This window comes from Uloborus diversus, chromosome 9 (genome assembly GCF_026930045.1).
Source record: "Uloborus diversus isolate 005 chromosome 9, Udiv.v.3.1, whole genome shotgun sequence".
NCBI classification, from domain to species: domain Eukaryota; kingdom Metazoa; phylum Arthropoda; class Arachnida; order Araneae; family Uloboridae; genus Uloborus; species Uloborus diversus.
In genome coordinates this window covers 70,673,275-70,794,017 of record NC_072739.1, presented here as the reverse complement: position 1 = coordinate 70,794,017, position 120,743 = coordinate 70,673,275, and the positions used below count along the sequence as shown (strand labels likewise).

General features: G+C 34.0%; 1 protein-coding gene across 1 annotated transcript; it reads left to right on the top strand.

Moving 5' to 3' along the window:
• The first annotated feature begins 33,615 nt into the window (after positions 1-33,615).
• LOC129229284 (terminal nucleotidyltransferase 4B-like) lies at positions 33,616-96,754 on the top strand. The gene is made up of 11 exons (XM_054863558.1): positions 33,616-33,913; positions 49,522-49,645; positions 51,508-51,554; positions 51,775-51,892; positions 60,664-60,759; positions 62,573-62,713; positions 84,933-85,125; positions 85,409-85,517; positions 88,153-88,275; positions 92,213-92,266; positions 96,636-96,754. Exons 1-11 carry the CDS (start codon positions 33,747-33,749, stop codon positions 96,637-96,639), a joined length of 1,176 nt encoding a protein of 391 aa, XP_054719533.1. The 5' UTR covers positions 33,616-33,746; the 3' UTR covers positions 96,640-96,754.
• Positions 96,755-120,743: the final 23,989 nt, after the last annotated feature.

Genomic DNA, 120,743 nt, shown 5'->3' with positions numbered 1-120,743 from the left:
TTCCCCCCAAAAAAAAAAATCCACAACATTTCAAAATACATTTATAGAAATAGAAGCTGGGTTTAAAAGAAAAAGTTGGTGTTTTTCAAAAGTCACGATTTCATGTATCTATTAAACTGCACTCTTCAGAGAATTCATATTAAAAAGCTCCTTGAAACTTTAGTTACAAAAAATAATCATTTACCAAAGTGAAGACAAAAAGTTTCGTCATTAAAATCGAAAGTAATAAACGTGTATTACATGAAAAAAACATAAATAACTAGTATGTTGTGGCCATCACGAAACTTTCTTCTATATTTTTCCTTTTTCTGATCCCTCCCCATGCTTGACGAGGAAGCAATATTCCTAACAAAAACAAAATTACACATGCAAAAACTTGACGACCATCCCAATGTCTGAATTATTGCAAAAGCAAAGCAAAGAGCGAAAATTGAAAGTTATATTAAAAGCCTTGCTTGAATTAATTACAAATATTTTATTTGTTAACAAACATAAGATGGCAACAGTTAAAAATTTTAAATCATTGAGATAATATTTCCGATTATTTCCATGCAATTAAAATCACGAAAAATACGCAGACGACAATCTATTATGATTTATCTTTCTTATTGTTGCATTAATAAAACTATTTTTATTCGCAAAAAAAAATCAACACCTCTTGGAGCGATTGGAGTCAAAATTGAACCAAAGCCTGTTTATGTATGGATTCACATATATTCCAAATTTCAACCAGAACGTAGCATTACTTCTTGAGATAGGGCACTCACAATGGAAAAAAAGAACGGGCGATTGCGCTACCCCCTTTTTAGCTGTTGACACCAAAATAAAATCAGCTCTTATACCCACTAAGGGCTATTTGTCAAAAAATTTTTGTTTGATTCCGTTCTTTATTTCTTGAGATACAGCAGTCACAATTGACGACAAAAAACGTTCTATAACTCAACCCCCGTTTGAGCTATTGACACCAAAATTGAATCAGCACCTGCTCCAGTTAGGGGCAACATATGGACCAAATTTTGTTTGATTCCGCCAGTTACTTCCTGAGGAATAGCAATCACGCATAACTCGAAAAACGTCCCATTGCTCCACCCCCCTTGGAGGAATTCGCGCCAAAAACCAATGGGCACAAGTTCACATAGGGTCACATATGTGTACCAAATTTCGTTCAATTTCATGCGATAGTTTTTGCTGTAGAGCGGCCACAAAAAACTGGTCACACACAGACGTGACACACACACACACACACATACATACACACACACATACATACACACACACAGACAGACAGACATTTTCCAAAAATGGTCGAAATGGACTCAGCACACCTCAAAACGTTCGAATCCGTCAAAATTCGAAAATTTGCACGAATCCAAAACTTTCTTCTATGTATTAGATATAGAAGAAAGTAAAAATGTGTACCTTTCAATCATAGAGTATAGTACCTTACAGAAATAGAAACTGCTTTAAAAGTTAAAACAGTTGCTCTTTTTAATGAACCGCGATCTAATGTATTTATTAAACAGCACTCTTCAGCCAATTGATGTTAAAAAGTTCCTTTAAACAATAGTTACAAAAAATAATCATTACACAAATTGAGGGCAAAAAAGCTTCGTCATTAAAATCGAAAGTGATAAAAATATGTAGCATGAAAAAACATACATAAAAATTCGCCCCTTACAAGTAAAAAATCCTTAACATATTATTTTACAAGTACAGTAAAACTCCTCTAATACGGACACTATCAAGACAAAATTTTTTGAGGGGTGTCCGCATGACAGAGGTTTAATAATACCTTTTAATTTTACCTTAGAATCGAAGAATTAAATACTGTCCACATAGGAGGGGTATCCGCTAGGAGGGATTTTACTGTATTTATTTTTATTATCAATTCTGCTTAAAAATAACCATGGGTAACCACACTTACCTTCTTAACATTTTTTAATCCAACAATAGTAGCTTCAAACATATTTGGAAATGTTAAACATTTGATACGTTAAATTTTCACCACCAAAGTATCCCAACGGCTTATAATGTAAACTTGACGAAACGTAACAATTTAGCACAGTCAAATACAAAGAACAAAAAAGAAAACATCATTTCAAGTCTCCATAAAGACAGTTGATAACGTATTCACACATTTGGAATAAATATTACTTTGCTATTTGATACTAAAGTTGTGAGATGAAATACAATATTGCATCCGCAACGAGCAGCTACTTGAAGTCCACAACACTGTTTGAACTAAAGGGATTTCCCCGCTCAAAGCCTGCTTGAGGTCACGTGATACCGATTGCGCAATACAGCGCGTAGGCCTGATATATAGAAGGCTGTGGCCAGAAACTCGGGGAAGTTTCCAATCATGCCGTTGCTATGCGCGTTGCTGAGGAAGAAACAACATAGGATCTTCGTGCGAATAGTGTTAGAGCGATGTTTAATTGATGGTTTCTTGCCAATTAAATGCTTTAAATAATTTTTTTAGTGGTTTCAAGTCACATATAAGCCACCTGTAGACATCATTTAACGAGTATCGATAGTTTTTACATGTGAATCGGGTTAAATTTGGACAAAACATAGACTTATTTGGAGTACAAGTGTGTTTTCTAGAGTTATACTCTTCTTATTGTTATTTCTTTTTCTTCGGTGGGAGGAGAACAGCTCCGCCATTAGAGAGGATCTAGAAAGACATTCCCCCTTCCCCGCTTTCGGAAAATTGCTCTATTTCTATAAATTTGGGCGTATTTTTTTTTTCTTTCGATGAAATATATGCATTGACTGCATATGATTTGCAACTCCCCCCCCCCCCTCCTTTGTTGAAAAATTTGAAATGACGGGACGAGGGAGGTATAATTTTTTTAAATCTTGTTTAAAGCTTAGTAAGAATTTCAATATAATTATTTTCTTCGGGCGGGATTTTTAAAAAAAATTGTATAAGTTATTTTTTGTTTGTGAAAGGAGAATTTTTACTTTACTCGATTGTGATGCTTGTTTGCATTGAAATTATTTTTTTTTTCGGGTAGGAGGGGGATGTTAGGTTACATTTTCCTTATCCTAATGCATGTTTGATCAAGATATTTTAATTTAAAAGTTTTTCTTTAACCCACACATAATTTAAGCTAAACTCCAATTGAGCTCTATTCCGAATAGGAATAAAAACTAGCTTGAAGAAATTATTATAGTTCCCATTGAAACTAGAAAAAAACTAATATGTATATCCTCGCCCCCCAAAGAGCAATTACTTAAAATTACGAACAGCAAGAAGAAATATCCCCTCCTCCCGAAGAAAAAAAGAATTTAATTGAGCTATGCATTGCAAATAGTTGAACAAACTGAAATTTTTAATATATATTTATGTATATTGATATAAAAATATGTATAACAAGATAACAAGTAGAGTAAATTAAAAATCTTCCGCCTCGGAATACAAAAAAAAAAAAAAAAATACTCGTGACAATTCGAATTCTGACTTTCACCCAAAGAGCCCGAAGGAATGAAGTTTTATTAAAATATGCATTAATTACTGGAACAAATGGAAAAAAATCCCCCCCCCGTCTAGGTATCTGACTAGGCTGACATGGCCTCTCATCTTCTAAAGAAAAGAATGCATACAATTCAATTAAAGCTACTCCTGTTGCTCGAAAAAAAAAGAAAGAAAGAAAGAAATTTCACCTTAAACTTTAAAAGAAAAATCTCCCCCCCCCCTCCCCCCCAAAGCATGATATTTCAAATTTTCTAAAAGGGTACATGCAAAAGGCAAATAGTCAATGTATGTTGCGCCGAAAAACAGCAAAAATTACGCAAAATTTATAAAAATATAGTTATTTTCCAAAAGCATGAGAGGGGCAATGCCTCTCCTGATTCTCTCAAACGGCAGACCTGCCCCCGTCCCCCCAAAGAAAAAAAAACAATAAGAAGAGTGCATAACTCTAGAAAAAACACTTGTATTCCACATAAGTTTATGTTTCGCCGAATTTTAACCCGTTTCATATGTAAAAACTATCGATACTAGTCAAATGATGTTTATGGGTGGCTTATATGTAACTTGAAACCACGAAAAATTTATTTAAAGCATTTAATTGGCAAGAAACCATCAATTAAACATCGCTCTAACCCTATTCGTACGGAGATCCTATGTTGTTTCTTCCTTAGCAACGCGCATAGCAACGGCATGATTTGAAACTTCCCCGTGTTTCTGGCAACCCCTGACGTCACACTAAACGTGTCTATGGTAAGAAATCCGATTGACAGCTTCTTTCTACATCGGCCGCAGGACACGTTATTTTTTTTATTTGTTGTGAAGAATTGAAGTGGTTTCTGTTAAACGCTAAAAATGTTTTTTAACAAACGGATGGAACGGAAAAAAAGGAATGTGCGTGGATAGCACTTATTTATTTATTGATCTTTTTTGAGCCACTAATAAGAAGTAAAAGTAAAAAATTCTGAATTCGCCAAAAAGCGTGCTTTCCCGTGTTTTTCGGCAATAATGGTTGAGCGATGTTTTTTTTTCTGAGCAATCACGATTGCTTATTGCTTTCATTTGAGCGTCCCTGTTCTGAATTGACTCAAGGACTGAGAAATTTTCCGATTAATGGGAATATTTAAGGGGAAAATGCATGGTTTTATAAAAACATTCTCTTTCGGAAAAATTTTGTTGATGCGAGATGCAACAACTGAGAAAAAAGGACAGGGGTCTTTCGGGAAGGGGGGGGGGGTCCGGCCCCATGGACCCACCCCTTGGCTACGTTCTTGTAAAACCCCTAATAAGCAGCTGTGCTAAAATACCCATAATAGAAAATTTACACCTTTTATTCAGCATTCCACGACTTATTAAGCGCTAGTTAATTTGAAATTTAAAACTACCGAGTAATACATGTTTGGACAATTTCCTTGATACTTGACTCAAAATAGTTCTCTTTCAACTCTATGGAGAGAAAAAAATACTGTCCTTTTCAGCCTGCTGCATGAGATATGTTTTAACAGTTTCCAGGCCACGTAAAACATTTGAAAAGGTAAGTTTTTGGGAGTTTCACTATCGCTTTCAGCATCAGAATCACTATTTATTAGTTGCCCCCCCCCCCCCCCCCCCGTAAAAAATTGCCGATACCAAAAAAAAAAGTTTTTCTACTGCGGACAATATGGATGCAACATTTAGAAAACAGTCCGATTTATTATCCTCAAATTATCAAAAAAAAAATTGGGGCTGTTAAAATAATGTTATTTTGAGGTTTATTATTCAGTAAATAGGGGTTTTGCCTTCTTAGTGAATTTTTCTTTTTTCCACGACTAAATCGCAAAATTCGTTAAATAGAGGTTCATTTAATCGGGTCCGACTGTACTTAAAAAAAAAAAGTAAAGTATGAGTAGTGCGACACAAAAAAAAAAAAAACAGTAGTTTGTAGCAAACTCTGGGAATAACTTTTGCACAAAGATTTTTTTTTTTTTTAAAGAAAATAATTAAGGTTCAAACAAAACTTGAATCATAACATAACAGGCATGCAAACATAATAAATTAAAAAATTCACATTGAAGTAATATAAGCATTCATCATTTTTAACCCTCTGATGGTCCTGGGTCATGAGTAAGATGTGTGAAATTCTTCCCCATGAAAAATTTTTATTGAGGAACTTGCCATGTAAATAAAGTGTCCTACCTTCTATTTATCCCTAGCTACCGCTCTGCGTCTTTGACCATTTGACAATGAACATTTAGCATCAGATAAATAAGTGTAAAATGCTTTTGAAACATGCTTACTAAGGCGTGATAAGACGTTCGAAACAATCAATGAGTTAAGCAGCGAGTTACCACTCTTAAGACAGGACTAAGGCAGAACTGCACGCAATATACTGGCAGCTCGGTTACACCATCCAGAGAGACTGCAGTCTACAGCAATAGTACGGTCCAACTGGTCAATTGAAGGCAAAGCATACTAGCACAGACTCACACTGATTCGTGACAGTGGCATATGTTGCTGCCAAACGTCAACCCTCTATCAATTCTCCCTAAATGAACTATAGCAACATTTTGAAAATTTGTTTGATGATTTTACATTTGGAAATAAAAACTGTTTTAGACCTTTTATACTTTGTTTAATATAAACAATAGGCCAAACAAAAAGAATCAAAATTGCTTAAAATAGAAAACCTTCCTAATTGTATTGAGATACAACCATATTAACCAACAAGAAATGCTGGAAATTCTGTTACAACTAATACCAGTACAACAAAATATTCATTTCAACAAATTAAATTTCTACTATGTTTTTCGAATGCCATTAGAACAAAATTCCAGTTAGAACAAGCCTGCAGTCTCTTGAAACTTGTTGTAATAGGATTTCACTGTATACACTCAATCTGTCGCAAAGTTACTAGAGCCAAACTCGGTTTTCTTTTGAAATTGCAAAAAAAAAAAAAAAAAATCATTAAAATTTAAATCTGTTTTGATTCAAATACTTTTATTTTATAACTAGTGGTACCGCACGGCTTTGCCCGTAATAGAAAAATTAAAAGGTCTTTTGGTTCGCCTGTGTATTTACAATGTTATCAATGTGTGGTGAATTTTCACGCCAATTGGATTGTACCCATGTTATGGTTATTTCGTATCTCGCCAATTGGCTTGTGCCCATGCTACGGTTTCACATTATGAAAATTTCGTAATTTATTCGTCCATCTTGTGATAGTTGTGTTCTTAAAATTGGAATAGAAAAAGAACCACATCGAATTTACGAAAAATCGCTTTGAGGTGCACACCCCCATGCTACAACCTAACTTTGTGCCAAATTTCATGAAAATTGGCCGAACGGTTTAGGCGCTATGGGCGTCACAGAGATCCAGACCTGTCTGGATCTCTGTGTAGGATCTCTCTGTAGAGAGATTTTCAGCTTTATTATTAGTAAAGAAGACGGGCAGCGGCTCTTCCTTCCCGCCTACTTCCTCTGGATATGTCTGTTGGCATTAACTGGAACATAAAACAAGAAATATGAATACAGTCAACTCTAGACAACTTGAAGTTCAAGCAACCAGCTAAAACCTTAGAGTTATGGGAAGTTCCCATAGCCTTGTCAAGGGTTTGAGGCCTATTGTAAACTTCAAGATGAAGGAATATTAGATTTATGAGGTTTCAAGTTATCTCGAGTTAACTGTAAAATTTTCTTTTCTCTATAAAATCTTCTTTTTCCGAAAAATAAAGTTATATTGACATTTACACATTACAAACCTGCCCCCCCCCCCCCCCCCCAATTTTAGCTTCGATATTTTAATATTGTTTCTTGGCAAAAATAAAACTGGTTTTTGCCAACCATAGTTCAAACTGAAATAAAAGTTAGTGAATGTATGAGAAATACTTTAGTTGAGTTACATTTTATGTACACTTAAAAAGTGACAGCACAACATTTAAACACAAAAAAATTTGTAGCAGATATAGGAAATAGATCAACACACTATCAATGCCACTCGGTAAACTACAAAAATAGATTACTTCTATTAAGAACGGGGTTTGAAAATTTGTTAAACGGTGATTCTTCTAGAAGAAAGCTTGTTTTGACAATGATTGATTTGATTAGCCAGGATTAATTTCATTTTCAATCACTTTTTAAGTAGATTTGCCCACAGAAAAATTCCAACAATTGAGACATGGACTGTATTAAGAAATATATTTTCACAGGTTTCCAAAAATGGGATGTTTTGTTTCCAGTTTTCAGGTTCTTCCAGTCAATCAATCCTAAATCGAATTCTCTCTGAAGCAATAGCAAAGAAAATTTTCTAATTTCTACTCCAATTTTATCCATAGCACTGTGATGCCGAAATAATTGATTAGCAAGTTACCAATATGACAGATAATTTTGTTTATTAAATCTGCCAATATTGATAAACCAGCTAGTTTTGAAAGGAACAAGTGTGATACTTGAATTAAATCTTCTGCAAAAATGACAAGAACAGGGTCAACGAAATGCTTTTTGTCCACATAGTTGTGTATTTGCTTGCCAATGCACCAGGGTCCTTTAACTTGAATACAATAACTATAAACTTTCTTGTTGTTACACCACTCTCCGAGGGTCCCCTCTTTCTATCACTGAAGTGACTTCCCGATGAAGTGACCCCCCCCCCCCCCCCGGATCTTGTTACAGTGGCCGCAGCTTATATGAATCAACTTTCTTCTAAACATCTTCAATAAAGATGAATTTTGTTATTTTTGACGATTTGATTTATCAATGCAGTTTATTCAATTAACCGGTATTCACTATATTAGCCTTACTTTAGTCATCTTTTGAATCACAGATAAAAACCACAACATGAAAATTTTACTATGCATAAATATAAAGTATGTAATAATAAATATACTCTTTTGAGCTCATTTGCAACTTATAGATATCAAAAGTCTCCAACTAAGAGTACTTTAAAACCCTACAAATCTATGTACACTGAAATCTCCCTACCACAAACTTCAAGGAGCCTCACATTTTGTGCATTGCACCGGGAATTTTGTTGCAATAGAATTTAAGCAATGCATTGAAACTCAGACCAGGAACCAATTTTTTTTTTTTTTTTTTTTTTTTTTTTTTTTTTTTTTTTACGTTGAAACGAATATTTCATTGAAAGTTCGTTACAACGGGATTTCATTCACTGTATTCTTTTCAATCAAACCACGCGAGACTTTTGTAAAAAGTTTTCAATACATCACTAACTGAATACAAGGAATCAGCCAAGAAGTAGAGGACATACCCCTCCCCAAAACTCAGAAATTCCCCCCTTTTTTTTGACTAAAAGCAAACCATCTATCTTTCCGTATTTGTTTATCCAACTAAACATGCATATATGTATGGAAGTTTTTTAGAATTCAATTTTTATCTCTCAAGACCAGTGGCGGATTGGTTGAAAAAATCAGCCCTGGCATTAGGAGATGTAGCGGCCCCATAGCTCTTATAGGTATTAAATTTTACCTAACGAATGGGATATCACTTAAATATGAGAAAATTATGCTTAACAACTAAATATGTTTTATTAACAACAAAGACAACAGTTAAACAAAATTTAACAGATAGGAACACTTCTGCGCTTTAATAGTGAGCAAATTGATACAGTATTAGCTAAACCTTATTTTGGGGGGAAACTGATTGTAATTGTCAATTTAAGTATTTTTATAATGCCCGGAGCTTGATTGAATATATCCGTAATAATAACACTGCTTGGCAAGTATGTCCTTTTCTGTAGTCATAACAAGTAACTTAATTGCCCTGTTATATAAAAATGATCTAGCTCATGGGTGAAAGATTAGGGCCGTCTTTAGAACGTGATGATGGATCCCTCGACACAAACATACATTACCGGACCCAGTCATAAACATTCCCTTTTTTATACTGCCATACCCTGACGACACCCAGACTCGATGCGAGGTCAAAAACCTGGTGGGAGGGATCGGGTACGAGTTTGACAGCCCCTTATTTTTTTTTTCAAACGCATGTATCAATACAAAAGAGAGAGAGAGAGAGAGTGGACTTAGCTTTATGGCTTCTGGGAGTATTAGCAATATAAACTTAATGGAAAGATTAACATCGAGTGAAATAGGGGGGGGGGGGGCTCTCCCCGGAAATTTTTCGAAACTGTAGTCTTAAAAACTCAATTTTAGACAATATTTGGTGATGTTAGGGGAGCGCAGGTTCATTGTTTCTCCTGCTGCAATTTTTCGGAAGTGGAAATCCAAAAACAGAATTTTAAATTATCTTCGAGTATATGGTATGAAGAGCTGTTCCGGGGGCTCTCCTCTGAAATTTTAAAAAATATATTAGCTCTGAAAACGCCTCTTAAGAAGTTCTTTGGTGAGTTTAAGTCGAGATAGATTCCGAGACCATCCACCAGAAAATTTTCAAATTGAAGTCTTAAAAGCCTTTTTTTGGTAAAGATTAGGGCACCGGCAATTACTCGAAAGTTAAGTTCCAAAAACGAAATTTTTGCTGACCTTCACTGATTTTAGGAAAAAGAGTTTTCAGGAGGCTCACCCCAGAAAAGTTTCGAAATTGAAGCACTAAAAACGAGATTTAAAACGTTCTTCATTGATGATGCCGAAAGACAGAAGGGGACGGGGCACTTTCCCAGAAAATTTTTGATACTGTTAATTTAAAAACACAGTTTTAGACCATCTTTGGGAATGTTAAAAAAAAGGGAGAGGTTCGAGTACTTTCCTCCAGCAAATTTTCGAAACTGGAATTCCATGTTATGGCGGGAGTGGATTCGGCTATTCTCTTATGAAGTTATTCAAAATTGAAGCCCAAAAATTTAAAAATTACACATCTTCGATGATCTTAGGAGGGGGGAGGTTCTGGGGACAACCGGAATTCTTTCGATATTGGTTTTTATCAACTTATTTTCTTTTTAAAATGAGGGGACCGAAACCGTGAGTTTGTACAGCGTACAGAATACTTTATGTTTCGTCAAAAACTGTTTGAAACTCGCATTTCGGCGGTCTTTGGCTTTTGATTTGATAATCTTAATAATGTAGAGTTTTTCATGCTCCTCAGTGGTATTTTAAGATTGAATTTTTTTAAATAATTTTACGGGAAAAATATTTTGTCACTTTTATTCCAATTGTTATAAACAGGGTCGCCGAGAGCAAAAGCGGATCCAGGAAAAAAATGACGCAAGTCAATTTTTTTCACAGGCCCCCTTCTACACCTTTCACCATTAAAATATTTTATCCTCTGCGCGAGTTCAATTCCAAGCCAGGCCCCTATTCTCCAACAAAACTGACATGACCTCACGTGGGTCCTTGTTGTAAGTTGCATTTTATAGTAATTGTGAATTGTCGTTTATAAATAAAAGCGTCAAAGAGACCAAAAGTATTTTAACTTATTACGACCCCTAGTTTCCCTGTTTTTTTTTTTTTTTTTTTTTTTTTAAATTTATTCATTTATTTTTTATTTTACCACTAAAAATATATTGGCAGCCCCAGGGCCCGACTAACTAAAAGTGAGGCTCAAGGCCCACATTAATTTGGGGGCCCCCTGAAGACTATGCAGTGTTTGGTTTACATTTTTAAAGCACGAGTGTACTTTTGGAGGCCCCCTTTGTCTAATCACACAACTATGTATAAATCACTTATGTGCATTTATGAATCCTCTTTGGGTCCCCTCATAATCGTGACCCAATAAATTCGTTACTGGCAGCATGATTAAAAATTCCCCTTTAAAGAAGTTTTTTCCAATTAATAAGCCATTTTTTTTTTTTTTTCATTTTTAAAAAAATATATTCTAAGGACATGGGGCCTCAGGCCTAGGCAGCCTGTGTGGTAATCAGGCCCTGGGCAGCCCCATTTCAGAAATTCCCCTCCCCCTTCTTGGTGACGGCCCTGCCTCCCTCCACCCGCAAGCTTTAGCCCATGCTTAAAGAGGAGCTGAGGCTGTATTTTGCGAATTTGCGTTATTCTAAACACATGCGTGCAAAATTTACATTTTGCTGTTAGTTGACAGGCCCGAAAGAAATTGCTTTTAGTTGATCGGCCCGAAGTATGACCGGCCCACCGGGCAAATGCCCGGTTGCCCGCCGGCTGTATCCGCCACTGCTCAAGACCATTTTTAAAACATTAATATTTCTCATAAGATATTTGGACATTGGATAATTTTTAACGTTCGATATATAAGGGGAGACAAAATTTATCTATCATGTGTAGTATTTTCAAAGTTTTTGTTTTTACCTATGCATTATCAAATGCTAAAATTAGTCTGAGACTGTTAGATGTTTGCATTTTAAAAAATAAGTGAAAAAATTTTAGAAGTTTCCTGAAGATTTTGAACAAAAGAGAAAGTTTTTGCTTTTAAATAACTACAGAACATGTTTGATTGAACAAAACGAAGTTTTACATTAAAAATATCACTCATTGAGTTTAAACAAAGCCACTATCGCAATGTGTACTTCTGATAAAATTTTTAAAGAAAATGCATGAAAATGAAGAGAAATTAACTTGAAATAAGTAAAAATGAGCAGTGAACAAAAGCGTATTGCGGTATCATTTGATTTTCAAAACATTCCGCTGTAACGAATCTCTTCTGCCAGAACATGTTTAAAATAATAAAAGCACATGGTGTACAATTATCTTTTTGCAATTAAGAGATAAAAAACACTCGAAACATGCAATGCGGAGTCAAACGCTATATCAGTAACATTATACATTAACACCGATAAAGTAAACATAACAAGGAAGCTATGTTAGTATTACTCGACATTAATGACAGTTGTACAGATATTATACTACAACACTGGACGAAACTAAACATAATACCCCCCGAACACTGAAATATATAAAAATACTGCACAAATAAGAGATTATTATGTAAAAAGAAATGCGAAATAGGCTACAGCTCGCAACAAATCAAAAAATCAACAAAGCTTGCTATGTAAAATGCGATTACGGCCACGGTTAGTTACAGGTTTCTGTCATCGCGAGCTGACGTAACATTTCGGGATCCACTCCCGGATTTTCGTGCTATCCGATCCTCGTCCGTCCACTGCTTCCAAACACGCATGATTGTGCTGCTATTACGCCGCACACGAGCCCGGCTACTGCACAATAAAACAATCCAGCTTCACGAAGGTCGACGATTCTGCCCCGTTCAAACTCCGAAATTTGCTCAAATTTCGCTTTTTTTCGTCGAAGAGGCATAGTAAAGATTCAGTTAACGTTTACTCTAGCATATAAACACCGATAATCATCAAGGAGGATAGAAGAAAGGGGAGACGTCCAAAGCCGTAAACTTGCTGCGCGCACTTGAAGCCGTGGACACAGCGGATAAGGGAGAGGGGAAGGGGAAAACTCTACCCAAGAAAGCAATGGTATTCAATGTAGAGTAATAGGGAAAACGTTCAGAAAGAAATAAATGTGCGGCACTTTTGTAATTTTTATTGTCGTAGCAAAAAAAAAAAATGCTTTATTTATCACATACAACAATGAAAAAGCAATATTTCTTCAAGATTTTCTTTTTCTTATTTTTATTCATTTTTGCTGTTAGTGAATGCATTTTTGGAATGTAGAGTAGTTATTTATTTCCCCCGATTACCACACAATTTCAGAAGCTTAAACGCACTTAATTAATGAAAAAGTATGTCTAAAACTGCGCTTAGTTAGAATTAGAGTATAAACACATAAGAAATAAATTATACTAAAAAATGTAGATGCCTTCAATCTTAAATTTTGAACATTGTTTAAAAGAATTACAGAATGTACCAAGTACAGAAAATGTCTTTATTATACACAACAAATATTAACACATTGAAAGTAAAACACAAATGTATGACAAAAATTTAATTTTCTCAAAAAATACCCTTAAAATAGCCAAAAATTTAAATAATTTTTCTATTACATTTTCTTTGTCAAGAGCTCTCTTCAATAAGTTTAGTTTTAAAATAAAACTGCCTTGTAGTTCAAAATTTATGTATTGCTTAAGCCATTTGCACAAATGAGATATTTTTACGCGCAGTATTTTTGGAATATTAAACTTGTTTTTAATTGTGACAATTAAAATATGATGAATCATCATTATATATCATAATATGATGTAGCAAATTTATAGTTTTCTTGCATTAAAAAAAATATGTGCTCTATCCTCTTTTCTCTATGGTTCTAGTAGAGATATTTCGAACAAGAAATGAGTTATTCAAGTTGTGTTGTCAGGGTTGGCAAGTATTTCGCCACGGGTGGAAAAAACCACTGTTTTCCCCTTCCAGCAAAAATAGATTTTTTGCCAGTATTCAAAAGGGAACAAAAAATGGAATTTTTACAGACAACTTATGTAGTTTTTTTTTTAATTTTGCCCTCAGTAAATTAATAAAAGATATTAAACATGCTTTAATTAAATTCTAGTTTTGGTTTTCTTTGACATCTAGCTTAAAATAAATGTAATATTAAACTTGCTTAAACGAATGCTTCCAAGGATTGTTTTTTTTAAAATAAAAATTGAATTTACAATTTGTATTTGAGACAGGAAAATAAATGCAAAGGATGATTAAAAGGACTAGACATTACCATAGTTCTCAACTACTTTTCCTCGGGTATCAATTTCCCCAGTCAGGAGAAAAGAACCTATTATTTCTTTAGAGAAAAAAAGATAATTTTCTATATTATTTGACTATTTTCTGTCAAAATTAAATAGCTTGAAAATCTAATTGAAATCTGGAAAAAGAATTACAGTTTAAATTTTTGATGAGGTTGGTCGTCCTGCCAGCAAAGGGCTATTTTTTCCAGGATAGTGGCAAAAACTGGGAAAACAAGTACAACAGTTGTACAGTTTGAATGATTCAATTGAAACTTAAATCAAAGCAGACCAAGACTAGATTCTTCATTAATATAAATGTACAATTAAAACAATTTAAAGTAAACTAGGGGAAATAGATAATGATTTAAAACTTGCATATTGCGATGCAATGTTTAAAAAATATCCTGATACACCGGATCCAACTGAATTTGAATGAGTTTTGACTATTTTTAAGAGTAATTGTCAATAATAAAATTTCATTTAGTATGAATTATACATTTTTATCACATTTATATTTCACACTATATAATCATAATTGACCTATTATAATTTTTATTACTCTGTTGGCATTGCAAAATTTGCACTACTTCCCTGCTAAAATTTAATTTCTTATTTAATAGTTAGGACAGTTTAATATTTTATACCAAAGTCAGTGAGTTGATTTTTATTGTATTATTGTACTCTCCTCTTTCTTTCTGTATTCATAAAACAAAAAAGAAAAGCATTTGACTAAAACAATGGATTACTGTTCCACTGATGCAATTTAATATTTTAGGCACAAAAACATGAAAATTATTAGAATGCAGTTAAAATTACTATGATATTAAACACGTTATATCCAATCCCCATAAATGAAGCAAATCTAGTTTTGCCACTTTGGCAAATATGGGCAAAAAATAGATTTGCCAGGACACTTTTAGAATTTTTTTTTCCCACCTTTGGCAGAAATGTGCCAAACCTAATTTTTAAAAAAATTTACTTATCTGAAATTTTATGTTTAAAAGAATTAGGCTCATAGAAAAATTTTACTGCATTATATTGCAACATGCTGTGGTGGATGTTTAAAAGGATTACTTTTGTTATTAAACGAAAATTTTGCAAATTATAAATATAAGAAATAATAAAATTGATAGCTAAAAATTTCATTCCTATATCTTTTTGTTAACAGAACTCAGTTCAGCTTTCTCTAATTCTGTTTTTGCCGTTTTTTCCACTGTCCTGGCATGAGTGACTTCTTGCCTGCAAAATGTCTAACCCTTTGTGTTGTGCACTATTGCCCTTTAAAGTGCAATAATTTTGAATATAATTGTCTAAGGGAACTGCTTTTCTTTTTTCAGTATTTTTTCCCCAATACCTAAACCTTACATTTAAATATTCTTTTATAATGGCTACGTATGGAACGTATTTAAATATTCTTTTATAATGGCATGGGCGTACGCAACCCAAGCGGGCATTTTAGTTACATCAACAGAAAATATTCACTATTAAACTCAGCATTCTAAGTAAAATAGCACTGATAAAGCCCTTCAAAGCCGAATGTTTTGAGTAGACTTTTCCCCGCGTCCGTCAAAACCGGTTACGGTTTTAGCTTCAGGTTTTGTTGCGTTGAGCGTCTTCCCCTTTCTTCTATCCGCCTTGGTGCGAACTAGAGTCCCTATATGAAAACGTAGTTTTCAGAGTTGCGACAACGCGGTATCATTTTCCTATTGGTCGAAGACCGCCTGAGGCAGTGTTTCTTCTTCTCCCGTAGGATTAACATGGAGTGTATGAGAGTGCTGTGGAAAAACCCAGAATCTGGAAAATTAAAGGTGAGTCCAAGATTTTAATGCTCATATTATTGTTCTACAATGTTCAAATTATACGTGTGTAGCTTTACTTGAGCGAGTCCATTCCTATTTCTTTAACTATCGCGTAATTATATCAAGAACATGTGTTTCGGTGTGCTAAAATTCCCTTCTGACACTTTATTTGGGTCTTTTAATAGTTAGTTTTCCTGTTAAATCGATTATTCCAATCACAACGTTATTGAAAAACAACACTTTAAGACAAGGCAAAAGTTTGAATTGAGTAAATTAAATTATTTTAACGATAGATGTTGTTTATTGCACTTAACATAAGCCTTGACTAAATTTAGTTTCATTGTTTTTGTGCCACAGCGGCAACAATACTTGAATATATTGGTAGAATAGTTTATTACAAAATTATGAATGTATCTTGTAGTCTTGTCTATTAAATGTTACTTTATGTTGTTAGTCATCCTCTGTAATGCATCAAGTTTACAGGTTATGGGGGACCAGGATTAGCTTCTAATTAGTGAGTACTATAAAACTGGAAGATAGATTTTTATTTTAAGTAGTTATTTTGAGTTTAAATAGAGTTGAATATGGATAAGACAAGTGCGATAGTGCTAACAGGAAATAACTGGAACTTATGGAAGTTTCAAATGAAAATAATTTTAGAAAGTAAAGGGCTTTTTGAAGCTATTAATGGAGATTTTCCAGTTGAAGTTGACACAGAGGATGAGAATGATTATTTAGAAAAATTAGCTGAATATAGAAAGAAAGATTTGAAAGCTCAAGAAATAATTGTGAGTCGAGTAGAAGAAGGTCCGATGGCTCATATTATCACTTGCGAAAATGCAAATGCTATGTGGAATAAATTGTGTTCAGTTTATGAGCACAAGTCAGAAGTGAGCATTTATATGCTACAAAACAAGTTCTTCAATTATAGTCATGATGGAAAGGATTTGTCTTTGTACATATCTGGACTTGAAGAAATTAGGACTAAATTAAAACAATATAAGGAAAATATCTCCGATCATATGTTTATGACCAAAGTCCTTATGGGCTTGCCTCAGGAATATCAGCATTTCATCAGTGCTTGGGAGTCAGTACCAGTTGAAAACCAATCAATTAATGAACTGGTTAGTAGATTGTCGATTGAAGAAGAAAGAATGAAAAATATGTCGAGAAAAACGGAAACAGCTTTAGCAAGCAAGAAAATGAACCTGCATACAAGGAAAAATCACAAGAACAGAAATATAACTTGTACTATTTGCAAGAAAGAACATTTTGCAAACCAATGTCCCTTAAAAGAAGATCAGGGCCGATCCTAGCAGGTGTGCAGAGTGTGCACCGCACAAGGGCGGCCAAAGCAAGGGGCGGCCTCAGGCCGCATCATATAGTTCTTTTAATCAAGCAAAATGCCTCAAGAATTTCTCACAAGATAACATAGTAAGTCGAATAAATATGCTGAATTTTAAATGTTCAATTATCAAAGTAAGTGCCAATTTTCCAACAGCATAGCATATTAAGAGAAATGAAATGTTTAGAGCACATTGTGTTGCTTTATTATCTATTAATATCAACTCTTTAAACACATGATTCATTTGGTTGCAAAATTTGTGACAGAACTCGTAATCAGGCATGAATACAGGGGTGGGGCAATGACGAAAATCCCCCCCCCCGAATCATGAAAGGGTGCCTTCTAAAGGCTGCTAATGCTTCACTCAGCCTCCCAAGTTTTTATTGACCCTGAACAATGAAGACAAACTTTGTGTAAAAAAAACTATGCTGATAGGACACTCTCGCAAGTATTTCAAACAAGAAATTCTGTGTTCAGCAGTCGCAATGGAAAATTGCAACTCCATAATCAACGAACTAAAATAGAACTAAATATTTAGAGCCCCAAAATCCTTCCTTTACAAAAAAAAAGTCAAAAATTGATTTTAATTCCGAAAAATATTTCAGTTCGGAATACTTTCCCGTTTCCCCTATCGTGTCCAAATCTAGCCAAAAATGTGTTTTTGAAACAATTGCGCAGATAAATTATCGGAGGAAAGATGCCAGACCCTCTAACGTCATCAAAGACAGCCTAAATTTGAGTTTTAAACTTCAATTTCGAAAACTTTCGACAGGAGACGACCGAGTCTTCCTCCCTCCAGCAATTTCAACAAAGATAACCCGAAATAGCGTGTTTAAAACTTCTGTTTCGGGAAGAGCGCCGATCCTTCCTAAACTAAGGTCACAAAAAATAGCTGGAATTTGACATCAATTTTTAAAGAATTTCAGGAAAGACCTTCAACATTACTTTTCCCCTCAAGTCTCAAAAAATTTCCTAAAATTGCAATTTTTGACGTCAATTTTGAAAATTTCTCCATGGACCTTGAATGTTCCCGACTCTTTTGTCCTTGCAACCAAACACAACCAAAGATTAATTACAGCTTTTTTTCATACGCCAATTTCGTATATTTTTGAGGGGCGATCCCCCCCCCCCTTCCTCTGATGTCACCAAAGACAGACTATAAAATGCGTTTTTACGACTAGTAAATTTCGGAACCTATTACTTTCTCGAAAGATATAAATTGTACCTAAGGAGTTTCTAACTTTTTACATAAATTCATCCTTCTGCTTTTTTTTTTAAATTTAGAACTTGATACAGAAATTTGAAGAAAGATTTATATGGGCGTTAAGTATTAGTCAAAACATGCAAATTGCTCTTCAGGGGCGGCACATTAGGTCTTTGCACACGGGCGACCGACACCCTAGGATCGGCCCTGAAGAAGATTTTGATAAAAATTTATGCTTTGTATGTCATAAGCCAAACCATAAAGCAAAAGATTGTCATCGAAATGAAATGCATAAAGGAAAGGGAAAATACAATCGTGCTGCTTATACAACTATGGCTTTGTTCCCTGAAGAAAGACTTCAAAGCAGAGAATGGTACGCAGATTCGGGTGCTAGTGAGCATATGACTTGCAATAAAACGTGGCTCCAAAATTATACAGAATTGGCAAATGCGGTGAAAATTAAAATAGCTGATGGAAATACAATTGATGCAGCAGGTCAAGGTGACATCAAAATTAAATATTTTAATGGTAGAAAATGGGAGTATGGAGATTTGAAAAATGTGTTATATGTTCCAGATTTAAAATGCAATTTGTTTTCCATAAGCTCAGTTACTGACAAGGGATATATTTTTGAATTGGATAGAAATACGTGCAAGGTAAAGAAAGAAAATGATGTCAAGATTTTTGGAAAAAGAGAGGGAAAACTTTATAAACTAATGTTTGAAGTGGAAGAAACTGCCTTTTTGGGAACATATTGTAGAAAAATAGAAAGTTTGAAAGTTTGGCATGAAAGGATGGCGCATCAAAATATTCATCAAGTAAGAAGAATTCTAAAAGAAAATGAAATAAAATTCCTTGATGAAGAAAATTTTTTCTGCGAATCATGTATTTTTGGAAAACAATACACCTTGCTATTTACAAGAAGTAAAAACATTGGTAAAGTCCCGACTGAAGTCATCCATGCTGACGTATGCGGTCCAATGGAAGAACCATCTATTGGGGGATCTAGATATTTTTTACTACTTAAAGATGATTTTAGTCATTATAGATCAGTTTATTTTTTAAAAAATAAATCTGAAGTAAAGAATAAGATTAAAAAATTTGTACTACTTGCTGAAAATATTACAGGAAATAGAGTAAAAATTTTAAGAACAGATCAAGGGTTGGAAGCATTAAATGCAGATATAGCTTCATTTTTAGAAGAAAAAGGAATTAGACACCAGAAATCCTGTACAAACACTCCACAACAAAATGGAAAAATAGAAAGAGAGAATAGAACAGTTGTAGAATTAGCTAGAAGTTTTCTTTGTGCAAAAGATATGAAGAAAGAATTCTGGGCTGAAGCGGTAAATACTGCAACGTATGTTCTTAATCATACAGGAACAAGTACTATTAAAGGGAAAACTCCTAATGAATTATGGTTTAACAGGAAAACTGATTTGAACAAATTACAAGTGTTTGGAACAGATGTATTTGTTTTAATTCCTAAACAACGTAGAAGAAAATGGGATCCAAAAAGTAAGAAAGGAATCTTTGTTGGCTATGAAGAAAATATAAAGGGATATAGAGTTTATTTTCCAGATACTGGAAAAGTAGAAATGTCAAGAAATGTTATTTTTAAACCGAACTTTGAAACTGACAAATTTTCAATTCTTAAAGAACCAAGCTCAAATAATGCTAATATTATATCAGAAAGAGTTGATGAAATATCTGAAGACATAAATACATTTGAAGAAAGAGAAACTTCATGTATAGATGTAACAAATAAAGTTTCACATGAAGAAACAACCAATTTAAAGGAAAATGAAACAAACGACAGTAAGGAAGAAAATTTTGACACTAGAGACAATAAAGTTGTTGAACAAACTGAAGGAGGAAGATCAAAACGCGATAGAAAACTGCCTGCCTGGTTAGAAGATTATGATCTTTCTGACACTTCTTTTCTTTGCGATGAAACAATTGAGTCATCATCTTAAGATTGGAATGAATCAATTAAAAATGAAATCAAAGCTCATATTTTGAATGGAACATGGGAAATTGTTGAGAAAGAAAATGATTTCAATGTAATTGATTCAAAAATTATTTTAAAGGAAAAACTAAATCCTGACGGAACTTTAGAAAGGAAGAAAGCTCGCTTAGTGGCAAAAGGATTTGCTCAACGACCAAATGAAGATTTTTTTGCTACCTTTGCGCTTGTTTCAAAACTAAGTTCAATTAGATTTCTGTTGGGGATTGCTGCTGAAGAAAATTTAAAGCTTTCACAACTAGATGTATCAACAGCATTTTTAAATGGAAAGTTGGAAGAGAAAGTTTACATGGAGAAACCTACATGTCTTGAAAAATTTCTTCAAGAAATACTTTTGGAAGAAACTGAAAATGAGATCAGTGAACTTTTCTTAAAAACTCAAAAAATGTTAAGTGACATAAAGAAAAACTCCAAAGAAAAGGTTTGCTTATTAAAGAAGGCATTATATGGACTTAAACAAGCTGGAAGACAATGATTCAAAACAATTAATGCGAAGTTAATGGAGCTTGGATTTTCATTATCCACAGCTGATCCATGCTTATACTCAATGAAGAAAGGGAGAGATAGAATTCTTTTAGCCGTGTATGTTGATGATATAATTATTGCGACAAATAACAATGAAGCTGTAAACGATCCAAAGAAAAGTTTAATGGAAAGTTTTAGAATAAGAGATCTAGGAGACTTAAAATATTGCTTAGGAATGGAGTTTGAACAATCGCATAATAAAATTGTAGTCAAACAACGAAAATACATCAAAGAAATTCTAGAAAAATTTCATATGAGTGACTGCAAAGCGGTTTCAAATCCAATTGATCCTGGTATCAAATTAGAAAAAGCACACTCTGAAGAAAAGAATAACATTCCATACCAAAATTTGATAGGTTCACTCATGTATCTTTCTATTGCCACAAGGCCAGATATTTCTTATGCCGTAAGTTATTTAAGTCAGTTTAATACATGTTGCAACATGCAACATTGGAATGCTGCTAAAAGAGTTTTCGAAATGGGAAGATTGGGCGCCGACTATTGGGCGCCACATATTGGGCGCCGGGAACTTTGGGCGCCGAGCATTTTGGGCGCCAGGAACTTTGGGCGCCGAGCGTTTTGGGCGCCGGGAGCTTTGGGCGCCGAGCACTTTGGGCGCAGGGAACTTTGGGCGCCTAGCATTTTATGCGCCGGGAACTTTCGGCGCCGGCAAGCGAATTTTGAAACCCTCTCAATTACAGTGCATTGGCGAAATTCGGAAGCTGCCAAAATGGTTGGTGAGAATTTCGCAGTGCTGCTCTTTGCGGAGCGCAATGCTGCTTATGCTCTGCTCAAGCGCCTCTGCTTGCAACCTGTGTTTGAAAACAAAATTCATTGTAATAGTTGCGGTTGTCATAAAGATCTGTATTTTTAAAACTCTGAACGATATTCTTGATCTAATTAAACAATTATTTGAACACAATATGTATCAAGTTTTTAAATGCTGCAAGTTGTGTATGGATATTACGCTAGTTAAATTTTGTATTGAGACTTATAAATTTTGTTTACAAATGCTACTTGTGCAGTCGTGAAAGCTTGGCTTCATCTTCATACGTTATGGCTTTCATATTTTAACTCGTATTATATTTAAAATCCTTGAAACTTATGTTTTGTCACATACAATCTTATTTTGTGAAACAACCACGAATTTTGTTAGCGTTACTAAAAAGTTGTTATATTGTTGACTAATTTAATGTAAAAAATATATGAATTTTTTAGTATATATTTGACATTTCCTTTAATTCAGTATTGATTCAATGTATTTTAATTCGTATATATACTTCAGTTTGATTCTTCTGTGTGTTGAAGTTACGCATAATTCAAATTGCAGACGATATTCCTTTTATATTTTCCGAAAAATATTAAAATGCATTTTACTTATGAGTTAAAAACTAGTTGGGTTGTGGAACAGTCAAAAAATATTAAGAATTTTTCCTACTTTTCCTGCAATCCTACTGGTGATTAAAAAGTTAAAGTTGAAAATAAAGTATGATAACGGAATATCATATCAATTTATTTTAAAAACTAATAAAATCTCGGTTGTGTTTCTTTAAAAAAAAAAAACTATATTGTCTCCTCAAAGCAACAGTAAGATATCTTAGTGTTATATCTGTGATTAGGTATGTTACTGTTGTTCTGAAGCTATGATGGTATTTTGGTTTTGCATTAAAAAAATCCGAGTTTAGACCGAAATATCTAGGACAGCATCAAGACAAGTAAAAAAAAAAATTCTAAAGATGGAATGGCAGATCTACCATGTTGCAAATGTAAGGGGCTCCCAGGACCATAAGGCTATAAAGATAATTCAAAATTGCAGCCTTTTTTTAAAATTTTTTTACTTTGTTCTATGATAGACAAAGACTTAATAAACTTTTTCGAAATATCAATATTTTGAAATTTACCAAACTAAACAATGAGATGGGCTGGTCATTTCTCAAGAATGGAAAATGACAGAGCTGCGTTGACGGTCTTTAGTGCGGTCCCATTTGGACAGCGACCAATGGGTAGACCAAAAACAAGATAGGTCGACTGTGTGGACTCTGATTTTGATTTCATTAAAATCAAAAATTGGAGGTCAACGACAAAGAAGAGGACAGCCTGGCGGATCTCCTGAAATAGGCCAAGGCTCGCAATGGGCTATGCAGCCAATTATGATGATAATTACAGACAAAGAAGTCCCCAAAAATATATTTCAATGGGCCTCTTAAACCCATAAATCAGCTACTGAAAACTAATCTTCTGGTAACTCTGAAGTAATTTGAAGTGAATATTTACCAAATACTTGAACTACCTATAATCTGTGAAAAGGTAATTGTTTCTTATTCACAGTAATTATTACAATTGGCTAAAATCACATTGGTTTGCTTAAGACATGAATAAGTACAGAAATTCTTAATTTCTTAGTATTCCTGAACTGCTAATACTTCATATAAGCAGGCTTGTCATTTCGAATTTTTCCAGGGTTTGAGGGGTGGGAGAGGGTGTTTACTCAATGCAAATTTTATTGCAGGAACTACAACCCCTTATATGTAACTTTAATTTCTCAAAGCTAGGGGTGAGGCAATTGACCCTCCTAAATGACAGGCCTGCGGAAGGACTATAGAAAGTTTAAATTTCGACGGGGTCAACAAGAGGCCATGTCTGCCTGGTGTAAACCTAACCGGCAGTTCTGTAATGCTGTGATTAGGATTTGCGCAGCCTTCACAATATTCCCAAGTTAGGTTTGCCTGAGCTATATAGTGGGCCCAGCTTGGAATCCAAGTGATATATTTATGGAGGGCTGGCAAGCCCTAGCTGACAAGGGGTCTACAGTGACTCCCAACTTTTAAAGAAAATTACATTGTTGTAGAAAAACTTGTATGGAACAATTCAGCAGTTAGTTATCCAGGGCTAAGGTAGATATGCAATATACCGACAGCCTGGTTATGACATCCAGAGACCACAGTTTTGTCATTGTTATGGACTCATCAGTCTGGAACAGTCAATAACTAAGCTGGAGGCAGATGTCATCTCATTGATGCTTAGAGTGCCAACAGACTGGTAGCTAAATTAAAATTAACACACCAGCGAGAGTCCCCAGCAATGGTGCAGTTCAACTCGTCAATTGAAAGCAAAGCATGGGTATAAAGCAGTTTACCACTTTTTAGCCAGGGCAAAGGTAGAACTACAGGCAACATACGGAAATCATCTCATTCAAGCTGAATGAGTCTCGTATCTGCCTCTCAAGCTCGGTTCTTGAATATTTCAGACTGATGAGCCCATAACAAGGATGAAACTGCAGTCTCTGGATATCATGACTGGGATGTCAGTATATTGCATGTAGTTCTGCCCTAGCCCAGTCTTAAGGACGGTAACTTTCTGCTTTATACCCATGCATTGCCTTCGATTGTTTAGTTGAAGCACGCCACTGCTGTGAACCCTTGTGATTTGCTCAATTAAATTTAGTTACCGGTTTGTTGGCACTCTTAGCTTCAATGAGATGACATCTGCCTTCAGCTTGGTGATTGACCATTCCAGACTGATGAGTCCATAACAAGGATGAAATTGCAGTCTCTGGATTTCATACATGCATAATTGACAATGTGTAAAAAAATGTTTTTCTTCAAATCTTGCTCATAATCATCATTAACTTTCAAATTGGAAGCAGCAATCAAACAAAATGTTAAGTTCCTGTCTTGAATCTTGAAAGATATGCGGGCCTTTCTTGTAGTTTTCTCAATTTTTTTTTGATGCCATATCACTTTGATCTGTTTGATTCTTATTTCACTGTTAATTAGCAATTGCAAAACGTTTTTATTTCAAAGCAACTATCATTAAATGAAATACACTTACTAGCAGCAAGTTTACCAATAAGACAGGTAATTTAATTGATTTAATCTGCTATTACTAATAAGCCAGCTAGTGTCGAGAAAGCAGGTGGTAACCAAGGCTGAGGAATTGGAGGAAAAATGACCCCGACTCTTTGACTTTGAAAAGAATAAGGTTTTGCCAAAATGTCTTCTGTTGAAAGGTTCTTCATTCATAAGGGCGTAAGGATTGGTAGGGGCACCATGGGCTCTCACAACCCTTTGCACTGAATCTTATTCAGTTCCCTATTCTGCACAAAGTATGAAGTTGAGAAGACGATTGAATGTCATGGAGAAGCGTGCCATATCTTGCGCTCACTTAGGCTTCAGATCTGGCCCTTCCCCAAATTTTCCTTCCACTTCCACAGTGAAAAGAATTCAAAATTAATTATAATGCAAGAATAATTAACTGCAAGCTCCTTCTGCAAACTTATATGGATTGCTTTGAACCTAAAAAAGAAAAACATGGGTGGCTCACAAGTTGTAGGATGCTTACTTTGGCTCAAGAGCCTCCCCCCCTTTCCCCCGACTACCAATCACTTCTGAAGTGCTCCAAATTCAGAGTTAATTACAATACAATATGAATAGCAACCCCTTCTGCAAGTTTTCCGGATTGCTTCACATGCCATGAATGTAAGGGAAAAAAACGGAAACGAACAAGTTCAAAGGGTGCAAGAATGCACTAGCCAAGGGCACTCAGTTTGGCTCCCCTCCCCCCTCTAACTTAACTATCACAGGTGCTATGAATTCAAAGTCAATTATACAATATTTGCTGTAAACTCCTTTGATAGGGAGCATTTTAATATAATTAACATTTTGGTGCAATCTGCAAATTGTTATCAATTATCAGTTCATTCAGGCAAAATTAACAAGGCCAAAAAAAAAAAAAATTTTAGAGCTCTGAATATATTATTATCATTAGCATACAAACAAACTCACACCTATTAGACTATAATGATTTAGTACTGTTAAGGAGTGACACAAACTCGGAAACAATCGAAATGGAACAGCTTACAATTCCTGGGGCCAATGACTACTGATTGCGAGTAGATGGTGGTAGCCAAACATGTCATTTCAATTTTTTCTAGGAAATGAGGGGGGGAGTGTGCAAAGGCTGACACAGGTCGCTCGAATTCTCACGAGCCCCACAGAGCATAGGAGCAGTGACTCAACATCTTCCCGCCCATCCTTTCCCCTTTTTATTTTTTTTATGAAACTAAAAACTGAGACAGATGAAGGTGAAATTACAAATTAAATGAAAAGGAATATATTCTTTCCTGAGATAAAATACATTTCTTAGATCATTAAATGGTAGTATTTTTTACAGATTTTTTCACGACATTTTTATTGTTAAAAAACTTTATGAACTAACCAAAATCTTCAACATATTGTTCAGAGAAAACCAATAAATTAAAACATCAACAACATAAGAGAAGCACACTCAGATCGTATTTCAGTTACTATTCTCAAGAATATAAAAAAAAAATCAACAGTAAAAGAAACTCATTTTGAAACAGCATGTATTATCTTACCATGTTAAAATCTGTTCCGCGTCTCTTTCAATGTGAGTTTATTGCGAATGTTTACAGCAAGCAGAATTTTCCAAACATAACAACAATATAGATGTAAATTAAGATTCAGAAGAAACCCTACGAAAACGGAAATATTTCACAACACAAACTAGTATGTTGTGGCCATCACGAAACTTTCTTCTATATTTCTCTTTTTTTTCTGATCCCTCCCCCCCCCATGCCTGATGAGGAAGCAATATTCCCAACAAAAACAAAATTTCACATGAAAAAACTTGACAACCATTCCAATTCGCAACTCCAACGAACTATAGGGGGCACTGAAGTCACTGTCCCCTAATGGCGGACTTGAAAACTAAAACAAACGCACATGGTAACGAAGAAAATGCTAAAAGTGTTGTGATTTTTGTTCGTACGTATGATTTTTTCGCTTTATTCTTTATAAATTAATTTTCAAAGTCTTGTGGATATTCTGGCCCACGTAGAAAGAAATGAGAATTCAAGAAGCATTACTAAACGTCAAAGATTAATGCAAACTACGTAGTTCGTAGTTCTAAGCAGCTATTTCCACGACGTTGAATTCGATATTTATCAATTCTTGATAAAACTAAATAATAATTGTGGCCTGACAAGAATAACAATTAATGCTAGAAAATTCAATATGACATTACAAATTGTTATCGAAAGAAGATGATACTTTTTTGCCTTGCTTGGCTAGCGCTTATTGTTTTCCATTTGTAGCTGATGTATTTCTCTCGAATTCCCGAATCGGTTAATTTAAAAATTTTCTGTTTCGATTTTTCTAATTTCTGAGTTACGATTTAATTCTGTCATGTTATGCAAATCATCAACAAAATTCTCACGGATATATGGTGGTAGTTTTCTTTTCAGTTGATTGACCATTATTTCTTTTCACTTATCGAATTCTGTAATCTTACTACCATTTTATTCCACTCATGATAAAAATGAAAAATGGTTTAACTAAAAATGCGAAATCTCGCCAATGCTACTTTGCTCGCACTATACTAAAACTATAACCCTAAACAAATTTGGCGAAACCTTTCAGCTGAGAATAAAAGGAATAAAGTAAATTCTTTCTCGGTTATTCATTTTGTTCTACGATAATATATTCAAGAAAATATTTTGCATACTGTCCATTCCAACTAAATGCTGCTGTAAAATATGGTAAGTTTAATTAATTTAAGATTAAAAAAAACCCCATATTCTTACAAATTCATACAAAACAATAGAATTTTTTACCTTGTATAACGTTATCCAAGTTTGTTAATCCAGAATTTTCGCTTTCACCAATTATTAAGGAAATAATGAAAACTAACATTATTTTGAGAAGCTCGAGAATACTACTAAGGGACGAATTAATTTCTGTAGCTGAAAGCAAACTAAGACACATCGATTGCGTTAATAAATACTCAGAACAAACTGCCTGTGTTTACGTCAACAGACACACGTGGAACGCAACGTGGCAATGTTTTAGTTTCATTTGCAGTTTTGTAAATCACCGCAAGGAAGCGTATTCGAGCGCTGGAGTTCCGAATGTCTGAATTATTGCAAAAGCAAAGCAAAAAGCGAAAAATGAAAGTTATTTTAAAAGCCTTGCTTAAATTAATTACAAATATTTTATTCATTAACAAACATAAGATGGCAACAGTTAAAAATTTTAAATCATTGAGATAATATTTCCGATCATTTCCATACAATTAAAATCACGAGAAATACGCAGACGACAATCTATTACGATTTATCTTTCTTATTGTTGCATTAATAAAGCTATTTTTATTCGCAAAAAATAATAAATAAATCAACACCTCTTGGAGCGATTGGCGTCCAAATTGAACCAAAGCCTGTTTACATATGGATTCACATATATTCCAAATTTCAACCAGAACGCAGCATTACTTCGTGAGATAGGGCACTCACAATGGAAAAAAAGAACGGGTGATTGCGCTACCCCCTTTTTAGCTGTTGACACCAAAATAAAATCAGCTCTTATACTCACTAAGGGCTACTTGCCGATAAATTTTTCTTTCATTCCGTTCATTATTTCTTGAGATAGAGCAGTCACAATTGACGACAAAAAACGTTCTATAGCTCAATCCCCGTTTCAGTTATTGACACCAAAATTGAATCAGCACCTGCTCCTGTTAATGGCAACATATGGACCAAATTTTGTTTGATTCCGCCAGTTACTTCCTGAGGAATAGCAAGCACGCGTAACTCAAAAAACGTCCCATTGCTCCACCCCCCTTGGAGGGATTCGCGCCAAAAACCAATGGGCACAAGTTCACATAGCGGCACATATGTGTACCAAATTTCGTTCGATTTCATGCGGTAGTTTTTGCTGTAGAGCGGCCACAAAAAACTGGTCACACACAGAGGTGACACACACACATACACACACACATACATACACACACACATACACACACACATACACACACACATACACACACACACAGACAGACAGACATTTTCTAAAAATAGTCGAAATGGACTCAGCACACCTCAAAACGTTCGAATCCGTCAAAATTCGAAATTCTAAAATTTGCACGAATCCAATACTTTCTTCTATATATTAGATATAGAAGAAAGTAAAAAGTGTAAATCGTGAAATTAAAACGAACTAAAACTTTAAACAGCAATATTTCGCTTTGCAATTTCTACCTCACAATTTAAAGGGGCGGCTCTGTTTACATTTTACTCGGGGTTGCTTTAATGTATCCAGGCTACCATGCTGTTTAATAGAACGCGCTCGTTTTTATTTCTCATTACGCCAATGTACTGTAATTGGTTTTGTTCGGCGATCCTAACCGTTCGACCACTGAGTAACCGGTTGCTAACCGCAGCGTTCTATCATCAACCGGTTACCGTATTAATATGAAGCACGTGATCATTAGATGTCAGTGATCGATTAACCGGTAGCTACCAGTTGAGCTGGGCGAACGCAAGCATTCCTTGCGCTCGACGAACCTCACCGGTAGACTGGTTACTACCGTAACGTAAGCATTGAGAGCGTTTCCAATTTCGCCGCCGGGAACATTGGGCGCCGAGCATTTTGGACGCCGGAAACATTGGGCGCCGAGTATTTTAGGCCCCGGGAATACTGGGCACAATATGCTCGGCGCCCAAAGTTCCCGGCGCCCAAAGTGCTCGGCGCCCAAAATTCCCGGCGCCCAAAATACTCGGCGCCCAAAGATCCCGGCGCCCAATCTGCGGCGCCCAATCTTCCTAGACCGGGAATGGACAGTATGCAAAATATTTTCTTGAATTTATTATCGTAGAACAAAATGAAAAATGTTTAACCGAGAAAGAATTTACTTTATTCCTTTTACTCTCAGCTGAAAGGTTTCGCCAAATTTGTTTAGGGTTATAGTTTTAGTATTGTGCGAGCAAAGTAGCCTTGGCGAGATTTCGCGTTTTTAGTTAAACCATTTTTAATTTTTATCATGAGTGGAATAAAATGGTAGTAAGATTACAGAATTCGATAAGTAAAAGGAAAATAATGGTCAATCAACTGAAAAGAAAACTACCACCATATATCCGTAACAATTTTGTAGATGATTTGCATAACATGACATAATTAAATCGTAACTCAGAAATTAGAAACATCGAAACAGAAAAATTTTAAATTAACCGATTCGGGAATTCGAGAGAAATAACTAAGCAACAAATGCAAAAAAATAAGCACTAGCCAAGCAAAGCAAAGAAGTATCACTTTCTTTTGGTAATAATTTGTAATGTCATATTAAATTTTCTAGCATTAATTGTTATTCTTGTCAGGCCACAATTATTATTTAGCTTTATCAAGAATTGATAAATATCGAATTCAACATCGTGAAAATGGTTGCTTAGAACTATGAACTACGTAGTTTGCATTAATGTTTGACGTTTAGTAATGCTTCTTGAATTCTAATCTCTTTCTACGTGGGCCAAAATATTCTCAGGACTTAAAATATTGATTTATAAAGGATAAAACAAAAAAATCATACATACGAACAAAAATCACAACACTTTTAGCATTTTCTTCGTTACCACGTGCGTTTGTTTTAGTTTTTTCGTCCGCCATTAGACAGTGACTGCAGTGTCCCCTATAGTTCGTTGGAGTTGCGAATTTTTTACTTAAGTTTTAGTCATCACTATTTTTTTTCAAACTTGGAAAGCATTAAATCCAATTTGCAACTCCAACGAACTATAGGGGGCATTGAAGTCACTGTCTAATGGCGGACTTAAAAACTAAAACAAACGCACATGGTAACGAAGAAAATGCTAAAAGTGTTGTGATTTTTGTTCGTACGTATGATTTTTTCGCTTTATTCTTTTTAAATTAATTTTCAAAGTCTTGTGGATATTCTGGCCCACGTAGAAAGAAATGAGAATTCAAGAAGCATTACTAAACGTCAAAGATTAATGCAAACTATGTAGTTCGTAGTTCTAAGCAGCTATTTCCACGATGTTGAATTCGATATTTATCAATTCTTGATAAAACTAAATAATAATTGTGGCCTGACAAGAACAACAATTAATGCTAGAAAATTCAATATGACATTACAAATTGTTATCGAAAGAAGATGATACTTTTTTGCCTTTCTTGGCTAGCGCTTATTGTTTTCCATTTGTAGCTGAGTTATTTCTCTCGAATTGCCGAATCGGTTAATTTAAAAATTCTCTGTTTCGATTTTACTAATTTCTGAGCTACGATTTAATTGTGTCATGTTATGCAAATCATCAACAAAATTCTCACGGATATATGGTGGTAGTTTTCTTTTCAGTTGATTGACCATTATTTCTTTTCACTTATCGAATTCTGTAATCTTACTACCATTTTATTCCATTCATGATAAAAATTAAAAATGGTTTAACTAAAAACGCAAAATCTCGCCAAGGTTACTTTGCTCGCACACTACTAAAACTATAACCCTAAACAAATTTGGCAAAACCTTTCAGCTAAGAATAATAAAGTAAATTCTTTCTCGGTTATTCATTTTGTTCTACGATAATATATTCAAGAAAATATTTTGCATACTGTCCATTCCAACTAAATGCTGCTGTAAAATATGGTAAGTTTAATTAATTTAAGATTAAAAAACCCCCGATATTCTTACAAATTCACACAAAACAATAAAATTTTTTACCTTGTATAACGTTATCCAAGTTTGTTAATCCTGAATTTTCTCTTTCACCAATTATTAAGGAAATAATGAAAACTAACATTATTTTGAGAAGCTCGAGAATACTACTAAGGGACGAATTAATTTCTGTAGCTGAAAGCAAACTAAGACACATCGATTGCTTTAATAAATACTCAGAACAAACTGCCTGTGTTTACGTCAACAGACACACGTGGAACACAACGTGGCAATGTTTTAGTTTCATTTGCAGTTTTGTAAATCACCGCAAGGTAGCGTATTCGAGCGCTGGAGTTCCGAATATCAAAGAAAATAAAAAAAAATGTTTTCTAAATGAATTCGCAACTCCAACGAACTATAGGGGGCACTGCAGTCACTGTCTAATGGCGGAATTGAAAACTAAAACAAACGCATGTGGTAACGAAGAAAATGGTAAAAGTGTTGTGATTTTTGTTCGTATGTATGATTTTTCGCTTTATTCGTTTGAAAAGATTTTTCAAAGTCTTTTGGTTATTCTGACCCATATAGAAAGAGATTAGAAACCAAAAAGTATTACGAAAGTAAACAATTAATGCAGAACACACAGTAAGTTGTTCTGAAGCAGCCATTTTCACGATGTTGAATTCGGAATTCATAAATTTTTGGTTCGCTTCGAACGGCATTTTCATTTTGTACCGTTTTTTCTATACATTAGTACATATTAAGTTCAGTTTCGTGACATTTCCAGCATTTGTTGACATTTTTGTCACATAGTGCACATACGTGGCAGACTGTCAAGAGTAACGTTTAACACTAGATAATTTATTTCTATGACTATATGATTGGATATCCAAAGAAATCATGCATTTAATTCATTCGTCATGGAAATGATTTACCCGATATGCGAAATCTTGTCAAGATACATTATTCTTTCACATAATTTTAAAACCATACCCCTATAAACAGATTTTTGGCGAACTTTTATTTTTTATTGTTCAAATTCTTAACGTTCTTTCTGGATTTTTCAATCTGTTCTGCGATAAATATTTTCAAGAAAATTTATTTGCATACTGTCTATTTCAGTAGGATACTGTAATAACAAAGGTTATTTAAATCATTTATGTAGAATTAGGTTAAGTAAAAGTGTCCAGTCAATGTTAAGTTCGTTTTTTTTTCATCGAATTGAAAAACTGATATTTATTCAAATTCACTCAGAACAAAATAAATAAAATGTGTACTCACAGTTTATATATGGTGGTAGTTTTCTTTTCAGTTGATTGACCATTATTTCTTTTTACTTATCGAATTCTGTAATCTTACTATCATTTTATTCCACTCATGATAAAAATTAAAAATGGTTTAACTAAAAACGCGAAAACTCGCCAAGGCTACTTTGCTTGCACAATACTAAAACTACTATAACCCTAAACAAATTTGGCGAAACCTTTCAGCTGAGAATAAAAGGAATAAAGTAAATTCTTTCTCGGTTAAACATTTTTCATTTTGTTCTACGATAATAAATTCAAGAAAATATTTTGCATACTGTCCATTCCAACTAAATGCTGCTGTAAAATATGATTAGTTTAATTAATTTAAGATTAAAAAAAACTCATATTCTTGCAAATTCATACAAAACAATAAAAAATTTTACCTGGTATAACGTTATCCAATTTTGTTAATCCAGAGTTTTCTTGTTTATGCTTCCACCATTTAATACTTTTTTGAAAGAAATAATTAAAACTAACATTATTTTGAGAAGCTCGAGAATACTACTAAGGGACGAATTAATTTCTGTAGCTGAAAGCAAACTAAGACACATCGATTGCGTTAATAAATACTCAGAACAAACTGCCTGTGTTTACGTCAACAGACACACGTGATGCGCAACGTGGCAATGTTTTAGGTGCAGACGCAGTTTTATAAATCACCGCAAGGTAGCGTATTCGAGCGCTGGAGTTCCGAATTGAAGAACATGGGAAAATCCAACATCGGGAATTAAAACGAACAGTAGCAAGGCATACCATTTTCCCACGATCTACTGGTCGCTACCGGTTGAGCTCGTCGAACAGCAAAGGACATCTGATTTCGGTTCCAATCCCTTGCGGTGTCACCGGTGCGACCGATCCCTGTTTCCGAACATAACCTACAGCACCGGAGCCTACGAAGATGCAGCGACAACACCAACACCATAACTGCACGTTGTGAAATTTGGTTCTCGTTCTGTCGTTCTCGTCTTACTTTACTTTCGGCGCTGGTAATCTTTTATTTTCAAACACTGTTGCTACTTCGATCATTGAAATAGCTTAATAAAAAAGCTAGCATACTTACCAATTTCAATGGATAATACGCCAGGGTATTCTTCTGAATCATTTCTTCCTTTCTCTCAAAAGCTGAAAGATCAAACTCCTATCATACAGCCAGGGAAAGAAAAGCGGCGGCATGTTAATACGCCGTTTTACATTCCATGGAAAAAAAAAGATGATTACTCTTATGGAATCATTGGGTAAGTATTTCGGTTCATTAATAGTTGTTTCAATTTTTTCTTAACGTCAACATTTTTCATCTGAAGTGATTGCATTCCTTTGCTTGTTTGACGCCCTGTCATTTATTAGGAGAGTATGGTGGGGGTAATAGACCCCCTGGTTTGAAAAATCAATCTGTTTGCATAAATGTGAGCAGGATTTTGTTGTTTTTCGTCGTAAGATCATTGAGCATATACTTTTTAACCCCTCCATATGAAAATTGGAATTGATGGACCGCTTGTTTGTGCTTTCAATACTTCAATGCATTTGCAATTCTCTTATTAAACAATAACAATGTAAAACAAGACATCTTTCATTTTACCATGTGAATAGAATACTAACTGAGCTAGTGAAAAACCTTCCTGTAACTTTGGATTCTAATTTTTTCTCCCATTTCTATATCTCCCATTGCTCTGGACTTATTATATAAAACTAGACTAAATTGCAATCCCGGGTTCAACAAGCCCCCTACACCCTCTACATAGAATCCCTATATAGAGTGGCAGAAATAGGATTATTTTTAAAGTTGTGAAAAGATACTAGTTCTAGCGATCAATTCTACAAAAAAAAAAAATCTGTTGAAAGATGAAAAACAAGAGATTGAAATTTGGCCCCTGGGGAAAAGGTAAGGATGGAAAGACGACATACTCAATAACTTGACCTTTTAAAAAAATTCTCAGTTGGAAGGACAAGTATAAACAATGGGTTATGGGTAGGCCAGGGCCGTCCAAAGGGGGGGGGGGGAGGAGCAAGGCAGTCGCCCCGGGCACCACGAAATGAGGGACGCCTGGCGGTGCCCCCTCATTTTGTGTTTTCGTGATGCACAGTCATATAAACACAAAACAGAGAATCATTGCAATAATTCTGTATTTTATCCTAGTGCACAAAAATATTCCTCTCCCCCAGTCCCCAAAAACAGTCATTTCTTTGTATCATATTGAAGCAGATATAGAATCTGAGATTACAACTGTTTGGAATCTAACAAAAGTTCTTTTCTCCTTTGTCTAGTTCCCACCAAATTTCTTGGAATTCTGTCCCAGTGTGCAGTGACGTAACCAGAAAAAAGTTAGAGGTGGGGGGGGGGGGGGTCTCATTGAAAAAAAAAAGATATGATAGGAAAAGGGGGTCTAATGTGACCCCCTTCTGGTGAAACTTTAAGTTTTAAAATGCATTTTTAAACTTTCTTTGTAGTTGCTACGGGAGAAAAAATGGTATAGGGGTTTCAGCTCAAATTTCCAGAAATTGAAACCTTAAAAATGTGATTATAGGTCATGTTTTGATGTTAAGGTGAGGGATGGAGCTCTGGGACTGTCCCCGACCGATTTTTTTGAAAATAGATTGAAATCAATTTCTCCTCTCCTCTGTACGTTTTTGAAATTGAAGTTTGAAAAATGTAATTTTTGACAAACTTTGCAGATTTTATGAAAAGAAGGATCTGAAGCTCTTCCCTAGAGAATTATGGTCCAAAAAACTTCAGCAATGTTTTATATTCAGGGGCTATTCCACTTAAATTTTTAAAGTGTCATTTAAAGAACCCATTGCTTGTGATATTAAAAAAAGGCGGTATGGGTAGGCTTGCCAGATTTCTGAAATGTTCAACTTGGACACCGGAATGCCCCCCCCCTGTGTCGCTAGTATTCCTAGGGGTACATGTCCCTGGCTGATTTTTGGAGCTTTTTATTGGGCAGTTTATTCTCAATGCTATGAATAAATGGTTGCTAGTTATAACGCTAAAACAGTAATAAAAAATGACGTTAGTGTCGAGTGGTTTGAAGGTGAGGGTGTTTCCAGGGGCGCCGACTTGGAAAAATTATTGGGGGGGCCGGATGTCACCGGGGTCTAGGGAGTATGTTAAAGCACGGACCCCCCCACCCCCACCCCCCCCGAAAAAAATTCAGATTTTTGTGCCTTGAAAATGCCAACTTACATATTTTCTGGTGTGTATAATTTATACAGACAAACATATGTGACAGGGCGTTTTCAAAGCAAAACAATCTAAAAATTGGTACACAAATTTTCTGCTTCAATTAGATCATGTCACTTGCCTTAAGTGAGGGATAATTTTACAGTTCCATTTTGTGGGGAGACGTGCAGTACCATAGCTAGGCTACGGCACTATACAAGGTAGTGCACTTGAGTTGCATGGAAAGGCACTCCCAGTGGCACCGATTCAAAACAACTATTGGGGGGAGGGTACCATAACGGGGGCCTTGCCAGGGGAAATTTTCTAAATTTGAGATAAAAAATAGTGTTTTAAGCATTTTAGAGTCATATGATCAACATTAGAACCCCAAAAACTCGACTCTTGGTAAATCGACACTCTGAGAAAATCGACAAGACAACACATTTTTTGGCTTTGAAAAAAAAAGAAAAAATGGTATTTTTGTGAAAAACTAATTTAACTTACAGTAATAATTATACTTTTAGTCTATTAGCAGTGAATATATAGCTCTGAAAAGATTGAAATGATATTTAAATAAATCTAAACTATCATTAAAAGAATAAAGCATAAAAGATTGATGTCGCACTTTGATTACTAAAAGTGAAATAACTAATTTAAGCTTGCTTGGAATAAGGCCCAGAGTTCATTAAATAAAAATGTCTCAAAATTAATGCTTTAATAGAGTTTAAAAAGTTAATAAACAGATTACTTCATTAACTCTAATAATTGAAGAAAACTATCACGCCTTCCATTAAATATACAAATCAAACCCTGATATATTTTTTCCAGATCAGCAACACTTAGATGAGAGCGCCGCCAGCGAGACTTCATCCGAAGGTTTGCGCACTAGGACAAATTCTATGAGTGCTCTCATCACCGTAACACTATCCTTATTCACACCACTCGTTTTCAATTAACCTGCTTACTACAGCAATAGTTATTTGTTTTAATTCATTACTGAATGTATTTTACAATGTAACTATCTTCAAACAAGGAAAGTAAAAAATACCAACATAATTTTGTGTTTTAGAAACCATAATATGACAAATAATGTTCTTAAATTGTTGAGGGGGCTCTGCCCCCCAAAACAAACTATTGAGGGGGCTCGGGCCCCCTCAAGCCCCATGGAGTCGGCGCCACTGGGTGTTTCGTATTTCATTGAAGACTAATGATGTAGGCACATAGATATTTTATTACTGGACAGAGTTACAGCACACAAGTACACTGACGCAAGAATCACAACAACAGAATAGCCACGCACTCAGATAGCGTTAGCATACATCAGCACAGAGTGGGGCACCGCCTAGTGGCCAAAGCTCACATGACATCGCCCCATTGAAGTTCGGAAAAAGGGATTTAAAGATCGAAACGTTCTGGTGGTTTGACAACCCTACAAGAACGAGTTTGTTTATGGGTAATAGACTTTGGTGTAGAACAGTCCTGAATTGGAGGAGTCTCTGGAAACTGTATATGTTTCTAGTGTCTTGGGAACATTGATTGTTTTTTTGTTCTCTTCTGGTTCCGGCATTGGAATTAGATATTGGCGATTTCAATGAATTTTACCTCTGGGAGTCAGGACATTGTAGGACCTTGGTGTGTTTGCCGGAGAAGCAATGATTCCCGCTGTTTTGGAGTCTGGAATTCAAACTTTCTCACCTGTGCTTAGAGGACGCAATTCGTAAGCAGCATGTTTTCTATCAAAGGCCGTTTTTTCTTTTTCTTTACGAGAAATGTCTTTTTGTAAATGTTCTTTCCCGTTTGGCCATTTTAGACGTAATTGTTTAGGGAGAACTGGAAGTCAAGTTCGGAGCATTCGTCCCATACATAGTTGAGCAGGTCTACTTCCTGTTGGCCCCGATGTGTTACAATAGGTTAGTAGAGCAATGTTGAAATCTGAGGACTTTTCTAGTAATTTTTCATCGTCTGCACCATTCGCTCTGCTTCACCGTTTGCCTGCGGATAGCGGGGACTACTCGTTTCATGCTTAAAGCCGTAGTCAGCAGCAAATGATTTGAATTCAGATGATGAATACTGTGAACCCTTGTCGCTAATCACAAGGTCAGGTATGCCATGTCTGGCGAATATGAGTTTGATACTGTCTATGGTTGCTGAAGAAGTCAAGCATGGCAATTCACAAACTTCTGGATATCTTGAGTAATAGTCTGTGACTAATAGAAAGTGTTTACCTCTAACTTCAAAAAGATCTATAGATACCTCTCCCAAGGTCAAGTTGGAGGAGTAAATGGAATTAAAGGTTCTTTATTTTGAATTCTTGTTTTGACACAGATCGGATAGCAAGTTACCATTTCTTTTATTTGTTGAAAGATACCTGACCACCATACGGACTCTTTAGCACTGGATCTACATTTGTTTATGCCTAAGTGTCCGTCATGGATTGAGCGTAATATATCTTTCTGTAATTTTTTTGGAGTCGCCAGCCTAGATGTAGTAGTCCGTCAGAAAAAGTCGATTTGTCTTTACTCTTTCAGTATGGACCCGCTTCAAATTGCTTGTTGCCGTGTTCTGGCCACCCCTCTTGGCAAAATTTGATGATCAGAGATAAAGAGCTATCCTTCAGAAGTTCTTCTCTTATATCTTGTAATTTCTCAGATGAAGCAGGGATGGTTTTTACAATATAATTAACATAGGCTTGTACTTCCCTGTCCGACAGCTCATCGTGATTCATTTTATGTGTTTCTGGAGATCTTGATAATGTATCGGCAGTTGCAATTAAGTCAACTGGAGTGTACATTATATTGTAATTAAAACCCATCAATCTGATTCTGAAACGTTGAATGTGCGGTGGTAGGTAGTGTTCACTTTAGAGGAAAAAAGGGCAGGGTGCTGGTCTATGAAAGGGGCGCTGTTATCATAAAAAGGGCACTATTCAGTGTGGTGCACCCCCCCCCCCCAAACCAAGGAGCAATGACGCACCCACTCAAAAAGTACTTAGCCCCCCCCCTCCAAAAAAAAAAAGGAGAAATGATAATTTAAAACACCTTGCAAAAATTCAAACAGTGTAGTCTGCACCATGAGCCCCCCCCCCCCCCCCCCCGACTTCAGAATTAAATATAGTGATATTATCCAGTGGAAAAAGCTAAAGTTCTTAAAAGTATCTTTTAAGTCAAGGTGATAACTCAAATTTGTTCCTTCCTCATACTGAACAATGAAAGTAATATTTAAATATGGTGAAACTATCTACTGGGTAATTTTTTAAGTGAATAATCATGGGAACAGATCTGATAGTAAAACAGACCTGACACATAGGCGGATTTAGGACTGAGTTCCTGGGGGGAAGGGTTTTATTATTCTTATTATTTTTTCTTTTTGAGCAATATTGTTTGTAATCAAGGCTGGATATAGACTTAACATGGCTCTAAGCAATTCTAAGTTTTTGGGTCTTATAGTCCGGACAATTTTTCTGTCGGTGGCAAAAAAGGCCATGTTTTTAATACCATGCTTTACTTATTTTGTATCGTTTTTATTAATATGTTGACTACTGTATTCCCCTGAAATTGAACTCAAGAGGGGAAATGGTGTTCCTTTTTAGTAGGGGATAGAATGTTTCCAATTTCAAGGGGTCTGGGGGTTTCTCCCCCTGGAAGAAATTTTTCTAAAATAGATATAAAATTTTGCATTTTGAAGTGTTATAAGGGGTTAATGGAACTACAAAAATCTCGGAAAAATAGGCAAAATACTCCTTTGCAATTTACAATAACACACAGTAAAAATTGTTTTGGTACGACAAATCTATGACAGCAGTCCTCAGAAGTAGCAGAGAAGATTGTGCATTGTTATTTGCTTACATTGACTGTTGGTTCAATTTCATAAGTTCATGCCTCCAACCTATCCACAAATACAACAATGAATTAAATACAAAATGATCAATAGTAGGTAAAGAATGTTTTAAAAGAAAAAGTGTTAAATAAGTAACAGAGTAACATGCTGCCCATTTGGACGATTCATAATTCATAAGATTGATTTAAAAAAAAAATTGAAGCACACTTTGATTAGGAATTTCAAAGACTCATTTAATTCTTTCCAAGTACTCAAGAACAATTAAAATTCCTTAAGGCACTTTATTTGCCCTTTCCAGTCTCTGGAAATTAATATTAGATTGTACAGTTTTAGTTTGTTCTAATTTTGTAAGAAACAACTATTTCAAGTTCAAAAGAAAAAAAAGAAAAAAAAACTATAGATTTCTCACTACAACAACTTTTTTTTCAGTTACAAGTTTACAAGTAGTGTAGAAAACAAAAAGGAATAGAGGTAGTATTTTTTTTTTAATACTACATTCATGATTAAATAAAATGCAAGATATGAGACATGTGAGTCCCAAAAAATTATCTCAAGTAATTTGTTGCAGAAAGGTGAGAACCATGATTTTTACATTTTTGAGCTGAATTTGACAATTTCGGCTTTTCTCCCCTACTCCCTCCCATTTTTTATCGATTTAAAAATTTATGGTTTGTATCCACACTTTTCGAAATGTTCAAGGTTTTCAGCACTTGAAAATGAAATTTACTTCTCAAGTACTTTTTTTTAAAGGAACAAATCAAGAAATTTTCGGGAGTTGAGGGCCTATTACAAAGTGGGTGCCTTAAGCTATATCTTGTTTAGTGTATAGGTAAATCCGTTTCTTTCTAAATCTTTGTTTTTGCTTCTGATGTGTTGAAATAGTCGTCGATTATTTTAAGTATTGCAGCTGAATACATAGCTCGTTATTTTCACTTATATACTTGCCCTAATAGATTTCAGTTTAAAATTTTTCAACACATTTTCAGCAACCCAGTGACAGCTTGACTACTTGTAATGCGGTGTACGGTATTTCTCTCCCCCCCCCCCCCCCCCCCCCCCCCCCCCCCCACACACACACACAATCAGAAAAGGACAGTCGCTAGTCTCTTCATTTTCACTTTTGAATTATTCAAAAAAGAAAAAAAAAAAGATTTTTTCTTTTGAGATTTTGGAAGGTGTGTTGTTACTACGTATAAAGTCCTCCCAAGATTAGGGGGGCACTGACCCCCCATGCCCCCTCATAAATCTGCCCATGACCTGACATTCCTCTAGGACAACACAAAATATTTCATAATCAATCAAAAGAATTTAAAGATGTTTCTTAGATTTATTCCAAAATATATTTTGAAACATACATAGGTTATTTAATGAGACTTCATATTTTGCAAATAGATGAAATATTAAGAAGAAATTTCATTTTGTCGATTGGGACAGCCTGTTTCCTAGTGTTGCTCCCTTTAAAAAAAAAAAAAAAAAAACGTTTTTCGTAAGAGCTTAACCCGTAACCGGGGAGATGAAAAAGTAGGACGTAACACGGGATGTGAGGTCTCAGAGACCGCTCTACTTTCAATTTTTTAAAAAATCGTGTAATTAGGATACCTTCCTGTAAATTTCCTTAAATATTCTTTGCACTTTTGTTAGCACGGGGAAAAAATATTTTTGAATTGTGAACTGAAATTTACCTTTTCCGAGGAAATTTAACGAATGCCTAAGGATTTTTCGAGAGAAATCATATGCTGCAGTAAATAATTTACTTTGCGTAATAAAAATAAATCTATTAGCAATTAATGATTTTATTTTAGTTGTTTAATATATACAGGACATTTTAATACCAGAAAATTGATTATATGACATTAGGGGAAAATTTTGACAGCCCTTTAACTATTAGTATTTCACGTCGTATTTCCAGGAATAATTCAGCCTATATGGTCCTTAGAACATCGTTGCGCAACTTTTTCAAACAATTCTCAACCTCATCTAGATTATTTTGCATTTTTACCGAAACGGTTCTACCGTTATAAGGGTCATTCTCAGAAAAAGCAGGAATTTTACTGCTGATTTTTAAAAAAATAAAATTTCTCCTAATATGTTAAATACTTAAGATTTAGTTAGATCTATCCTAAAGTAATAATGCTATTATAGTGGTTCAGATCAAGCAAGCAAATATTTTAAGTTTTTTAAATTTAAAAAAAAGTTGTGTTTACGGATGTGACAACCGAGTCCACAGACGTGACACTTGCTATACAGATGTGACAATTTATTACATAGATAAGTCATAATAGACTGCAATAAAGGCATAATATAGATAATAAAAGAAATTTATATAATGAATGAAATAAATGTATTATCTTACTACTATTACACAGTTGAAAATTAAAATCAAAGTAAACAACAGTATTCACATAAAGTAAAGCAACAGACAAAAATTTCAATAGAATACAAATCGTAATGGATGATAAGTTCTTTCAGAAAAAATAGTATAAAGTTAATGCATGTTTTTAAATTTTTCCAAGTTTTCTTTAAAGATGTACTGTTTACGATTATTTATTTCCGGCTGCTTTAAAACTTTAACCACAGCATTTTTATCAACTGTTTCCACATTCGTTTTTTCTGGAAAAACAAATTTTCCAGCTCCAGTTGATTTTCGCATAAAATTTACCGTCAAGTCTTCCTCAACTCTTTCCACCATGCCAACATAATGTTCAATATGATGCTTCTCTGATGCAAATCGAACAACAATGTAGCTGTTATGTGTGATAGTCCCAAATTGTTCCATGCTGATTTCTTCATCAGAGGAATATACATCACTCACTTTTAATGGTGTCCGAATTGCAAGTGTTGGATCCTCAATCTTGATGTTTCCAATTCCATAATGATTGCAGATTTGTTCAGCTGTGCATTGTATACAGGAAAGCCGTCTTGCTTGAATAATTGCTTTGTTGTTTTTGCTCCATGTAATTTCATGTACTTTTAGAGTGCCTCGGAAAGTTTGTATGTTATTAGGGAGTTGTTTATCTAGCTCGTCTATATCTTCAGAATCAATTCTGTGAATATCTATGGTGCTGCGTCTTTCTTTCAATGCTGATATAAGAGCATCAATATTTTGAATGTCTTTTCCATGACTCACAATAGTATCAGCTAACCTTTTTATATACCCACCAATTCCATCAGGTGCCCCTTTCCCGTGGCCTTTCTCGGAATAATGCCAACGGAGGCTTTCAACTTTCAGGTCTTTTGCAATTAAATTTGCGGCCAAGTAGAACATCTTCTTATTCCTATACTGTGTACTAGGACCATCACTCAGAAAGTGCACTTTCCGTAAATTGGGAACAACTTTCTTTACTTCTTTAAAAACAGGCTTCAGGTGGGCACATATAGCAACTGGATCATGACGTTTGCTATCAGATATAGTACAGATAGACTTATGTTGAGATTCTTTGCTTTCAATTTTGTAGTATAACATGACGGTGTGCAATGTCACCTGTTTTCTGAATCCTCCGAAATGCACACTTTGAACCTCTTCGCTGTATTTACACTGGTAATTTTCGGAGAAATCCATGTGTACAAGAACTTCATCTTCAGCTAAGGATTTCTTTATTTCACTTGTCACTTGATACTGATGCTTGATATTGGCGACATGCTGCCTATACTCTGCAATTAGTATTATAAACTTTGAAACCAATTCATGCTTAGTGCAGCTGATTTCCTCTTTGCATGTATTTTGTTTCATCTTACTTCCATTTTCAGTCTCAATTATTACCCGTTTTGTTATCCATTGCTCATACTTAATTTTTTCTTCTGCAAATTCATTAACTATCTGAATTGGATCATTGTTGCTGCATTCCATACAAGTTTTCTCTAAGCATTTGAAATCAAGTTTTTTTTCACAGGTTATTCGTTGAAGTATTTCATTAGGCGATCTTTCTTCAATCATTCCTAATAACTTCATTTTTTTCACAACCAACCCAAAATTGTCACACAAATTACAATTGCATGTATTTCGCTTATGACAATTTGGTGAAACAATCCAAAATGGACGTCCTCGACAAAATTGTGGGTAGCTAAGATCTTTGTGTTCTGGAAATGTGTCGGTGAATTTTTGGTGTAAGTTCTTCAGAGAGTCAGATAATAGTCTCTTTTGTTTTTTCTGTTTCCTCTTTGTTATTGTGTCTTTTTTGCCCGGACATAGCCGGCTATTATCATCATTTTCAAGAAAACTGATAATTAAATTTTGAAGTTTTACTTTCTGATGTAATTTCCTTTTTTGTAAGCCAACTTTTGGTTTCAACAGGTTTTTAGAAGTCAAAAGAGAAATCTTTTTCATAAATCTGTACTTCTTAATGATTTTACCTGTTATCATACTTACTAAGGTTCTTTTCTTACTCAAAACCACCTCTTTCTTGAAGTTTTCATTAATTTGTTTTTTCAGCACTGCTCCAAACTCAAGGTTTTGACGAATTATCTCATTAACTTTTTTACCACTCAGCATTTTTTTTACATCTTTCTTTGGAGTATCATCTTTCTTTGATACTGCTCTGAAGTACTTTTGTTTGTACTTGTCCCTTTGTCTCTTCAACTTCATATTCTGTTCTTTAAGTTTATCTAGTTCTATTTTCATTAATTCTCTGTTTCGCTTCCTTTTTTTATAGCCACTAGCAACTCTGGAATGAGATGGGGTGTTTTCAGGCACATCGTGATGTTGAGGGCTTTGAGGAGGTGTCCTGACAATTAACAGTGCCTGTTCTATTTCTTTTATCTTTTCTCTGTGTTTTTTAGCACGCTCACGCCAGCCTTTCCGTATCTTTCTCTTCTCACGATCACTCATTTCACAATTTTTTTTTCTTGATGACTTCTTTCTTTCCTTATCTTTCCTTTTAACCTCCTCATATTTCTCAGGATCAGCTTTCAATTTCTCTCTTGCACGCCTCATACTTAGTTTTTTCACCTCTTTTCTTCTCTGTATTTCTTTCTCAGATTTAATTTTAGGTTTTTCTTTTTTTTCTTTTTTGTTTGAGCTTCCTCCATTTTGACTCTGGAAATTAAAAGAAAAAACATTTTTAAGATTTTATCCTGAAAACAGTTTGTGTTTTGATAGCCATAATGCAGAATTGAAAAAAGGCATAATTTAAATAAAGCAGTAGGGTCTACAAATAGGGTTTGCCTATATGAAGATTATGCATGAAGAGTATATGAAGGTACCGTAAAATCCCGAAAATACCCCCCCCCCTTTTCAAAACCAAATCGATAAATTTCAGGGGGGGGGGGTTATATTCGAGATTTTTCACAAAAAGATCGTTTGAGAATGTCAATAAATGAAAACATGATACGATATTCTTGTAACAATAAATTGAATGGTGGCGCCATCTGTTAGCGGAAAATCGACACATTATTTACTAAGCAAAACCTCAATTTTGATTTAAGAGGGTATTTTAGCCTAAAAATTCAAAATTGCCGCCCTGTAGACGGTTAGTAATTTTTTATTTTTATTATTTTTTAAAAATATAATCAAAGTTCAAAAAAAGGAGACAAAAAAATGAATTTTTTTTTCAAAAAGGTACCACTGCGTAAAAAAAAAAAAATTCCAATCGGCTACTTCCAGAAAATTTTACATCCTTATTTAATAAGAATTTACCTTAACTGTATGTTTCAGATCACCTGGAGGATTAAAATTACGTCAACCTGGACACACCTCTTTGTCAGCCACCACCAAATACGATTTAGAATTTTATTTTCAACTGTTACGCGCACACATTTTTATACTTTTAAAGTATCAATAAAAACTGATAAAAATGGAGAGTGAAAGTAGTTCCTGATTTTTTCCCTATTATACCCATAAAATCAAGCCTCTAGACCATTAAAACCTAAAAACTATTGTAAACAATAAAAATCTGCAATTAGTTTAAAATATCCTGATTATTGCACCTAAAATGAGAATAAGAGAACCGAAAATAACAATTATAATTAAAAGCAAAATTTTATTTTATACAAACGAGCCTGGAATATTTTAGATAAAATTTAAAAAAAAAAAGGACATATTTAATCATCGTCTGAAAATCCTTCAAAATCAGATTCCATATCATCTTCTAATAGAGCCAAATCCAAGAGTTCGGGCACAAGTTCGTCAGCCGGAGCGCGAAAAGCACGGGCGAGTTCCGAATGGAGTTCCCCATTTTCGGACCCATCCAATTTGATCGATATCCCACAACACTTGAACGATTTGACGATTAATTCCTCTGGAACAGCTTCCCACGCAATCGACACCCATTGTAGCACATCTTGTCGGGAGGGCTGTTTCAGGTTTCCTTTTTTTGTTTTCTCTTCCTTTCGGAGGTAATTCCCCCATAGTTCCTGCAATTTAGCCTTGAACGGCTTATTCCAGCAAACATCTGCTGGCTGTAATAAGCTAGTACAGCCAGCAGGTATTAGAAGAAGATTTGTGTTAACATCGGATAGCGCGGATGAGGCCTCCGATGATTTATGAATGGGTGCGCGATCCAGGATGAGCAGCCGCTTGACATCATCTTCGTCGGCTCCCCACACTTTGCGGACCCAAAGCTTCAAAGTGTCGGCATGCATCCAGCCGTTGGTAGTTGCAGTAACCCGAATATTGTCCGGAAATACCAGACTGGACCAGGCTTTGGTTGGAATTTTGCCCGAAGGCTCTTTCAGCACGCACAATGCTGGTAATTTGTGCCCAGAAGCGCGGGCGCACAACGCAACGGTGAATCCCCGCTTCTTGCACCCTGTATTCGTTATTCGGATTGTTGACTTGCCTTTCGGGTTGTTCGTCCGATTCGTCGGCATATCAAAGCGGCACATCGTTTGGTCCATATTACCAATATTAAAATCGGTGTAATCAAAAGTTATACGGGATTGTTTCACACAGTTCAAAAAACAGGAAATTTCATCCCTGAGGTCTTCTGGGGATTTTTGAGAGTCGGTCGTCCCAATTCTCATGCTAACCTTGAAACGCTTTTTAAAATTGGCTACATATTGAGCCGTTGCTTTGAAATCCTCCAGTCCGTATTTTTTACCAATTTTTCTTGCTTGCTCTGCAAGGAGTTTGTTACTCACTGCTCGTCCGGCTTCCCGCTCCTTTTCTAAAAACTCGTAGAGGTCCTCATCCATTTCATCGGATAATGGCTTTTGGCCGCTACCAATTTTCCGGATCTTTTTATTTTTTCCAAATTCGTTGGTTGACAGAACATCTTTCTTTTTGATCCTGTCCCGTAAGCATTTTCGATCAAGTTGAAACTCGCTCGCCATTTCATGGAGAGAAGACCCATGAGCTTCATGCCAACGCAGTATTTCGAGCTTTTTTTCTACTGTGAAGCTCCTCCGAGACATTGTCGAACAATAAATAGCAGCGCGAGAGAACAAGATAAACAGACGAAGAGAGAGCGACGAGATAAATGTGGGCAGGTGCAACGAATTCTAGCTGGGTTTATCACGTGACACGAACGGAATGCAGCGGCGTTGACCTTGATAATCTAGACCGGTTTGGATGAATGAAGAAACTGGGTCAGGCTTCCGGTCCTTCGCTGCTGGCACGCATGCACTGTACAGTGAGTTTCCAAAAATGAAATGTGCGGAATCAGGGGGAGGGGGGTTATGTTCGGGATTACTGAAAAATTTCCCTTTTGGCGAAAAGGGGGGGGGGGTTATATTCGATAGGGAGGTTATTTTCGGGATTTTACGGTATGAAGACAATGCCTTCAGGTATAAACCTTCAAATATATAAATAAATTCTAAAACATTTTCCAAAATGGTTTAAAAATTTTTAATTTCCTACACAACTGAAGATACTGCCTGAAAGTTTTTTTAGAAAGATAGATATAATGAAGAAATAAAATAATTTCTTAACATAAACAAGCAGCAAAATATTAAAAAAAAAAAAAAAAAAAACCCTATATGAGAAATAAATAAAACATCCATATCATTTGCTGCCAGTTTTTTTTTTCTTTCAAAGACATTATGTCTGGCATATATATTATAGCAATGCTTAAATTTCAACTAACTTTGTATTTGAATCACATCAATTGACATAGTGTCACATCCATGGACAAACTGTGTCCACAGATGTGATGTCCACGGATGTGATAAAAACAACCATTTCCCACATTTAAGAACATGTGCTTTTGACGTTTTGAATTCAAAGTTGAAAAACAAATATTTTACACTTAATACTATCAATTCATTGAATTATTGTATTATCTCGCCTGGTTATTTTAAATCTGTATGAGCCACAGATGTGATGAGCTGATCTTTACTCTCTGTAAATCAAGGACAAAAACTTTAAATAAAGTCACAGAAATCTCAAAGCAAGCTTCTGTTTCTGTTCCACTGAACAAAATGGCTTCTTGAGAGTTGATCCTTCAACCAATACAGTTTGGTACTGCCACCTGGGAGAATTTATTGGCACTTTCTTTTCTGTCCACAGATGTGACTATTTCTCTGGTTACAGGCATTAAACTTGCAATTAAATAAATATGAAAATTAAATTTTAACTTTAAATTTTTGAGAAGTGTGTACTAAATGTGTACTTGATCAAAAATATAGCTTAAGTAGCTAATTTCTTGTTTGGTGCATAAAATATAAAATAATGAAACAAAAAAAGTGAAGCGGTTACAGTCCACGGATGTGATAAATCACATTCTGTGGACTAAATTTAAACAATAAATAAAATATTTTTTTCTCATTTAGCAACTTCAATATATTCCATCAGTTGTATTAAAGTGTTTTTAGTCACTTGAATTATTTTCTAAACTTTTATTCTTTATAGTAAAAACCAGAAACACAAATTCCTGATTTTTCTGAGAATGACCCATAAGAGCCATGTCTACTACTGCCGAAAGTTGTAACACTGAAGGGGAGGAGCAGTCTCACAGACCGCTTCTAAAGAATACAATTAAATTTAAACCAGGTGCACTTGCCAAAACATCCTGATAAGCAAGGGAAGTGTCCAAGGTCACAAAACAGCAAGCTATTGGGAAAAACTATTCAATCAGACTGAAAATTAAATAGGGGTGGAGGGATGAACTTTTGAGCGGTCTGTGTGAGACCGCACCTCCCCTTTAAGGGTTATGGAATCTACATAATGTTATACATAATAGCTCTTAACAGTATGTATTCTTAGAAAACACAGACACTTAACCCTATAAGCTATTTAATTTCAAAATGAAAAATAGTCTTTTGCCGGACATCAAAAATGCCTCAAATTTGAAATTCACCCACTATGTGATTCTAACGCTTGGACATTAATTTTGCATTCATTATTTCAGCATCATGAAAGCAAGAGCACTCCCAGGGAATATTAAAGATCTATTCTGCTAAAAAAAAGAACTAGTTAGAAGTTGGTTCAGCTAACTTGGGAGAATGAAAGCAAGAATCTCTCTTCCTTGAATGCTTTGTCAAGGATCTTGTCAGAGGAAATTTGGGTTTAATTTAAAAAAAAGAGATAGACCCAGGTAAAAAATCCTGGACAGATCCCTGTGTGTCTTGTAAGGTTAAAAGATTTTTATATAAAAATTCTACCAGCATAGCAGAGTTTCAAATTATGTTCTTTGTTTTCTGTTAAATCACTACATGGGGATGTTATTCCTTCTCTCATTTCTTATGTCCTTACTGTGCTCATAACAGTTCAATTCTTCCCTTGTAGTTTTTGATTTAATTTTCTATTGTCCCAATATCAAAGCACAAAAGCTCAGTCCTGTTGCTTTCAACCCTTTCCTGCCAACAAAGTTCAAAATGTTATTGTGATATACAGCTGAGCATCACTTACTTTGTGAGTAAATGCATGAAAGTATTGATCATTAATTCAATTATGTCTCATTATGCTATTTCTTTTAGTCTTCATGAAGAAATTGAAGATTTTTATGAAGTTATGCGTCCAACTGAATTTGAAGTTGAAGTGCGATTACGAGTTATTGAACATATTTCAAGCATTGTTCATGCTCTTTGGCCTTATGCTATTGTAAGTAACATATTTTGATATCAATATTCGTATGATAAAAGTGCAGTCTGACTTCCAATTGTAAAAACTAACTTCCTTTTAAAAAAGAAAGTTATCTTTCAGTAAGAGGTCTGTTAGGAAAGTAATCAACCTTAAGTTTTCTTTGATAGTTATGGAATCAAGCGCAGATGTATGAGTTGACCTTGAACCTTTTTGGACATGAGTGATTTTCAGAGCCCCAACTTGTCCCTTTTCTTCTCTAGAATCCTTTTTTTTAATTAAAATTCCTAAAACCTTGTTTTTGCAAAATTTAATCTCTCTCTTTTTATCCCCCCCCCCTTTCAAATTTCAGATTCATTTTGAAAGTTCCTTGTAACATCTTTTCATGTATTGGTATGTTTTATTTGTAAAAAAAATAGTGTGTTGTTACCCTTATCATGAAGGTATGTAAATTTTGAATCAAATGTAGTTTCAACAGCTAGTACAATATATCATGCCCCGATATATTGCTCATTCCGATACATCGTTCTTTTCTTCTGTCTCTCAAAACGAAATATTAAAACTTAAGAAATAAACCTTGCTTTAAGCTTGAAACCATTCATGAAAACATATGGTGAGTTCCAAGTGTAACAGAGGGGACATCAGACACAGATTTTGCTTTAAAAAAATACATAAAACTTTCTAAGACAAAAAAATATAGCTAAACCTGACATTTTAAGAAAGAATGCTTGATAAATTAACCAAAAATTGAATTTTCATTCAACCCTCATAACTTAAATAAATGTGTATGTAACTGAGGGGACAGAGAAAAATCAATAAATACTATTAGAAAAATACATCAATTTATGTAAAGTACAGTAAAACTACTCTAATGCGAACACTATCGTTACAAATTATTTTGTCCACAAGAGAGGGGTGTCTACAGGACAGGGGTTTAATAATGTTATTTGCCCTGGAATCTGGGAGTTAAAAATTGTCCGCATAAGAGGGGTGTCCGTTAGGAGGGGCTTTACTATATTTGTTTTAAGTTTCCTATTATATTTCCATGTAAATAATTTAAAATAACGTTTTGTAGTTTTTTTTTCAATGAAGTTCACTTGATATGTTTTTTTTTCTTTTTTTCAATTTACTACTTCAATTTTACCAAAAACAGCATCTTTAAAAATAATATTTTAATTATAGCTTAAAATATTTTAAATACTGCAATTTAAATAAATATTCAATAGTTTTCAAGTAGAGCAAAGAGAGGAAACAAATTTTATCATTGGTAATGTAAATCAAGGAAATTTGGTGAACTTAATCGGAGAAAAGTCCTTGAAATTTTTTTTCACAGTTCATGTTGCCATCATGAGATGACTTTCGGTGACGATTTTCCAGCAATAATTTTCGTTTAATTACAGGAAAATTTTTGTTATGATCTGTCCCAATAACAAGTTTTTGCCTCTGACTGTGTTCTCAGTCTCATCACTAATTGTTCGGTCATTCCAGTGACCACACAGAGAAATCTTGTTTCTTATAATTACTGAATATGTTAAGAAAAGATTTTTTTTTCAAATTGTAGCAGTTTATTACTAATGGGAACCAAACACTTGGGTTCTGGGTTAGACTTAACCGGAACATTCACCTTGCACCCCAGATCCCCTGGTCAGGAAAACTTGAGTTTGGCACAGTAGGCCTTGGCCCTCACGGCCTGTCTTGCCACAAGGTTTGTTTGAATTATGTGTAAGTATACAGAATGGAAGGTGTTCTTTTTTCCCTTTAACTTTTGAGGTGAAAAATGAAATTTTAATTGAATCCTGACGGTTGGTTTCCATGATGACGTTTGTGGCTTCTTTTCTGGTTATGTTCACATCTGATTTTTAATTTAAATTTTTACTTTTTAGGTAGAAGTTTTTGGTAGTTTTCGAACTGGTTTATATTTGCCATCAAGGTGAGTGAATACAGAATGAGTGGAAGCTGTGGCAATGTAATTATAGTTTCTTACTTGACTGTAATATTTACTTTTTTAGCTCACATTTTGCTTTTTTTTTTATAAAGAAGTAGATTAATATATTCTGAATTTAATTAATGATAATTTATCACACTTTTTTGAAATTTTAATAGTTATATAATTTTTATATTTATTTATTTATTTATTTATTTTTATTTAGTGACATTGATATGGTAATTATCGGAGAATGGAAAGGATTACCTCTTAGTACATTAAGTGAAGAATTGACCAAAAACGGCATTCTTAGCAGTGATATTACTATTATAGCAAATGCTACTGTAAGTAGTTTTCTTCATCTATATAAATAAAACAAAGAATATATATATATATATATATATGTGTGTGTGTGTGTGTGTGTATGTTCCCTATACAAATCCACAATTTATGTTGGATCTGGACCAAATTTTGCAAAGGCACCCGAGAAGGAATGTAGGGGGTTTTTCAAACACCCAAAAAGAAACGAACCATTCAAATTTTAATTTTAGGGCCTGAAAATGGCATTAAATGGCTCTTTCTACCCGAAATAGTTACGCAATCAGTTTGATTTTAAGGCCATACGAAAGCCCGCGAAAAATACCCCTGAGATTGAACTAGTTCCTTCGAATTTCCAAAAAAAAAAAAAAAAACCCAAGGCTGTAAAACCACCGAGTAAAAATTTAAAAACATTTTTAAGCCTAAAGGAACAGCAATTTTGTACCGTAAAACTATCTTTTGTGCAATCTCATTTTAAATTTGCATTTAGAAGGTTGGGACTTTTTTTTCCTTGGCTGTGACTAAATCAAATTTTGTTTTGTTTTGAGGTAAAAATTACCCTTTTGATTATTATTTGGCAATTTATCTTTCTTTTTTTAAAGGGATTTTAGTTGTATTTATGGAGGATTGCGTTTATTGTATGCAGGAATTTTTGATTTGCCATTCTCTTTTAAAGAAAATATTTCTATTCTAAGAAAATTTGATCCTCAAAGCTCAAAGTGCTGTGGTAACCGGAACATCACAATAAAATACTATTGTAAAATCCAAAGCCACTTAACATTGGGATAATATGCCATAAATTCGAGACATCCGCAGTTGCCAAGATAACATGGTTTTTATTGTGTGTGTGTGATTCCTAAATAAAATGCCAATAAGAACAAAAACCAAACCAAAATTTAAAAAGAAAAATATGTGCACACATTTTTTTTAAATATCAATTAGAAAACTAAATTTTAGCTAGCAACCAAATTTTGAATTTGAGTAATATTAATTGCATATGTTTTAAAATGAATTAGGTATTAAAAGTAAGAAAAAAAAAATTCATGGATTTTGGATAGTTGTGATGTAGCAACTACAATAGCTAAACAATTTTTACAGACTTAACTAAATGTAATCAATATGATGTAATTATCACACCCATCACAATAAAATTGATGGAAGTAAAGATTTTATTAACAACTAGCTGCATTGCCCGGCTTTGCACGGCCTACCTCTAAAATAAAAGTTAAGTTAAGTGACGCATGTCCAACACTCAGGCTTCAATTAGAGAAAAAAACTAAAATTTCACATCAAAATAAATATCTTAAAGATAGAAACATATGAAAAAGTTTGTTGTAGAAAGTATTTTTTCTTATGATTTTAGTCTTGTCTATCAACAATTCCATTAGTTGAATCAAATTAATAATATCAAACTATTAATTATTTTACAGAATCTGTAGTATTAATATATTGTTGAATTAGGTATTTTTAAACTATTCCGGTTAAGATGTGTTATAAATTGATAAGCAATTCTAATCAAAATTATCTATTTATATTAAATCAATTTAAATAAATCAAGAAATCAATTTTTTTTTTTAGTCCAAGCTTTAGTTAGTGGGTTCAGTGGATCACCGATTATATGGTCATACAAATCTTCTTTAATAAGAATCATTTGAACTTTGTATTTCCATGTGGCATAATTGTTTTGTTTTAATTTATCAATTGTAAAGCTTTCTTTTGTGAAGAAGCCATTTTAATTATACCGTTTTTCTGACTTTTATAAGTTATGCTTGGATATTATAATAATTTCGGTTCAAATTTATTAATTAGCATTTGCTTTAAATGAGATCAGAGCAAGAGAGCTCTTCAATCTCATAATCTGTTATAAATTGATAAGCAATTCTAATCAAAATTATCCATTTATATTAAATTAATTTAAATAAATCAAGATGATATCTGATAAGCAAATAGCTTACCTTCTATTTGTTCATCTGTTGTTCACACGTTGAGGCTTCTCTCTATAATCATCTTTGTTTATTTAATTGTGTAGTGCTGTCATTGTTTCATGCTTTATGCAGTCACTGCTCAACAATAATTTAACTAATAAAGAAATTAACAACATTTATTAGCTAACGTTACATCACATATCTACACACTACGCTGGTTGGGAGAGACTGACTGTTTTACAATATGGAAGCGAACGCTGAACAAAATTGAATTAAGTTTTGGTTTGGATTTGAAAGTTCTCGTTTTAGTTTACAGTTTTGGTTTGCTTTTAGCAAGGTTCCTCTTCAGTTCACTTCAGAGATCACTGTTGGAACGATATTTCTAATACCCCTGCATGATCTCTGAAGTTATCATTTGCAGGTTGGTTCTATGTTTGGCAAAGTCAGGCTTTGGTAAAGGCTTAATTAAGATATCTGCTGTCATTTCCTTGCTTGGACAATATTCTAAGTCAATTATTTGTTTCCTCTAGATGTGTGATGTTCTGGTACTTAATATCAACATGTTTTGTTTTAGCGTGATACTTGTCACTTTGAATCATTTTTATGCAGGATTGATTGTCTTCCACCATAACTATTAGTGGTTCTTGTGGCAAATCTAAATCTTTTAAGACTAATTATCTAAATTATTTCTTGTGCTGCATTAGCTGCTGAAACATATTCTTCTTCAGTAGATGAAAGAGCTACTGAGTTTTGTTTCTCCATTGAATAGGAAAGTTACCAAGTTTAAAGAGCTTTCCTCTGGTTGGATTTTCTGTCAGATATGTCTCTAGCCCTGTCTGCATCGGCATAGTTTGTTAAGATTCTATTCATCTCTTTCTTTATAATCAACTTGTATTCTATAGTTGTTTTTAAGTACAGTAAAACCTGTAAAGTTGACCACCCTTGTAAGTTGACCACCTGTCTATGTTGACCGCTTTTGTCAGGAACGGAATTAGTCCTATCTCATATAATGCAGGAAAACCTCTGTAACTTGACCACCTCTCTATCTTGACCACCTGTCTATCTTGACCATTAATGTTAATCAAATTTGGTTTGAACTACTGTAAAAAACCCTTTGTAAGTTGACCACTTGGTTTATTTTATTTTTTTTTTACTTTCTTCAGCAAATTATTTTATTTTATTATTTATTTATTTATTTATTTATTTTTTCATAGCTTTCCAAGAATGTTTTTAATACTTTGATGACAGAACAGTATTTTACTAACTAAACAGCAGCATAAAGCTTAATGCTGCTCTTTATTCTCCAAACTTGTTTTTCATTTGTTGTTCTATTTGAGATTGCTTTTTGTACTCTGTTCAATGAAAATAGGTGTCAGTAGAAAAGTTCAGTCTTTCCTTTCAGTTGCAATATGTTGTGACAAAACAGGAATTGTGCTAAAAAGAGATCTTGTACATTTTGATTCCCCTGCAACAAAATATGTAGGGCCTCTCCCTAGTGACCAGCAGTGTCTATTAGTAAAGTAAATAAGTCTTAGTGCTAGTTTTTTTTCTATTTTTTTCTTCAATTTCTAGGGCCTATCGCACTGCGGGTACGCAGATCTGGGCTTGCTAATGACTAAAGTTACATGTTTCTGGTGCAAGGGATAAGAGACAGGATATTTTGATTTTGCCTTTATGAACTGGGAGAGTCGAGCTTGTTGCTCTCTGTGCTATAAGTTTTACATAAAAAAGCTTCAAAAAGAAAGTTAGCTGAACTTGAGATTAATAAAAAGTGTGAAATATTAAAATTAACTGAAAATGGAAAAAGCCAGAGAATATTAGCTGGCATATATGGAATTTCTAAAACTAAAGTGTCTAATATAGTTATGAACAAGGAAAAACTAACAAAATTATTTGAATAGTATTTTTAATTATTGTTTCACTTTCAATAATGTTAAACAATGAAAGTGAGTTGAACAGAAAGAGTAAGGGTGAATTCCTCAAAAAATGAATACATGGTGCAAGAAATGACCAAAAAAAAAAAAAAAAAGTAAAATAAAATAAATTATTACCGCCCTTTATAAGTTGACCACCTGTCTAAGTTGACCGCCAAAGTACTGCACCGCGAGTGGTCAACTTACACAGGTTTCACTGTATCTTATTACTCTCTTGACTGCTTCCCAATCCTTCTGTCTGGGTTTTTCATTCCTTCGACTGGGGATGTTTACAGAGGCAGGGATCTCAGGTCTAGTGACTGTTGCTATGTATAACAGTGTTCCTGCTGCTTGTCAATATTTTTTATTGTCCGGGAGTAAATTTTCACCATTTAATTTGTGGTAACCCCGGTTCCATTGGTTGATCGCAAGGTTTTGCATTTTCAAGATCAAATTTTTCTATTTCTCTTATTTTGTTTCTTTGATCTAACATCATGTTTCCCTCTTTTGTTGTTTCTATATTTATTCCTAGGTAATGATTTACGAAACCTAAGTTTTTTATTTTGAATTTTTCAATTATCATACTTATGTCTTTTTCTTCTCCTGCTATTAGTATATCATCTACATATACATTAATGTACACTGTATTATTACCTTTTGAATATTTGAAAAAACATTTATCAGTGTTACTCTGCACAAAACCTAGTTTTAGTAAGAAATCAACAATTTTCAAATTCCAAGCTTGGGCTGCTTGTCTCAAACCATAAATGGCTTTATTCAATTTATAAACTTTATTTTCTTCACCTGGTTTTATATGCCCTTCTGGCTGACACATGTAAATTTCTTCTTTCAACTGTCCAATTTTAAAGGTAGGTGACTGTGTTTATTGCTTCACCCCAAAATTTCTGAGGTAAAATGTTTGGGAACGTAACCACTGTCATTTCAGCTAAACTGCGGTTTCTTCTTTCTGCAACCCCATTTTGAGAAGAGCAATACGGTACAGTTAATTGATGCTGAATACTATTTTCTTTTAAGAAAATTTCAATCTCTTGATCTTTATGTTCTTCACCATTGTTTGATCTTAAAGTTTGTAAATTTCGCGCAAATTTATTTTTAGTCATAGCGATATGTTCCTTTAATTTTTTTAGCACTTCGCTCTTTTTAGATAGTAAGTATATGATCTTAAACCTACTAAACTCATCTATAAAAGTAAGAAAATATATTTTTCCTGCAATAGAGTTGGTGTTTTAAATGGGCCCGGTAAATCAGAATGAATTAACCTGAGAATTTATTTTGATTTATGATGTGTTTGCTTAGGGTAAGATGCATCTGTTGATTTTGATTTGATGAAACTTTCACATGAAAAATTGTGTGCACGATTTTCTACTTCTAATCTTTTTGCAAGTTTCTTCGATGCTGATTCTTTATTTGAACTGTAATTTTTGTGTCCTAATCTCTTGTGCCAAAGTTCAATGCAATTTTTCTTATTACACTGATGAGTTAGGTTAGCAAAACATTCATCTTTAGAATTATCTAAGATTACTTTATAAAAATTTTGCTTTAATTTTCCTTCCAGAAAAGTTTCCCCTTCATATGTTAATGTGCAGCGAGCCTTTTCAAAGGTTACAGTGTAACCAGTCAATGTTGCTTTGCTTACTGACATTAAATTAGTTTTAATATCTGGTACATATAAAACATCTTTAAGTGTTAGGTTACAAGTCTTCCCATCTGAAATCATTGTTTTAAGTTTAACGCTTCCAATTCCATAGAAGCTTAATGATTCCCCATTTGCGACAGTTACCCAGCTATGATCATAATTCATTTCAGTAAATAAACGCTTATCATTAAATATATGGAACTGCAAGCCGAATCCACCAAAACACTGTATTTCTGGATCTTGTCTGAGGAGAGATAAGCCAGATCCCTTCTTAAGGTTTTATATTTTTCTTCTTTTGAAAGTAGGTCATCAGAACTTGCTTCACTGTATGTGTTTGATTTCGGAATTCTATTCGTCTTGAAACAGAGCGATGAATTATTTGATAATTTTCATTGCTTTTTGGATTGTTTGTCTTATAATTACATTGTTTTTTTTAAACGCCAGCACTCAAATTTCTCGTGATTTTTCTTGTAACAATGTGAACAGAATTTTTTATTCTTACATTTCCGGTAATTTTTCTTTTTTATGCATTATTTACTTTGTAAGCGCTTTCATTGATTGAAGCGGAATTTTCAATCCTTTTGTTCTATTTGTCTGTTAAATATCCTGTATAAAATTTGAGTTAAATTCTTCTTCTAGCCGTACTTCCAATGCTGTAATTAATATGTAACTTGGGGGAAGGAGCATAATAAGAGAGCAGATAAATGGGAATCTTTGATATGTTCACCAATAGCTTTGAGCTTATCAGCGATTTTAAGAATTTTAGTAATATGCACATTCATGTTACCACCCTCTTTTAATTTTGTACTGTATTATTTTCTAAGCAAATATAGTTTGCTTGATAAATTAGATCATTCATAGATCCTTTTTAATGCCTCCCAAGAACTTCAAGCAGTGACTTCATTTTTTAAGTGAACTATTTGTTTATCATCAATGGATAAATTTATTAATACTCTTGCTTTTTGATCCTTTTTTAGTCCAAGCTTCAGTTAGTGGGTTGAGTGGATCGCCGATTATATGGTCATACAAATCTTCTTTAATAAGAATCATTTCAACTTTGAATTTCCATGTGGCATAATTGTTTTGATTTAATTTATCAGTTGTAAAGCTTTCTTTTGAGAAGAAGCCATTTTAACTATACCGTTTTTCTGACCTTTATTAGTTATGCTTGGATATTATAATAATTTTGGTTCAAATTTATTAATTAGCATTTGCTTTAAATGAAATCAGAGTAAGAGAGCTCTTCAGTCTCATAATCTGTTATAAATTGATAAGAAATTCTAATCAAAATTATCCATTACATTAAATCAATTTAAATAAATCAAGATGATATCTGATAAGCAAATAGCTTACCTTCTATTTGTTCATCTGTTGTTCACACGTTGAGGCTTCTCTCTATAATCATTTTTGTTTATTTAATTGTGTAGTGTTGTCATTGTTTCATGCTTTATGCAAACACTGCTCAACACTGCTAACTAATAAAGAAATAAAACAACATTTATTAGCTATCGTTACATCACATATCTACACACTACGCTGGTTCGAGAGACTGACTTTTTTTTACAATATTTACGCAAACGCGGAACAAAATTGAATTAATAAGTTTTGGTTTGGATTTGAAAGCTCATGTTTTAGTTTAGTTTTGGTTTGCATTTAGCAAGGTTCCTCTTCAGTTCACTTCAGAGATCACTGTTGCAACAATATTTCTAATAAGAGTTCCTCTGGCTTAGGGTGACGTAATGACCAGGTTCTATTGTATAATGTTTTAATCTTAAGAACGATTAGAGGTACAAATTTTCATTTACTACTATTTTTGCAGTAAATTTAGTTTTTCTTATTTAGGTTGTTATTTCATTTTTTTTATCATGTTTTTTTTTTTTTTTTTTAAATCCATGAGCCTTATGATTTGGGTAAAAGTTTAATCAAATAAATTTTTATTTCTGAAATATTTTTGCTCATCAGTGATTTGCAAACGCAAATCACTGATAAGCAAAAATATTTCAGCAGATGAGTTGCAGAATTATATATTTTCACTGGTGGACAAAGTTATCATTTTTTTTTTTAGTTTCAATCATAACTTAACTCAGTTGAACTTTTTTACAGTAAAATAAAGATGGATAATTGAGAAAATAATTCTAAACTCAGTATAACTCATCAATTGAATTCAAAAAGTTGAGGTAGTTACAAATTTAATAAATTTTCATTACGTAAAACCTGGATAGAAACATAAACCCAAAGGTAGAAAATCCTGGATTACAGTCAAGTTTTGTTAAAATAAGTTCATATAAAGCTATAGCATTAATAAATGCTGGCTTTAGTGATTGTTAAATGATTTGTTTTTCAAAATGAATGACAAGCATTAAAATACACTGTTGGACAAAATCTTAAACTCAAAAGCCTTTAACATTGTTATACTCACAACATAACTCAGTTTGTTATTTTGTTAAAATACATGAGTAACTGACAAAACAGTCTTGAATTCAGTATAACTCTTAAATTTCATTAAACAATGTAATTTAAAAAAATTGATAACTTTAATATCTTATTAGTACGTGAAACCTGGACAAAAACATTAAGTTACAAAGAAAGAATTTGTGGGTTACCATAAAATGTCGTCCATTTAAGGCTCTAACATGAATCAGTGTTCCAATTAATGATTGTTAGTTGCTTTATTTTTCAAAATAAATGACAAGCAGTAAAACTATAAATTAATAACGAAAATTTTTATGTATGAAATTCGAAATTTCTTCCTCATAAATGCATTTTATGGTTGGAAAATAAAACAAACAATTAACCTCGTTATTAGATGTTATTTTAATTTTAAAAAAATGTGTCAAACATTAAAATGACTTAAGAAAAAAAAGAGGAAATTACGATTTTCTTTACAGTTATCATTTTCCTATTTTTTTTTTTTAATTTTATGTTCAGAATGATTTGATAGAGGCTTTTAAATGCATGTTTTCTCTTTGCTGATTGCTGAGTCATTAGATATTTGTATTCTTTCTTTGAAATTCAAGGTGATGATAAGGTGTCAAAGTTGTGGTTAAAAAAATCATTGATTGTTTCAAAGAAAGGAACAATTGCCCAAATTTATGCCACCCGAAATTTTAAGTTTAAACAAGTCCCCAAACAGCAGTTGCTTCACTCAAATGAAGAAGTAATTTTCTCCCGTCATACCTTAACGGGTTATTTTCTAGTTACTAATAAAATGTGGTAACTTTAACTATATTTTAACATTCCTTTTGATTACATTTTCATTGCAGTGTAATTTGTGTCCAGTGATAATCATTTTCTAATTTAAGGTTCCTATTGTACGATTGCTACATTCTCCTTCCAGAATAAGAGTGGATATTAGTTTCAATGTCACAAATGGAGTTAAAGCTGCCCATCTAATAAAGGTATGTGTGTCAGAGTGAAGTGTCTGGCTGTGATTTATTTTAGTTTAATAATACAGTCGTACCTCTTTAAACAAACTCAAATGGACCTTTAAAGCCGATTTGTCTTAGTCGTAGTTTACCTTATCAGAACAACAAACAGTAGTACATGGATCGCGAAGGGAATTTTTTTTTTTAGCAGTAATTCGTTTTAAACATGTTGGAATTAACAAGGTTCAACTGTACTGCTATAAAACTCATTTCTTGTACAGTTTTTGGTGCCCCTTTTCTTTAAACTAACTATTATTTTTTTAAATGATGCACACAAATAACTTTTTTAAGGCAGAATTAATTGTATTTTAATTGTAACAGTTACATACAAGTACGCCTGCCTTGTCTAGTGGTCAGAGAAGTCTGACTGCGACAGGAAGGTCCGGGTTCGAATCCCGGCTCGGGCATGAACACACTTTTTCTCTGCTGTCCTTGTCCTTTCTTTACGTGAATGTGATGTGAATGGTTGCCTACTCTATAAACGGATCCTTATGGCATGTGTGTATTGTGGAAATCGGACTTCACATCAAATTACGGTACATTTAGAAAAGTGAAGCTGGGTACCCTAAATTGCCAGCCTAGCTGGTACACGACAACAACATACCAGTATAGCTAAATTTTGTGCATTAAATTATAAACCTGTGAGAAAAGAATTGTATTTACTGTTCAGTGCCTGATCTAGCGAGAGCCCGTTCCCTGAGCAGCAAATTTGCTGTATCTATTTGTTTTTCATTGAAACTAGATATAAAAACGTGAAGGAAGACAAGCTTTTGCCTTGTCTTAGAAAAATCATAGATCCGGAAATGCTACTGTTGAATAAATAATAGTTTTCACAAATACTGTGTACTTCTCACTGTCACTATGGTAGAGAACTCCAATTCATCATTTTTATGGGTTGTATTAAAAAAAGAAAAGAAAAAACAGGAAAGCGATGTATGCGGTTTCAAGTCGAAACACAAAAAACAATAATTGAAAATGAGAAATTTTAATTTATTGTGGCATCTAAGTAAAGGTGAATTCATATTTTTGGAGACAAATAAAGAACTAGTATAGAAACAGAAAAGAAAGAGTGATAATATTGTAACTATTAAATGTAACTACTAGGCATTAATGTATCAGAATTTCATTTGATGGAATTATTAGACGCATTTTTCATTTTAAATGCGCTTTAAGTCCATTAAGTTACTTCCGAAAAATCATAAAACATCTAAGCAAAAACAGTTTGGTGGATATCAACTTGTTAAGAAGTGAAAAGGGTTTAAATGAGCCAATTTTCAGATTAAAAAAAAAAGGTGTTTTTTTTTTAACTTAATGTTTGAAATTTTTCAAACTTTCAAAATTCAAATTGGTTTTTCGAGGTTGTATGCATTTAATTATTTTGAAATAAAATATACTTGAAACTACAGTATAAGAGCTTTAGATTGCTATCTGTGCTCAGTAAATAAGTTTTTCCATATGTGAGACAAGTAAGACCAGTAAAATATATTTTTTCACTACTGAAATACTTTTTTCCTTCATCAATAAGATCAACTAAGTTTTAAAGTGATGTCTTCAATACATATAGTTCTTTTATTTTTAGGAAAAAATCAAATAGTTTAAATACTATTTGATTTACAATACGATCTAAAAGATAAATTTGTGTATGTTATGTAAAATGCTTGACGCGGATGATAGGTAAGAGAAACTTTCATGAAATATGTTGTGGATTGAGCCTTGTGATTCTTTTGTGCTTTTATGTACCTTTAGCTTTGAAGTTTTCAGATAATTCATTCATTTTTTTTAATAGAGCTTAATGAAAAAGTATCCAGCTTTACCTAAATTAATCCTGGTATTGAAACAGTTTTTGATTCAAAGAGGCTTAAATGAAGTTTACAACGGTGGCATGAGCTCTTACTGTCTAACCTTACTGATAGTGAGTCAGCTACAGGTATAATATTCTTTAAACATATTTTAACTCTGTTCTTTTAAACACCTTTTGTAGTTTTTTTTATTTTGTTTAGATTTTGTTACCCTGAGCATATCTTTTAATTCCGATCAGGAAATTTAATTCCTTTGTAGACAAATTAATCTTTCAAATCTCATTGTTTATTTGTGGAGCATTTTGACCTTTTGTGACTTCAGAGTATTTATGTAGTACATAAGCTCTTTCAGGATAGTGAACTAAAGCTGTAATTCACAAAATAGCGTCCCACAGCAACCTTAATGAATTAGCTAATCTTCAGTTAATTGTCACAAAATATAAAATCAAACATGGCATTAAATTTAACATTAAAACAATTAGTTATTCGGTTATTTGAAGAAGTTATTTTCTTCAGAATTAGAAAATAGCAATATAGATCTTCAGTGAACAAAGTTTAAGGGAAAACTAGAAATTGCTGTTTGGGAATTATGTACCTTTTAGGAGCAAAAAAGTTTTTACTTATATTTTGTCCATGTGGTCCTTTATGAAGATAAAAGAAGCTCTTAACAACTGTCTGACCATGGATTGTATGGAAAGGCAAACAACCAGTTTACAGCCGGAAATGGACGCATCTTAGTTTCTAGGGACGTCAGCTTTTGCAGATGTATGTTGACCTCTGAATTAAGCAGAGTCTCATTCAAATGAGCGGAACATGCACAGCAAATTTTTACCTTTTCCCCCCCATTCAGATAGACTCATCTTAACTAGAGGTTTGCAAATTCCATGCAATCTGTTGTTGGACTGAATAAGCAAGCCGATTTCCATTAATTTAAAAGAGACTGGACTGTGCAGATAAGCTCCTATATTGTAAGACAAGGCGCAATTTTAAGTACTTGGTACACATCCAGCAAAGAGTATGGTTTAATACCAAGAAAGAAATAAAAAAGCTGTAATATTATTAACTAGAATTAGTCATTAATAAAGCAGGAAAATGTATTGATCTGGGTGTCTTGACTATACATTGATGTTTAAGTGGGGGAGGGGAGGAGAGACATTGCCTAATGGAATCAGAATATCTAACATAAGGTATTAATAAATTTTCTTCCAAGGATTTTGATAGCCACAGTGCAAGTGCAAAGGTGCGGATAGCAGTTGTAAATATCCTGGTATAGTTAATGTCAATCCAGATGGGGGGGGGGGCTGGTACCTCATAGTCCTTGAAGTTTTTGAATTTAACATATCGTCGCTTGAAAAAAATAGTAACACAACTCAAAAATAACCGAAAATGAGATTTTTAATTGATAACACTTTTTTTAAAAAGATCTTTCACGTGGAATAACGACACAAGTAGATGGCAAAGTTGCTGGTTGATGACAACTTTGATTAAAACCTAATTTGATTAAAATTTCTAGGAACCCTAAAAGGCTAGCACAAAAACTGCATGAAATAAAAAGAACAGTATTTTCAATTTTTAGGGGGCATTACAGTAATTAGGAATTGTTATGAATGAAACAACAATGAATAACAAATTGCAACAATTTAAAAAATGCTCTCCACTGAAAAAATTGCTTTTTTGAGTTGCTTCGCTATTTTTTTCAAGCTCTGATATGTTGAAATTCAGAAAAAAGTAAGTTAAAGGCAGATTTTTGTATTTCCCAAAATTTTTTCTATCATGAGATACAGCCTGCTAAAGATGGCAACCCTCATGAAGATTTTCGACAAAAATTATCTTGGGAATGGTACACAATATTTTGTTGTGGTTTTTTGCATTGAAAGATTAACATCTTCACTTTAACATGATATGAACCATTAGGAATTATGTGTTCAATTTTTCTTTCTACTGAACTACATTCTCTGAATACTTTTGGATTTACCAAGTTTTTCGAGTCATTTGAAAGGATGAGGCATTTTTCAGGAACTCTATGTATAAAAGTAGATTTGAAAATTCAAAATTTTACTATGCAGTACATATCCAGAAGACACCTTTAATTTAGTTGAATAGCTATATTTCTATTTTTATTTGCCACTATATCCAGGATTTTTATTTTTGTAAAAATAAGAAGGCCCTATGCTAAACAAATCTTTTCTCTCTAACCTAAAAAGTTTGCATGCATAGAAAGGTTTCTGCCGGTAAAGTGTCTGAAGACTGCATTTTCTTAAAAAATAAAATTCTTGGATGAAGCGGCAGTATTAAAAGCGTCAACTGGCCAGTTGCTATGCTACTAAATAAAATGTTGAATTTTCAAGTATCTTTACATGCACAGTTCCTGAAAAACTCACTCTTTCAGATGTCTCTGTTAAACTCCAATAAACTCTCATTTTCAGGGAATTTAGTATTCAATACTATTGGTCAACTGTAAAAAAAAATCAAAATTTTGAAATTAGCATTTTTGAAGGGAATTCAAAAGGTCATTGAAAATTATATTTTGAAAAATGCTATTACAAGAAAAAAATACACTTATTTTGAAATGATGCTTCGTCACAGAAAGAAAATGAATATTTTTTAATAAAAATATCCTTAATAATATATGGTGATTCTTTCCAGACAGGGGTGCCCATCCCCTCCGAAGCTCAATGGCGCAAAATCCCCCCCCCCCCCCCAAATTTTCGCCACCCTCTTTTTTTTAAATTTTTTTTCCGTTCATGTTTATTTATTTATTTATTTTTTTTTAAATTATTATTATTATTGTTTTATAAAAGTGCTGCATTATGCCAATGAATGTTTACCTTTCATGATTTTATAACAAACACTAAAAGATTCAACTAAATGTAATACTAATCACATGATTATCACACAACATTTATTTACACTGATCATTAATCCTTTTCTGGATGAATGGAACAAATAGCATCAGAAAAATGATGCGTTAAGAATTGCAACAAAAAACGAGAAATTAACTAAATGATCTTGCTTATGCTATTTGGAAAATGAAAATAACTACAATATGATATAAACAACTACTTTCACAGGTCAATGAGTGTTACATAAATAAAACAATTATTTAAACTTGACCTTCTATTGTAAAATTAAACATTGAAAGACAACTTGAATGCTTTAAAAACTCACATTGTTGTCTCAAAGCAACAGTAAGATATTTTATTGTTAATTCTGGGTTTGGATGTCTTACTGTTGCTCTGAGGTGACGACATGTAAAACGTAAGGTAAATACTATCGTAATATTTACAAGAGTTAACCAACCAAAAACATTTGTTGGTTACCTTTTTTTTTTACTGAATCCATGAAAACGTTCTCATTTTGCATGTTATAATGGGGATGAAATTAATCAAATCAAGTAATAATTTCGGATGAGATAAATAGAATAAGAGTAGCTAAGACAATTATTAGTTAATATTTCTAACAACAACAAGAAATTAACTGAATGATGTCACTTTTGTTGATTTCTTAAATTTCAAATTGAATTCCCTGAAATGTTCGCATTTAGGATTTCATAATGCGACAGAAATTAATAAAATCAGATGATAAATAAATCTGAATGAGAGTAACAGAATTAGAATAACTAAGAATAAAATAACGAATAAAATTATAAGTAAATATCCAAACAAGAACAAGAAATTAACTCAACGATATTATTTACACTTTGTGAAAACTATAATATGGTTAAACATTCGCTTTCAATGGTTATCAGTGTTACATAAATAAACCAACATTTTATCCTTTTTTGGATTATAAAGTTATAAACTGAATTGGGAAAAAACAGTTCCACGCTTTGTACTTAAAAACAGTTAAACAGATATAAAATAAGACATGGATTTGGATGCTATACAAAAATAATTAATTTATATTTATAACAACAGCGAGAAATTTAAAGATGACATTACTTATATTTTGTAAATAAAAATATCTATATTATAGTACAAACAGAGAGAAATCGAGCGGTGCTTCAAGCGATTATGAATTTCGCACGAATAAAACAATTTTACTTTGACTTTTGACTACAGTTTAACATTGAAAAGCAACAAAAATGTGTAAAAAACAATCAAATTGTTTCTGTGGAAAAATTAATCAATTTGGTCCAAATATTTTCTTCTCTGAACCCACAAAAAAGAAATGTCCATTTCGTTTTTTATACGCAGTAAGAAGCAAATAAAATTTAAAAATAAATTTGCATGAGATTGGTAGAATTAAAACTTTTAAAAAAATTACATTTCACCGGACCTGAATAAAATAATATAACTTACACGTTAGAAATGAAAATTCCCAACAAAGTATTAAAAGAAGCAATATGATATTATAAACCTTACATGAATGAAACACTCTTTTTATCTTACCTAGACACTGAAAAGCAGCCTAAATGTTTAAAACCGAATGAAATGATTATTATCACAGTATTTACTAGAGTTGATCAAAAAATGTTTTTTTAATCTATTTTGCAAAGAATCGACAAAAAAACTTTTCATTGCATATTTATAATATGTCAGAAATTTGATTATAAATTTGAATGAAACAAGCAGAGTTATGACGAATAGAAAAATGAAGTTTATATTTACAACAGCAATCACAGGTATAACTATGATATATTTACATACACTTTGAAGACAAAAATAACTCGAATATTGTAAAAATTATTGTTTTAAAGAAATTCTGAATGTTATACCATGTTTTAACAATCATTTTTATGCATAAACTTTTACATCCAAATAACTTCTACATTCATTGTAAAAAAAAAAAAAAAACTTAAATTTGGTTGAATTAACCTAAAAAATAAAGAAGTAAAATACTTAAACATCATTAATCTGATAATTACAAATTGAAAAAATGAATTGAGTGTTTAAAACTTAAAACATTTTTAATAGTAATCTTTGGAATAATAGGCGCAGCTTTTATGCAAAATTAGAATAATATTTTAATATTAAATGCCTTCTAAAAAAACAGAGTAAAAAAACTTTTTCAGAGTATACAGAACATATGTATGCCCTCTTGGTAGGAAAAATCTTCACTGAGACTAAGAAATAAATTCTTTAAAACGTACGAAATGCACTATGTATAACATTTTAGCAAAAGAAGCTTTTTTCTCTGTGCATTTGACATAGCAAACTTAGAAAAAATTTCTTCATTTGTGATTTTTTTGAGAATGTTACTTTCAGAAGACAGTATTAATAAACTTGAAAGCCGATCGTCTCCTAAACTACTCCTTAATCTGTTCATTATAATTTTCAAACGGCTCATTTTTCTCTCGGCGGAACAGCTTGTTACAGGTAACGATAGCAGGATGCGGTACAACAAAGTGAGTTAAGGAAATGCCCCCCCAGCTACGCCCCTGAATTGATAAACCTATTGTGGTAATATCTTTTTCCAATTTTCCTTTGCCAAACACGATTAATTTGCTTGGATTTTCCATAATCAAGTTTTCAATTTCGCGCCTAATATTTTAGTTTTATTGCAATACAAGTGTTTGCGGCCTTAGAAAAAGGACTTTTAACATTTTGAACGGATGTAGTAATTTTCTGGGATACCTTAGGTCTCTATTCCACTTCATTTTATTTTAAATATGCCACCTGCATCTCTTGATCAAACTTTGATTTACTTACGATTTTTACATTCAAACATTTAGAACTTTTGGTGTGAGTATTCATTATAATACTTTGAATCTCTCTTTGCATTTAACTGTTTTTTTTTCTCTATCTCTCTATTTCAAAATTATTTCGGCGACCAATACATTTTTCTCCACTTAGCAATGATTTTCAGGACAACATTTTTCATCAAAAAAAAAAAAGTATATACTTATGTGAATGTTTCGGCGACCCCTACCCTATTGGCTGTACTATTTATTTATGTCTTTTTATTTTTATTTATTTTAACTGCAGAACCATGAAGCATGGTTTTGTATAACCAGGGCAGCCGAAAGACAAGGGGTGCAACATGTTTGGTCACCTGTCCTCCCTCCCATTCAACTTTTACTCTATGCGCAATACTTTAATTCGAACCGCGCCCATAGTTTCCGACTTGGCAGACATGCGCACTCTGCGGCCTAGTGAACCGTGTACTGTACTGAGTACTTTTTTTTGTGTTAATAAAAATGTTTGAAGTGTACGTTTCCACGGCCTTTACTTAGATATTCTTGATAAAAGAGAATCATGGATGTTACTAAATTGTATTTTAAGATAAAATTTCTATTCAAACTTGACAGAAAAAATACTTTTTGTCACTATTATTTCACTTGTTCATTTATAATCAGTTTTAATTTTTTGAAACAACTAAGAGTTTTCCTTTATCTTCGTTAGTTGCATCGCTAAAATGAAATTGGCGGCCGCACGTCTGAAACACGGGGGGGGGGGGGGGGCCCTGAAAAAAAATGCGGTAAAAGTTTAATTAATGCATCTATTTCTTGTTGAATGAGTTTATATATTTTTTCTCTCCAAAATTCAAAAATTTCATGTTCTAAATTTAAAAAAAAAACATTGTGGAAAAAAAATCCCCCCCAAAAATTTTGATGGCGCAACTTGTGCCATAATTCCCCTCTGTGGGCACCCCAGTTTCCAGAGAGATAAAGCAGTGAAATTTTTGTCAAAAATCGGAGTGAGAAGTGACGCTCAGGGTGCCACCTTTGGGGAATTGCATTGCCGGCTAGCAAATTTTTTGGAAAAAATAAAAATATGCTGTGAAAGAATTTTTTTTTTGTATTTTAATGTATGTTAAATTTCAAAACATCCAAGACTATGAATGTAAAATCTTTTCTCTTTTCGGCTCAATTATAACATTAACTATGCCTCCTGTCAGTCTTTGGATGAATCCACAGTGAGTGACCCCTCCCTCCTCCCCCAAGTTGCACCAAAGATACTCTAAAAAGGTATTTTGAGGACTTTTTAGCAATTTAGAGAAATATTGTGGGGCGGGGGGAGTGAAGCCTCATCTTGGGCTTGCGAATTATACTTAAGACTCGACCCCCACAGCATTGATCCAAGGGGAGGGTTGGAGAGGGATGATCCCCTTAAAGTGTAAAGAAAGTCTAAAAATGCATTTTGGAGACTTCAATTTTGAAAAATTGCCGAAGAAGAACCACAGACACTCTTATTTGGGCTTCAATAATTACCTTTATGAATTCCTTTCTAATTTGTGTGGTCATATTTCAATGATGATCCCCCTCCAAAACTAATTACCTCATCCGCCCTCTCCATTCTGATTCGAAATATTCCCTAAATTATTCGGAATCCCGTTGTTTCTTGATAGCACAGTAAATTTAGCATTACAGTCAGACCCCGATTTTACGAATTCACCGGGACCAAACTTTTATACATTAAATTGGGGTTATTCGTAATATTGGGGTGTGAAAAAATTACAAAAAATGCACTTAGCTTTTTTAAAACCCCTAATAAGCAACTGCGCAGAAATATCCATAATTAGAAAGTTTAAACTTTTTATTCAGCTTTCCACAACTTATTACACGCTAGTTAATTTAAAATTTTAAACTGCTGAGTAATAGATGTTTGGACAATTTCCTTGATACTTGACTTGAAATAGTTTTTTTTCAACTTTATGGGTAGAAGAAAATACTGTGTCTTTTGCAGCCTACTGCATGAGAAATGTTTTAACAGTTTCCAGGCCATGTACAGCATTTGAAAAAGAAAGTTTTAATGGTAGTTTCACTATCTCTTTCAGCATCAGAATCACTATTTGTTGGTTGCCCCCTCGTTCTCGCCCATCAAAAATTGCTGATTCTAAGAATTGTCTTTTTCTGCCTCAGACAATAACATTTGGAAAACAATCCAATGTTTCCTAAGTCAAATTAACAAAAGAAAATGTTTTTTTGGCTGTTGAAATATTTGGTTATTTCGGGGTTTATTATTCGGTAAATAGGGATTTTTGCCTTCATTTTAGTCGGGGGTGTCGCAACACTTATGTTACGACTTGTTGCGTGTTTTCTTACAAGTCCAATAACTTCAACCAATTTCATTTTTTCCATTTTATTCACAATCACAACACTACTATTATATACCACAAGAAACAATACTACTAACACATATATACAACTATTTACAAATGTTGGGTTTAGTTTCCATAATTCCACTCGGATCCTTATTTGATCCGAGCCAACACATACGCGTCTTAACTACACGCAGTGTCCGTTTCATCTGATTGGAATTACCCTTCGGATAGGGAAGATGCCCTTCAAATCCCCTGCGTAGGGATTATCCCTTTTCCTGTGGCTTAAGTTGCCACATCCTCCCGCCCCGAAATGAGGAATCCAGCCATTAAACAATACATGACGTATTTAAAATTTCAAAACCTTGAACATAAATTTCACAAATTAAATCACTTAATATATATTACCATTTTGAAATTACAACACTAACTATTTAACATTAAACTATCATTTACTAAACAACAACAATATTAAGTTTGACACAACCACACAACCATTTACTCACAATGTATTCATTCAATGGCTTCGATTTCCAAATTATACAACAGTTGAATTGGGTGTCTGATTATCCTAGAAGATGTTTTTAAAGTCACTGATCTTACCTTCTTGTCACGCCCCTTGTGAACTTCAATGACTCTTCCAAGCTTCTATAACTGCCTGGGTGTTTTCTCTTCCCCTATTAACACTACATCATCAATATTAAATTCAGTTTTAACATTTATTGGTATACAAACATTTGCACCCCTTAACTGAAGAAGATATTCCCTTTGAAATCTTTTCCAAAAGTTATTTAGTATTTTTTTCTCTATATAGAATCTTTTGATTAGCTCTTTTTTACCTTTAACTAATTCAAATTTTGCATTGCCGGACCAATCTGGCAATGCAGTCAATCTTCTTCCAGTTAAGAAGTTAGCAGGAGTGAGAGGGAATGGTTCATGAGGTTCGTTATAAACATATGTTAATGGTCTCGAATTAATTATAGATTCGATTTCTGCTAAAATAGTTTGCAATTCCTCGAATAAAACCAACGCTCTTCCCAAAATTTTTCTCAACGTGATCTTAGTGATACGAACCATTCTCTCCCAGTATCCTCCCCACCATGCAGCCCGTTCAACTATATATTGCCATGCGATTCCCTTTTTTCCAAAATAATTTTGCACCATAGGATCAGAAATGTTCGAATACAGTTTTTTCAGTTCTATTTCTGCACTCTTGAAAGTTAGTGCATTGTCCGAGTTCACAATTCTACATACACCTCTTCGGGATATGAACCGTCTGAATGCGAGTAGAAAATGTTCCGTGCTAAAGCTAGACACTACTTCTAGGTGTATTGCTCGCGTAACAGCGCACGTGAATAAGGCAATGTAATTTTTATCATGGTCCTTTGTATACAGTGGTCCCGCGAAATCTATTCCCACGATTTCGAAGGCATTTGAGGCAATTGTTCAATTAAGTGGCAATGGAGCTGTTACCTGGTTACCTGGTTTGACTTTAAACCGTTTACACTTCATGCATTTATTCAAGGTTGATTTCACAGCTTGCCTTCCACGTAAAATCCAGAATCGCTCTCTTATCTGTGTGAGCGTATCTGAAACACCAGAGTGAAACAAGTTTTTTTGTGCTCATTAAATATCAAAAGTTCCGTAAATTTGGTTTTGTTGGGAATAATTATGGGATGTCTTGACTGAAAATCAATGTCCGAGTTCTGAAGCCTACCTCTGACAGCGTTTAATCATCTGACATCAAAATCGGATTAAAACTATATAAAGTCAGACCAAACAACGTAAGTAGAAGCACAAATATGTAAATTACAGCAGACACGTGTTTCGGCGTTACAGGGAACGCCTTTTTCAATGCAAAAAATAATGAGCTTATGGATGAAAAGACATCCGACAAAAGCCAAGAGCAGATAAGCATGCAGCTTAAAAGATAAAAAACAGCGGATTAGCCAAACACCAATGACAAAGTTATAAACCGATCAGGAACCAATAGGAATGCAAGCAAAGGCCAGGAGCTTTCTCTTAGGTACGAACCCAGAAAGAAAGAATTCAATTGGACAAGGATTAAGCCGAAGCTTAAACAAAAAGAAAAGAAATTGTCAGTAACCGTGAACCGCAAGAAAGGAAAAGCAGAATGGAAAACCATGAAATAAAATAAACAGAAACAAAAAATATTCGAAAAAAAGGAAAAATAAAGATAAATAGAAGAAAATTGGGGGGGGGGGTGTCAATCAAGACAAAAAGGTAAAAATAAACAAAGGAAGATAGATAAAAATGAGTGGGAAAAAAAAGGGGGGGGGAATGGGGAAAGAACAGTATTAAAGATATGGGAGCCAAATGTTAGAAAAAGTTTTTGTTTCTGTTTATTTTATTTCATGGTTTTCCATTCTGCTTTTCCTTTCTTGCGGTTCACGGTTACTGACAATTTCTTTTCTTTTTGTTTAAGCTTCGGCTTAATCCTTGTCCAATTGAATTCTTTCTTTCTGGGTTCGTACCTAAGAGAAAGCTCCTGGCCTTTGCTTGCATTCCTATTGGTTCCTGATCGGTTTATAACTTTGTCATTGGTGTTTGGCTAATCCGCTGTTTTTTATCTTTTAAGTTGCATGCTTATCTGCTCTTGGCTTTTGTCGGATGTCTTTTCATCCATAAGCTCATTATTTTTTGCATTGAAAAAGGCGTTCCCTGTAACGCCGAAACACGTGTCTGCTGTAATTTACAAATTTGTGCTTCTACTTACGTTGTTTGGTCTGACTTTACTATTCAGCACAAAGGTATTTATTTATCTTAAAACTATATAGCTTGGAACTAGGACTAATCGGTTCTTTATTCTTCAGCTGAGAATATTCTTTCTCAAATTCACTTTGCTGAACAGTTCGAATCCAATACCTTTCTGCGTCCGTCATTTCATTGGCCGTAATACTTCCCGTTTTCATTTCGTTAGTAGCTCTACAGTTTTTGATGAATCTCATGACGTAACTTGTTATTCTTAATACTTTATTTAAGTCACTGTAATTTTCCAGATTCAGCAAAGGTTGAGAGGATTCAATGTTCGTTTGTAACGTTACAATGCTTCGCTTCCTCTCTTCAGCACAATGAACATCAATGTCAACATTAGCACTTTCCATGTTACATGACATGTCTAGCTCACTGAGCCAAGCCGGTCCATAGAACCACACTTTATCATTGACTAAGGCTTGAACTCCGATTCCTCTCGTAAGTTTGTCAGATGGATTATCTTTTCCGTTGCAAAAAAACCAATTCGATGGATTTGTTTTCGTTTGAATCTCCTTTACACGGTTTCTAACAAACTGCTTCCACTCATCATCATTTCCCTTGATCCAATGGAGACATATCTGCGAATCAGTCCAATAGAAAATCTTCTGTTTCTCTAGCTTGTGGAACGTATCTTGCAAGTAAGATCCCAACCTTGAAGAAATTAATGCACCCATTAATTCCAATCGTGGGAGAGTCGACCCTTTTAATGGGGCTACTCGAGATTTCGCTATCATAAATTTTGTTAAATATCCATCCCCGTGTTTCATTCGAAAGTAAGCCACGCATCCATAGCACTTTGGGTTTGCGTCTGTAAATATATGAACTTCTGATGCTCCCCACTCAAAATCAGTGAAATATAACCTGGGAATTTTTATGTTTTCTATTTCGTCTATTTCACTTAGCCATTCCATAAACGTACACTTTATTTCAAAAGGAACGCTTTCATCCCATGATATACCACTTTCCCATATCGCTTGCAATAACAGCTTTATTCGTACTGTAAACGGATTCAACATGCCTCTAGGATCAAAAATCATACCACACGCTGCTAAAATGACTCGTTTTATTATCCGTTTAGTGTCTTTAAATTTCTCAAATTGCTGAATGTCTAATTTCAAATTATCTTCTATGTTGTCCCATATTTGACCCAGAATTTTAAGAGGTACTCCTCGTTCTTCGGAAGTATTTCGAAAGTCTATGTGGTCGTTTTTCCACGCTTCATTGAGAATTGACGAATTGGAAACCCATCTTCATAAGTTCATGCTAGCTTGGCTTAGTATAAATATCATATCTTTACTTAATTTCAAAGCATCCTCTGGGTCTGAAGATCCGTTGATGAGATCGTCTACGTAAAGATTGCGGAGCATCTCACACGCGCGTGGGTACTCTTCTTCATATTTACGCAAGTGCAGCCGCAAAATTCCTGCCAACAAAAATGAACTGCACTTTACGCCAAAGGTTACTCTTGCATATTTCAGAACCTCGATATTACTAGGGCTGAGATCGAGGATAGGACCATTTTTCTTTACCCATAAAAACTTTAAGAACTCCCTATCTTCCTCAGCTATTCCTATCTCTAAAAATGCGCGCTGAATGTCCGCACAAAATGCTATCTTGTGTAATCTAAATCTTAATATAATACTAAGCAAATCGGGATTTAAATCCGGCCCGCTTTCTAGACAATCATTCAACGATAATTCTCCCTTGCGTTCAGATGAAGCGTCAAATACTATCCTAACCTTCGAAGTATCCTTCTGTTCACGTACTACTGCGTGATGCGGAAGAAAATATCCTGTGCTTGTACTTTGATCTAAGTTCTTTTCTACGCGTTCAACGATACCGTCCCTTATGTGTTTTTCAATAATTTCATTGTACCTGGAACACAGTTCCTTATTTTTTCTTAATGTGTTTCCTAAACTAAACAAACGACGTTTAGCAATTTCAAAATTACTGCTTAATTGTGTACAGTTCCCTTTCCATAACAGCCGAGTTTTATATCTTTTGTTTGTATAAGTCGTGTTTCGCTCAAATGATTCTAAAACGTCTTTATCCGACAGACTTGCCTCCTTTTCCATATTTATCCCAATTGCTTCCATTGACCATAATTTTTCAATTCTATCACTATCCAACTCCTCATTTTTCGCGAATAAATGATTCACCATTGATATCTGACGATTTGATTCCTCATCTTTTCCCTGAAGCAAAAATCCAAAAATGCTATCAACCGCAATCAACCTCCTACTAATTCTTATGTTCCTTTCCCCCAAAATTTCAGCGATGTAATCCGAACCGATCAAAACATGAATTTTGTCATTTGGATAACTACTAATATCCGCTAACTCAATGCCTTTTGTCAAAGCGGTGTTCTTTGCCCATTGAGAAGGAATTTTAATATGTGCTAATGTAATGCAATCAATCACTACTGCTCTGATTTTTATTTTCCGATTATTATCCTTCGCGTTTCTCAAAGTTTAATGAGCAAGAGAATGCTCAAGACTAATAATCTCCAAATGCAATAACCTAATTAAATGTATGACTAGAAATGCATGATTAAAAAATAGTTGAAGACAACTTAAAAATAAAAACCAAATTTATTTGGTCATTTAGTAAAGTTAGTTAAATAAAATTAAAAACATTTGAAACAACGCGAACTAGAGCTGAGCTATATGAATCTATTATCTATTTATTAAAAAGAACCCGCATCGTTGCATAAAAGTAAACGAACGCTCAAGTCAACTTGCCAGAGAGAAAACACCGAAGAAGTCTCCTTTCTACTCGAAACATTTCCTTTTATCGTAAGTGAACTCATTTGCATGCGGACGCCAAATCACCTTATGATACACGCCAGCATAGCACCTGGCCAATGAGCATCAGGCACGTGCCGATCTGTTACGATACATCACCGATTACGTGAAGGTCGTGACGTCATAGATCGGCGACTGCACGTGCGAGATACGTCTTCAGGCGTCCGCATTAGAAGAAAGAAAAACATCGTTGAAAATTTCTCAATGATTAGGCAAGTGACTGATATTATGGTGAGATAAGTGGTGAGATGAATTCGTTAATTATTATATAAGGGGCGCTAGGCCAACAACTTCCACAATATCATAACTGCGCGTTTTCGAGTTTTCATTTCCAAATGTGTGAATGCTTAACAATTCTTTATTTACCGCCTTTAAACCCAATGCCCTCGTAACTTCACTCAAGATGAAGGACATATTAGCACCCGAGTCCGCCATACATCGTAATAAATGACTATTAGTTCCTGGTTCTGCTTTAACCATAGCCGAAAAGGTCTGCAACAAGATCGAATTGCTAGTCTTTTTTATTTCGTTTTTACTATACGAGAATGATACCATTGAGGCAATGTGGTTTTCCCCCTTTCCCTCTTGATGCGGCGGTACTTCTCCCGTTGACTGGGGTGATCTATCTATTATTCCATTCTGCTTCTCGCAGATGAGAGAGTTATGGTAAAAGGAATTACAGTGCTTACACTTCAGAAATTTACGATCGCAGAATCTTCTCAAGTGATTTTGAAAACAGATAAAACATAGACCCTTAGTCATTAATGCCTTTTTCTTCTCACTAACACCCAATGCGCAATCATGATTCATATGATTTTGAAGGCAGAATATACATTTCTGACTACACAAGTACCCATTAAACGATGATGAATTAAAGTTCCGTCTCTGATTGAAACTACCCCTGGTATCATGTTCGAATTTCCGAGGCCAAGGCTGATTATCATTAACATGAGTAGCTAAAACTTCAGCAGTAGATTTATGGGTAGAATATTCATTTCGTTTCGAATTCGAATAAAATGTCTTATTCGGAGAGCCTGTGTCGTTAATTTTGTTCTGTGTTGGATATTCCTTCATATTAATGAGCAAGAGAATGCTCAAGACTAATAATCTCTAAATGCAATAACCTAATTAAATGTATGACTAGAAATGCATGATTAAAAAATAGTTGAAGACAACTTAAAAATAAAACCCAAATTTATTTGGTCATTTAGTAAAGTTAGTTAAATAAAATTAAAAACATTTGAAACAACGCGAACTAGAGCTGAGCTATATCAATCTATTATCTATTTATTAAAAAGAACCCGCATCGTTGCATAAAAGCAAACGAACGCTCAAGTCAACCTGCCAGAGAGAAAACACCGAAGAAGTCTCCTTTCTACTCGAAACATTTCCTTTTATCGTAAGTGAACTCATTTGCATGCGGACGCCAAATCACTTGATACACGCCAGCATAGCACCTGGCCAATGAGCATCAGGCACGTGCCGATCTGTTACGATGCATCACCGATTACGTGAAGGTCGTGATGTCATAGATCGGCGACTGCACGTGCGAGATACGTCATCAGGCGTCCGCATTAGAAGAAAGAAAAACATCGTTGAAAATTTCTCAATGATTAGGCAAGTGACTGATATTATGGTGGGATAAGTGGTGAGATGAATTCGTTAATTATTATATAAGGGGCGCCAGGCCAACAATGCCCCCCCTCTCACCATCTTATGAACATTATTTTCTTATACATTTAAAGATAATTCATTTCCTAACAAATCTCAATACCAGCTCTAGTTTTACAAAAAGATTTTGAATAAATATAAACATGATTAGTAGATTAGTTAAATACAACAACAAGCAAATTCTTTTATAACAAAATATCACTCAATCCGATTCCAGTCCGTTCAAACTGTTCCATTTTCCAAGTCAGTAAAAAGTCAATCAGTCCAATGTCATATAAACACATTCAATCTGCAAAAATTGAAAAACCTTGGCGAGTATACAAATACTTGGTATAAACACATTTGAACAGTACAAATATAAACTGTAAAACGCAAAAAATATATATATAACTTTAACCCGTTCCCGATAGTTAAAATAGTTTACTTTTCCCACATTACTACATTTTCAAAAAATTAAATTACTAAAAATATCACAAAAACAATTACATTACAAAAACATTTTCATTGAACTTTATTAGTTCAGATCGAGACAAAGGCTTAGTAAATACATCAGACATGTTATTTTTACTTCTAACAAATTCAACATCAAATATATCTTTATAAATTAAATCGCGTATATAAAAAAGCTTTACATCAATATGTTTTGTCCTATAATTTTCGATCGGTGATCTCACAAAATCTATTGTAGCTTGATTATCAACTTTTAACACAGATTTAATTTTGTGCTCCTTATTAATTACCCCCTTATTAACACATTCATCAATGATTCTATCAAACCAAAGAAGTTCTTTGCCGGCCTCTGTCATTGCAATAAACTCTGATTCCATCGTTGATAAACTAATGCACTTTTGTTTAAATGTTCGCCATGAAATCGGCGATTTGTTAATGAAAACAATCTGACCTCCGAGTGAAGTTCTATCGTCTCTGTTAGAGGCGAAATCTGCATCAGAATATGTTACAACTTGAATTTCTTTGCATTGTAATTTAAGTTTGTAATTTCTAGTTTTAGAAACATAGCCTAATAATTTTAATAAACCATCCCAATGCTTTATACCGGGGTTATTTTGGAATTGGCTAAAAATGTTTGTAGCGTAACTAATGTCTGGTCTTGTTCTGTTTGCTAGAAACGAAAGACAACCTAACAAATTCCTGTACGGTATTTTTGACATATCTTGTACATCTTGCTCGTTATTTGGACAATCTAGTTTAGTGTATATAATACCTTTACTTATCGGCAATGAGGAGATAGGGATATTGAATTTCTCAAAACGTTCATAAATTTCTTCAATATAGCCAATTTGACTTAATGAAAAACAATTCAAATCCTCCTCAAATTCCACGCCTAATAATTTTTTAGTTTTACCTAAAATTTTTAGATCAAAGTATTTTTGTAACAAATCTAAAACAGTTTGTATATTATTTTGACTCTTTCCAAATAAAACAATGTCATCTACATACAAAAGTAAAATTACAGAAGATTTATAAATATAGACACAGTTACACCATTCAAATTTACAAAAACCTATTGAAATCAATTTTTCTTCTATTTCGTAAAACCACAATCGTCCACTTTGGTGGAATCCGTAAATTGCTTTATTTAGCTTACAATATAAATTTTCCATCCCCTTTTCTACAAAACCAGGTGGTTGTTTCATATAAATTGGTTCTGAAATAGGTGCATAAAGGTAAGCATTTTTCACATCACATTGGATGTTTACCCAGTTTAATTTTACCACCAAAAGAGAAAAGAAAAATCTTATAATGCTGAAATTTACAACTGGCGAGTACGTAAGATCATAACTCTCATATTTCAATTGAGAACTTCCTAAAGCTACTAGGCGACTTTTGTATCTCAAAATTTCCCCATTTTCATTTCTTTTGACTGTAAAAACCCAGCGAGAACCAATTGGAGTAGAATCATGCGGTAATTCGACAAGATTCCACACCTTGCGATCTTGCATCACTTTTAATTCTTCCCGCATTGAACTTATCCAATTGTCTTTTTCCCGCGATTTAAGGGCTTGTTTGTAAGTGTTAGGAATAATGATTTGATGTCCTAGTCATGCTTGAGAAAATTCATTAATTACATTACTGTTTACAGAGTTATCAATCTCTCCTTCAGTAGTATTTTTACCTTTAAAGCAAAATATGTCTGGTTGATAAACAATATTATTTTTTCTGCAATATTTCTTTACATCATAAATTGATCTCAATCGTCTGTTGGTTCCTTTTTCAAAATAATAGATATCGTTACGAGACCCATCGGGTCTTGGTACGACTTTTCTTTCCCATTTTGTTAATTTTAAACATTTATCACTTTCATCATCTGATGATTCAGTTTCCCCCCTATCTGATTCTTCCGTTTCTGAATGAACAGGTGGTAGTTCAGGAATTTTTAAGATTTCCTCATCAGGAATTTCATCTTCATCTGATTTTGGTACATTTAACCATTCTATGGTGCCCATCACGACTCCACTGCGTTTAGACTCAAATTCGTCTTTGAAAAATTTTCCCTCATTAAATCTGACATTTATGGTCTCTATAATTTTATCATTTTCTGGAATCCAGATTCGATACCCTTTTGTCCGAAATGCATACCCAATTAAAATCCCTTTTTGGGCTTTAAGATCAAGCTTTTGCCGACGTTGCTTCGGCACACCAACGTAGGCTACGCATCCAAATGGTTTCAAATGTCTGATTGAGGGTGATTTTCCCCCATATAGCTCAAAAGGAGTTAGTTTTTGATCTCTATGACATACGCGGTTCCAGGTGTACGTGAAATACAACATGGCTTCAGGCCAAAAGTTTTTACCTATACCACTCTCTTCTAAAATTACCCTAGTACCATCTGCCACAGTTCTGTTAAATACTTCAGCCGCCCCGTTTTGCTCAGGGGTATAACTATTAGTGAATTCATGTTTTATTCCTTCATTTTGACAAAATTTACTTAAAATTGTATTTGAAAATTCCCCTCCATTGTCAGTTCTTATTGCTTTCAGCTTTGTTCCCAGGAATCTCTCTGCCCTTTTAATATGATTAATGAGAATTTCTGCTGCCTGATTTTTATTTTTCAATGGGTACAATGACGTTCTACGGGAATAATCATCAACGACTGAAAGAAAGTATCGTTCACCTCTTCTACCTTCAATACTCGATGGCCCCCAAATGTCACTATAAATTAATTCTAAAGGTTTCTTTGATCTAATTTCGTCCATTGGTTTGAAAGATACGCGTCTGAATTTTCCTAATTTACAATCTTCACAATTTACTTTATCATTTTTAAAAACTGGTAGACCCCTAGTACATTTATATTCAGCAGTTTTCTTTATATTATCGACATTTACATGAGCAAATCTTTTGTGCCATAATTCTAAGCTTTCAGTACTACTAGCTTCATAATTAACATTTTTATGTACATTTTCTGAAATTACCTTTGGGTTAACAAAATAAATGCCATTAGATAGTTTAGCTTTAAAAATTATTTCGCCATTATCTGATACAGTTACCAAACCTTTTCCCCCTTTAAAACATGCTCCCGCTTGGTCAAATCTGGGACCAGACAGTAAATTTCTTCGCAAATGCGGCGAATACATCACATTTACTAAATTAATGGTCTTAGGACCGAACTTTAACTTTATCTCTCCAACCCCCTCAATTGGAAAAACATGATTTTGGACTGCTACGGCCATCTTTCGATCATTTACAGGTTCATATTTATGGAAAAAGTTCTTATTATTTGCAAAGTGATGGCTGGCCGCCGAATCAAATGCCCATGATGAAGGATTACAGTCTATCTCGTTAAAGTTCGCTTCCGAAATAAAAAATGTTTTGGAAGGGTACTCACACTTTTTCGGCGATGAGGAGCTGCCTCTTCTGGTATACTGGTTCCTGTTTCTTCCTCTTGACCTCCTCTGGCCATAACTTGACTTCTTGGAGCTTGTGGATGGACTTCCTCCGCGGTTCCTCTCTGGAAAACTACAATCTTTGCGGATGTGGCCTGTACGTCCGCAATTATAACACGATCTTTTTTCTTTTGGAGCAACGTAGTTGGCGCTAATATTATCCTCGTCCTTCAGCTTTAATCTGCTCTCTTCAGAAATTAAGTCCTGTACTATCGTATCAAAAGAAAAATCCTCGGGTTTCTTTCTCAAAATTGATTGGCAAATGCTGTCATATTCCGATGGAAGATGTCTCAAAACTTGAAAATTTAAATATGACTCCGAAAAATTCTTGTCGATTCCCTTTATCCTGTCATAAATTCGACGAATTCTTGATGCGAAGAGATTTATGGATTCGCCTTGCTCAATTCGACAGTTTGTTAACTCAGTAAAAGTTCTCATATGCACACACCTGTTATCAGGATAAAAGTGTGCTTTTAGACATTCCCATGATTTTTCTGGCGACTCACAATGTTCTATTATCCTTTTGAATTCGTTGTCTACAAACAAATATATTAAAGATAATGCCGCTCGTTCTCTGGCCAAAAACTCACGAACGTCTCTCTCAGTAAATCCTGAATCTTTAGAGACTACTGGCACTGTTTCCTTACCAGTTACAATGTCCCAGGCGTTTTTCTCCATCAGGACAAATTTCATATCTGCTGCCCATGACACATAATTTGTGCCATTTAATTTCTCAATAGTTATCTGGGGATTCGCCATTATTTCGACAGAAAGTCGGAAGACAATATCAATGAGCACTAATAATCTAATTATCATCAGTATGCTCTTGTCGAAAAAAAAAACTTCTATACGGCCCCCCCCATCGAAAATTATCACAGACGTCAAAAACATCATTTCCATCTCCAGTCCTACTGAAAATATAGGCTATCGAAAACAGAGTCCAGGTCGCCCATAACCTTTTAATGAGCAAGAGAATGCTCAAGACTAATAATCTCTAAATGCAATAACCTAATTAAATGTATGACTAGAAATGCATGATTAAAAATAGTTGAAGACAACTTAAAAATAAAACCCAAATTTATTTGGTCATTTAGTAAAGTTAGTTAAATAAAATTAAAAACATTTGAAACAACGCGAACTAGAGCTGAGCTATATCAATCTATTATCTATTTATTAAAAAGAACCCGCATCGTTGCATAAAAGCAAACGAACGCTCAAGTCAACCTGCCAGAGAGAAAACACCGAAGAAGTCTCCTTTCTACTCGAAACATTTCCTTTTATCGTAAGTGAACTCATTTGCATGCGGACGCCAAATCACTTGATACACGCCAGCATAGCACCTGGCCAATGAGCATCAGGCACGTGCCGATCTGTTACGATGCATCACCGATTACGTGAAGGTCGTGATGTCATAGATCGGCGACTGCACGTGCGAGATACGTCATCAGGCGTCCGCATTAGAAGAAAGAAAAACATCGTTGAAAATTTCTCAATGATTAGGCAAGTGACTGATATTATGGTGGGATAAGTGGTGAGATGAATTCGTTAATTATTATATAAGGGGCGCCAGGCCAACACATATTGGCATTTTTTGGATTAGCTAATATTAGCGCAGTTTCCCTACATTCTATTTCCATTCTTATAAATTCCACTAAATCCGTAATGTCAAATAATTCGTTTGTTTTACGATTCCTATTGTAACTTAAATTTAATTCTTCTGGCAATTTAATTAATTCTTCTGCAGAATTACTGGACATAATAAATTCCTGTACGTTCCTGTAGCAACGCCTAACGATTTTAGTGATCTTATTTGCACTTCTATTGCGTCATACATTTTTCGCAACCCTATTACATTAGCACATGATTTAACTGAATCTACAAGCAAAAGCTTATGCATATGAGATGACATTATTATGTCTGAGCGCCCAAACCGTTCCTTTAACAAGTTTATTGATTCATCGTAGTTTTGATCTGTCAGAGAAAAACCTGATACCGCACTACGCGCAACACCTCCCAAATACGATTTAAGATACGTAAATTTTTCCACCTTTGACAATGCGTCGTTATTATGAACCGCGACTTCAAAAGAATTCCAAAAATCTAGGAAATAACTACAATCTCCATAAAATGTTCGGATATTTAATTTCGGAAGTTAAACTACTTTTCTGGTTTCACTTCTGAACGACACATTATTAAGTGCCGCAGCCGCCGTTTGAACATTTTCCTCCGCATCAACAGTTACCTGTTCAATCCTCCTATTCATCTGAATTCCCACTCCTGCTCGTGGTCTATCACATAAAATGTCCAAGTGCCTTTCAATTTTAGATTTCATTTCGTTTACTTTATCTTTATATTCTTCACTCGTCTCTATATCTGCTAGCATATCCTCAATTTCAATTTTTGATTGTATTTCTTCATCACGAGTAATTACAGCTTTTAATTTTTCTAAGAGCTGAGATTTTAGGCTCAAAAGCTCATCAATCTTATCTTCCTTCGAATAATCATCCGAAGTGATTTCTATTTCTAATGTGGTCTCTATTTTTGTCAAATGTTTTGTTAAGGAAATTCTTAGCCCTTTACGGAGCTCTTTTAATCTAGCAAGATCCATGATAAATTTAAACAATATTAGCAATTTAAATTGGGAAAAAATGGGCCTACCTCAATCTCAGCGTATTCGTGTATCCAACTCGAATTTGTGGGAATCCAATGCTAAGTTTTGTCCTTTTATGTCCAAAATTACTTATATAATCACGTCCGGGTCACCATAATTTTGTCGCAACACTTATGTTACGACTTGTTGCGTGTTTTCTTACAAGTCCAATAACTTCAACCAATTTCATTTTTTCCATTTAATTCACAATCACAACACTACTATTATATACCACAACAAACAATACTACTAACACATATATACAACTATTTACAAATGTTGGGTTTAGTTTCCATAATTCCACTCGGATCCTTATTTGATCCGAGCCAACACATACGCGTCTTAACTGCACGCAGTGTCCGTTTCATCTGATTGGAATTCCCCTTCGGATAGGGAAGATGCCCTTCAAATCCCCTGCGTAGGGATTATCCCTTTTCCTGTGGCTTAAGTTGCCACAGGGGGATAAAGAAAAATTCACTAAATCGCAAAATTTGTTAATTAGAGGTTTATTAAATCAGGGTCAGTCTGTATTTGGTTACTTAAATATGTTTTCTTATTGCAGGGCTATCACAAACCTAAGTCCTTGGAATCTGTGAATTTAGGTACACTGTTAATAGAATTTTTTGAACATTATGGCATTAATTTCAACTACGAGAAAGTTTCAATACACTTTGCGAATGATCAAGGAAATTATCAATCAAAGCCAAGAGCCACGGGTGCTTGCCTGTTAAGTGTGGAAGACCCACTTTTGAAAGGTAAGCATGAAAAAAAAAAGGCTAATAAGTTCTGTAATTTGTAATTGCATATAAGTTTGCTGAGGGCTTTTATTAAATTTTTACTGTTTAAAAAGATGTTTCAATCATACTTTTTGATTAATGTTTAATTTCTAGCTCCTCTTTGAAAGCTATAGTTTATAATTTATGTGTTTGAAGCTATACACATATCAAAATTAGCACTGAAATATATTTTACCTAATATTTCTGCTTTCTTAACTAATTTTAGCAAATTATTTAATTGGTTATGATCTTGTTTTTTCAGGTAATGATGTTGCAAGAGGTACATTTTTAATACATCAACTGAAACGAGCATTCCAAAATGCCTTTCATACATTGCATCAGTTAGTCACCAGCAGTATGCTACGAGAAAAGTGAGCATTTGTTTTCTTTGTGTACCTAATTAAAGTATTTATTTATTTTTTAATTTCTTGTATCCATTTGGAGTTTGAAATGATAATATTTTGAGCTATATGTTTCGGCGATCACGAAATTTTATATTTGTATTATGAATTCTTGGATTTAACTTGTAACTGCTCATACACGTAGGGTTGCCACTAGCGACTAAAAAGGCGACTTTGCGACTGTTACTGACCATAAGCAAACTATGGCTACTTTTTTGATCAAAAACTGCCTAAAAGTGAATTTTTAAAAAAAAATGGGCGACTTTTTGCATATTTTGTAATATTCATTGAAAAAAAAGAAGAAAGAACGATAGACACCATATGCTCAACACGTGTGTCAAGAAAAATTCTTCATCTGTTTTAGATTTAAATTATTTTGACATATGCTGTCTTTGATTTACTCTTTTTACGTTTTAATTTTGAGCATAATAAATATATTTTTGGCAGCATGCCAACATTGAATACATAGGTCATGGAGAGGGCCGGATTTGGAAGTGTGGGGCCCCGGGGCAACGAAGGAGTGGAGGCCCTTAATCAAGATTCAAAAAGATCATCATATTTTAGAAAATATCCGATACTTTGATATATATCAGAATATTTTGATATATATGTATATGTCCGATATTTTTTCAACCTGTGAAAGTTACGATATTTTGTAAAAAATTTATTGTGGGGGCCCCTTTGTTGTGATGGCCTCGGGTCAGTAGCCCCGCCTGCCCTCCCCTAAATCCGGCCCTGGTCATGGATTATTCTTCCCGTGTTTGCGATTTCAATCCTTTTGCATCTTGTAAATATTTTTATGTTTTTGACAATCAGTTGTTAGTTTGATTGCATGCTATCTTAGATTAAATTATTTTGGTTTTATTTTAATGACTAACAAATTTTATATAATTTTGATGATGAATAATTGCTACTTCATTTTACAGAGCCAATTTAAATCTGAGTTCCTGGCTGCTGACTATAAATATAAAAATTAATCTATTAAAACGCTTAGTAAACCAGTCATTTTATATGGTAGTGAGACATGGGCAATTAAAACAGAAGAAAATTTGCTGCTCATTTTTGAAAGAAAGATCCTGCGGTCAATTTTAGTAACAAAGAAACTATAAAAAATGGCATTTTAGGTACACAAGGGATATATTGGTTATCTGGAGAAACTAAGAAAGTTGATTGAACAGACTTTAAAAGAAAATTTTTATTGATTGTTACTAAAATCCCAAGAAAAGTCTTAAATTTTTATTTTTTGTCATCAAATTTTAAAATTAAATGTTTAAATTTTTAACTATGCAATAGTTTTATGTTTTTTTTTAATCATGCACAAAATTAATTTATAACTTCTTTATGGTTTTAAAACCAGAAAAAGTATGTTTAATTTACCTTGTAGTTAAAAAAATATTTCTTAATTAAGTTTTCTATTTACTTCGTGACACTTAAAACGTAATGTTGCACAGAACACCTGCATCATGTTACGATAAAACTAACTTCTGTTTGTAAAACAGTAATTCCACTGAAAAATGTTAAAAATGAATTAAGTAAATGTTAAAACAAGTGTTAAATCTAAAAAATTTCATTTTGATTTTCTTGTATTTACTAGATGTAGCCATGTTTCAAGGTGTATTGTGTGGTTGTGTCACACAATGTAGTTTTTGAGTTAGCAAATCCAAAAATATGTATTGGTAAGAGCAACTTCACGGATTGAAGACGCTACTCAACTGTTCCTCTGAAGAGACTATTTAGACGATTATTTTTGAAGTTTTAGGCCACTAAAGCAACTATTTTCAAGTTGGATTATGATGGCAACCCTATACATGTTATTGCTACTACAAAATTCTGCTGTTCTCAAAGGTGGAAATATTTCAGTAATTGAGAAATTGGTGATCTAGTTCATTGCTGTTAAAATTTCTTTGACATGAATCAGGGGCAGATACCGGATTTCATTTTAGGGGGGGGGGGGTGTCATGGCCAGGGGTGAGAGTGGACTCAAGTAAAGTTTTTTGAAGACACTCTTGAAATTTTCAAAAATTATGCGAAAGTCCCCCCCCCTACCCCCCATAAAAAAATTCAAAGTTGCATACAAAAAGTATTGAAAGGGAACGAGAGCCCTATAGCTATTGCCGCTGACATTTGCAAAGCGTCTCGCAAGGGGTAGTTTTCGCTCACCTTTCCCAGGGCTTTAAGGTTTCTTGGTGAAACCAAGAGCCAAGACCCGAATCATTACTAAACATTGCTCTACATTGGTGACGCTAACAGAGGCGTCAACAATATGTATTCAAATGTTCAATTATATAAATTGTATTTTTCGAAGGGAAAAAAATTTACATTGATGATAAATAATTCGATATACAGATAAAATAACATTTGTTATGATATTAATTTTACATGGTGCCAACAATATACTGATATTGTTGGCACCATGTAACAACAAACTAACGTATGTCGAAATGTTTTTCAAATTCAATGTTTGCCATAGTGCTCAAAAAAAAAAAGCTACTGGTTATATTAAAGTAGGCTTTTTTAAAGTATGAAAATTCAAATATTAAAAATTAATAAATTGATAGCAAATATAATCTAATTTGTTTTCCTTTCTGTTTTAATGTATAACTAGAGCTATGGATAGTTTTCTATCATCTATAATTACGATTGATCCAGAAGAACTACAACAAAGAGAATGGTTAACTACAAATTATTCCAAAATTTTGAAATCATTGTCCCCTGTCAAAGTTACCAAGTAAGTATATTCTCATACTAAATGAAACAAAAATGTTATACAGTCGGACCCTGGTTTAATGAACCTCTGTTTAACGAATTTCGCGATGTAGCGAATTTTTCTTTTCCCCCCAACTAAAATGAAGGCAAAACCACCGAATTAACGGATAATTTAAACAGCCAAAAATTTTCATTTTATTTATTTATTTATTAATTAAGTCATTTGTTTGTTGATTTGAGCTAGGAAATATTAGATTGTTTTCGACATGATACATCCATCTTGTTCGAAGCAGGAGAAGACTTTTCTTGGAATCAACAATTTTTGACGGGCGACGGGGCAACCAAAATGAATAGCGATTTCGATGCAGAAAGCGATGATGAAACTCCCATTAAAACTTACTTTTTCTAATGTTTTACATGACCTGGAAACTGAAAACATATCTCATACAGCAGGCTGTAAATGACAAAGTATTTTCTTCTCCCCATAAAGTCGAAAGAGAACAATGTCGAGTTAAGTATCAAGGACATTGTCAAGCATCTATTACTCAGTACTTTAAAGTGTAATAAATTGAGGAACGCCAAATAAAATGTGTACACTTTTCTAATTATGGATATTTTTGTGCTTATAAGTAAAAAAAGTAATTTTTTTCCTCACCTCGATATTACAAATAACCCCGATTTAGCGTATAAAAGTTTCAGTTCCGATGAATTTGCTAAATCAGGGTCCGACTGTATTTGTCATCGTAACTTACCTGATTAAATACATAATTGTGAACATTATTTTCAAAATATTGTGTAATTTCATGAATCATAAGCAAATTTGTTGTGTTTTCTAATAACTATAAGAGTCACACATAGGTTCTCAAATGTGCATAAGTTAGAATGTAGGATGTAATATAAGTGAAATCAATTTCACAAGTATCTAGAGTAAACATAAATTACTGTGTGAAATTCCTATTAAAGGTAACAAAAATTCATAATTGAAACTCATTTTAAAACCAGCTTTCACAGTACTTTCTTAAATACCCCTCCCACCTTTTTGGACGGTGAGGGTTTTAGATCATCAAACTGCATAAAATTTTCAACTTATTAGATCCAAGTATTAATTTTGCTTGATAAACCTTCAAAGTTTCAATGTTTGTGTTACCTATGGGACAAAGTTAAAAATCCTTTTATGTCTGAATGATTGGTTGAATATTTAAGTTTCAGCAAAATGCTATATTTTTATAAGTTTTTTTTAAAATTTAGTTTGTATGCTCTTCACAAACTCCTTATTTTTATTCTGTACAGGATAATATATGGGTCATTCTCCAGAAAACATAACTTTTGAATGCAAATATTTTTCAATTTCGAAACCTTTTGGTTTTTTTTTCATTCCTACACAAAAATGTTATCTACTAGAAATAACCATAAACAATGGCCCAGCTAAGTTTCAAATATTTTACTCATAAATAAAAAAATAAAAAAAAACGCCTTGTTCACAGAAACAAAGAAAAAAAAGAAATAACTTTTAATGTTTAAATATCGACGCCAATTTAATATCAAAATACTAGTTTTGTCGATTGGTACAAACAGTCAGCTATTTTAATGATTAGTGGGCTAACATAATATTAAGCTCTCTTAATTAAAGTATGGCTTAATTAGTAGTTTCAAATGTATGTAAAAAATAGTATTTAGTAAATTTGAGGATAGATCGACAATTTGTTGAAAGCATATTATTGATGTATTTCCCCTCCATTTATTTTCACCTCAGAAACAATAACATTGATAAGTTGTGTCACGGAGGTGAGGATCTTTTCATTAACATAAGCCTAATAGGTACTTTTTGATGGAATTTTTTTTTCTTCATTGCTATAGTTTGCATATGTTAAGCAGATGAAAACAAGTTCACTTATTTTTTTACATTAATTTACATCCCTGAAATTCAAGTTCACGAAGGTGAGAAGTTAGAATAACCACACTATGTTTTTAAAGCAAAATCTATCTTCTTGTTCTTCGAAACAAATTTCACAACTTCAACTATGGCTGAAAATAAACTATAGGCTCCCTTGTATGATGGAAAATACAATTTGATGTCATTACTGCCTCATGTTAATGAGGAATGGCATTTTGTGTTTAGGTAATGGAGGTGCAAATTTATTGTGTGACAGCACTCCTTGTCCTTCTAAAATCAACTAAGACACAATATTAAAAAATTAAATGTACTTAAACAATTAGTATTTGAGACACTTGTGAAAGAAATAATAAATAAGTATATACTTTTGATTAAACAAATTATTAAACAACATAAACAGTCACACAATGTGTGTGACATGCCATGGAGGTGAGCATTCACATGTTGTGAACCAAAAATATACTAAAATAAAAATTATTATTAAAAAACTTTCGCAAGGTTAAATAGATATATTTCTGATGAAATCAAAAATCATTGTTAAATGAATTGTTCCTTAAGGTTTTTACTGTAAAAGGTGTGTGACAGAAAAGTTACTTCTTTAAAGAATGACCTATATAAATACTATAAATAAAATAGGGTTCATTTTTTTTCATGTCGTTGGGGGGGGGGGCACATTTCAATCAGTAAGAGCATTTTTTTGTGCCCTTTGATCCAAAAGTCCGCACAGAAGATTTTTATATATTAAGATAATTAATTCACAATGCCATTTATAAATTTAGTTTAAAGACAAAGCATTTAAAGTATTATAATTTATGAGTAAAATTAGTTAAATAACTAACTTAAACAAGAATTTATTACCCTTCAAGAGCTTCAAGACTACGCTTCAATGCATTGCATTTACGCTTTTTGATATTCCAAAAATTGAAATACAGTCGAACTCGCTTATAACAAGCGCGAAGGGACGATGATATTTGCTCGTTATAACCTTGCTCGGTTTCATTATAACCGAGTGCTTGTAGAAAACTGGTTAGTGAAAAAAATCGTAAAAAAGTATACATTTGTACTTCTGTACAGAACCGAAGAAGTTGGTTATTTGATTTGAACTGTCTTATTGTCTCTTTCTCGTTTTATTGTTTTTGAGGAACGTGGGGTCCAAAAAAACATTGTCATTTGTAGGAGTGGCTTCAAAATAGTTTGCAGTTTTTCAGCATGTTAAAAGCTAAGTACTGTAGCTATTTAACTTTGAATTCTTCCCATTTGTCATTATGGTGGTCGGTTTCATTTTTTAAATTTTCTCTCTCTCGACTTTCAGCTACCATGTCCTCTGAAGTATATCTCGGAAATGATAACATTCTCTGCAACGCATGTATAATTTTTAAGTACTCTACTCTACGAATTAAAAAAAGGGGGCCGTGCCATCCCTTGTTTTCATGATTTGTGTCTTATCTGTAACTTTCTATAAGTAACTTTTGTTAAATTTAAAATGTTAGAATTTTTGCAAAAATATAATCTTTTCTGAGGAGAAAATTATTTTATGATTTACAAAAATATTGCTCGCTTTAAGCAAGGTTTGCTTGTTAAAAGCAAGTTTTGTCCCCATTGACTTAACATTGTACCAACCAAATCTTTTTGACTTCTTTGCTAAATTCAAGTTTTCGTTAAAACAAGACTCACTATGAGTGAGTGCTACTGTTAATTGATATTGCTCAAAACCAAATTCATGCCTTGAAAAAATCTGTTCCTCTGCTCCACATTGTTTTTAGCACATATTTAAAATAAGATTCACTTATGGAAATGTCTTCTTCTGTTTCAAAAATTTCTTTTCTGTAGTTAATGTCTTAAATTTGTTTCTGACCCATTTTTTAAAATATTAGTAAAATTACTTTAAAATGAAATATATCATTAAGTATTCATAGAAATAACTATAAAATGTTTGTGTGTGTGGGGGGGGGGGATTTTTGAATAAGTGCTGTTTGAAGGGGGGAAAAATCATTGATCATCAACATCCTAGCCCTGGTTATGTTATATTACTTCCATGTATTTATCAGTTATTTTTCATTTATAGGGATAGTCAAGCTCCTGACGCTTCAATATCAAAGAATTTTAAAAAGAAAAAAAGGTACCAACTTCTTTTGTACCCTGAATGAATGCTGTATATTTTGATATAAAACTCTCATTTCATCATTTCTAATTGTTTGGTGCAATATGGCCTTAAAGTTATCAGCCTTAAAGAGTTATATCTAATTTGCCGCCAAGTATCTGCCAAACTACCATCTTCTCTGTTTTCCTCTTTCATCTCACTACTTTTACTAGGAAGATTCGGCACTTACCCATAAGCTAAGCAAGCTATAGCTTAGGGCCCCTGCTTTGTTGGGGACTCCTGAAAAATTGCATGATTTATTCCTGAAAAAAATGAAAAGTGCTTAAAAATTTGGAAAAGTGTGGCTGCAAACCTTGAATTTTAAAATTTCTAATAAGTAGTGGGATGGGATAGGGGAGGAATGCCAAAATATGTCAAATTATAACTATATATATCATAACTATAGATATAACTTTTTAAGGCTGAGGTTTGGATGTTTAGAATAAAGGCCAACTGTTTTGCAGGAAAGAGTCTAGGGTTTTCTTGGCGGGAAATTTTTTACAACAGAGTAGTTTAGAGGAGATATCTCATCATTTGTATTGATATTATTACCTAATTCTGACAGGCCTGCATGTAAGCATTGAAAGGGGTTCATGTTAGTCAATTTTCTTTCTTTCTTTTCTTTTTTTTTTTTTTTTGTATTGACTTGCTTCAACCTTTTAAATTAAATTTGTATATTAAAAATGTTTCAAAATTATTATTTTTGAAGTTTCTAATTTAATTTTAAGGTAGAATGTATCTTTGGCTCACTATAAAATACACAACTTTCATAAAAGGAATTTAGATATCAGTCTCTGTTTAGTTAAGGGATTATAAAATTAGTATAGAAATTCTTTTTTTTTTGTTTATTCTTTTTTCAACCTCAAAGCAAATATAATGCATAAAATAAAGTTTCCAGTGAACAAATACCTGTTCTTTATTCATTCAATGAACAAGTGAAAAAATAAAAGATCATCTGTTAAATAATTTTATTTTTGAAACTGTCCATTTTAAAATGAATATTTTGTTGATTTTGGAAAAATGGCATATTTTGTGTTCATTTTATAAGACTTAAAGTGATTGTTTAGGAAAATTTGAAAGAAAAAAAAGAATTTCCTAAAATTATTGTGCAATGTTTGATGTCCATTAATTTAGTTGTAACTACTGTATTAAAAAAAAAAACCTGTGATGATCATGTGACACTTCAGAGCTGTCTGCCAGTTTGAAATGAAATGGCTCTACTAATGTTTGTCAAGGAGTTGGATTTAAAATTCCAGAAGTTAGAATTCGAGTTTGTCATTTTCCCACCAATTCAACAGCCCTATAGTTGAGCCAAGCCTAACCTGGCAGCGTCGTAATGCTAAGATTCAAATCTGTGTAGCCTTCATAATGCTGCCCTATTAGGTTTGCCCCAACTATACTGCCGTGCTAAGCAAAGATGTGGTATCTGCACATTTTATCAAAATTGAGTTATTGTCACCGGGTCATAATTAGTACTAATTTAGTTTACATAAATCTCAAGCTTTTTGGGCTAGTTGTGAACACGAAATATTTATAAAGAGCTTTACGATAGAAGTCCTAACTGCACATTTTGCGTTGTTTGCTAAGTATATTTGAATGTAAGTGACAAATACTAAGACTTTATAGTGGTTCCTGCGGCAGTTACCTCCCTTTTTTCTTTAATAACTAAGTAGACATGACTTTTTATAGCTTAGTAATGCAGCATTTAATAATGTAGCAGTTTATTGTAACATAGTACTAAAATTTTGGTCACCTATTAATTGAGTAGTAGATATAGGTCGATAATAAAAACTAATACAATCGACTCGCAATAACTTAAACTTCAATAACTCGATTTTTTCAATATCTTGAAAAAAAAAAAGAGTATTTACCTGCACCTTTATTGCATTTTTAATAAAAATTTATCTCTTTAACTCGAATTATTTTCCCCTTCTCGATAACTGGAATTTTTTTCCCATTCACTCAAAAAAAATTTCAATCCCTCAAAACTCTATTTTCAAACTCCTATGCCTTTTACTTTGTTATCTCCCCAATTTACGCACTCTTGAGAAGAAAACCGCGTCCTTGGGCTCTCTCTTTTGTTTGTGGTTTTCACACTTGGTGCTCACCACAGGTATGTGGGAGGGTAGGCATGTTTCAGCTGCTGTTTTCTACCAGCAGTGGACAATGGTCAAGTTTCGAGAATAAACAATCTCTCAACCTGAATGACCAGTTCAATGAATACAAACCCTTTCTCGTTCTAGTCATCGTCTTCCTGCTTTACTTATTAGTGCTGCCAAGAAGCTCAGGTTTATTTTTCCTCGAATTATGGCTACAAAACAAAAATGCACTACACTTTTTATTGCAGAGGAAAAAAAAGGTGATTGATGAGATAGAAAAGATTGATATTGCGAAGGAATTTGACATTCCGAACAGCACACTGTCAACCATTCTCAAAAATAAAGAGATTATTCTTAAAAACTTTGATGATAAGTAACTTTATTACTGTGCACCTACATGGATGGATCAGAAAAAATGAAGCCAGTAATAACAGGAAAATAAAAAAAAACAAGTTAATTCGCTGGAGTTTTCTGAGGATTATGAAGCTAAGACAAAATCATGGAGCCGAATTGTTTGAAAACTGGCTGAAGAATTTAAACCGTAAAATGTCTAGTCAAACCGCAAAAATTGTCCTATTTGTTGACGACTACATCCCATCCAAGTTCAATTACAACAAAATTAAAATATGTAAAACTGGAGTTTCTTCAGCCCAATACCACTTCAAAACTACAGCTGTTAAATCAGGGAATCATCCAAAATTCCAAACTGAAATATTGTCATCAAGTAGTAAAAAATGCATTGCTGGGATTGACGAAGGAAGCAACCCTTCTGTAAATGTGTTGCATGCAGTGAGAATGGTTGATAAAGCCTGGAATTGTGTTGAATAAAGAACAATAGCAAACTGCTTTAGAAAGGCAGGTTTCCATAAAGCATCTGCTGAGAAATCCACCTGGAAGAGAAAGAAAATGAAATTGAGGAAACAGTTGATGAGGAATGGAGTTTAGTGTTCGAAAGCTCTGCAGCTAGATCCTGTAACAACATTTTGAGACTTTGTCAACATAGATGATGATGTTCAAATGTGTGGAAATTTATCGCACAAAGACATAGTTGACGAGTTTAGACCACTCTCAGAAGAGGAAGAGGATGAGATTAAAGAACTTATCCATCCAAAAAAGATCATGTTTAATGAAGCAAAAAGTGCAATGCATGTGATGCAGGCATTCATTGAATCAAGACCTGATATGGACGCAAAGACATTCAGTGCTATTTCCCATCTGGAAAATATAATTGACGTGGAGGGAAAAAAGAGTACCCGTCAAACTCTTCTTGACAGATATTTCAAATAAAGTATGGTATATTCTAATTTTGTGTTCGCTTTTGTTAATGAAGTATGTAGTATACTTATATTAAATGGATTGAATTTTTGTAAGATTTTCGATAACTCAAATTTTTTATGTCTTCCCTTCAATTTCGAGTTAGCGAGAGTCGACTCGAAACATAAAGGTTCATGTAAATATTCAACTTTTTCTTTTTAAAAGATAATTTACAATGCACATATGCAGAAATAAAATGCACATAAAACATTTTTCTGATTCTTTTCTGCCAAGAAAAAAAAAGCATTTCATTATAAAGCAAGTTACATTTTTGCCTAAGTATCGTCTGCTGTCAAAACTAACAAACACCCTCAGTAAATTAACCTAGATAACATAAATATATTAGTGTTTACGTAGTTCTAAATGTCTGAAATTTTGAAGATAGTATTTATTTTTCGGAAGGCATGTTCTCTTATATTTCTATCTACAAAATAAAGCAACAGTTGAGACTTTTAGTCTAAAAAAGATGTTTTCAGTATTTGATAATACATTAAGAGTGTTTTACTAAGCTATTTGTATGGTTTCTGCACACATACCCCTAAACATGACTAGTAATAGTCACTTACGGTGATATTAACCTTGTATATGAAAACGCTATTGAATTGAGAATTTTTTGTAACTACATTCATTAATTTTAAGTAATGTCTTGTACAAAAACAGGCGCCTACTGGGTTTTCATCAATTATTTACAAAACGACTAGCGGATGTTGAACATTAGGATAAGTCACAAATCAAAGAAACGAGTAGTAAAAATTTAATCGTGAATTTCCCATTTTGAGCTACACTGCAAGTACGACTTTTAATCTTAGCATGGCAGTATAGTTCAGAGGTTCTAAGGTAGGGAAAAGAGTATAGATTCCTTATTATAATGAAAACTTTTTGCTCATTATCAATTACTGGGATAAACCATACTATTGTGAATTTGTTTTTTCTAGGTAACTAAGAAGACTATAATCAAGATGTTTTTTTTTTCTTTCTTTCTCTTTGCTGTTGAATTTGTTGATGAAAATTTTGTATATAAGAACAATTAAATTAATATTTTCTTACAATAAAATTGGTTATTTGGTTATTTTTGTATAAAATTACAAAGCAATAGATAGTTGCAAATTGAGCGCATAAAGGCTATTCTAAATTAAGGAGAATTTATCAGGTTTTTTACTGGTCATGGAGATCCTGGAAAGTCATGGAAAAAAAATAAGCAAATTTCAGACTTGGGAAAAGTCATGGAAAATTGAAATTGTCATTGCAAAGTCATGGAAATGTATTTAAAGTCATGGGAAAATGTCCTGGGCAAAGAAAAAGTAACAGTACCTAAAAAAGCAATTTGTAATCTTGAGTGATTCAACAGTATTGTCCATAAAAGCTATTAAAACTAAAAAATTGAACATTCCCAAAACCATCTGAAATTTGAAATCTCATTGCTGTAGCAGCCGCTAGTCTTTTTTTTTTGCAACGTGATCTTACTGCTTGCACATCACTCATTTTGAATTTACCATTATTTTCAACACTTCTTATATTTTATATACTATAGTAGCAAGCTTACACGTTATTGATCTTGCCACGCCCCACAGTGAAGTATTTGACTGGCCAAACGTCCAAAATTAAAAATTTACCCGATTTTTATGAAAATTTATTCTATGATAGTTGACTAACTGGTGCATGGATCGGCACCTGTTTTGGAAACTTGAGTCATGTACAATTGCTCATAGCCTTTTTTGTTACGTTTCAGCTTAATTATTACATTTCACTGTAGATTTTTTTTTTGCTTTATAAATTAATGGAAATGAACCAAACCAATTTTGCGGGATAAAGAAATGTTAGGGCTTTGTTATTATAAATCAAAGTAAATATTTTTATTTTCGTTTTATAAAAAAAAAATAAAGAAAACTTGGTATGTGAGATTTTTAAAGGCTTTTCGCCTTAATTTATAACTAGAGAAAGCTTTTTAAATGGCTGTCGGGCTGTTTTGAAAGTTGCATCGTATTTGGCAAAGTCTCTAGTGCTAATTTCAGCAAAAAAATCTTCCGCCTACAACTGCCCTTTTTTAAATGATTTTTTTTAAAAAAAGTGCATAATCTGATCGTTTTGTGACAAGTCATGATTTTAAAATGAATTTACCGACAAAGATTTAATAAATTTGTAAAAAGTTATCAAAAGCAGGGCCGAATTAGCCATAGAGCAGAAGTAGCAAATGCTACGGGCTCCACGCTTCTGGGGCCCCCGTGCCATAAGAAAAAATTCCAGAAAAAAAACTACTTTCTGTACTTTAACCCGTTTAAATTTCTCTCTATCTTTCTCTTTTTATTTAGACTTAGCTTTTTTCTAAATGCTCAGGTAAATTAAAATTCTTATTTTTTTTCTCGATAGATTGCTTTCCAAAAATTTCTCATAATGCGTAGTGGAAGGAGAAAAAGCTCCGTTGGGTCAGAAAAGTTTCAAAACTGACCTAAAAATTACAATTTTAGGCAAAGTTTGGGGAACGGAGAATTGGGTTTTCTCTGGATTTTTTTTCTTTTTTCAAAATGAATTCAATTTTAAGGTATCTTAGGAAATTTAAGGGAGAGTCAGGGCCCTAAAATTTTTAGCTATTCAAGCCTAAAAAAAGAAAATTTTGGTTGTTTCATAAGGGGAAGAGGTTCTTTCCTGAAATTGTGCTCAAAACTGAAGTCAGTTTCAGGCTATCTTTGGAAGGAAAGGGTTTGAGGGATCGACCCATGGTGTAGCTGAAAACAAATTGTCAAGCTATTAGAGAAAAGGATTAGGGTCTGAACTCCCCCAGAAACAATTCTGACTTCAAGTTTCAAATCGCGGTTTAAGATTATCACGAGAGACGTTATCGGGGGGGGGGGGGGGATACGGGTTTGCTTCACAAAATGTTAGAAACTGAAATCTTCAAGACGCAGGCTATCTTTAGTTCTAACTTTAGGTAAAGAATGGTGGTTTGGAGCCTTTTCCCCCTAATGTTGACAAGTTAGGGAAGTAGGTAGGTCCTTTAGAATTGTTTTGAAATTTTGAAATCGAGATGGTTCAAGGGCTTTCTCCGGAATTTTTAGGAATTTAGGGTCTAAAAACTCAAATTTAAGCAAATTTTCTCAACAGCAGGAGAAGGAAGATGCTGAAATTTTTAAAGCACAAATCCTAAAACCACATTTTAAGGCTTTCTTTGGTGATGTTAGACAAAAGAGGGGAAAGGGTTACCATCCAGAAATAGTTCGAAAGTGGCTTTCTTCTTGAAGCTTTCGAAATTGGAGTCCTAAAAAAGTAATTATTAGTCATCCTTAAACTCTCTTTGGTTACTTAACTTCATGTCAATTTATCTCCCTCAAAATTTTCCGCCCTCAACACGAGCCCGTAAATCCGGCACTGTAAACAACGAGCAAAATTAAGAGATCATGATAGAAGAAAAGGAAAAGATTCTGAGACCCCACACTTATGCTGAGCGAAATAAATGAATTGTTAATAGAATATTATTTTTTGATGAAGTAAAATAATTATTTGCAGAAGAAATACCTTAAATATCGATTTTAACTTTTTCCTCTGAGTGGGAGGGAACTAAAAATCTGCCATCCATGTCCCAAACCTAACCCCTTTCTTTTGCATCACCAAAGGTAGCCGAAAACTTTTTTATTCGAACTTAAAATTCAGAAAAAATCAGGAAGAAAATTACTTAACATAATCAAAAACCCGCTAAAACTGCTTTTTGGAACTACAGTTTCGAAAAATTTCCATGGGTGTATTTGTGAGCCCGATAACGTCGTCCAATAAGGTGGCCTACAAGTGCGTATTTTGGACCAAATTTCGAAAAATTTCCAATAGGAGTGTACCTCTCCCCCTCCAACATTGTTAACAATGGTCTGAAATGTACTTTTAAGACTTCAACGTCAAAAATTTCCTGGGTTGCTTCAGAGAGTGCCTGAACCCCATTCCATAATGAAACGTAACCCGCGATGGCCTACTATCTATCACGTTTTCACAACTTCACTTTCGAGAAATTTCTAGGGGATGGCTATCGCGAACTCGCTCCAAAATCACCAAAGAATGTAAAAAGATACCCTTTTATAGAATATAATTTCGAGAATTTTTGCTTAAAATTGTGTTTTTAGATAAATAACAGATAATAAATTCAAAAGTTTTCCAATGGGACCACCTTGAACACTCCTCTTTTTACAACATCATTAAGGATAATCTACAGTTTTATTTAACACTTCAATTTTAAAAAACTGCCTGGAGAGTCGCTGTGAACCCAAATTTTTTCCTTTCATCTTACCTAAGATAGAATGCAATCATGTTCTTTGATTTCAGTTTCTCCAAATAATGGCCTCCGAATCTTCTCATTTTAATATCATCAGGGGTCATTAGATTTCAGTTTTTAGAATTGAAATATCAAAAATTTTCCGAGGTAAGCCCCCGGACCCCTTCTCTTTATATCGTCCAAAAAATGCGTTTTTGGAATTAAAAGTTAAAAACGTGTAGTAACAGGAAGACGAGGGGCAATGTAGGGGGATCATAACCATTGTAAAGCTCTAAAGGTATATCCACATTTATGTATTCATGTGTGTTGTTATAAGTACATCTCCAGTCTCCATGAAGAAGTGCTATATTGTTTACTATATCATTCGAAAACGAGAGGGCCCCTTGGAAACATTTGCTACGGGCCCCGCGCAGGCTTAATCCGGCCCTGATCAAAAGTATTACTGAATGAAAAGATCGACATATTTGAGCGCACAAACAACAATAAAATTTCAGACACGAGTTTCAGGGTTACGAGAAACCGCTTCATCAATGTATAAAGATGTAAGCTATGGAATGAGAATCATCCAATTAATTTCGAAACGCTTACCTTTATGCATCGGTGAAGAGATTCATTGCACCCTAAAACATGTGTTTGCAATCAATTATGTTAATTTTCTCATGTACGTTATTGAGTTAATGAATTAAATTATTTTGTGATCTCGCTAAGATATTTTGCTCTTCCTTAAAATTGAGATAGATTTGAGATAAAATAAATAAATATTTATATTTTTTCATATCATTGCTGTAAATAATGTGCTGGGGGAGGGGGATCTTTTCCCCCTTTTACGAAGCATAAGAGGGAAAAGACCCTCCCCCCCACACTTGCTAGCGCTAGGAGACAATTGTAATTGTCTCCTAACGCTAGCGAGCTATCCACATTTAAGACATTTTACCTACTCATTGTGAAATTGAAGTTATATAAAATTTTAGTTCCAAATTTTTGTTCGTACAATTTTTAGCGGGACACATCACGCTATGTAAAACTAAAGATCGACCCAAGGTACGAGGGCAATATATACAATTCAAAAACAAAGAGTTTTTGAACATCCATTTTCGAGTGTTTTTACAGTTATAATATCCTAGTTCATTTATTTCTTTTACAATAGAAAAAAGGTTCTTTATAACCCCGAAACCCTTGTCTTCAATTCTTTTTGTGCATGATTAACTCAGGGTTTTAATGATTGAAACCAAATGAAAAGAATAAAATTGATTATTTTTTTGGTTTCAAATTTGTGTTTTGTACAGAATACTAGGATTTTTTAACCGTTTTTTTTCCCTCGAACAGTGCATTTAATTACATATCTTCAAAGGAAAACAGCCATACGCATCAAGCATGTTTACTTGTAACTTGTCTAAGCATTATTAGCAAGCAGCCAACTGTGGAATCCATTTCGGATCGAGTGAAAATTATTGAAAATTTTTATTTCAACTCATTGAAAAAAAAATTCATTATAAATCAGTGAAACAACATAACTTCACCCTTTTCGCTGTAAATGAAGGTAAGGTGTTTATATATTATTTCCTTAAAAAGTTTCAGAGCCATAACATTATTAGAATATTGGATGCAGGAATTTTAGTTTACATTGATTGAATAATTGAAAAAAGTCGAATTGAAAAAAATCGACCTCCCTTTGTAAATTCCTAGAAATTCGGTAGAATACGTTGGAACTTCAAACAAACCATATTCTTGAAGAAAATTATTTTTCCTATCTAGTGATGCATTGTTTTTTTTCTATGTTTACTAGAATCGTTTTTACGGTCATAAACATGCAAAAGTCTAAACCATGGATGAAATATTAAATATTTCATTTTCTAATTCAAATTTAAAAAATCAAATTTCAAATTGTAACATCAGACCTTTCAGACAACTTGTATATCAAGTTTCGTGTCTATAAGTTTAGATAGGTTCGCCGTACAGCGTACAAACGCACACAAGGGTGTCGCCTTCAAAAGTGAAAATTTCAAACTAGTTTTGGCCAAGATTTTCAGTCAAATACTCCACTGTGTGCCCACTCAAAAAATGCAATTCAATTGTATCTGGGTTCATTTTCCATCACCCGTAAAAACTTGATTATTAAATTTATCAGAGTTTATCTTAATTTGTTGAAGGTTTTAGAAAATAAAGATCTATAGTTAGGCAATAGAATACAGAAATAGGGGAATTTTAATACCCTAAAACAGTAGGGCCCTACATACGGCTCGTAAAACTAATCCATGGTACCTACTGCTACGTTCAATGTCAGGAATCACTATGTTCTATTTTGGAACTTATTAATTTATATGCATTTGAAAATGTTCAAATAAATAAACAAGTTCATTTGAATCAGAAAATTTATTCACTACTGAATGTTTTTCTTTAATTTAAATATAGTGAAACCTGTCTATAACAATACTGTCTATAACAATTAACCTGCCTATAATGTTATTTTCCTTGGTCCCAGCAAAATGTTAGCATACATAATTAAACTGTCTATAACGATAAGTTTGTCTACAACAATATTTTTTTAGGTCCCAACATTATGGTTGTAGACAGGTTTTACTGTATTTGGTTTAGAAACATGTATTTACTAAAGAATATGGTTTTAATTTAAAGAACCAAAATATTGTCTAGTTATGTGGATGATTAAATGCACTGTTGACACTAAATGGTAACTTTTGAAGCAAATTTATTGAAACTTAGTTATGACTTATTCAACCTTTGTCCCATTCGTTATCATTCTGCCTGCTTATATATGAAAAAAAAAGAAAAAAAAAAAGACATTTAAGCATTATTATATTCCATTCACTGCATTTTTACTTTGCTTAACTGAAGATGATGAAGACAAACAAGAATAGTTTAGGTTTTTAGGTGTACCCCGATATTTTTTCAATTACAAGTAAGTGCTTAAAGGAGGTAATGGCATTCACGTAGAAGTTTTGCTAATGTCTGTTTCCAAAAATTGTCTAGTTAGACATTAAATAGTACTATTTTCTTCATTTAAGAAGGTCATGAAAATTTTTATGACATCATGAAAAAGTCTTTGAAAAGTCATGGAATTTTTTCATCCAAATAGAGTATGAGCCCTGAATTATTGTCCCTGTGATTTTGCCGGCTCATTGTTTATTCTTTTATTTTTTGTAAGTTAGAAAATTGGTATCAGGTAGAAAGCTTACATTTAATATTTGCTGTCTTTACTTTGCATATCTTATATTAAAAAAATTCCAATAGATAAGAAATGTGACCTCTCTATAGAATGTCCCCAATCCTGTTTTTTTTTAGGGATAACTGAAGACTAAACTTGATTAATGATGCATTTGAAAAACTGGGAGTTACTGTGTGGGAAACTTGGAGTTAAAAGGATATTTATAAACAGAGCAACATGAATAAAATCATTGTTGTAGTGTAGACTAGCTACCGCTTAGTTCAGACTTAAATTCAGTGGAAAATGTGTAAGAACATCTAGCACAAAAATTATGAAAATAGGAGCCAATATTTTTCAACCCTGGACCTAAAAGCAGCGATAGAGCAAGCATGGTATGAACTCTCTCCCCATTGGTAATGCAAAACTAGGTATTTTTGATGAAAAACCGCTTGTTTGAAGTAATTAGAGGAAATGGAAACACAATTTCATATTAACATTTGTAACTGTGTTTCTTAACTTTAAATATAGTTTATAAAATAAAGTCTATAATTATGGGACACTTTATTTTCTGTATTTTTAAATAAATGCAACACATGATGTTTTTTCTAATAGATTCATCTTAACTCGTGTTTTACCTACTGTTTATTATCAGACACTGCAAACAAGTTTTCAGGGTTACAAGAGACCCCATTTTCAATGCAAAAGAAGTAAGCTTATGGTGAAAAGACATCTGATATAAGACAATTTATTTTGTCCTGTTTTTATGTATTTATAGCGTATTTCATTTATATTAATTTGATTTAAATCGTATGCATTTGTATTAAATTGGTTTTACATCACACTATGATAGCTGTTTGGCAAAGTAACGCTTGAAATATAATAATTTTGTATTGTATCAAATTATCGGCTTCAAATATCATAAGCTTCTGCAGAACCTGGAAAGCCAGTAATTTTTTTGCTTTGCTACTGATAGAAAGAAATCTATGCTGGTCCCAACGATGGATTACCAATAAACTTGTTGAAAAACGTATACCTTTCAGAAAACATTTCATTATAAAGAAGGACTTTCACAAGACTCTTCCTCTGAAAAACATATTTTAATATCTATCTTTAACCTTTTTACAGCTTTTTTAAATTGACAATTAACTTCTTAACATGCTTTTTGCATGTTAACTGCTATTTACCAGTTCATCCAGGATTTTTTATGCATTTTAAAGTCCATTTGCATCCGTTGCTTTCTTACTTTTTCTTTAAGCATTTCTTAGCATCGTTCACAATCTTCTTGGAAATTAAATGTACTGTGTGAGACCTTTTTTTTTTTAGATTTACCATTTCTTATCTTACTTGTTTGACATGAAGTAATTGCTTCATCTTTAAAAAATTTTATTCAAAAGCCTACTTTTCGTCTTAAAATATCTGAATATTCATGTTGCAGCTGAATAGCAACACACAAATACAATGGGCGTGCCCATCAAAATGTTAATACTTTAATAACACTGATCTACATTTTTTTTTTTAATCTGTCTTAAGGACATCTCACTTTTCTTGGTAGTAATTTTCATGCTAAGTTTGAAAATGTACACTACTTTTCTCCATCACAAACGGGTTTTTCCGGGGAAGAAGCTTCAGGCTCATAGGTTCCTGGAGAGCCTGTAAAAAGGATGTCCTATTCTGCAAAAAGACAGGGAATTTCTTTATTCAATTCTGGTTAGAGGAAATCTATGTCGCAATATTAAATCACCAATAAACTCCACAGAAAAACTTATATCTTTCAGAAAATATTTTATTACAAATAAGGACTTGTCGCAGGATTCTTCCTCTGGAAAATGGACCTTTAAACTGCTCACTCGTCGCAATTTTTTACGAAAAATATTCAAAATTCATCAGTTAATGTTCATGATATTCCAGATGCATAAACATGAAAAACACTGTATTTAAATTTATTGTTTTTTTTTTTAAAGGTATGAAAAATTTAACCAACATAGATGATTTTACCTTATAGTTAACTTTCCTTTCACATCCGACATAGGCTGAAAAGCTTCAATGCAGGCATTAGGGGAAAAAGAAGTAACTTTTGAGCTGAAAAAAGATTTATTTTCTTTAAATGATGTGAATTGTTAGTGATACAATAATTTTTCAATTTGAAATATTCAATTGAATAATATTTTAAATTTTCATAATTTTTCTGGGTGTGGTAAACTTTGAAGCATGGAATGCGTAGTCCTATATTACAATCTTTGCAGTAATACCTCGTTTTTTTTGGACTCTTTTTCCATTTTCATTCTTCTTAGAGGAACATACTTTACATTCTCTAGCAGGATTTGCTTTTTTCCCTGTGCATGTTATAAGTTCCAAGAAATGACGTTCAAACAAACGACTTGATGATACTTCATTTGACAGATGACCTTCTCTTGAAACAGGAATGAAAGTATGATATTTTCCTTCTATTTCATCAATCAAATCCATTATAAACATTAAATTCGATTTCCTTCGGTCTTCTTTTCTGTAAACTTGAAAGGAATTCAAAACAGCTTGGCCTAAAAAGTAAAAGAATATTTTTTTATAATACTTCTTTCCATTGTTCCTGGCTACTTGGTAACTCGACAGGATCCACCAGATCAACACCTCCCATTGTTTTGTTTTTGTCCATTATTACCTTTGACTTCGGGGAGGGGGGGGGGGTCGGGAGGGTGATGGAAATAGTTCCATTATATCACAGAATAAGATAAATACATTCTGTGCAATCGCACCATCTGGAACCCACAGTCAAAACTAAACAGAAAGAACCGAGAAAAATAGCATGTTATACAAATTTCAAAGGCCTGGCGGAGGCTTTAAGTATAATATTATATAATTACGATTTTGTTCACAAACAAAGGGTCTTACTATTCAATTTTTTCCACCACAGGCGATTAAAGAAATTGTACATAAGAAATTTTGAAATTAAAACAAAAAACAAAAAATGTCAATTTTGAAGTCCAATTGCTTTCTTATTCTCTTCTTTAAGCGCTGCTTAGCATCATTCATAAGCTTCTCTGAATTGGAATGTATTGCACAACACCTTTTTTACTTTTCTCGATTTGCATTTCACATCTTATTTATTTAATATTTTTAAAAGTTGGTAGATATGAAGTAATTGCTTTAGCTTTAATAAATTATTGTTTAAAAGCTGTTTTTGGTCTTCTTAAATTTGAATGCTCCTATTACAACTAAGAAATACAGTAGAAGCCTGATTTTAAGTTTTCTGTGAGACTAGTGATAAAAGACTTATCAAGTGGGAAAACGTCAAGTTTTAAATTAAGAGTTCATTCTGACGTTCCCCTCTAAATGAAGAGTCCAGTATGGACCCGAGAACTGAGGGGAAAAAGTGGGATGTAGCCCCGCCCCCCTACACAGAAGTAAGGCTGCATACGACAGGGTTCCCATACTATCATTGGCACCCATATTAGGACTCGACCGATGCATCGGCCTGGCCGATGCATCGGCGCCGATGGTTCAACAATTTAGCCATCGGCATCGGCGGCCGATGCTAACTTGCAAGAAACATCGGCCCATCGGCCTTAAAAAAACATTGAAAAGCCGATGGAATTGGCCGATGTTTTTGAAAAAGAAAGGACCTTTGCTGTTTTATTTTTTAGTACAAAGTAAAGGGAGTTATTGTTATTATATAAAATTGTTTACTTAAATTTCAGTATGAATTTCTATTTTAGTCACCCCTAAAAGAGTTTTTAATACTGCATTCAGGTACCAAACAAGTTAATTATTGCGTTGTTTCTTGCAGCTGGATGTACGTATGCATCTCTCCTAAGTCATAACTCAAAAATGGTAAGCTGTAGAAGGATAAATTTTCGCATGTGGGGTGTGCGTACGTTCCAGTTGTGCACTTCCCTTTTTGTTTTCGCTCGGGTGTTCTAAAAAGCCTGTTTACTCATTTTTTGTGGCTATTTATTACTTATTTCAATGCAAAACTAATATAGCATCTCAGACCATGGAAACAAATATGAGATGGCGAAACCGGTTTTTGTGTCATTTTATTAGAGTTCCTTTGAACCGACGGCAATTTGTAATTTTTCGGTATTTGTTATATGAATCACAGTTATGCAGTCTTTTCTGTATCGCTTCGGCGGAGTTACAAGTTTGGGGCCCTATTTATCACAGAAGTTGTAAAACATTTACCATAAGCATTTTTGTAACTCCTACGGTGCCCCTATGGTTATGGGGCCTCTCGCGCAATTGCAACATTTGCTATATTTTAATTCCGCCACTGCACGTCAAAACAAACTCGGGTGCAAGTTTTGAAAGGGTTTTTCTGCTGAATGTTTATGATTATTATGAACTCTATTTTTTACGACTATTTTTTGAATTTCCGAGAACATTTGCGTGCCCCTCCTTCCACTCCCTATATTTCTGAAATTAAACTCTAGTTGTACTTCTGAGTTGTTTAAAACTAACACCGTTCATAAAATTAAAGATTTTTTTTTTCAAACTTTATCTATTGTTTAGAAAGAATTTAGAGCATTAATGTAAGAAATTGATTAAAGACGTTTTCAATGGTGACATAATTCGGAAATCAAAGGGACTTCTGAATTTTTTCTTCGGAAGTGCTGAAGTAGATTCAGAAACTCTTCCGAGGCGTTGGGGGGTAGCAGTTCTGTACTAAAAAAATGAGGCCGAGGTTGGGGCCGAAGTGTGAGTTACTCCAAAATCAGAGGGTGATCCCCTAACCCTACCTCGTCGTTTCAAGCATTTTTTAAATATTTAGCGATTATTTATTTTGGTCAAGAAGTGTCATTTTGCGTATTTCTCATACTTGTTTCACTTATATTTCGTAATGCGCCGTCTTTTTTGCATCATTAATAGCAATCGATTTTTTTCTGTTGTAACTATTTTTATGTATTTATATAAAATCAATGAATAAGTTATTTTAGTTTTTTTATTAAAAGTTTCAAGGATTTTCTATTATGCAATTTTTTTAAATTTCAGAAAATTATTGTTAAATTGAACAAATTAATTTGAACTTGTTTGTAAAGCTTCAAAAAAGATTAAACAATCCAACTGCTCAATATTGTGCAAACATCAGATCACGTAGTATATGTATTCAGTTATTAACTTGGTGTAAATATTGATTTTTTTTTATTGTAGTTGCATTTTAAGAATCTCGCTCTTTTCATGGCTACTTCTTTTTCCAGCAAAATTTATGTCGCTGTTATAGGTTTTTTTGAAAAATGCAAACTTTTCTATTCATAAATTTTAAATAAGTATAAAAATATTCCTTTTTCATAGTTTTATTCTTAATTTTTTTGAATGATTAAACAACATAATTTAATGTTTTTTAATTATGTTTAATGTACCTAAATCCATACATTATTACAATATTACTGAAATCTTAGCTATATGTTCAATTTAAAAAAAAGACAAATCAATTGGTTATTAAACAGCCTCATTTTTTTTGCTGTTGTTCTTTCTTTTTAATCACAGCAGTCAAAAAAGGAGAAGCACAACTACACCCTATACAGATTGTACGTAGTACGATCCAAAAGTTCGAGGACCAGCTGTATAAAACCTTACCCAGAATAGTTCACATTACCGAAGCACATCCACCTTCAAAAGGTCGTCTTGTGACTGTGTACTTCTGCCAGTGTTCATATAACTTTTGGAAACACTCCTGGAAACATTTTTCGCTACCTTCTATGATGCATCTTTATCTTCTCCTCACGGAAGAAAGCGGCGCGCATTTTTTTTTTTTTTTTGTTGCTGGGAACAGGTAAAAATCATACGGAGCTAAGTCCGACGAAACGTTATGTTATTTGTTTGTCATATCAGAGTATTGACCAATCGAAACGTGCATCCTCAACATGAAAGTCGCCTTCTTCCCCACGATGAAGTTAAAAGCAGCAGCGCAAGAGGCCTTACAGGAGGTTACGAAAAATGTCTTCCAGGAGTGCTTCTAAAAGCTATACGAACGTTGGCAGAAGTGCATAGTCGTTCAAGGTGACTATTTTGTAGATAGATGTGCTTCAGCAATGTGAACTATTCAGGGTAAGGTTTTATAGAATTTGTCCTCGAACTTTTAGATCATACTACCTACATACGTATGAGTTTTCAACTTACTATTTCATAACGTTTTTGAGGGACGCAAGTTTACGCGCATGAAGACATCACAAGAGTATATGTATAAATATGGTGATCGTATAATAGAAATTTAAGTCGAAATCTAATTTTTTTTTTTGTGTTTACAATTCCTTATTCGTAAAAAGGAAGTAAAGTGAAATGAATCAATGATACTTTAAATCCCTGACAATCTCATCAATTTATTTGTTTGATTTTTTTTTCTTATTTTTTTTTTTTTTGCCATCGGCCAACGGCATCGGCCATCGGCCATCGGCAATCGGCCATTTGGAGGAAAACAATCGGCCATCTTTGAACAATCGGCCAACAATTGGCATCGGCCCATCGGCCAAAAAATGCCATCGGTCGAGCCCTAACCCATATGCAAAATTTTAAGGGGGGGGGGCTCAGATATTTTCTAAACGGTTTTGCAGGCTATTTTCCCCACGGAAATCGATCTCACCAGGAAACTATACGATCAAGGGAATTCGAAAGAAATCCTAACTGGTAGCATTTGAAAGAGTATCGTAGAATAAGTTTGTGGCACAACAATTATGTGTCCTTATAACTCCGTTACCGAAATATGAGGTAAGTTTGCCGACATTTTAAGCAATATCGCCAAATTTAGCGAATTTCGTTTAGAAATAGAATGTACGGCACGAATTCAACGTCTGCATCTGACAAAATATCTCATTGCCATTTCTGGACAAAGTGCGTGAAAGAAGTTTTAAGGAAATTCTTTACTCAGAGGTAACTACCGGGGGTGTGAGGGGGGATGCCTTTTGTTTTTGTTAGGCCTTCCAGGTGTTGGGGAGGGGGAGAAGGGTAGCACTGTCGGCTGTTGGAGGAAATAGGCAGCCCTGCTTTACTTGTGTGTGTTAAAGTTTAGAACCACTATTAAGCTTATCAAGTGGAAAGTTTTTCCAGAGAAACGACAATTTTAAAACAAAATTAAACGTAAGTTGTATCTTATTATTGGTGATGAAAGCAGGCCCACCACTTAAGGTGGCCAGGAGGTGGCAGTTGAGCAGCAGTAGGCCTAACTTGATGACTTCTCCAAGCATAAGGCACATAGCCAAAAACAAGACAGGACCTGTAGATCCTACAAAGATGTGGTGTGATAATATCCACACCCTTCTGCAGAAGAGCAGGTATAATATCATCCGTAAAGTCAGACCAAACAACGTAAGTAGAAGCACAAATTTATAAATTACAACTGTAATTTATAAATTTGTGCTTCTACTTACGTTGTTTGGTCTGACTTTACTATTCAGCACAAAGGTATTTATTTATCTTATAATATCATCCGGTCCAACAGATTTAAAAGGCTTGAATGAATTAATGGCCCACTCAATTTTACCAGGGGTCACAATTTCACCCGCTAGTTTCAACCTTTCCTTACTACCACGTAAGGGGTGTAGCGGAATATCATGATGACTTTCGTCATCTTTAATTATAGAGCCAGGAAAGTGTACCCTAAACATCTCTGTTAGAGTACTTTCCCTATCATCAGTAAAGGAACCATCTTCCTTTTCAATGGAACCCAGTTGACAAAAATTGTCTCTAGAGAGTATTTTCGTGAGTTTATATAGCAACGCGAGAGACGCTGTCCAAATGGCTACAGAATTGTCTCCAGTTATCCTGTTTACTGGTTCTTATAGCCTTATTGTAATTATTGCGAGCTTCATGGTACAAAGACCAATCGCCCGTCTTCTTGGCTTTATTAAAAAGTCTTCTGCAATTCTTTCTTAATCCACTAAGATTTTTACACCACCAAGAAACTCGTCTTGGTAAACTAGTGGAGATTGCATTGCAATTATGTTGATAAGATTGGAGTATAGAATGTTGAAGTGAATCAACTGCTAGTTCACAGTCTAACAACGAAGTAAGTTTGAAATTCTTACCTGATAGGGAGACCCTTAGATCTTCCCGATAGGAATCCCAAGATGTTCGTTTGGGATTCCGTTCCTCCTGCAGTATGTTTAGTGCAGGGCCTGAAAAAGTCATAAGGATTAGTCTATGGTCAGATAGGGTAATCCGGTCTGACACCTGCCAATCACTTACGCAGTTCAGTGCTCTATCATTACATATCGTTAGATCAATGACTTCACATCTGTTTCGTGTAATAAAAGTAGGTTTATTACCTTTGTTGAGGATATTTAGGTTGTTACCTAACAGGTACTGTAAAAGTTCCTCACCTCTCTTGTTGCAATCACCTCTTCTCCACACAATGTGGTGAGCGTTAGCGTCGCAGCCAATAATGAACTTCAGCCTTGCATGCACACAGAATTTTACAAAATTCCTGGCTGAAGTCGCTAAAGGAATCTCATCCTCATAGGGTAGATAAGCCGACATGAAACATGCCGAAGCACCATCTTTATTAAATACTCGGATGGCAACATTATCACCGTCAAGAAACTTCGGTAGGCAGAGAGCATTCAGGCGCTTGTTAACAACTACGCAGGCTCTCGGTCTACTACAAGTCAGATCATAGAATAGATTACCACAGCTACCCAGACCGAGGATTTTCCCGTGGTTAACCCAGGGTTCCTGTACTAGGGCAATGTCAATTCTTCCTTCAGCCAAGTCTTTACTGAGAAGAGCAGTAGCAGACTGGCAATGATGAAGGTTAAGCTGCGCAACTATGATGCCAGGCGCCTCCATTGCAGAGAGCGGGGACCCGCTAAGGGGCAGCTTCTTTATTAGGATGAGTATACTGCAAGAGGGTCTCATCCGTTAACGTGACATCGGAATCTGCATCCGAAACGTCAAGATTTTCCATAAACTTCGTAATCGAACTTGTAGTGGATTTAGGAGAGTTTGAACCATTATCTTTGCTCTGAATACTTACGGTAGGAGTGGATTCAGATGGTGTTCCATCCACCGAAGTTTCCACCTCTTCCATCTTTGCAGGATCTTGAACATTGCTCTCAGCAGGAGTTTCAACTGCCTCCACATTATCCTTGGGCTCCAATGAAACATCGGAGTCCTTGGATGAGGCAGTTTCTGCACCAGGAGCATTTTGTGTGTTGGGATCGTGCAGGATCTTACACAGACCCTTACCAAAACCCCCAACAAACAATTCCAGGTTGGACTTCTTAATGAACTCGGCTAAACCAGAGTCCACCTCGAAGATCCACCTGACATAGTTGTCTTTAACGACTGTTTCGTCTCTAGCCCTCCAGCTGCTCGTGTTGAGACGAGCAAGGCGTTTCAAGACTTTATCTTGCTCCAGGGTGTAGATATCCCTTGTCTTAAAGGCGATCTTCACCGGTTTCACAAGGTCTTTAAAGGGCAGCACTGCAAGTTCAGAGTCACCTGCAGTGCGCCCATTGAATTGCAAATGTACCCAATCTGGTGCATTCGTGCACTGGATAACCAGTGCACCATTTAAAAGACTGACAGCTGCAAATTGAGGTACGTTGTCGTAGGGGGGGATATCATCAATGATTGCATCGATGTCATCATCCGGGGAAAGTTGATCCCCCGGGTAACCTATTTTGGTGATAGCCAACTTAATGGCAGATGTAGCCTGGCTATAGGAGACTCTAGGTCTCTTCACCTGACCTACATTAGATGGTGAAGGGGTGGAACCCTCGGATTGGACCCTCTTTGTAGATGGGGTGCCCTGCTGTCCATGTTCCAGGCTCTGTTGAAACTTGATGGCTCGCTGGCGGTTTCTTCGTTGCCGGCTGGACAGTTTTTTGGAGGTACCGGATGGGCCAGGCACTTCAGTGTTCATTGTTGTTGCAGGAGGTTCCTGAAAAACAGTTTTATTAGTGTTGTCGCTGACCCCTTTTCAGGAGCAGAGACAGTTTCTGTGAGGGTTGGCTGCGTCCGGATATCCCGGGACGAGTCAACTTTTTGTTTTGGGCGGTTTTCACCGCCAGGTTTTTGTTTATTTTTGTGTTTACCCGTGTTTAGGGAAATGGAGGGTAGGTAAACGGTCACCGCCCGAATTGACCCTCTCTACAGGCGGAAGCCAGAATTCAACGTGGTTTGCCAAGCCACAAGGGACCGTTTGTAACAACCTATAACCCCGGTTGCCATATGGTAAGCCATATTTCCATCGGCACGGTTCCACTCTTAGATTTGGGTTGCCTTTCCTGGTTGGTCGAGAACCTTTCGGCTCTACTGATCAGCACCAGTTATGCCATGGAGCTTTTGGTGCCCTCCTCTTTTCTCATCCGGACTTGGGACCGGCAATGGCAGAGTTCCTCCAACAGATAGATGAAGCACGATTCCAGGATCAGCCCAATGGTCGAAGCCATGGCAGCTAGCCAACTACTGGAGCCTATACAGGAAGACACATCTTTGTTGTGGAAGCAGGAGAAAGTGAGAGAGAGATCGATGGACGGATGTCCACTGCTTAAATACCTCCTCAATGACGTTCCACCCAATTTACATGTTAACACCTGACAGTTCGATGAAATTCTCCAAAGAAACTCAAAAAAAAAAAAAAATATTATTGGCAACACTTAATTTTGTTGAAACCGTTACTTTGACGAAAAAAATTCTTTTCACTTGGAGTTTTAACTGAACCGTTAATCGTGCACCATGCGGTTTGTTTACATTTCCCACCACGCATGCTGGTATGAACGAAAGTTTCGATACTGCATTTAACTAGTGTATCGTCAAGTTGTGGAGAGCCCGCCTCACATAGAAATAGGTAAGTATAATTAATATCATTTCCCCAGCACCGAAAAGCCAAGAAAAATTAATAAAAATTTCTAATATTTTAACAAGTACCCCTTATTTGGGCATTCCGGTGACAAGGGATGCAACATGTTAGTTAAAATAATCAAGAACTCATACCTGAGATTTGTATAAAAGGCTTACCACACCACAACAGCAGACACATGCAACCATCATGAGAGCCAAAGCAGAACTAAAGTTTTATTGAATGTAAAACATAAATACAGTGCAGCAGTGCTGCCATCTAGTGATAGTAAGAGTATTTAAAAATAACATTTCAACATTCCCACTTGATTTTTAAATTGGAAACACATACATTAACACAATAAAGTCAAAAAGTCTTAGCTTTAGTCCAATCGAATTAGCACAGAATTCGTGTTTTTGTTTGTTTACAGTTTTGGTGAGAAAGTCAGCGCACATCTTATCTGCTTGAATTTTCTCAACTGATCTTTTCCGAAGTGCGACAGCTTCGCGAACGAAGTGATGCTGTATGTCAATATGTTTAGATCGTGCATGGTACATATTGTTCTTGGTTAGATGAATTGCACCCTCGTTGTCTGAAAATATTGTAACGGGTGCATCAGACATCCCTAATTCGCGCACTATTTTTCTTCGCCAAATTCCTTCCTTAGCTGCTGTCATACACCCATCTATTTCCTAACACTATTTTATTTTTGGGGGGTTTACCAATGACAAGACCTTTCTTTGGTGGATTACGTTCATTTCATCAGTCATCGCTTGTTGCCAGTTCTTCCTCTCAGGAGTTCTCAAACTTTGCTTGTAATTATTTGGAATGACAATTTCTGAAATATTTGCTTCAAAAAAATTGTTTCCTCATCCCCCTTTTCTAAATTCAAATTGACAACTGGACCCGATTCATTATTTTTGGTGGAAAAATCGAAAACATCTTGATCAAGTTCTATATTATGGAAATTGCAGTAATTTTTTACATCATCTTTAGACCTTAATTTGACATTCTCGCCCTCAATCAGATAGTAAATCTCCAAGCGAGTATCATTTTTTCAATGAACTGCTTCCCTCACCCATGGAATTCTTTACAAGATGTCAAAGATTTTGTGGGGGTAGATTTAGTCTCTTTCTCCTCCTCCTCGAACGAGACCGTAATTGCAGTCTTTTTCCGCGCGTTGAGTGCTGCCATCTAGTGATACGTTAACAAGTTAACTTCTACTTTGTTACAGTTCACGGCGAAATTAACAAAAAAAAAAAAAAAAAATGACCGAAATTTTGCTATAACTGTTTTTTGAATACGAAAATGGTCAATGAAGGAATGTTGCGTAGATCTTGAATTGTTGTTAAATCTGTCTACTAAGCTCCGTAGTATTTGGTGAAAAAAGGTTGTTCATAACTTGGGACCGATCGATGCCCAAAGAAAGTTCTCTTGCAATGGAAAATCTGTCGTTTTTTGAAATTCTCAAAAATGCAAGTCTATTTTCATGTCCATAATGCATCTTATAGAATGTGACATGAACATTCGGATGACTCTTGATAAATCTTCGCTTTAATTAAAGCGGGACATTTCTTGCCAATTCTTAATAATATATAATTTCTATTTTCGTTGTGTACGTCTTTTATCATTTCGGTGCATCAAACGAAAGAAAGATAGTTTAGATATTTTGAATTTACTTTTGTTAAAAGTTACCAAGGTTATCTTTCTTTTTTAAAAATTTGTTTTGGTGAAACCCACCATACAAAATAAATAAATGCTAACAAAATAACTTCATACTTAAGCTCGAAAGTGTTCGCAACTTTTTAAGTATGCAGTCACTTTAATTTCATTATGCAGGGGTGCCCCCCTCTAAGGGCAAGGGCGCACCCCCTTCAATATCGAGGAGCCCCCCCAAAATAAGAAAAATACTGCTAAAAACATTTCCCCTCCCCAAATTTTTTTTTCAATGGTACAGTCTGCCAGTCCTGCGCCATGATCCCCCCCCCCCAGGTTGGGCACCCTTGATTAGTAATATTTAAATTTTTCATTTTTTATTCACTAATGTACAATTATAGTAATTCATATTTACAAATTTGTTTAAATAGGAAATTAATGCCCCAAAATGTTTTCAAGCAAAAAATAAAACATATTTTTTAGCGATAAGTTAGCTATATTATGATTTATATAGCAGTTATTCAGTTTTGCTCCTTTTTTTCACATCAAACATAAAGCACAAGTTAATTTTGAATAGCTACATTGTTACTAGAAATTTAAAAAGGATATACACAAAAAATCAAACTACTTTCTGCAGCAAAAGCGTTAATAAAAACAAATAGAACTTGTATGTATTTAAATAAAATATTCAAGCATTTTGAATAAACAAGACTCATTGCTCACAGCATTCTCAGGAAAAAAAATAATAATAAGTTTTATAATTTTACAAATGAGAAATAATTTGTATCAGTACAAGGTGATACAGTACATGCAAATTATTTTATTGAAAAACTACTTTACAAAGTATATATCTCGATGTGTAAATACAATAAAAATGAAAGTTTTTTAAACGTAAAATTTGAAGAATTATAGATTAACGCATACGGAAGAAATGAACTTTATTCAGAAATAGATGACTGAAATTTATACATTAAAATGATTTTTTTTACACATTTAATACAAATAGCTAAAACCTCTTTTAAAATAAATAATTAGCACATTTACATTATTCTCTAACTTGTTGAAAACATTTTTGTTTTTAGCTTGATAGCACATTTGGTTGCCTTGTGTAATTCACAAGTAAAAAAAGTGAATATGCAAAGCTAAAATATAAAAACTGTTTGCAGTATAAGGGAGACAGACTTCTCTTGGAACTAACATTTCATGAACAATTAATATTATGCCGCACTTGCACATGTATACTTATTTGAAGCAGTAGCGGCGATTCGGCCCCCCCCCCTTGCGCCCACTTTTTATGAGAAATTTATTTTCTTTTCCTATTAAAGAACCAAAACTAGAAATTGCAAAAAAGCAGAAGCGTCAAAATTTTCCGATCATTATTTGTTTTACTTTGTACTTCGGGATAAATAATGTAAGTGTAATTCATGTCTAAGTTTCTTCGCGGGAAATTATTGTGTAGGGGAGACCGGGGCAAGATGACGAATGCCTTAATTTTTCCGTTTTAAACTAGGTAACTGCATCAACTGCATGCTACTGACTCGTATCCGCTGCTCGTTCAGCAATAGTATAGAGACGCTGAAATCGCCATATTTGTGTTAGTTCTGAAGCTCTGATTGTTTACCGTTGCTACGATATAACTTTTATGCATGAGTAAATAAGCTCTGCTGTATATACATATATGATATATCGTGTCTCTTGAGTATTTATGAGTAACTTAGTTTAAATACTACCTATTACCATTAATATATGTCAATTAATCGCCTTCTGTTATGGCAATGGAAAAGAATCAGTTCAAAACAGGCAGTCTGGGCAAGATGACGAGCCTGCCTATTGCCCGTGTTTCGGAATTTATTAAACTAACTATGTTGTCGACTTTATTAAATTCCTGTAAACGCTGTCTGTTTGTCCACGCGACCTTGCGCTTCTCGTCTGGGGCTAAAGGACGCATTGAATCAAGGAAGGTATCGTTCGAAAGTGGGTGACCAAGGGCTATTTATAAACTAGTTGACCAAATGACTAATTGAATGAATTAAACCAAGCAAAGAATCTCCTGCTCTGCTGATTATTGACAATTGTAAATATCACAAAGCTTTGCAGGCTATCTTATATCGCAGTGAAAAAACATTATCATGGTTGGGTTGCCATTTCACACATCCCATCGTCTCTAGCTCCTGATACGTCATTTTTCTGCCCATTAAAAACCTACTATAGCCAAGCATGTGACAACTTTATGGTCATTCATCAAGGACAAACTACCACAGAAAAAAAATATTGGTGAGCTTTTGAGCACCGCTTACTTCAAAGCAGCTATAGTTGTAAATGCCGATAAAGGGTTTAAAGAATGAGGTACCGAGTCTCATAATTTTCTTGTTTTTTAGCGGACTACGACGTTGTTGGCTCTGAAACTGAATAATAGTGCTAATCCTCAGAGCTTGGGAGTAGAAAACCAACATATAAAACCTCCAGACGAAGCAGAAGTTATGGCAAATGCTGATTCCGATACACCAAAGAAGCATGTTAGTGTTTTTGATTTCAATGCATTGCCTAAAGCAACACAATGCGAGAAAACAAAAACTGAAGCTCGAACATTCTTACAAGCACACCCGTCAAAGAAATGTCAGAACAAGGAGCAAAGCGGAAAAAAAAAGAATTATTAAAAAAAAAAAAAACAGAGAAAATAAGCTCGTGAAGCTAAAAAGGGAGTAAAAAAAATACTCAGACTAAATTTCTGTAGGCCCAAGTCTATTAGTGCGGGCCCGTATTCATGCCAAGCAATGCAGTTGCAACAAATTCAAAGAATAGTGTTTTAAGATGCTTTGCTTGGAAAGTGGAATTTTGAGAGCCTCCAACAGAAGAATGGATCCAGAGCTGTAAAAGCCAAGAGTGGTGGCATGAGGAATGTTCCAATCATGAAAATGGTATTTTTTATTTGTGTCTATTTTTAGCTGCACAACTTAACACTTGAACATTACACTACAATGCATTACGCTTAATTTGATACTTGGTAAGATGATAAAACACAGTTATCATTTGTAAAACTAGGTAACATATTCAAAACATAAAATATGTTCAACCTTTTTCAACGTGTCATCTTGCCCCTAGGTCAAAGTCATCTTGGCGATTTGTTAAGGTTATGAAAAAATAAAAATATCCTTCGTTATTTTTATTTGAAAAATTAAATGGCAATATATTTAATACTACAAAGAACTACTCTAACAGCTCATGTAAAATTAATTTTTCTATCCTTAAAAATAAATTAATAAACCACGAAAATTGTTAGCATAGTCATCTTGCCCCCGTCTCCCCTACATAATTCATCAAAGCCCTAAGAAAAAAGTGAGTTAAGTTGTTACATTTTCATCAATTTCCACTTATCTACTCTCAAAACAAGCCCAAGCAAAATTTTGTACTTTTTCTCTTTTTTCGCTGCGGGTTTTTTTTTTATTTATTTATTTTTGCTCCACCCCCCCCCTTTTCCCCACGTATGAGCCCCAATCGCCGCCTCTGATTTGAAGCCACACCCCTTTTTTATAATGAAAATGAATTTGATGTAATGAAAGTTAAATAATTGATTTTCTTTTTGAAGTTCATTGTAGCCATGACATTTGAAACAAATGATAGAATCATCTATAATTGAAACTGAAAATATTTTAACAACTGTAGCCACTCGTATATCCAGGAACAAAGCATGACCTATCGCACTTTTTCTTTTTACTATTTGTTGCTATTTACAAACAATTTCAATTCCCTATAAAACAAGTGTTACGACATACTTTCGCATACCAAATTCAAAATATCAACGCCGGCGGGAACTTGCGCGCCCTCTCGCGGTTTCCTCTTTTGAAGGGCGATATTTTTAACATACCAACATTGGCTGATCGGAACACTACTCCTTCTAGGCACTATAGTTGTATCTCTCGGCAATTCTGTTCATTTCTGAACTAAAAGTGTTTGTTCTCTGTATGTTAATACCCTGGTTCCTAAGACAACTTTCAAAACGAGTATTTTTAAAATCTTTACCGTTATCTGAACGGATTTCTTTAATTTTCTTTCCAGTAAACCGTTCAGCCCTTTTCTGGAACCTTACAAAATAATCAAATACTTCGTCCTTCGATTTCAAAAAATATACAACAGATTTGCGAGATAAATCGTCAATTAGACACAAAATATATTTTGAGCCCCCCCCCCCCCAAAGATGGGGTGTTTACAGGTCCCATTAAATGCATATGAATTAGCCCCAATGAGGTACGAGATTGAATCCCCCAACCGGTTTGAAAGAAAACCTGCGGATTTTGACTAATTTGCAAGGCTCACAACTTGGAGCATTCTTATTCTTTATAGCAAGGCCATAAACACGTTTTTTTGTTTTTACTATATCTTCATTATTTTCATGACAAAACCGCCTATGCCAAATTTCCAGATCCAAGGGATTCAACCTCTCCCCATTGACCTGATTAGTATTTTCAAAAATTTTACAATTTGATACTGAAGGCTTGAGTTCATTAAAAACATACGAAAGAGGTTTTACATAATATAAATTATCCTTTAAAAATGCATCAAAAGCCTTTCTCCCCCCTTTAAACACTGATAATTTACCATTTGAACAAGAAAAATTGAACCCATGTTTGTCTATGCAAGGATCAGACATTGGATTCCGTCTTAAACCAGGAGCATAAAATGCATCGTTCAAGGTTATTTCATTAATTTTTCCATTTACTTTAACATTAAAAATGGCTTTACCAATTCGCTCTGCACTCCGCCTACTGCTACTTCCACTTGAACATCTCTTACTTCATTTAGTTCAAAGAACAATTTTTTGTTCCCACAAAAATGAGCAGTGGCTCCAGTATCTACCGCAAATTCCTCATTTTCATTGCTTTTACTGGTTTATAAAACCTCATGGTTTGTTTTAACAGTACAAAAAAAAAAAAAAAAAAAAAATCTCATTTCTAACATTTTCATGTCCTGAACTAGCTTTATCATTTTCTTTCCTTGAAAAATTTCTACTTTAGTTTTTACTTCTATGCCAACATTGACTTGCCAAATGTCCGGTCTTCTTGCATAGAAAACACGTTTCTGTTTAAATCCCCCCCCCCCGGAAGATTCTCCATATCTTGAGGTGGCACTCATAACTACTGATTTGCCCTTGCCATTATCCCCATTATTAAGGTACTTAATACGTCTTTCTTCAGCTAACAATTCTG

Coding starts and splice junctions, on each gene's coding strand:
- LOC129229284 (XM_054863558.1), top strand. CDS start 33,747: ATGGATAATACGCCAGGGTATTCTTCTGAATCATTTCTTCCTTTCTCT. Junction 33,914..49,521: donor TACTCTTATGGAATCATTGG/GTAAGTATTTCG, acceptor TATTTCTTTTAG/TCTTCATGAAGAAATTGAAG. Junction 85,518..88,152: donor AGCAGTATGCTACGAGAAAA/GTGAGCATTTGT, acceptor ATGTATAACTAG/AGCTATGGATAGTTTTCTAT.